The sequence below is a fragment of the Rattus norvegicus genome, chromosome 10 (assembly GCF_036323735.1).
Source record: "Rattus norvegicus strain BN/NHsdMcwi chromosome 10, GRCr8, whole genome shotgun sequence".
NCBI lineage: Eukaryota > Metazoa > Chordata > Mammalia > Rodentia > Muridae > Rattus > Rattus norvegicus.
Genome location: NC_086028.1, coordinates 39058279 through 39202457, shown reverse-complemented (window position 1 = coordinate 39202457; position 144179 = coordinate 39058279). Strand labels below are relative to the sequence as shown.

General features: G+C 38.3%; 2 protein-coding genes and 1 non-coding gene across 15 annotated transcripts in view; all 3 read right to left on the bottom strand.

Annotated features, from left to right (window-relative positions):
- Positions 1-45885, bottom strand: part of Rapgef6 (Rap guanine nucleotide exchange factor 6) — a 168375-nt gene extending 122490 nt beyond the window's left edge. For 9 of the 11 annotated variants that reach the window (XR_001840077.3, XM_017597259.3, XM_006246279.4 and 6 more), the window contains exons 1-5: positions 45606-45885; positions 24152-24222; positions 21808-21864; positions 11806-11889; positions 3248-3317 (exon numbers count right to left, since the gene is read on the bottom strand). Coding sequence is in view for 10 of the 11 variants with exons in the window: in XM_017597259.3 (XP_017452748.1) it covers positions 3248-3317; positions 11806-11889; positions 21808-21864; positions 24152-24222; positions 45606-45674 (351 nt within the window). In the remaining variant the exon portion in view is untranslated. Of the gene's footprint in view, positions 1-3247; positions 3318-11805; positions 11890-21807; positions 21865-24151; positions 24223-45605 lie in introns of those variants that run through there. The other 2 variants (NM_001107003.1, XM_017597260.2) reach the window with 2 other exon arrangements.
- A 5020-nt stretch (positions 45886-50905) lies between these two features.
- Fnip1 (folliculin interacting protein 1) lies at positions 50906-134026 on the bottom strand. 3 transcript variants are annotated; one of them, NM_001271163.2, is made up of 18 exons: positions 133794-133994; positions 107215-107341; positions 97930-98064; positions 88903-89003; positions 88569-88643; positions 86879-86970; positions 82017-82100; positions 80474-80545; positions 78306-78441; positions 75834-76035; positions 73533-73618; positions 69564-69710; positions 68454-68623; positions 65674-67090; positions 64553-64721; positions 58949-59146; positions 55862-55977; positions 50906-53831 (listed from the first exon to the last, which is right to left on the bottom strand). In NM_001271163.2, exons 1-18 carry the CDS (start codon positions 133883-133885, stop codon positions 53753-53755), a joined length of 3498 nt encoding a protein of 1165 aa, NP_001258092.2. In that variant the 5' UTR covers positions 133886-133994; the 3' UTR covers positions 50906-53752. The 3 variants fall into 3 exon arrangements, with proteins under 3 accessions (NP_001258092.2, XP_038940926.1, XP_038940927.1); XM_039084998.2 differs by lacking the exon at positions 133794-133994 and adding an exon at positions 126174-133303 and having other exon boundaries at positions 51155-53831; XM_039084999.2 differs by lacking the exon at positions 82017-82100 and having other exon boundaries at positions 51155-53831; positions 133794-134026.
- LOC120095375 (U6 spliceosomal RNA) lies at positions 113409-113513 on the bottom strand. The gene has a single exon (XR_005490853.1). It is a non-coding gene; the product is annotated as a U6 spliceosomal RNA (small nuclear RNA).
- Positions 134027-144179: the final 10153 nt, after the last annotated feature.

Sequence of the window (144179 nt, the reverse complement as noted above, 5' to 3'; positions counted from 1 at the left end):
CAACACCTAACCATTTTTCTAAATTGGCAGCAGTACCTCACACTCTCAGCAGAGACAGAGGCTCCAATTTTATTAGATGCTTTCCAATGCTAATGATTGCCTACCAATAAAACCCTTTGTCATTATTTTTAATTATGGATGAAGTCTTCAAGTTACAACATAGGTGCCTGTCATGTAGTTCTTCACTTTTAGGAAAAACTGGTCTAACCACAAGAATGTATTGGGACATAGGCTGTTAAGTAGCTGTCCTTGTCTTCCTACCTGGAAGAAACTACATTTAAAAATTAAAAATAAAAAAAAATGTACAGAATCTTTTAAGTATCGTCTCAACACAAAAATCCCTAATGGGGAAAAGAAATCTTTCTAATGTAATAAAACGCATTCCAGATAATAGATTCATAACCTCTTAAAAACAAGATTAATTTTGTTTTCTCGGCTTACGAGAGAGGGTCTCACTGTGGCCCACATTGTCCCTGAAAGTTCAGCATTTCTCCTGCCTCAGTTTCTGAAGTACTGGGACTACAGGCATTTGCCACCATGGCAACAAATTGATCTTTACTTTGAAAGATATCAACTAAGTTAATATATTCAATGAATAAGGTGTCTGGCCACAGGTAGTTCCAATCATCCCTGAAGTTACTAGAGATCAAATATTTGGATGAATTCTCAATATTTTAAAATTCTAAAATTTTGGATTATTTTCTACTATAATTAACAAAGCATTCTAAACATAGATGAATCAGCAAAAACAGTTCTAAAATTTAAAAATTATATTTATATTTGAACACATTTTAATTGACATTCTATACACACCAGTTTTTCCTGAACTATCTAAAAAGTAACTTAGAGGGACATTGTCTATTTCTTATGAAATTTATCAACATGCATTTTCTCATGCCTAGAACTTTATCCCATATTAGCATAACACAGTTATCAAAATCAAGACTTCGACAGTATCTTACCTGCATGCCATATTGTTAACATGATTTCTAATTCTCCACTGCCCGAGAGTCAACAAGCACTATGTTCATTAGATGTTACATTTGTCTTTTAGAGCAGTTCCAGGACTGTTCTAGTTCCTGTCACTGAGATCTCAGCAATACGTAGAACATTCTCTAATTTGTTTGGTAATTCGTGAGTCTGGTTTAAGTATGAATGCTGAGCAAGAATTCATCCCAGAAATGACCTTTCTTCTTTCAGTGTTGTCACAACAGGAGTAATATCCCATTAGTTTGTGTACATGTGATGGCAGTAGCAGTAGCTACTGCTCTGGTGGAAATCTGCCATATTTTAACACCAGAAATTTAGTAATGTTCCCTTCATAAATTATTGCTAGGAACATACTCTGTGGTGTCCTAAGTACTTGGTTCCCTAACTGACCATTAGCCTCCCTAGTTTTGCCAATTTTAAGCCGAGTGTTTCCTCACTCTTTGTTAGTTGGCGTCCTACCACCATGGAGTGCTAGTTCGTCTTCCCTCGTCACTCATTACATCGTCAAGAGTTAACTACTGTATGACATATGAAGGTGTTATCACCACCGTAAATGTTTATTTGGATTCCCAAATGCCCCTAGGTTTGGCCAATGGGAGTGTTTTTGATCTGGGTCCTGGGTTACTTTAAATTCTCTTAAATGTTTCCTTTACATTGTCAGGTAATGAAAATATCTTGTTTCTTAAGAGGGAAAAAGATGATAAAGAGGTACAATTCATTGTTAAATTTTTTTAAAGGTACATTTAATACATGTGTACATTAAAATTCTAGACAGTAATTTCTTCATTAAAAAAATATATATTTGTATGTTGGTATTCTGGCTAGTAATACATGTCTCCTCACCCTAGTCCTCTTTCTTCTCCTTCTCTTCCTCTTCTTTTTTTCCTTTTGAGACAATGTCATAAGTAACCCATACTGCCTGTGACTCATTATCAGGTTTTGAACTCATGCTCATCCTGCCACCACCTGGTCAAGTGCTTGAATTAAAGCATGAATTATGAGGTCTAGCTTGTAATTAGTTGTACATTAAATTTATTAGTTTAAAAATTAATAATTCTTAAACAATTTTTATTAACATCTTCTTACATTATTTAGTATATATGCACACACTCTACACCAAGGGTGGATGGAGGTCAAGGAACAATTTCTAGAAAGCAGGCTGTCAGACTTGATGGCAAGCATCTTTACCTAGGGAACCATCCCACCAGTCTAATACTTAAACAATCTGATGGGTAAATTAATAGATACATGATAATGTAAACTAATAAATTCTGACTCAGTAAATAAAAAGGACATGGTAAAATGCCAGAATAAACTCTGGGCTTTAAACAGAAATGGAGAAATGAACATAAATGTAAATTCATACACAACAGGTTGGCATGCATTGTACTGGGATCTCAAGGAACTAAGCACAACCAGCAACCAGAGCTTAGCTTGGTTCTTTCTGAAACATCATCATCACAAACTCCCTTTCCAACAAAGCTTAAGAGTTCCACGTTTCAAGCAGCAAATAGAAGATGAGACTGTAGCATAAAACGCTTTCCTGACTTCCTGACCCACAAACACGCTGTACAGCCTGTATGTGCACTAAGTACTAAAGCACAGTGGAATACCCTGCAGGTCTAGCACCTACAGTTCTAGGGCACCTCTGTCAACAGTGCACACATGTGGCTCACTTACACATATGTAGGCAAACCAATCATTCATAAATAAACATAAAAATAAATCTTTTAAAAAGCTAAACTTTCTAAAGGTCTAACAACTATCTAGGCCTCTTATGGAAAAATAAAAAAAATTCATTAAACACAAGTCTAAATAAAATATCTCAAATTATTAAAGAGTATAAGTATTAGAATCAAACTATTTCTTACTTGAGTCTATTTCTTATGTGCCTTTATTTTCTCTAGCTCTTTCCCTCAGATCATCTGAAGTTTACTGACTACATCAATGGCAAAGGAGAAAACACTAGAAAACTTATGCTCCTTTAAAGAGATCCACCCTCCTTGACACACAGACAGACATTTTGTGGTAGAACAGGTAAAGAAAGTTACCAATTTGGGGACATGTTATCTCCATTATCATGTTAGACATTATTTCAACCATCAAAGTGTTAGAGATAAAAATAGCTAAAGGTGTTACATGGTTCTGATTTAAATATCGCCATAGGTCATGGAAAGGAAACTTTCCTGGGTATTGAAAGCCTACCATATTTAGAGTTAAAACTGAAGCACATCAAAAAAGCAATTCAGCATCTTACCACAATCATTTCTGAAGGTTCTAATACAAGACAATCACATCCTCTTTTTCCTCCAAACTGCTTACCAAAACTATAAAAACAGAAAAACAATTTCTTTAGCAGAAGTTATAACACATGTCAATATGGGAAAAATAAAAACTCCAAGACATTAACTGATCCTATTAGTGAGCTTTCTAACAAAACCAAAATAAACGAGTTCCTCTTAATTACTCAAATATGATAAATCTCATCTCAATTCTGTGTACATTTTCCAAAATTTCTTTACTTAGTCCCCATAACTGTTTATGAAAGATATTTACCTAATCTTAAATTATAAACACTTAAATGACTAAATTAAAAAAACATTCAAGATGTTATAATTGTTTTATAAAAGTAAATTAATACATTAGAAAACAGATATAGAAACAAAAAACATTTTAGTAAATGAAGAAATGCAGAGATAGACAATAAAATGATGTTTTTTAAAAAGGGAATTGCCAGATTAGCTATTTCTGGGAAAAACAAATAAAGAAAACCTTAAGCAAGTCTATGCTAAGAGAAGTACTCCATCTGCTTCATCTGAGAAAAAGATTTCTTCTTTTTTTTTTTTTTTAAGATTTATATATTTATATGAGCACACTGTAGCTGTCCTCAGACACACCAGAATAAAGCGTCAAATCCCATGTGGTTGCTGGGAACTGAACTCAGAACCTCTGGAAGAGTAGTCAATGCTCTTAACTTCTGAGCCATCTTTCCAGCCCAAGAAAAAGATTTCTAAACAAATCAAAACTAGAAAGAAACAACGAAAAACTGGGCCTTAGAAAGGTAAATTTAAAAAAAAGTGCAAACAGAAAAAAAGGTTGTCAAACGGCTGAGACACAAAGATGAACCAAGCCTATGGGTGTGTATACGTAAACTTGAGAACGCTCTAAGACACTAGCACCAGGACATAACAAGAGGTAATGGACCTGAGGGTTGTTACACTGCTTCAGACAGTAATAGAAATTGTTCTACTGCACAGTCTATCTATCTAAAACAGATTTGATTATTCTGAGCCTTATCTTTTCAAGTTCAAATGGATTGAGGGATAGAGAAAATAAAGGCGCAAACGAAATATACCCAAGTAAGAAATGATTTGTTTCTAATATTGTGTCCTTTAATAATTTGAGATAATATTTCATTTAGGTTTATATTTAGTGAATTATTTTTTTTTATTTTTTCCATAATAGGCCTTGATACGTGTTAGAATTTTAGATAATTTGGCTTTTTAAAAGATTTATATTTATGTATGATTTTTTTTCTTGCATGTGTATAAGTGAACACCATGTGTGCAGTTGTCAGTGGTTAAAAGCACTTATTCCTCTTGCAGAAAACTTGTATTTGATCACAGTATGCACATGGTGGTTCACGGCCTTCCATAATTCCAGTACTAGGGGATTTGACATCCTCTTGTGGTTTCCAGTAGCACCAAGCACATATATATTTACGTGTAGACAAAATACTCATACGTATGAAACAAAAAATATATATCAAAGTAAAATTCTGCCTCTCCATTAAGTAAACAGGAAGGGGAAAGACACTAATGTTAAAAAAAAAAAGCTATTCAGAATAAATTCTAAGTCATTTATAAGGAAAATTATATAACTTTACCAATGAACTGAAACCAGGGCTTAAATAAGGCAACAAATAGCATATACTTTTACAAGAAGGCTCAAAATTATAATTACACAATTTTATAACATATAAGATTTGTTATTAACAATTTGCATAAAAATCCTTAACAAAATTCAATAAAACTGAATAGCAGGGCATTGTGGCACACATCTTTAATCCCAGTAATCAAGAGGGCAGAGGCACGTGGATCTAGTTCAAGGTCAGTCAGAGTTATACAGTACAACTCCCCTACCCAAATGTAAGAAAATTGCCTTTTGAACATAAAAAAAAGATCACTTTATTTCTATGCTGAAGATTTATGAATATTTTTTCTAAAATTGAGCCTTATATTACCTAATACATAAAACCTAAAGAAGTTTCATGCAACACAGAATAGGCTACTGTCCTTCCCACATTTAACCTTGACAACACTACCCACTAAGCAGTTAACTGAATTGAAAGATAGCAATTCAATTTTTAGGAAGAAAACTGCTTCAAATTTTTCAAATTTGTAAAGCTGGAGCACCAAGAGGAGATGAAGAGGTAAAGATGGATAAAAGAAGGAAGGGAGGGAGGACAGACACACATTATGCACTTTGGAGATCTCTGGAAAGGTCCTTAAGTCTGTACTGTACTGTGATTCACAGCATATACAGTGAGTACGTGGAAAAAAAAAAAAGAGCCAACGGAACAAGCACTTAACATATGGACACAAACTACTGTCCACAGAAATGCATCTTGTTAATAATGACATCACAATTCTGAAGAAGTGCTAGATTTAATCTCACAAATTTAAAAGATAAGGCTCAAAATAATCAAATCTGTTATAGATAGCTAGACTATATAGTAAAACAATTCTTATTATTATCTTAAACAATTGGAATCCATTTATATAAGATGTACAGCATATGATATCGAATCAATAAGATAGCCATTTCTCCAAATTGTACAGATTCGGTACAGTTATAAAATAACTTAAAAATCCCAGAAAGTTGGTTTTAAAGTCTGACATAACAATCCAAAAATTTACACAGAAATTTTAAGAAGCTACTACTGTACTGAAACGAAGGTGGGAAACAAATTAACAAACTGCGGGACACAGTGGTAATCCAATGATGAAGGACGGGACCAACTCAGGCCAAACAACTTAAGAGACTAGACTAGACAGGCCTACATATACACACTCCAACTGTTTTGTAACAAAAGTAAAATCATATTTAGTGGGAGAGAAACATAAACCCAACCTTTTAAAATTTTTTTAAAGATTTCTTTATTATTATCTTTTATGTATATGAGTACACTGTAGCTGTCTTCAGACACACCAGAAGAGGGCATCAGACCCCATTACAGATGGTTGTGAGCCACCATGTGGTTGCTGGGAATTGAACTCAGGACCTCTGGAAGAGCAGTCAGCGCTCTTAACCACTGAGCCATCTGTCCAGTCCCCCTTTTAAAATTTTTAAATGACTAGCTAATTAATACAGAACAGCTAACAATAAGGGTCAAGCAAAAGAGGCTTAACTCTATGTCTGGCAACCTGAGTTTAATTCCCAGGACCTACAGAGTGAAAGGAAAGAACTCCTCCAAGTTGTCCTCAAATCTCTACCTGTGATCTGTGGCACAGAAATACATACAAATAAAAATTATGAAACCAAGGGGAGATTCAGTAAAGCACCAGAAGCAAAAAATAATTGGAAATGGTCGGAAATAAGTGAAAACAAATAGACCACAAAGTAAATTTTTTTATATATGCTTTTTATTAGGACTAGGAAGTTGCTACCTGTATGTCTGCAAATTTCACTTTGTTTTGTATTCTATCAATAATTTTCTATGCTTAAATTACCAGGCAGTTTTATATAGCATTTTATTTATTTATTTAGACACAGATTTGTATAGCAGGCACTGTAATCTATAACACTTTTTTTTTAAAGAGATTTATTTATTTTATGTATGTGAATACATTGTCACTGTCTTCAGACACACCAGAAGAGGGCATCAGATCCCACTATAGATGGTTGTAAGCCACCTGTGTTTGCTGGGAATTGAACTCAGGATCTCTGGAAGAGCAATCAGTGCTCTTGACCACTGAGCCATCTCTCCAGCCCCATTTTATTATAGTATGTTTTATTAACTGATTTTGGATGCAGAACCAACCCTGTATTTGGAAAATTCTAATGCTGGTAACACAGTATTTTAAATACATTCCTTGATTTCGTTTACTATTATTTTGTTAGTAGTTTATGTATATCCTGACCTTCACAATAGTCACAAATAATATAACATAATATAAAATATCTTGGTGTGACTCTAACCAAGCAAGTGAAAGATCTTATGACAAGAACTTCAAGTCTCTGAAGAAAGAAATCATAGAAGACCTCAGAAGATGTAAAGATCTTCCATGCTCATGGATTGGCAGGATTAATAAAGTAAAAGTGGGCATCTTGCTGAAAGCAATCTACCAATTCAATGCAATCCCCATCAAAATTCCAATTCAATTCTTCATAGAGTTAGAAAGAGTAATTCTCAAATTCATTTGGAATAATAAAAAACTCAGGATAGCAAAAACTATTCTCAACAATAAAATATATGGGGGAAATCCCCATCCCTGACCTCAAGCTATACTACAGAGCAATACTGATGAAAACTGCATGGTGTTGGTACAGAGACAGGCAGGTAGATCACTGGAACAGAACTGAAGACCCAGAAATGAACCCACACACTTATGGTCACTTGATCTTTGACAAAGGATGGTTTTACATCCAGTGGCAAAAAGATAGCATATTCAACAAATGATGCTGGTTCAACTGGAGGTCAGCGTGTAGAAGAATACAAATTAATTCATTCTTATCATCCTGTACAAAGCTTACGTCCAAGTGGATTAAGGACCTCCACATCAAACCAGATACACTCAAACTAATAGAAGAAAAAGTGGGGAAGAGTCTCGATCACATGGGCACTGGGGAAAATTTCCTGTACAAAACACCAATGATCTATATTTTTAAACTCCATGATTTTTTAAGAATTTATGTCTTAGAAATGACATTTCAGAAGTATTTAGATGCAACTTTGTTAAAGACATTAAATATTTTCCTAAGTATTTTCAAACTTATAAACTTCTTTCCTAAATTTAAATTGATTGTTTTTACTTTTAAGTCTGCTTTTACTCAATAAATAGTAAATAGTAGAAGCTCCAATCATAGAACAATGAACTTCCAACCTCCACCTCGGTTGACCCAGTTCATCCCTATATAGGCCAATATAGTTATGAGCTTTTTCATCACACCTGGATTTTGAATCTTGAACTAACTCTTATTTAATATAAACTCTTTATTGTGTTTGTTTTCCCTGCATGTATGCCTGTGTGGCACGCCTGGTGCCTAAGGAGATCAGAAGAGGTGGTTGGGTGCCTTGGAACTAGAGACACAGATGGTTGTGAGCTGTCATGTGGGTGCTAAGATTCAAACCTGTGTCCTATGGAAAGGCAGCCAGTGTTAACTGCTGAGCCATCTACTAGTTCCTGATTTAATCCCTATTAAATTACACAATCTATTAAAATTGATATTAAGATGAAGAAAACCACTATGTTCCTCTTGCCATTTATTTCTTGTGGCTCTTTACCATGCTTCCAAGGAATGCTGATCCTACAGAAGCTGGAAATGAATATTTCTAGGAAACAGAACTTGAGGTAACATATATAATGCATTCTGGCTTTTTATATATAACTTTATTGATTTTTTCTTTCACTGTTCTTATCATAAACAGATGGCCACAATTGCTGATCCTAAGAGACAGTTACTAATTTTGAATGGTCAGTGATTTCAAAGAACAGAATCAGAAGCCTGGTGATGAGGTAGTCTGGGAAGAGGTATGTGGATGTGCACCTTTCAGAATAAGCACAGAATTTAAAGACATCTGTGTCCATATAGAGTCCAGCAGGGCATCTGCTGTGGAGAGGGCTGTTATTTATTCTCTAGTGTGTTTGTGTACAGATGTTTATGTGTATGCAGCTAGAGGTGGACAGTAGATGTCTCTTGCTCCATCATTTTACAGCTTCTTTTCTGGAACAGCGTTTCTAAGGGAACACAGAGCTCAGTGTTCTGGCTAGACTGGCTGGCCAGCAAGGCCTATGATCCTGCCTCTCTTTATCCCCTCTATTCCATACACTACCACCCCATGACGCTGGGATTATGAGCATACATCTAGACAACTATATGTTTGCTCAGTATCTAAACTCAGGCCTTCATGCTTGGGTAGAAAGCACTTTACTTGCTAAACCATCTGTCAAGTCCCAGAGAAGGCTCTAAATAATTAAGAAGGCAAAAGTGGACATCCATCAGTCTCTTCCTCTAGCTTTTACAGTGCTTGTACAGTGAGACAATAAACATACTGAGTATGGTAGCAAAAAGAGAAGATGAGATGGGGTTCAAATTACATCTGAGCATCTATCTTTCAGAAGTAGGAACAATACTGAGTTCCTAATATGTTGGAATTTCTCAAGGGGACAAAATACCTATAGAATTTATAGCAATTTATAATGGATCTCTTCTATCATGGAGGAGTCAGGTTATTTGTCCTCACCGAAGAGACACATTCTGAATTCTGCTAACACTGGTAACCATCACAAGCTTACAAAGTATATTTTCCTACCTGGCACTACTTCCTCAACTCCAAATGAACTGACTCTCTGCTTGAAACTGACCCTTTAACAGTCCTACATTGTAATAAAAGTTGTAGATTCTGTCAGTGTTCTATTTTCCCAGGTTCCAGAGGCAGTTTTGTCAGCAGAGGCTACCCAAGAAAGGACTTTGCTATACAGTTGGCAGGGCGGGGCAGGGCGGGGCAGGGCAGGGCAAAGTTCCTGACCCTTTTACCAGCTGTGGGTCAGTCTGCATCTGGAAGAGATGAGACTTGGGTATTTTTCCTACCTGCCATCACTGTTCATCAGTTCATACTCAGTTCCCAGACACTATGAACCAACTTTTGGCAAGAGGTACTCTAAAGTTCTCTTGCATTGGATTGCAAGTAATATTTTTTTAAATAAAGTCTATATTTCAGTTATAAAGGAAAAAAAACAGTTCCTTTTTCTGGTTTGACTTGGGATCTTACCCTCAGCTGGGGTGCGGTCAATTACTTTTTATCCTTAATAGTATCAAGGCTATTCAACAGTTAATACCATTAAGCTAAACTGTCCCAATAGAGACGTCATTGTACTTCTGTGAACCAGGATACTACTATCATCCCTAGTCTTACACTATGGAGGGTTCATATTCTTGTATCATAATGATTAGAAACAATATTCACACGAGCCAGAAATTATGTGATGATTATTTTATGACAACTATCATTTTGTACTTCTCATTCTATTAACTCATTAATCCTAATGTCTGCCTGATAACTTTCACACATACAAAAATAAAGACCTACTACTCATATTCTATAGCATAAAGATTAACTAAATGAGTATCATGTTTGCTGTGTTTTTGGTGGCTAAATTAATGTCCAACATAATTTTCTTTAACTTGTAAAAACTCATATATTACCATGAGTTATTTTAAAAACTAAAACTTCATTGCCGAGATTATAATTTAATGGTCACTTATTGGCTACAAACAGTTACTGCAGCAAATTTGGAACTATTTAAAAACCAGAGGAGTGGTTTAAAATATTCAAAAGAAAATACTAATCCTAAAATCAACCACATGCAGGGGCTTCAGAGCTGACTCAATGCAAATATATTAAATTTCACAAACATGCAAAAAGGAATAGCAGAAGGGCTTAAGTAACCAAGAACCAAAAGAATTTCTTTATAAAAGGTTAACATGCTTTATTCTACTCATGAAGTGTAGATTTTATTTAACCCATGGCCAACAATTTAAAAGTTTTAGAAGTCAAGATATGACTTTTAAAATGGCATATAAATTGAGATTCCCTGTGCCTTAAGTTTAATAAATTTAACGTTACTAAACTAATTTAGCTGTACGTTCATGTCCCACTTTAAAAGTCTTCTTGGGACAATGAAATGGTTCAGTGAGTAAAGGTGCTTGCTGCCAAGCTGAGGACTTCAGTTCCATTTCCAGAACCTGCATGACAGAAGGAAGAGCAGATTCAAGTTGTCCTGATTTCCCTACATGTGCACTATAACACAGCATGAGTGTAACACACACACACACACACACACACACACACACACACACTGAAAAGACTTGTTGAGAAGGGGATTAGTGGGAAAGTGAGAGAATCAAAATACAAATACACTATGAAAGAATACATTTTAAAGGTATATTAAAAGAAAAAAATAATTATAAAGATTGCTAACAACTACTGTAAATAGCCAAGAGCTGCACTAAGAGATTTATGCTCACCGTTTACTTTGCAGATCCAGCCCCTGAAACAGCTTCCACTACTATCTATTATACTTATTTCTAGTAAACTTAGAGAGGCTAAGTTACCTGCCTACGAACCGCTAGCTAGAAATACAAACCAGTAATCTTGCTCTAGAACATGAGTTCTTACAGACTTTTGAAAGCTTTGAGCAACGGGCTTGCTAATGCCTCATGACAACATTTACCAAGGGTTATTATTACCTTTGTCTTACAGAAAACTAAAAATAAGTCACACAACTGAGTAAGGTTCAAACACAAAGAAGGGAAAAATTACACCATCAGAAATGTCAGTAATAGACTCCTGCCAAAATGTTCAATTACACCAACAGAAAATATATTTTAAGAATATATTATCTACTGAGAAAAAAATATACATTAGATCTGAAGTAATGAATGAAAGAGTTACAATATTAATTTTGTATAGGTAGATGGAGTAGACTATGCAAAAATCCCAACACTGAGACTTGAGGCTGGAGAACAGTTCAAAGATAAATAGTTACGACCCAGTCACAAAATAAACACACAGTATCAATGGAAACTTACCTGCAAGGAGGAAGGACCATAGAATCTTTTACAAGTACAGATCCAGAAAGCAGGATATACCAACATCTGGCAATAGTTTCTGAACTGTTTAAATATATAAGAAAAAAAGTAAGCAAACAAAAATGTCCACATATGTGCAATTCAATATGAATACAAAACACAGAATGCATTCTGATAATGCTGCAAATAACTAAAAACTAAGTAACACTACTGGGGGACCTGCATAGTCCTTACCTAAGGCTTTACATAAAGCATGTTCACAAGGGGCGGGGGATAATTCTCAGCACATATACAGAAGGGGGGAAAACCTTCACATCACCAAAAACGGGAAACATGAGAACACTAAAAAAATTTTTAAGAAAAATTCTCATAAATTAGTCCAACTTAAAGGTTGTTAAAAATTGTGCCTAATCATTGCGCCTAAACACTGAAAAATCACAATCAGCTCTTCTTTAAAATATAGTACTGTACTGCAAAGGGCAAAAAGGAATTCTACCCTGCGGCTCCAAAATTTTATCCTTCCTACCTCTATATAACAAAATTTCAGTTCACTGTTCTTACTGTTCTTCTATTTTCTAATTGTCCTCTTGTCTGTTCATATAATCAGAGAAGAGATACCAACATACATTTACATGTAGGATGACAAAGTATAGCATATGCACACATACATCATAAAAAAATACAAATAGTTATGAAAGATAGGACAGAAAACAGCCAGCATCACAAGACAGAGTTAAGGGTGAAGAATAAGTCCAACTTTGTTATAAACTGTAGGCCCAGGCAGAAAGAGCTAGTCAAAAGTATGCAAAGTTAGCAGTTGTCAAAATGTGAAAAGGTAAAAGAAGGAATACTGTCATTCCTTCCCCCACCCCGGGACTATTTATCAAACAATCCAAATTGTTAAACAACTTATTTTAGGAAAAGTCCACTGAAAATTAGAAAACATAGTCTCACATAAAAATATGACTTTCCACAAAGATTTAAGGAAGATTGAAAAGTATCAAGTGTTCAGAGCATCTACTTGTGGGAAACAAAATACTACCAAACAAAGCCTATTTACTTTGTAGTAGTTACATCTTTAGACAATTTCCTATTATATCACAGTCTAAACTTCAAGTCCAAAGAAGCTTGATTAAAATTCCAATTTCAAGCCACTAAAGGGGCTGGGGGCTTAGCTCAGTGATAGAGCTGCTCTGTGACCAGAGTCACTTCTAGCATACCAGAGTATGTGAGGGTAGGAGAGAGTATCTGTATGTGAAAGAGAAAGTGAGGATATCCTTTTTTATACAATTCAACAACTTTTACCAAAATGCTCTAATATTTTAGATCTCCGTATTTACCATTCATTTTCTAGGAATTGTCAAAAAATGTTATTAATTGTCAGTAAACATTTAAAATTCTGCAGACACTCACTAGCTCTCCTGAACCTTAACAACTAAGCACAAGGGTAAAAGCACCTAAGGCGGGGCTGGGGATTTAGCTCAGTGGTAGAGCGCTTACCTAGGAAGCCCAAGGCCCTGGGTTCGGTCCCCAGCTCCGGAAAAAAAGAAAAAAAAAAAGAAAAAAAAAAAGAAAAAAAAAAGAACCAAAAAAAAAAGCACCTAAGGCTTCTGAACTCCAGTCAGACATCTGAAAGACATCTTTTATTCTCAGTGTGTTCACTCCGGATTGCCTTGAATTCGGCCTACTTTACAGACATTTTAAAATAGTAGATGGCTTCTCTCACATATCTCTCCTGCCTCTGGGTCTGGAGATGACTCACTGTTCTCTCCTTATACCTCCTATCGATATCAAATTATTCTTTTCATTAAAATTCCCAGCTGTAAATTTTAGATCATCAGATAGATCCTATCAGTCAGTGTCCTATGATATAATCAGTTCTAGACACTAAAGGTTAATCCTCTCGTTTCTTGTAGAATTCTTGGCTGATACAAATCCTTTCTAACATTGATATCATGGGGTTTTATACTGTTATACTGACATTGATATTTACTCTTCTCAACTTCTTGATTTCTTTTTTTTTCTTTTTTTTTTTTTTTGTGGTAGAATCTTACTCTGTTGATGTTATTAGCATTCTTTCTAGGCTCCGCCCATTTCCTGGCAATAGCCAGGCATGCCTGGCTTACTATAAAAGTGGCTGTTTGCCCCTCCTCTTACTCTTACTCTCTGCCCCTTCTCACCCTGACCCCTTTCTCCCTCTTTCCCCTTCCCCCTCTCTCCATGCTTTCCTGGCCGGCTTCTCCACCACCCCCACTCCCTCTCCCTCCCCCTCTCTCTCTATTGCTCTGTCTGTCTCTATTTCCTTCCCAACTCCCTTTCTCATGCCCTAAACTATTCAACCTACCTCTGCCTCCTGAGTGCTGGGATTAAAGGTGTTCACTACCATGCCTGACTTACAATTTTTTTAAAAGCAGATATTAAAAAGCATTAATCATGGCTAGGGAGATGGTTGAGGGGTTTAAGAGTGCATATTGTTCTTGCAGAGGATCTGTGTTGGGCAACTCATAATCACCTATAAATCCAGTTCCAGCAGATCTAATAACCCTTTTGTTTTCTGGATATATATATTCTTTTAAAGATGTGGAAAAGATAAAAATCATAATGAGAAAAATATTTGCAGCAAGCATATCTACCAAGGATTTGATAATTCGTACAGAAAAATCCCTAAATAAGGCACTACAATAGAAAAATGATTAAGAACTCTAAGATTTCATTAGAAGCTAGCCAAGTAAGTTGAAAACATGAGAACCATTCATCATCATCAGTAAACTGGACACTGCAGGATAAAATCACAGTGAGATAATGACGTGATGAGCAGAATGCCTAAAACTGAAGCAAGTGCACAAAACAGGCTGCGAAGGTTGTTAAAGATGGGTCAACAAGGCCAGGCGTGGTGGCTCATGCCTTTGGCCCCATCACTGGGGAGGCCAAAGTAGACAGATCTACATGAGTACAGGGCCAGCCTGGTCTAACCCTCACCTGATCTTGAAAAGAGAAAAAAGCAAACAAAAAACATGGGTACAAGGACTTACTACACAGCTCAAGGTCACTGACACTGGTAAACTAAAGGAGGAAGCTGACTGACATCCATAAAATTGCACAATTTTAGTAACTCCATTTAGCAACTCCAAAATATGTAATATTCTAGTAATTCTATTTATATGAAGATATCTAAGTGGAATTTATAAGTAAGGGTACAAAGGTGTGAGCTAAATTTCCACAGGGAGACTACTTTTCACTTCACAACAGTAAAAAACTGGAAGCAACCCCAATACACAGTCAAATAGATAAACCAACATAGACTCTAATTACATCAGTAAAAGAGAACTGTTCTCGCTACCAAAGCTGTAGCCATTTTGTCCCACGCCTGCCAGCTATTTCATATTGTTGCTGTAATGTACCTGCCAGTCAATGACACAGAAAAACAGCTTGACTCAGGGCAGGGTCATGCTGACTGCATATATATCCTGTTACGTTCTGTATGCTAAGAGGTTTGCTAATCTTAAGATATTCTACAACTATAAGCTTCATGTAGGACCCACCAAATTAAAGGTGAATATGAACTGTTATGTCTAAAATGGCTTGAGTTGGGGCCTACCACTGGGTAGCGCTGTCAGCACCTGCATATGAGTGCTGTGGCTCTTGTGGTTTTTGCCTTTATAAGCTGACCCTGAGAAAGGTCCAGCACACAGCTGTTAGCTCTTGAGCCTGAGCTGCTGACCTGGTCTATCCGTTTTCAGGTATGTATGTGTTCAACTAGCCATCCCAACTCCTAAACCCCAACAGAACAAGGGTAGAACATTAAAGAATCCTGGACTGACATCTGAGAAATCAGACATAAAACTGAATTTTTTACTAAGCTTGGAAATATATGTAATACAATAACATTTTTTATAAAAGCAATAGATAATATTTGGGTTTAAAGTATTTTGCCTTCCTTTCACTTTTTAACAACCCGATCAAAAGATTCTTTAGTAAGAGGTTGAAAAAGAGGTAAATTAACTGATAACAATAAAGTCAGAATTGTAACTACCATTCCAAAAGAGTACTGAGTAGAGCTTACTAGAAAAGAAAGCCAGGTTGAGGAGGGCCCAAGAGCAGCAGGTCCACTGCGCCTGAGACACCGCTGGAACGAAGGGACCGACCGGATAAACAGTTCTCTGCACCCAAATCCTATGGGAGGGAGAGCTAAACCTTCAGAGAGGCAGACACGCCTGGGAAACCAGAAGAGACTGCACTCTGCACACATTACTGATTCCAGAGGAAAACACCAAATGCCATCTGGAACCCAGGTGCATGGAAGCTCCCGGAAAGGGCGGCGCAGATCTTCCTGGTGGCTGCCGCTGCGGAGAGCTCATAAGCAACACCCCATGAGCAAACTTGAGCCTCGGGACCACAGGTAAGACCAACTTTTCTGCTGCAAGCAACCTGCCTGGTGAACTCAAGACACAGGCCCACAGGAACAGCTGAAGACCTGTAGATAGGAAAAACTACACGCCAGAAAGCAGAACACTCTGTCCCCATAACTGGCTGAAAGAAAACAGGAAAACAGGTCTACAGCACTCCTGAAACACAGGCTAATAGGACAGTCTAGCCACTGTCAGAAATAGCAGAACAAAGTAACACTAGAGATAATCTGATGGCAAGAGGCAAGCACAGGAACCCAAGCAACAGAAACCAAGATTACATGGCATCATCGGAGCCCAATTCTCCCACCAAAACAAACACTGAATATCCAAACACACCAGAAAAGCAAGATCTAGTTTCAAAATCATATTTGATCATGATGCTGGAGGACTTCAAGAAAGACGTGAAGAACTCCCTTAGAGAACAAGTAGAAGCCTACAGAGAGGAATCGAAAAAATCCCTAAAAGAATTCCAGGAAAACATAAATAAACAAGTAGAAGCCCATAGAGAGGAGTCACAAAAATCCCTGAAAGAATTCCAGGAAAACACAATCAAACAGTTGAAGGAATTAAAAATGGAAATAGAAGCAATCAAGAAAGAACACGTGGAAACAACCCTGGATATAGAAAACCAAAAGAAGAGACAAGGAGCTGTAGATACGAGCTTCACCAACAGAATACAAGAGATGGAAGAGAGAATCTCAGGAGCAGAAGATTCCATAGAAATCATCGACTCAACTGTCAAAGATAATGTAAAGTGGAAAAAGCTACTGGTCCAAAACATACAGGAAATCCAGGACTCAATGAGAAGATCAAACCTAAGGATAATAGATATAGAAGAGAGTGAAGACTCCCAGCTCAAAGGACCAGTAAATATCTCCAACAAAATCATAGAAGAAAACTTCTCTAACCTAAAGAAAGAGATACCCATAAGCATACAAGAAGCCTACAGAACTCCAAATAGATTGGACCAGAAAAGAAACTCCTCCCGTTACATAATAGTCAAAACACCAAATGCACAAAATAAAGAAAGAATATTAAAAGCAGTAAGGGAAAAAGGTCAAGTAACATATAAAGGCAGACCTATCAGAATCACACCAGACTTTTCGCCAGAAACTATGAAAGCCAGAAGATCCTGGACAGATGTCATACAGACCCTAAGAGAACACAAATGCCAGCCCAGGTTACTGTATCCTGCAAAACTCTCAATTAACATAGATGGAGAAACCAAGATATTCCATGACAAAACCAAATTTACACAGTATCTTTCTACAAATCCAGCACTACAAAGGATAATAAATGGTAAAGCCCAACATAAGGAGGCAAGCTATACCCTAGAAGAAGCAAGAAACTAATCGTCTTGGCAACAAAACAAAGAGAAGAAAAGCACACAAACATAACCTCATATCCAAATATGATTATAACCGGAAGCAATAATCACTATTCCTTAATATCTCTCAACATCAATGGCCTCAACTCCCCAATAAAAAGACATAGACTAGGGGCTGGGGATTTAGCTCAGTGGTAGAGCGCTTACCTAGGAAGCGCAAGGCCCTGGGTTCGGTCCCCAGCTCCGAAAAAAAGAACCAAAAAAAAAAAAAAAAAAAAAAAAAAAAAAAAAACTGGATATGCAACGAGGACCCTGCATTCTGCTGCCTACAGGAAACACACCTCAGAGATAAAAACAGACACTACCTCAGAGTGAAAGGCTGGAAAACAACTTTCCAAGCAAATGGTCGGAAGTAGCAAGCTGGAGTAGCCATTCTAATATCAAATAAAATCAATTTTCAACTAAAAGTCATCAAAAAAGATAAGGAAGAATCCACCAAGATGAACTCTCAATCCTAAATATCTATGCCCCAAATACAAGGGCACCTACATACGTAAAAGAAACCTTACTAAAGCTCAAAACACACATTGCACCTCACACAATAATAGTAGGAGATTTCAACACCCCACTCTCATCAATGGACAGATCATGGAAACAGAAATTAAACAGAGACGTAGACAGACTAAGAGAAGTCATGAGCCAAATGGACTTAACAGATATTTATAGAACATTCTATCCTAAAGCAAAAGGATATACCTTCTTCTCAGCTCCTCATGGTACTTTCTCCAAAATTGACCATATAATTGGTCAAAAAACGGGCCTCAACAGGTACAGAAAGATAGAAATAATCCCATGCGTGCTATCGGACCACCACGGCCTAAAGCTGGTCTTCAATAACAATAAGGGAAGAATGCCCACATATACGTGGAAATTGAACAATGCTCTACTCAATGATAACCTGGTCAAGGAAGAAATAAAGAAAGAAATTAAAGACTTTTTAGAATTTAATGAAAATGAAGGTACAACATACCCAAACTTATGGGACACAATGAAAGCTGTGCTAAGAGGAAAACTCATAGTGCTGAGTGCCTGCAGAAAGAAACAGGAAAGATCATATGTCACCTGCTTGACAACACACCTAAAAGCTCTAGAACAAAAAGAAGCAAATACACCCAGGAGGAGTAGAAGGCAGGAAATAATCAAACTCAGAGCTGAAATCAACCAAGTAGAAACAAAAAGGACCATAGAAAGAATCAACAGAACCAAAAGTTGGTTCTTTGAGAAAATCAACAAGATAGATAAACCCCTAGCCAGACTAACGAGAGGACACAAATTAACAAAATCAGTGTGTGTGTCCAAATTAACAAAATCAGAAATAAAAAGGGAGACATAACTACAGATTCAGAGGAAATTCAAAAAATCATCAGATCTTACTATAAAAGCCTATATTCAACAAAACTTGAAAATCTGCAGGAAATGGACAATTTCCTAGACAGATACCAGGTACCGAAGTTAAATCAGGAACAGATAAACCAGTTAAACAACCCCATAACTCCTAAGAAATAGAAGCAGTCATTAAAGGTCTCCCAACGAAAAAGAGCCCAGGTCCAGACCGGTTTAGTGCAGAATTCTATTAGACCTTCATAGAAGACCTCATACCAATATTATCCAAACTATTCCACAAAATTGAAACAGATGGATCACTACCGAATTCCTTCTATGAAGCCACAATTACTCTTATACCTAAACCACACAAAGACACAACAAAGAAAGAGAACTTCAGACGAATTTCCCTTATGAATATCGACACAAAAATACTTAATAAAATTCTGGCAAACCGAATCCAAGAGCACATCAAAACAATCATCCACCATGATCAAGTAGGCTTCATCCCAGGCATGCAGGGATGGTTTAATATACGGAAAACCATCAACGTGATCCATTATATAAACAAACTGAAAGAACAAAACCACATGATCATTTCATTAGATGCTGAGAAAGCATTTGACAAAATTCAACACCCCTTCATGATAAAAGTCCTGGAAAGAATAGGAATTCAAGGCCCATACCTAAACATAGTAAAAGCCATATACAGCAAACCAGTTGCTAACATTAAACTAAATGGAGAGAAACTTGAAGCAATCCCACCAAAATCAGGGACTAGACAAGGCTGCCCACTCTCTCCCTACTTATTCAATATAGGTCTTGAAGTTCTAGCCAGAGCAATCAGACAACAAAAGGAGGCCAAGGGGATACAGATTGGAAAAGAAGAAGTCAAAATATCACTATTTGCAGATGATATGATAGTATATTTAAGTGATCCCAAAAGTTCCACCAGAGAACTACTAAAGCTGATAAACAACTTCAGCAAAGTGGCTGGGTATAAAATTAACTCAAATAAATCAGTAGCCTTGCTCTACACAAAAGAGAAACAAGCTGAGAAAGAAATTAGGGAAACAACACCCTTCATAATAGACCCAAATAATATAAAGTACCTCGGTGTGACTTTAACCAAGCAAGTAAAAGATCCGTACAATAAGAACTTCAAGACTCTGAAGAAAGAAATTGAAGAAGACCTCAGAAGATGGAAAGATCTCCCATGCTCATGGATTGGCAGGATTAATATAGTAAAAATGGCCATTCTACCAAAAGCGATCTACAGATTCAATGCAATCCCCATCAAAATACCAATCCAATTCTTCAAAGAGTTAGACAGAATAATTTGCAAATTCATCTGGAATAACAAAAAACCCAGGATAGCTAAAACTATCCTCAACAATAAAAGGACTTCAGGGGGAACCACTATCCCTGAACTCAAGCAGTATTACAGAGCAATAGTGATAAAAACTGCATGGTATTGGTACAGAGACAGACAGATAGACCAATGGAACAGAATTGAAGACCCAGAAATGAACCCACACACCTATGGGCACTTGATTTTTGACAAAGGAGCCAAAACCAACAAATGGAAAAAAGATAGCATTTTCGCAAATGGTGCTGGTTCAACTGGAGGTCAGCATGTAGAAGAATGCAGATCGATCTATTCTTATCACCCTGTACAAAGCTTAAGTCCAAGTGGATCAAGGACCTCCACATCAAACCACATACACTCAAACTAATAGAAGAAAAACTAGGGAAGCATCTGGAACACATGGGCACTGGAAAAAATTTCCTGAACAAAACACCAATGGCTTATGCTCTAAGATCAAAAATCGACAAATGGGATCTCATAAAACTGCAAAGCTTCTGTAAGGCAAAGGACATGTGGTTAGGACAAAACGGCAACCAACAGATTGGGAAAAGATCTTTACCAATCCTACAAGAGATAGAGGCCTTATATCCAAAATATACAAAGAACTCAAGAAGTTAGACCGCAGGGAGACAAATAACCCTATTAAAAAATGGGGTTCAGAGCTAAACAAAGAATTCACAGCTGAGGAATGCCGAATGGCTGAGAAACACCTAAAGAAATGTTCAACATCTTTAGTCATAAGGGAAATGCAAATCAAAACAACCCTGAGATTTTACCTCACACCAGTGAGAATGGCTAAGATCAAAAACTCAGGTGACAGCAAATGCTGGCGAGGATGCGGAGAAAGAGGAACACTCCTCCTGAGAGACATAGCCAGAATACAGCAAATACAGAGGCGAATGCCAACAGCAAACCACTGAACTGAGAACGGGACCCCCGTTGAAGGAATCAGAGAAAGAACTCGAAGAGCTTGAAGGAGCTCGAGACCCCTTATTAACAACAATGCCAAGCAACCAGAGCTTCCAGGGACTAAGCCACTACTTAAGGACTATATATGGACTGACCCTGGACTCTGACCTCATAGGTAGCAATGAATATTCTAGTAAGATCAGCAGTGGAAGGGGAAGCCCTGGGTACTGCTAAGACTGAACCCCCAGTGAACGTGATTGTTGGGGGTGGGCGGCAATGGGGGGAGGATGGGGAGGGGAACACCCATAAAGAAGGGGAGGGGGAGGGATTAGGGGGATGTTTGACCGGAAACCAGGAAAGGGAATAACACTCGAAATGTAAATAAGAAACACTCAAGTTAATAAAAAAAAAGAAAAGAAAAAGAAAAGAAAGCCAGTCTCTGTAGCAACAGTGGCCACAGTTTCTAACACTGACTGCACCAGACCATTTCCAATGTTTTGTATTATTTATTATACTTTAGTTTATGATTACCAAATCAACTTTAATGTAAAAAGTCCAGATTTAAACATAAGTCACTAATCTGAGCTAATCATAAAAATACTTACCAAAAAAGCATTTGATTGCCATTGTATCTCTCATAGCGTGCTCTTGTAGACATTAACCTAATAAAAAGAGTAAAAAGATAAGGCTTTATCTTACATTTTGTTTCAAAACTGTCAGTTCTATCACAGAAAAATTATCAGATATAAAACTAAATTTTTACTAAGCTTGGAAATACATTATAATGCAATAATATTTTTAATAAAAGCAATAGGTAATATTTGGTTTAAAGTATTTTGCCTTTCTTTCACTTTTTAAAAAGTAATGCAAACCAGTCATAGTGGCATATGCCTGTGACTGAGGCATATGCCTAAGTCAGGTGGACTGAGGCTGAGGCAGTCATATGAAGACTGGTACAAATATTAGGCTCATCAGAGCAGTATATTGAGATTTTGTATACAAAAATCAAGCAAAGTAAAACAAAACTACAAAGCCAATCAAAACCACAATGATGCCATGGAATTAAAATTCTTATGCACATTAAAAAACTTGTCAATTCACACCAAATAATTTTATCATGATGAAATATACACGTGAATGGCTCATCCCCCCATCTTGTGAAGAACAGTTGCTGACAGCAGTACATATACACACAAAAAAATCTTTAAAATAAATACATTTTGATGATTGTTCTCATTTTTAGTTTTCATTTTTCCTGATATACTCACAAACACTAACACCTAAGTTACTTTATACAGAAAACAGAATGAAACAGAAAATAAGTTATATTTTTAACAACCTGGTTCATCATCAGAACCTTGAACACTGAGGAAAAGCAGTGGACTAATTTAATTGATCATGGAAAGAAAGCGTATTGAATGAAAATATACAAAATCACAATAATTAATGCTTTATAGCACTCTAAAGGGTGTACAATATAACCATATGATCTCAGATATACAGGTCTGACTTTTCGTTTTCTTTTTTTGGTTTATCAAGTCAGGGTTTCTCTGTGTTCTGGAACTTGCTTTGTAGACCAGGCTGGCCCTCAACTCAGATTCACCTGCCTCTGCCTACCAAGTGCTGGGATCAAAGGTGTGTACCACCACTGCCAGGCAAGGTCTCACTTAAAGAGGAAGCAGAGGTTCATAAAGTAGTATGGACCTTGGCTGCAGAAACTCATGCCAGGTTAACATGTGCCCATCTTAAGCATCTGGCAGAACTCTTCAAAAAGGAAATAGAAGAGTTTTGAGTTCTGCGCTGGTTAGCGTATGTCAACTTGACACAAACCTACAAATAATCAGGAAGAAGGAATTTAACTGAGGAACTGCCTCTATCAGACTGGACTGTGCACAAGCCTAGGAAGCATTTTCTTGATTTAAGAGTTGATGTGGGAAGGCCCAGATCACTGTGGGCAGTACTATCTGTATGCAGGTGCCCTAGGTTGTACAAAAAGCAAAGTGAGCAGTGTTCCTCCATAACTTCTGCTTCAGTTCCTGCCTCAGATTCTTGCTGTGGCTTCCCTCAATTATGGACTGTAATGGGAACTTGCAAGCCAAATGAATCCTTTCCTTCCCACATTGGTTACAGTCTTTATCGCAGAGACAGAAAAAAAACTAGGGCCACTCCACAATCTGGCACATACTGAGAGCATAGTTCTTTAGTCTCATTTAAATTAAAAGTACTGTAACAAAGACAAAGTTATCACCCCATTTTATTGAAGACAAAACTGCAGTGCATATGATAAAGACTTAAATACCATGGCTAAGAAAAAACTGGGATAAGAAACAGAAATTTCTATGTCTGGTCTTACAAAAATTCCTAAGTTATCTGACTCCCTGAGACTACTGTATTCTACCTCTTTTTTTTTTTTTTCTTCCCACTCTGTACCAGAAACAAAAGTATTCTTTGGCCCATTTTCTAGGCCCTGTTACAGAGGCCTCTATTCAAAACCCATTTCCTAAAAGAGGTCTTCAGTAATCATCCAAATTCAAGCAGCTACTAGTTGTCTTCACATCCCCATGTTGTATCATACTCACAGTACTTACTTCTGCATAGCATACATTTGTTTTCTTTCTTTTTTTCCCCCTTTCTTCCTTCCATTTCCTTTTTGGTTTTTTGAAACCAGGTTTTACTGTGTAGCTCTAACTGTACTGAAATTCACTCAATAGACCAGGCTGACTTCAAACTCATTGAGATCTGCCTGCCTCTGTTTTCCAAGTCCTGGGATTAATGGTGTAGGCTAACTCCACCCTGGCTGTACACAGTTCTTACTGTGCTTTCAAACTCTAGGATACTAGAGATCTAATCTAAGTGTTCCAAATGCCTAAAATAGGATGACTGTAAAAGACGCTTTACAAGTACATGGTGAACAGACACAGCACAGACTGACACACCAATTATACTTACCTAAGCTGATGCTCCCTGAGGTTTGATAGTATTTCCATCCCATGGAGATAGGAATAAATAATATTTAAGTCCTGTGGAACAGAAAAGTTTTTAGATTACTTTTCAAATATACATTTCAAAATATGACCCATCCCCCTCACTCAAATCTTTTTAAGCACCCAACCATTTAGGACAGCTCTGTTAAATATACAAAGGCCACAAAACCTCTGAATTACAAATTTCAAAAAAGTAAGGAGGAGCTCCCTCTAGGAATCCCTCTTCTTCATGAGCATGGCATCTACTCAAACAATAAAAAAGCCAAAAAGTCACTACTTCTTACCTAAGTATATTACCTCATTACTTCATTTCTAAACAGATATGACACACACTTGTAGACACTAAATATAAAAATATTTAAAATGTTCACATAGGCAACTAACTATGTTTTGCTTTATTTTTAGTTTCCTCCAGATTAGCCTCAATATTTGTAGGCTTTAGGCATCCCATCTAACACCTCCAAAAGATCTGGTTTCCCCTTTGTTTTAAAGATTTATTTTACTTTTAATTATGTACATAAGGTGTTGGCAAGGAGTATGTTCACGTGATGTCTCTGGAGCTGGATTTACAAGTGGTTATGAGCTGCTCACAGTGCGTTCTGGGAGCACAGGTTCTCTGCCGAGAGCAGTAAACAGACAAGCCACTAAGTCATCTCTCTCCAGCCCCAGGGTTTTTAAAACATGATTTTCTAAAGACTTTAAAGAGACTCAGTGCTATAATTTCTTATAAACAAAAATATATCCAATGGACAGCACTACTGTTCACTGTAAGAACAGCAAGTAATCTTTCTTTAGCTCTCTGATAAAATACAATCTTAACTATGAGCTTTGGAATATGAAAATGAGAACTTCACAGAAGTTCACATCCCCAACAGAAAAGTGTGTTCTGCTACTCATGTTATCTAAGATTATGGTATATGGTGATGATAATAAAAAGCAGACAAACTTAAATTCTCTATATAATACTCTCATAAGAAACATTTTCATATCAGCAGAGACCACTGCTAACTACTGTCACACTCTGATATGTGACTTGCCAAGTATCAATTATAACAGAGAAAAAAGAAACCAAGACAGCTTGCTTTCTAGTAAGTTAAGAAGGCAACATGGAGATACTAAGAGAGAGACATTGCACTGAATCCAAAGATCACAATCTCCTACTAACTATGGAGAGTTAAACATACAGTATCTCTGATTAATCCTTATTAAAATGACAAGTGAAGAACATTTTAAGTGAATAAAAAAGGTAACAAGATTAAAAAGGAAACCATGTCAAATAAGAAAGTTCTATAAAGATTTGGAAGATAGCAGATAAAACAAATTAAATTTCCAATAAAGCTACAATGATATTTCCTCTTTTCTATTAGTATCTCATGCTTTCGTGCAATAGGAATACACCAACTCCCACCAAGAACTGGACCCTGTGTGTCTTCCCACTGATTTCAGTTAGGTCTATGATTTATTCCAATCAGAATGGGACAGGAACAAGGTTACCTAACTTTAGACCTGCAAGTACAATAAGATTAAGAAGCCATGTTATTAAAGAACCTAAATAAAATAACCTTACCTAAATAAAATCTGCTGAAGATAATACAGTCTTGGCAATAGCCTAACTCATAGTGGATCCACTAAACCAACAGACCCACCTAATATGTTATTCTTTGTTCTTGAATTTAGAGTTTATATACTTGGCAGTTAGAATAACCCCCATAATGGCTCCATGACCTCATTAGTAAGCTGTGGACCTATGTATGACAAGCTTAATGCAAACATCTGAAACTATTCACCCCCAGGAACAAAGTAGTAAACCAAAGAAAGACAAGACTTGTTCAGAAGGGGTGTGTGTGTGTGTGTGTGTGTGTGTGTGTGTGTGTGAAGTAAGGGACTAATGATACCAGGACAAGTAGTGGCAGCCCTTTTCATACTGTATTCAACTTGTGTAGACGGTTTCTAGCCCCCATCACAATTGCAGTTTCAGACACAATACTGTTGCTGGAGCTAAGTATCCTCAACTAGTACTGATCTAGCTAGTGTAGTCTGATTATAATAGTTTGTTTTCATATGAGATATTAACTTATGTTTTTGCCATAGGGCTAGTTCAATGTTCCTACTGTTTCACATCATAGTCCAAAAACATCTAGATACCCTAATTATGTATGATTTCATATTACTTAACAGAAAGAACAAGCAAATGAATCAGAGGTAGTTTGTACCATGTAGTACTTGGCAATGCAAATGCCACAAGGTAGGAAATAAACACTGTACGACTACACTGTAAGACTGAACCTGCCATGTCAGTAAAGCTATTGGGGTACCCTGGGTACATAAGGACATTCTTTCCAAAGGAAAAAGATTGTTGGGATTTCAAATTTAAGTCAAGGCAAGAGTAAAAGAGACTCAACCAAGAATGTACCTAAAACTCCTAACAATAAAACCAATATATGAAAGACATTTTTCGTTATAGTTTCATTTATTTTATAGCAGTTCCGGTGCACAGGTGGAGGAGATCAGGGAAAAACTTTTGGGAGTAGGTCATTCCTTCTACCATGTGTGGGAACCAAACTCAGGGCTTCAAGCTTAGCTGCAAGCACCTTTTTTGGGCTAAGCAGTAATAGCTCTGTGACTTTTTCATTAAAAAGAATGATATCAAGAAACAAAGGCAAGGGGGCTGGAGATGGCTCAGCAGTTAAGAGCAATGGATGTCCAGGGGTCCTGAGTTCAATTCCCAGCACCCGTGTGGTGGCTCACAACCATCTGTAATGTGATCTGATGTCCTCTTCTGTCATGAAGGCATACATGAAAATAAAGTGTTCATATACATAAATAAATAATTTTTTTAAAATAAGAAACAAAGGCAAATGACTCTTCAAACAGAAATTTATACATTTGGTGATACATATGATTATTCAAACTATATTCAAATCTTGTAAAGAACTGGCAGGAAGGGAGTAGAAATTTGCAAAAAAGGAAGGAGATGGGGAGAAACTATACCAAAAGTAGGTTCTAGAAACCTGCAAAAGGTCCCCCTCTAGTCTTGAAGACACAGTGGTCACCACATGGAAATATGTAAAATTAAATTAAAAAAAAAAGAGAGAGAACAGCATAAAATAGCACATCATTATAATCACAGCACTCAAGAGATAGAACCTGGACAATCAGAAGGTCAAGAGTCATCCTCAGCTACATATGGAGCTTGAAGTAAACCTGGGCTATAAAAAATACTGTCTCAAAATGGAAAAACGAAAGACCAACAAAAAAAGGAAAATATTTTTTCAGGTAAATAATAACTAGATTAAAATAGAAAAACATGAGCTTGAGAAATGGCTCAGTGGTTAAGGGCACTGACTGCTCTTCCAGAGGTCCTGAGTTCAAATGCCAGCAACCACATGGTGGCTCACAACCATCTGTAATGGGATCCGATGCCCTCTTCTGGTGGGTCGGAAGTTAGTTAGTGTACTTATACATAATAAATAAACAAATCTTTAAAAAGAGAGAACCATTTCAAGTAAGAAGTCAAATAAGAAAGTTCATTCCAGAAGAAATATATATTTCTAATTGTGACTCTGCAGGTTTGGTGATCTTGATTCCTAAGGGTGTATACAGTTTTTGAGGAAAGAAACAGTACAAGACTCTTACTGAACTTCAAGCTACAGCTGCTAGCAGAGTAACTTTAAACTCTAGGGCTGAAGAAGCATCAGGTGAGGGCAGCTGCTGATATGAAAGAATAAACTGGTTTTCATCAGCAGGGAGAAATAGAGCTGCCTTTTTTTTTTTTTTTTAAGATTTATTTATTTTATGTATGTGAGTACACCTTCACTGTCTTCAGACACCAGAAGAGGGCATCAGATCCCATTACAGATGGTCGTGAGCCACCTTGTGGTTGCTGGGAATTGAACTCAGGACCTTTGGAAGAACAATCAGTGTTCCTAACCGTTGAGCCATCTCTCCAGCCCCAATAGAGCTGCTTTTATGTAGTACTAGTACTTCAATATAGAATAGCAACTACTTATATTTTAGTTATCAGTCATCTAGAGAAACTATGAAGTATATGAGAGGGTGTATATAGGTTACATGCAATACAGCACTTTTATATAAGGGACTTGAGAATCTGCAGATGTCCACTAGTGTCCTGGAATCAACCCGTTGAATTCAAAACCAGCCTATCTTACATCATTTCAAGTCAAGGTTTCATAATAAGACTATTCTGAAAGCCCACTCCTGGGGGGGTGAGGGTTGGCAGAATTGCGTTCAAGTTCTGGTGCATGTAGTAATAGTCCTATGAAATGCTAAACTAGCAACACTTGGAAGCTTTGAGGAAAATGCATTCTCAGGCCCAGAATCTTAGGAATTATGTTTCCATGTCTCAGGTCTAGTTTAATAAGCCCTACAAGCAAGTCTTCATACACTAATGCTTAGGTTCACAGACAGCACCATGCCACTCTAAATTATTTGTCTGGTAACATACTAATTGGGGATGAAAGTAAAAGAACGAGGATGCTTATTAAATGCCAGTTCTTCCAATATTCCAACCTAAAAAGATACAAAACACTAAGCCTTCATAAAAAGACAACTTCCAGAACACATGGGTAGTTATTTTTTATTTGTATTTTTTTTAACACAGAAAGGAGTTTCTTGGGACTTTTGTACCACTTAACCATTATGAGACAAGATTGAGGAAATGCATGACCTATTAGACTTCTTGGTATATGCCTAAGAAACAAAATCTATCCTAGCAAACCCCACTTAGCTCTTCTTTTAAAAAAAGGGGGGGGGGGGCAACACCAATAGAACCTGAAAGTCTTATAGAACTTTGTTTGCAGTCACAAATCCATATGCTAGAAAGGGGATGCTAATCGCTTACAGAGTGTACTTGAAAGCTATTTGATGGAGCCTGAAAGGAGAAGCCATGAGGAAGACAGAAAATTAACCATCTGGGATATGACAACACCCCAAATCACTAGCATCTGTTTCTTTAACTGTACCAACAAAGTACTGCGGAAATTATTCAGAGCATTAGAACAAAGACCAGGTTAGGTTTAGGAATAAAATTAAAGGTTTCAGCTAAGCAAAAAAGTGAAGTCACACACTGCAGTTAGCAACAAACCATGTACACAATGGTGGTCCCATTATAGTGGAGATGAAAAACCCCTATTATCTAGTGACCTTAGAGCTGTAATGATGTCATAGGACAATACAGACTCATGTGTCTGTGTTGATTCTTGTGTAAACAGAGCTTCTGTCCCAACAGTTGTATAGAAACACAGCAACACAGTTATATATAATAAATAACAGTTGATAAAGATAAGTGACTCCAGCACTGCATTAGCTTGTTATACTATACCTTTTATTGGTGCTGTGTATGCTCATGCATGCACACATATTTGTACATATGGAGGCTAAAGGACAACTCTGAGTGTTGTTCCTTTGCCATCGTCTATCTGTTTACTTATTACTGGTAACGTAGTCTCTCCCTCACCGGCCTGGAATTCAGTAAGGCTGGATGACTGCCTGGTTAACAACAAGAATCCTACAAACACTATCACACCTGATTTTTCACATGAGTTGAGGATTAAACTCAGGTTCTCATGCTTGTAAGCAAGGTAAACACTTTACTGACCGAAATCTCTTCCCAATTCTTTCATAATTCTTTGAGAGTATGACTCTACTGACATGAAGAAAAGCTCAAGGGCTAGGGATATAGCTCAGGGGTAAAATGCCCAACTCTCATGCATAAGGCCCCAGGTTTCATCCGTAACACTGCAAATAGTATATGCCATGCTATACTGGCACAAGCCTCACTCATTTTTACTACACTTCTTAACTGCAGTAAGATGTCACAGAAGTGATTGAGCTGTACTGTGTTGGTGTGTGTAAGTCCATACAATTACAAAATTGCCCAATGACGCTTTTCTGAGAACATATCCTCATTGTTAACTAACGCATGACTAATGCTGATCGGTGTCTTCTGTGTGGAGGTGAGTGATGGAGTCACTGTCATACTAAAACAAACTTTCCTGTACCCTTCACACAATCCAAACCCACAACATTTACTGTAGATATATTTATTTATATTTATTCTAGGGGCTCCTGTTTAGGGTATAATAAGTTAACCCAGGTCTGATATTTGCTCAGTACCAGGCCAGCCATGGGAAACCCAGTGTTAGGCAGTCACATGACTCCTGACAGCAATCTTCTATCCACCACAACTATGCTTAGATCGGGAGGTTGGCTACTTCCTTCACCCTCAGGCTGTGGAGGGAAAATAAGACTCCAAGTGCTAGAGAGCAGAGCATAAAAGCTAGCCAAAGGCTTTGGCCTGGAGTTTTATGCCTGGCCCAGAGTGAGGCCAAACACCCTATAGAAACTGAATGCCCTATAAGCAGGCTAGATTTTACACACAGAGTCTGGACACTGGCTCCTGCAACAGGGAGATCTTTGTGTATGGGTAGAACAAACTCCAGTTTCAGCACGTGTTGTTTCCAGCCTTGGACTGATTCCCCAACACATCTAATTTACTAAAAGTAGTACAGTTCTCTGTAGCTATGAGAGACTCAGGTATGAAATAGCTTAACATCATCTCTAGTGGCCAAGGTCCTGTCTCTACTACCCATACCCAACCTCAGGCAGTGCCAGTATTGCCAAGGTAGTATTAACTAATAGGACTCTAAACTCTCAAAGTGCCAGATAGGTCCATACACTAGCAGGACAAACACATCCTTCATTACCACCAGCTATGGACCCCAGTGTACCCGAGACTATTAAGAGCTTCAACATGTAAAGCCTGACCAGGCTTAATCAGCCAGGTAGATCAGGACTGAACCTTCATCAACACTATCCCAACATTTGGTAGCACAGTGTGGAATGAAGACCCAATTCATGGGACAGGGTAGTAAGCACAAAGCGTTACGCTGTAACTTAGCACTCAGCTGGTCAGTCTCTGAACAGTCTCAGTACCAGAAGAAGACTGACACCTATGACTGGTTGCAGTCATCTTGGGCCAGGAGTCCACCTCAGCAACAGGCAGCTCATAGCACTGTGACCCTTGGTCACAGTACCATTTTGTTGTGCTGGTAGTATGTAGGCTCAAAGTACTATTCATCTTACAAGTACTGGTAGCTACTAGTACAATATAAAAGCCCAAGGATCAAAGATCTATCCAGAGATTCTTTTCTGAACAAGGTTGAATCCTGCACTGTCATATAATAGAAACCAGAAAGAAATGTGGAGCTACAGATGAGGCAGCAAGGTCTACAGGACTCAGGCAGAAACTTGCAGTTAAAAGACTGTACTTTCTTGGTTCTTTCCAAATGACATACATAGAATCCACATGAGACAAACCTAGGCTTAAATTGTGCTCAAGAGGTGACAATGTTGTATTAGCAAATATAGACTCTCCATTCGGTGCTGGCACAGTAAAAGTGACAACAGGCTCAAACTATATCATAATGATTAGGATACCTCAATGCCAAAGAACAGCATTAACATTTAATGGCACATGCCCCAAAGCATTAAGATATTTCAAGAAAACAAGATTTCACTTCAGTCAGTGTCAGAGCTCTTAGGGAACCTGAAATACGTGTTTTTGTTTTTTTTTTTTTTCCGGAGCTGGGGACTGAACCCAGGGCCTTGCGCTTCCTAGGCAAGCGCTCTACCACTGAGCTAAATCCCCAACCCTGAAATACGTGTTTTAAAGAAACCCAATGAGATTGTAGAACGAACACACACACACCACACACACACACACACACACACACACACACACACACACGTTTCAGTACTTTAATAGAAACTGAAAGAGGTAAAAGCAGCTTTTACAAAATCTATCAGAATCTTTTAGCTGAACAATACACTCAAAAGACTTTAAAACTAACAGAAGGCATTAACAGCATAACAGATAAAACAGAAGAAAACAACTGCGAACATATAACCAGCTACTGGAAACTATATGGTGGAAGGTTGGCTGGAAAGATGGCTCTGCAGTTAAAAATGCTTGCTGCTCTTGCATATGATGTTTGGTTCCTAGGACCCACGCCCTGTGGCTCACAACTGCCTGTTAACTCCAATCCTAGCCTAGGGACCTGACATACTCTTCAGAGTCTGCCAGAGAACCTGCCAGAGTGCAATCTAAGTGTGGCCAGCAGAGGCCACTGGTGTTCAAATAAGGAAGATTATCAAATTTGCCAGACACAAGTTTGCCTAAGAAACTCAGCGAAAGCATAGAGCTCTAGGAAAGACAGAAGCCCAGTTTAATTGACCCTCTCCGGCTCTCATCACAGAAATTTATTGAGCAATATTTTTCTCTTTTCTCATTCTACCTTGTATCCTCCTCTGTTCCCAAGCTATTTTTTAATAGTACTTTAAGCTGTTTCAGATGTTCTTATGTTTTTAGTCCCCTTCTTGCACTTACCTTTGTTTTTGAATTTTTTCATTATTGGGAAATCTTTATTTTTTATTTAATTTTTTCCTAATTTCTTGTTCTTTTCTCTTCCATGTTTCTCTATTGCTTCCTTTTCCTTTCTTTCATTTAACCTATTTCTCCCTTTACCTGCCTTTCTCTTTCATTTATTTCATCCACTATGTCCACACTAACCTTAAATAATTTTAACTTCACAGCACATTATATGCAACCTTGTAATTTTCTGTCCCGTGATAATTAACTGATGACATCAGCTGGCTTCAATCAATTGTAAAGTATATTTACTGTGCAATGTTTGATGAAGTTTGCTGCTAATAGTTTGTTTTCTTCTCTCTGAATGGTAATGGGGACTGAGCAATAAAAATCAAAGCACCATTTATCAGAACCTCTGAGATATTAGTTAATCTAACAGGCCCCCAGACCTTTAAAAAAAACACAAAAAAACCCCCAAAAAAACAACAAAAAACAGACACCATGTTAGAAGCAACATTCCAACCATAAATCGTAACATGTAGGCCTCAACACTTGCCAAAAGAGGAACATAGATGTAATCCATCAAAGACCTAGTCTACAGTTCCAGGAAGTGCCTAAATGCACTTGCTTTCTGGCTTCTGTAGTTCTGCTTCCTGCTCTCTGTAGTATGACAACCAGGCTTGGGGCTGCATGATTTGGGCAAGTTCCCAATGCAGCTGCGGGCCAGCAATAAAGAATTTCTTTTCAGCTTTAAGAGTGTTTGTGTAATGGTCTCTGGTGGTCTTAGTTTTACCCCAAAAAACTAAGGCAGTGATGAAAAAGTATAGAGCTATTATATTAAATCTTTGTCCTACTGATGTGATGAGACACAATGACCAAAGCATTTAATTGGAGCTGGCTAACAATTTCAGAGGCTTAGTCCATTATCATCATGTCCAGAAGCATTGAGGCATGCAGGCAGACATGGTGCTTGAGAGGAGCTGAGAGTACTACATCTGGATCCTCAGGCAGGCAAGGGAGCAAGCAAGCGAGAGGTGGGTGGGGGAGCAGGAGGGAGAGCGAGAGCGCACAAGAGCCACTTGGCATAGCTTGTGCTTTTGAAACCTCAAAGTCCACCTTCAATAACACACTTTTCTAAGGCCATACCTTTTAATAATAATAATGCCATTCCCTGGTGACCAAACATTCGGCTCTAAGAGTCTATGGAGACCATTCTTACTCAAACCACCACAGTTCTGAAAATGTTAGGTAAAATGTTGTGATATGGTATTAAAGAATAATGACAAAGGAAAAAAAGTCTGTGTTCAGTATAGACACAATCTTATCTACAATACTTTTTTCTTTTACTTTTGCATTGGTGAGGGATCAAATCCCAGAGACTCACACATTACAGGCAAACATTACACCATGGAAATACATCCTACAGCCCTTCATAAACATTCCCAATCTGAAGTTGTTTGGCTCTACAAAATTGAACTTGTAGGTACACAAGTTCTTAATTGGCAACTTGACAGAGTTAGAAAGTAATAATACACCTCTTGGTGTTGTCTAATGAAGGTGTTCTAGAAAGCTAATATTGCTGCACAATCAATTTCATGAACTGTGTCCTATACTGACAAGAAAAGAGACAGTCCACTGAGCATCAGCAAGCCCCTGTCTGCATCCTGACTGGAGGTGCAATGTGTCCAGCTGCCAAAGCTCCTGTTGCCATGCCTTCCTACCACGATGTCTCTCTGTTCCTCAAACCGTGAGCCAGAGTAAATTCTTCCTTAAGTTGGTTTTGATCTGTACTTCGTCACTGTGAGAAAAGTGACTACTGTACAAAGAGCTAACTTTATACTGCATAAGATGTGACTAAATGAATGGCATTTATTTACTATAGCCAGACATGGTAGACTGGTGATTCCAGGACTCAGGAAATTGAAGCAGGAAGACATCAAGATTAAGGACACCCTGGGCAATGTTAAACCCATCTAAGTATCAATACAAGAACAGCAGCAGCAGCAAAACCCCCAAAGTTAAGAAGCTACCTTTGTTCATTATACAAAGTAAAGTCAGTGCTAAAAATGACCCTGATGAGTCATATGGCTTGAGCAAGAAATTTTATTTTACTCCTTTGAATTCAGTTCCTTTGTATATTCAAACCTGGCTTAACAGGCAGAGGCAGGAAGATCTCTGTACATTTGAATCCAGCCTGAACTACATAGCAATTCCAGGCCATCTGGGGCACAAAGACAATCTCAAAGAAACACAAGCACATCAAATTTTTTCCAGGATAACTAGGATTAAGCCTGGAAAAATTGGTGCACATCTTCAGTCATTTCCCATTAATGGAAACTTAACTTTATAGAATAGGTAAAAAACAAAACAAACAACACCTAGATTCTAGCATAAGGAAACTCATTCGTAGTTCAGGCTTTCCTCCTCCAGGAACCAACACTGCTATGTTATTCCACTGACCAAATTTGATCTAGCTTAGTAATCTTCGTTCTGGTGCATTTCAAATTGTGCTTTTAGCATCACATTAACAAAGTTGTCAAAATCCTAGAAGTGTATGTGGTGGGCTGAATATGCTTGCCCTGGGGAGTGGTACTATTAGGAGGTATAGCCTTGTTGGAGTAGGTGTGGCCTTATTAGAGGAAGTATGTCACTGAGGGGGTGGGCTTTGAGGGAGCTTCCTCCTAACTACCTGTAAGCGTGCCCCAATTAAATGTTGTCCACTATGAGTTGTCTTGGTCATGGTGACTCTTTATCATAATGGAAACCCTAACTAAGACAGAAGATGGCACCAGGGACTAGGGTATTGTCGTGATAGGCGACAATGCTTTTGTTTGGAGGAACGTGGATTTTGGGACTTTGGAAAGTAGTGGAATGCTTTAAGTGGGGTTTACTGGGCCATCCTAGTAGGAATAAGGAAGACATTGGTGCTCTGGGTGATTTGAACTGTGCTGACATGGTCCGAGAGGTTTCAGTGGAGACAAATTTCAGTATGTGACCTAGTGATTGTTTTTGTGGTACTTTGGTGATGAATGTGTACTTGTTGCCCTTGTCTGAAGAGTCTGAGGCTAAAGTAAAAAGATTTACATTAATTGCATTGACAAAGAAGTCTCAAAAAAGCCCAGCAGAGACTTTGTTCTCTGATTTAGTCTTATGAAGAGCATTTTGATCAAGCACAGTAGGCTTTGAAAGGAAAGGTACAAAATGTATGGTTCAAAAAATAAATGGGACTAAGAAGTAGAATGGAGCCGAATCTCATGCTCAAGAATATTAAATGCAGTTAAGAGTGGCCACCTCAGGACAAGATTCCATCCAACTAAGCTTATTGTACATGTGTTTGCAGTTGAACAAGTAATAGTTGTATCATGCTAAGCATTACTGCCTGGTTACTGTTTTCATTTGGATGTTTAATCTGGGATGAACTACAATCTAGAAATGGAAGGCACACTTGTGATCCCCATCTTGAGAAACAATGACCATGAAAAGCTTTGACCCAGGTATGGTGATACACATTTTAAATCCCAGGAGACAAAGCCAAGCAGACCTCTGGTTTCAAGGCCAGCCTGGGACACAGAGCAGGTTCTTGGTGAAGAAAAGCTTAAGTCTAGGCATAAGCTTTTGGTACAAGCAAGTGGTACAAGCCTTTGATCCCAGCATTCAGGAGACTGAGCCATGCACATCTCTGCATTCAAGGTCAATCTACAGTTCAAGTTCCAGGATAGCCAAGCTTAGGCAATGAAGGAGTAGGAAAACAGAAAGCTGGTGATACTGTAATCGAACAAAGGGGCCATATTCCAGCAAAGGCAAGCAGCAAACTGTGCCAGCTTCAGCAATGTGGCTCTGGCTTTAGAGTCAAGTCTATTCATACAGAAGGGACTACTGGGACATCTGATGCTGGTTAGTTAGAAATTGGTGGTGATTAAGAAGAGACCAGCGGGGTTGGGGATTTAGCTCAGTGGTAGAGCACTTGCCTAGCAAGCGCAAGGCCCTGGGTTTGGTCCTCAGCTCCAAAAAAAAAAAAAAAAAAAAAAAAAAAAAAAGAGACCAGCATCATCTGGGAAGTATTTTCTGAGAGCACAAAGAAGCTGAGAGCACAAAGAAGCTGTGTTCCAGAGAGAGCTAAGGTTGTACCTCATGGGACTCAAAGAATTATCCAGGTGATACTGGTTTTGAAGGCATAAAGGGGTCAGGAAGAGCAGCTGAGACTTGGCACTACGTGAAGCCAGGGTAAAAGTGCAGCCTCATTTTACAGTTGACGGCTCAGGACTGCAAAGATTTCACCTAAGTGATGTTGGTCTCTTAATCACCACCAATTTCTTAGCTCCAACTAACCAGCATCAATTGTCCCAGTAATTCTTTCTATTCTTGACTCTAAGGCCACAGCCACATGGCTGAAGCTTGGCACTATGAAGAGAACCCATGAGAGGCTATTGGTGAAGCCTAGCTGCAGTGGAAAACTCCAGCGAATCAGAGACGCAAGTACCACGGGATGAACACCAAGAACAGCAGCAGCAGTGGAGTGGAGTCAACCAGGACTTAGAGTGCTACAGACCACGGAGTTAGAAATGTGACCCAAGCCTTTTGAAGGACTCCAGAAGATCATATGAGGATCTCAGACATTGGAACAAGAAGCTGTAACTTGAAGTTGTCTTGGAGACCCCAAGATATTTGAAATACCAGAGTCCTGGGATACCTGCTGAGAAAAGCTGCTAATAGGAAGTGGAACTGACCAAGTAGAATTGTGCTGCAGTCAACAAAGCAAAAAGGAGTTGGACATCAGACATGGAGATGGGAGTTTATCCAGCTGGTTTTGGTCTTGCTTTGGTACAGTATTTCCTCACCGTGAAGCTTTTGGAATGGTAATGTATATATCCTGTGATGTTGGAGGTATGTGATCTGCTTTTTTATTTTGATTTTATAGGGTATTACAGTTAAGAGACTGCATGAATCGCTGAAGAGATTTTCAACTTTGGACTTTTAATAACATCGTGAGACTGTTATAGACTATGGGACATGTGAAGTTGGGCTAAATGTATTTTGTATTATGCCATGGCTAGGTATGGTTACCATAGACTCATGTGTTTGAACAAGCCTATGGGAGTCAGGGAGTGGAATGTGGAGTTTTGAATACACTTGACCTAAGGAGTGGCACTATTAGAAGGTGTGGCCTTATTGGAGTAGATGTGGCCTTATTGGAGGGAGTGTGTCACTATGGGGGTGGGATTTGAGAGCGCTCCATCCTAACTACCTGTAAGCCGTCCCTAATTAAATGTTGTCCATTTTAAGAGTTGCCTTGGTCATGGTATCTCTTTATAGCAATGGAAACCCTAATTAAGACAGTGTACCTCTTTATTACACTTCATCACAGTGTGAATTCTTGACCCTATGCATTTGTCCAAAAGCTCTAGTGGTAGGCAAGAGTGGGAAAGATTAGTGGTAGCATTAATGGTAGTTTCCACTGCCATGCCAGAAGTCACCATTCTGTTTTTATGTACAGCCACACCCTACTTTAACCAACTCAGCTTGTTTAATGATAAAGTTCATAGCACTCACAACCACTACAACCTTTCCAAAGATGTTCATGTCAGGAGGCTCATCGTGCTGGCTGCTTTTCCACAGCTTTTCTTCTTTATACGGACGGGTGTTTTGCCTGCATTTATGGTTGTGGAATGTGCCTGGTGCCTACAAAGCCCATTAGAGGGTATGAATCCCCAGGAAACAGAGCTACAGATGGTTGTGAACCACCATGTGGGTGCTGAGAATTGAACTCACATTCCTGAAAGAGCAAGCACTCTTAACCACTGAGCCATCTCTCCAGCCCCCAGCTTTTCTTGAATAAAGATCTCATCTAAATTTGGTGTTGCTGTTATATATCTAGTTGGATTTACAAATGGAAGTCAAATGGTCCAGAAGTATAAGTAAGTTTTTTCCCCCAAAGAACCCTCTGAATGTACATTAGCTGGGAAAACACACAGCAGAATCTTTGTTCAGCCACCCACGGAGTATGCAAAGTGACTCACTCAAAAATGACTCGGCCATTCTACAGGTTTAGAGTCACAGACCATTATTCTAAAATCTGAAGCAGGTTAAGAAATAATTGTAAGAACACTAAATATGTTTCCAGTCCTCAGCTCCTCTAACTTTTATATGAAAACCAAGCTAGGTCTTAATTTTTTTATTTTAAAATTTGAGGTAGAATTATACTAGCACCCAAATGAGGATGAAATTCTGGCCGACAAAATTTTCCCCTCTTCATTTTGAATTAGGATCTCACACTGTAGCCCAGGCTGGTCTTGAACTCATAACAATTCTCCTCCTCAGCTCCCTATGGACTCCTTTTTGGAAAAAAAAAAAAAAAAAAAAAAAAAAGCTAAAAAGTTAAAACTGCCATTTATCTGTAATACTCTTTGATGTTTCCTTTAAAAATAAAAAGTTTTGAAGCCATACAGAAAAGGAATTTCTATTCTAAAATATAACTAGGTTTCTTCTATTTGAATTGTCTTTCAAGCATAGCCAGGTATTTTACAAGCTATTTCAGCTTCTTTATGATGACTGTATGTTATTCATCTTTAAGAAGTATTTTACTTCTATTTATGTGTATGCCGTGTGCTTTAAGATGCCAGATGAAGTCATAAGAGGACATCAGATCCCCTGGACCAGACCAGGAGTCACAGGTGATTGTTGGCTACCTGATGAGGGTGCTGGGAAAATAACACAGATTCCTTGGAAGAACAAACAGCAAGGGCTCTTAATCACCCGCCATCTCATCGGCCCTTACTCAATTTTTAGAAAAATAGGAAATTTTGCAGGTTTGTCAAATTAAGTCATTTTATCTCAGCACATCCAATATCAGACTAATCCGACATCACTACTGCTAGAATATTTAATAACGTATAATGAGCTAAAAATCAGGATACAGGCATTGTCCTCAGGGGGTTCAAAGCCACAGACATACCAGCAATCAGAACAAAGTTTTAGAACATCATGCTTGAAGGAAATTCAAAGTATCAGAAAAACAGAGGAGTGGAAAAATGAAAAAAGAAGAAAGCACAACTCTACGGATGCGCACCAGGGATTAAATTGCAATGCTAAGTCTTAATTTACTAAAGGATTATACATTCTCTCCAAACAAATGACAAACCAATACATATGACAACCATTTATTGTCATCTGTAGGCACACTGATAAATATTTTACATTATCTCATTTAGTCCATATAAAGAAGCTCCAGTATTTTGATTTTAGAGAAGTTAGGTAACTTTCTAACAAGCATTCAAATGCTCAGGACTTCCAAACATTGTCCTGTGTGTATAGCCATCTTAATCACAGCAGCTGTAATCATCTGCAAAGGACCCTTAAATCAGACCTGCCTGGAGTTCCCTCCAGCTGGAAAGTGTCATTAGACCTTCACCTGAGATTTTAGCCATGCCCAGGTGTGCCACTGCCTCAGCTGTATGTAATTCTGCTTCAGGTGCACATGGTATACAAGGTATGGTTAAACTTTCAACATTGTAAAAAGATGTTATCATCTATAAAGTTCATACTCAAGAAACATACAATTGTGTTAAAGGAAGTTGGGGAGGGGGAATCATTTTTTAAGTAAGTTTTCGGTTTTGTTTTGGACTGTACTCGAGGCCAGTCACAGCAAGCATAGGCTGTGGTTGGGCACACCTGCTGAGAATATAAAGGGTGGAAGTTTAACTCAAGATTAAGGGTGAGGGACTTATGAAGAAGTCATCAACCACACTGCAATGAGGTTTTTTAGTGATGCAGCTATTTGGTTTTTCCCACATGATAGCAGGCCTCTACTTGGATAGAACTGTTACTTTGTCCTGTTGTTGGTAACCTAACTGGAGTGAGCAGTCACTTACTTCTCTCAGGAAAAGTTCACACATACAAAAATATTAGATACCAGTATTGAAATGGGATCATGTAAATAAAAATTCCCGTCTTGCAAGGGGTGGTATCATGACCATGCTACCTGGAGTCCCAACACTTGAGAGGCTAAAGCAAGAAGACCATCAATCAGGCTTGAGGTCATACAGAAAAGTTGAGACCAGTCTGGATTACAGTCAGACCCTATGGCCAAACCAAACCTAAATTCCAAGGCTGATATATTACACCATACATACTATGCATGCAAAGCAGAGATGGAGAATGTGGCATGACACATAGTATCCCAAATCTCTTGTGTGTGTATCAGAATTACTACATGGGCTATATATAAATAGCAATGCCTATGGGCTAGTTCTAATTTAAGAAGTGAAAGATTGGCATAGTATTTATAAATAAAAAGTGAGCTTAAGTGTATTTCCCGAGTTGGGAAATTATACAGCTTAGGTTCATAAACAGTGTTAATGTACTTACAGATATACTGTACATTTTATGACAACATTCTGAGAAGCGTATCATTAGTTCACTCTGCTCTTGTGCAAACATTACAGTGTATACAATACCAAGAAACTATGACAGTTACTAGAAGGCTCAGGAAACATCCTGAAATACATTAAAGTCCTTTTTTTTTTTTTTTAAAGTCATGGTCTCAACTTGTGTGCCCTAAAATCCCACCACTTTTAGCTTCCCTGACTATTAGTGCTATAGGCATGTGTACCTGTCTCTGGCGGGGCTGAAATCCAGGGCCCACACATGCTAGTTAGGTGCTCTACTTGAATCCATATCTCTTTAATAGCTTTTGTGGTTTTAAAACACTTTTAATTACCAAGACCCATACTTAAGCCCATATTTTCCCATAAGAAATCCTTTAAAAATGGGAAAGGAAATCAGAGAGCACAGGAAAGACAATGTGTTCTGAAACCTGGATCCAAAAAAAGAAAAGAAAAGAAAAGAAAAATGACAAATAACCAGAGCAGTAAAAACTTTTAGAAAGATATCTAAATGTCACACTTCACTACTCAGAGTCTAGGTCACTAAGATTTATTACGAAGTTATAAAAACACTGACTCTAAACTTGGCCTGATAGCACACACTTATAATCCAAGAACTTCAGAAGCTGAGTCAAGAAGATAATGATTTAGGAACGGCCTAGGCTATATAGTGAGACCCTCTCTCAAAAACAAACACACCACTGTCTTGGCGATTTACACAATGGACTTGCTTCCTGCCAGAGCATCTTAAAGGAGGAAAGACTTCTTCTGGTTTCTACCTTTAGGGGAACACATGATGGCTAAAGTGGGCCAATCTGTTTGGGAGTAAAGAGGGGCAAAAAGTGAGGCAAAAGCTCCTCATGTCTGGTGATTAACAAGAAGAGAGCAAACTTGGGCTGGAAGTAGGGCTAGACTATGACCGACAGACCTATCCCCAGTGATCCCCATTTGCTCCAAAGATTCCACAACCTCCCAACAACGTTGCCACCAACTGGGGACAAGGTATTGAAACACAGGTGCTTGTGTGTGTGCGGGGGGGGGGGGGGGTGTCAGGGGGAGGAGATTTCAAATTCAAACCACAATGATGCCTAATTGTATTATTTTCACATGCTGTGCACTCAGTACACATTCAAGGAAATGGAACTAAATTAAATTGAACACATGAATGTTATCCCCTTCCTTTGTAACTTTGGTTTTTGTTTGAAACATGGTCTTAATGCTGTTGCCTCCACTTCCTAAATGCTGGTATTCCAGGCATGTGCTATCATGCCTAGCTTTTGAAAATAGAATCCCCCAATCCTCCCTGAGAACTGAGCCCAAGGCCTCACATGTGACAGACAAGTGCCCTACAACTAAGCTACATGCCTAGCCCATCCATTTTTACTAACTTGGCTTTCATGACGCCACTAGACACTGGGTGAATATGTATCTGTTTCTGTCTCTTTTTCGAAGATTTATTTATTTTATGTATGAGTGCTCTATATGCATATATGCTTGCATGCCAGAGGAGGGCATCAGATCTCAATACAGATGGTTGTGAGCCACCATGTGGTTGAGGAGAATTGAACTCAGGACCTCTGAAGAGCAGCCAGTGCTTTTAGAGCTCTTTCCAGCCCCTCTGCCCCTTAATTTACCAATTTATTCTGACATTTTTTCCTAAGACAAATGCCACCCACTCCTATCTTCTCCCGCCCACCGTCACTCATACCAGGCAGGCGTGGAAACAGTGGCAATCTCCTTCCTCAGAGTTCCATGCTGTGATCACGAGGTGTGACCCTATTCTCTATGTATATTCTTTATATTAGTGATTTCATAATTCTTCCAACTGAATGTCTACATCCCAGTGACTGTAAGTTTTAACACCTCTTCTATTCTCTATGTATATGCTCTACATTGATAATTTCATAATTTTCCCAACTGAAAATAATGTCTACAACCCAATGACTATAAATTTTAACTCTTTAGTTCAGTCTTCTCTTAGAAACATAATTTTTATGTGTTAAATGTTTATTCCAACATTTCTAACAGATATTTTAAATTAGACATTGAAAACATAACTACTGATATTCCCCTCTCACAAAAATCAACTCTGGCAAATCTCTTGTATTTTTGTTTTGTGGGGCTGAGGATGAAGCCCAGGACCTCATGACACTATGTGTGCATTCTAGCACTGCCCTACATCCTGGGTCATTTCTTTGGCAACTCTTCAACTTGCCTTTGGTAACAACTTCAACGCTCCATAATTTAGACCAAAACTCTGTATCCATGCTCTTCTTCTTTTTCCTTCAGTCTACACCTAATGTATTAACAAATGCTCTTGGCTAAAATGTCAAAAATATTTCTAGAAGTTGATGGCTACTCAGAACCTCCATGGCTGTCATTTTAGTCTGAACTATCATCATCTCTTACCCCATTTATGCAATAGCTTCTAACTTCCTGCTCCTACCCTTGTTTCCACCTAGTGTACAGGCTACACAACCAGCCAAAGTCTTTTTAAAAATCTAGTAAGATAATTTCATTCCTCTGCCTCAAAACCTTCAGATGGTAACATCCATTTCACTCAAGATAGAAAAAGGAGGAAGAGAAGTAGTTGTAGTAGTAGTAGTAGTAGTAGTAGTAGTAGTAGCAGCAGTAGCAGCAGCAGCAGCAGCAGCAGCAGCAGCAGCTGTAGTTGTAGTTGTAGTAATAACAACCATCACAGTTTACAAAGTCCTACATGCTGTGTCGCATCCTGCAGCACCACCTAGGACTTCCTACCCACTCTGGCTCATTCACCACTATTCAAGTGTTCCCTGCTACTCCAGGAATGTGTGAACAGAACACTCTAATCACAGGGTCTTTGCAATGATCATTTCCTCTGTTTGCAAAAGCTTTCGTCCTCATAAAACTCTGCACATAATTCCATTCACACACATCAATATAATGTTCATCAAGTCAAATCCCTGAACCAGGTATTGTGAGGCTCACTACCATCCTTATACAAGCAAAGTGTTGACAAGTTATGGTTCCAGGTTTCTGTGAGCTACACAGGGACATCCATTTTAATTCAACAACAAAGTCAAGTTACAAAGGACAATAGGAACAACTTTATTTTAACTATTATCTAGCTTATTTTCCCTTTCCCCAATTCTCCTTATCCTATTATTGGAAATAGCCATGACTAGTTAGCAATTTACTTATTTATCACCTACCTTCTCGGTTCCTTAATCCATCAGAATGTAAGTACTGTACGGACTTGTTTATTTTGTCCACTAAAATCTTCTATTGTACAAAACAGAATCCTGAACAGGTTGTCAATAATTACCAAATTAATATATTTATAACAAACCCTTAAGAGTCTACTAAGAGGGGGTTGGGGATTTAGCTCAGTGGTAGAGCGCTTGCCTAGGAAGCGCAAGGCCCTGGGTTCGGTCCCCAGCTCCGAAAAAAAGAACCAAAACAAAAAACAAAAAAACAAAAACAAAAAAAAACAAAAAACAAAAAACAAAAAAAAAAAGTCTACTAAGAGAATCTTCTGACAGCACAACCGAACTTGTGAGAATTTCACGGAATTCTTTGTCAAAATAAACCATCATTAGCACTCTGGATAATGATTTATTAGTAGCCCAAATTCTACACTCATTGAAAAATACAGCCAATGAATCCAAGCAGTTAATATTCCCTTCAACAATGTTGCTCTTCCAGTAAAACGAGATAAAAGTCCTCAACGCAGCACACATGACCAAGCGTAACTTCCCCAACAGTTCAGAAAACTTCCTCTGCTTAAAAAGACTCAATTTCAAATTAAATAATTCGGTACCTGAAGAGAAACAGTTTCCCCTCATTACCTAAATAATGTTCGTAAACAAAACTTAGAATGCACATTACAATAATCATCACCACAGAAAAGCTGATTCATGAATTATAAGTGGGAAAAGGATTATAAGTGGGGAAAAAGTAACCCCTGGAAAGGGGGAGGCAGGAGTTCCTACGCAAAGATCAAGGTTTCAATAAGCAAACTGGACTCATCACAGTTTCAGTAATGGCTATAACAAATTCATGTCCCAGAGTGTTTGCCCCAAGTTTCTGAGACTTTCTATGCAAAGCACTATAAATCTGAAACTCGAGTGACTAAGAATTAAAGCATTTCATTTCAATTACTGCAACTTCAAACAAGACGACTCATTGCATTTTACATCGCTGTTGGAATATTTTTTTTCTTTTGGTATAATATACACACAGCCACTAAAATTACAGAAACGTCTTCAAACCAAGAAAACTTACCAAACATTCTTAAGTTTCCCACGGACAGTTTGAAAAAGTACCTAGGGAACCACTCAACACGCATCACCCGCCACGGAACTTAATGTCTGACTTACGCAGTCTGATACGGACATTGGAAACCTGTCTTTTGCGGGCAACTGTGAAGTATCTGAGAGCACGGCACGCACGGGCTGTAGTATGAACTGTCTGTTACACATTACAATTCCCAGCCTGTTTCTCAGCCCACCTGAGCACACACAAACTCAGAAGCCAGTCAACAGTAACGGTGCTTTCTTATCAGAGGTACAAGGAAGTCCCCGGCAGGAAGCGGCAGGAAAGGTGCTCATCAGCCCGCGCGACCACGGCCAGGTCGGGGCCGATCGGTGCTCGCCAGTGCCCGGCCTTACCTCAGGAGTCCGCTCCGGCGGCTTCTTCCTCAGTGCCTGCCGAGCGCCAGGGTCCACGGGCGAGTTCATGTCCGCAGCCACACGCTCCTCAGCCTGCGTCTAGCTGCCCATTCTCCTAACCCGGGTGTGCGCCGGCCCCAACGGGAGGGAAATGAGAACTGTCGCAGGGTCCAAACTCAAGCAAACAAGTCTTCGCAACGCCCGCCCAGGGCCTCAGCCCACGCGCGACTGGCCAGAAAGACGCCTGCGCGGGGGCGAGAGAGGACGAGAGCGCAGGCGCACAACGAGCACGGTAACGCCCGCCTAGCCGTGACGTAAAGACTTGGGCGTGGAGGGGGCGGGGAATGAGCGGCTTGGATTTCGTCGCGAGAGTCGGTCGCAGGATTGTAGTTTCCGCATACCCAGCTTCCGGTTAAGATTCCGGAAATGCTACGAGGGCGTCGCCAAAAATAGACTACCGGGCAGAGCTGTGGGGTAGGTGCTCTGGCTTAGCGCCCAAGTCCGGAAGCCGAGGGGCTCTTATGGCCCCGCGGAAGTCGAGGCTGCCATTCAAGAAGCGGGGAAGCCCACGCACCGCCGCCCAAGCCACGGGTCTCGAGGCAGTACTCGTGCACCCAACCCACTGCTCCCTTGCAGTGTATTCTACGCGACTTTGAAAAGCAGAAACAAACCACGAAATCGCTAGTGAAAGCTGCCTCCAAAAAACATAAACAAATGTTCTGAAGACTAGAGATATATTTCAAAGGGTAGCCTGCTGGCTTAGCATGCACCAGATTGTCCTGGACTTGATGATGGAGAATGCCTAAGCGCTGTGTGCATAATTGTAGGATCTTTAAAGGGTTTATGACCTAAAAGCCTCAGGGGACTAAGGAGCTCCTGATAGGAAAGTTGACAGATAACACCTGTGGGCTGTCAAAATCCTTGACACTTCTGAGATCAATACACCAACCTCTTCTTGGTATTTAGCACTTTTAGACTGTTGGGGAACTGACCCGCAGGTGAAATCTTGTATCCCACAAGTTTTTTTCTCCGTTCTATAAAACTCACAAGCCCTCTGTACCACCTGTGCAGCCTCCACTCCCGTGAGAAACTTGTGTCTCTTGTTCTGATTATAGGACAAAACTTCCGTGGAGGTAGATCTGTTCTTATTTCCAATTGCCTCCAACAATCCTGAGCTAACATCCTTGACTAAAGCTCGGTGGACAGCGAGAGCGAGTGGGTGGGGCTGCTTTAACCTAAGCAGTAGGAGCAAACCTTTCCACCCCTTCCTCCTCAAGCAGCTAGGTTTAAAGTTGCCTGGAGCCAAGGGATGAGTGGTTTTGTATTGAATTTTACATTCTAGTCTAACAAGCTTCAGTTTCTTTACTTGTTCTTTGGTGAGAAAAACTGCAAAAACTGAGTAACAGTTATTATTTCTGTTGTGATAAAAGTAACCCTAGAGGGTTTATTTTGGCTCACAGATTGAGCTGGAACTAACAGGAGGCTGTCAATCACTGGACATCAGTGCAGGGAACTGAACTCTGGCCCCCTCCCACTGCACTACTTGCTCTTAAACCACAGAGACATCTCTGCAACCTACTGTTTATTATTTTAAATGTTTCTTTTGTGTGTGGCATGTGCCACTGTGCTCATGGTGGCATCTTAAAGGAGTGTGTTTTTCTTTCACCATCTGGGTCCTGGGGATCAAACCCAGATTATCTTGGTAGCAAGTACCTTTTCTGGCCATGCCATGGTGGCAGGGGTGTCAAGTGGCTGTTCACTTTGTCCACGGGCAGGTAATAGCACATTACCCCAGGCCCAGGAGACAAAAGAGTGGGTTTTTCCTAACTTCATTAGAAGCTTCCTTTTAGACATGCTCAGAGATTTCTCTCCTTGGGGGAATTCTAGAGTCTGTCAAATTGACTATCAGTGTTAACCAGCGCAGGCTATTTCAACAGTAAAGGCTGACTTTCAGAATTCCAGAATCCATAATTTTGGGAGTTATTTTGCACTGTTTTTATCAAAGCATAGGTGGGCCACCCTAGTCACACCATTCCTTGTGAACCTCCACCTTCTGACATTTCATTTACACAGAATTTAAAAACTGAGGGCTGTGACCACATCTAGGTACATCATAGTATTTTCAGGACTAAGAGTCAACTAGGGAACTTCTTAGTGTTTTATGATTAGACATGCTTTCTAATAATGATACACAGTACCTTTTCTCTGGAAAGGTAAGTATCTCTAATAAAAACAACAGGAGAGTTCAGGCTGTAATATTTCAGAGTAATGACAGTGCTGTATTTTCCGTTGGGCCCTGGGGCTTACCCAAACTTGGGAGTTTACAACACGTTATTAGCACATCTTTTCTGAGGTTGGGGCACAAAAGCCCATATGGTTCAGCTACTACCGATATAAATTGCAAAAAAGATACAGGGTACGTGTGCTGGTTGATTTTTCTGTCAACTGATAAATGATAAGATCTGAGAAGAGAATGTCAATTGGGAATGCCTCCATCAGACTGAAGTGTTATCAAGTCTGTGGGAAGCATTTCCTTGATTAATTAGTGACAGGTGGAACACTCAGCCCATTGGGGGTGGGCAAGTGCTCCTGGGTCCTTTAAGCAAGCAATCATAGCAAGCCAGTAAGCAATGCTCCTTCACAGTCTCTGCTTCAGTGTCTGCCTCCAGCTTTCAGCCTTGTGTTAGTTCCCCCCTTGACCTCCCTGTAAGAGGAAAGCCAACCCTTTCCTCCTCAGGTTGCTTCTGTTCAGTGTTCCAACACAGCGATAGAAAGTAACTAGGACAGTGTTGCAAGGGGCCTGCATCACTTTTATATAGTGTCTATTTTAAAGGTTTATATATAGTATATAAACTAGATCTCAAAGGTGACTCCCCCAGATTAATGTTCAGTCTCACCTTGTTTTTATGATTTATTTATCTTTATGTGCATTGATATTTTGCCTACATGCATGTCTATTTGAGTGCCAGATCATAGTTGTGAGCTGCCAAGTGTGTGCTGGGAATTGAACTCGCTGCCAGTGCTCTTAACTGTTGAGCCATCCCTCCAGTCTCTCATCTTATTTTGAAAGAGGGGAAAAAAATAAACCTTGACCTATACAAACTTGAACTTTGCAGGCAATCAGAAAGGAATTTAACTTTTAGTTAGGAAAGGAAGTTGTTTCCCAGTGTTGAGGAGAACCCAACTCCAGGCAAGCATTCTATTATGGTTATGAACTCACCCGACACTATTTAATTTATCTCTGAATGTCCATTTGTACATCTGTATGGAAATAGTGGGCTTTCAGGATTTTCAGGATTATGAGTTAAATCATGTGAATCATTTAGTATGTTGTCACCACAATCCAATTTCTTCTAGAAAATGATTTCTCTAAAATAGAAGTTCATGTTTGAACAATTTGGATAGTTTTAATGTAATTAAAACTTAAGGAATATGACAAAATCGGATATACTGTTTTAAATTTACATTATTTTCCCCTTGAGTTTTCTAAACTTGTATTATTTATTGACTGTGTATGAATATTGTACCTGCGTTATGTGCATTATGTGCACCAGGTGCCCCTAGAGGCCAGAAGAGGGCAAAACAAGTTGGATGGTGGCAAACCATGTGGGTGCTGGGAATAAAATTCAAGTGCTTTTAACCCTCTCTCAAGCCCCTGATGGTTTATTTTGAACATATCTTGAGCCAGCTTAGGTCCAATTATAAACAAACAAAAAACATTAAACCCCTGCTGGCAGCCTGCTAAAGCTAGTTACTTTTATGCAAACTTTGCTAATGTAGGTATTCCCTAGAAATTTAAGATAGAAAATTACTACCAGCCAAGCTTGCCAAATAATTTGTAGACATGACAAGTTCATGCACCAGATAAGCTGCAACTTCCCAGTCCTCACTGGCCTTCAGCTTGGGCTTGGTCTCACCTTGCTACTCTAAGGCCCCTCTTCTACACAGAAAAGCACAGATAAAAAACTTGGGATAGTGTTACTACCTGTCACCCCAAATAGCTGGGAAAACTTTCTGGTCTAAGAAGAAGTTGTACTTTACAGGAGACTGTATGACTTTAGATAACCAGATTAAATCTTCTGTATCTTACTCAGTTTCTCATAGCAAAATCAGTCTTCCATACTACTTAGGAATTTTACGTTTCTGAAAGTTTATACAAACAGTTCATAAATAACTGATCCTTACTTCTCAAGTAAAGCAGCACTCTTCCACTACCCAAAGACTATACATGGACTGACCCTGGGCTCCAACCTCATAGGTAGCAATGAATAGCCTAGTAAGAGCACCAGTGAAAGGGGAAGCCCTTGGTCCTGCCAAGACTGAACCCCCAGTGAACGTGATTGTTGGGGGAAGGGTGGTAATGGGGGGAGGGTGGGGTGAGGAACACCCATAGAGAACGGGAGGAGGAAAGGGTTAGGGGGATGTTGGCCTGGAAACCGGGAAAGGGAATAACAATCGAAATGTTAGAAGAAATACCCAAGTTAATAAAGATAAAAAAAAAGTTACCAGAAAATAATAAATAAATAAATAAATAAATAAATAAATAAATAAATAAATAAATAAATAAATCAAACTAATACAGGTAATTAATATATGAAACTGGGTTCTGGTCAAGTGCTGCCTCAAGGCTCAACTCAATCAAACTTAAGACAGCCTCCCAACGAACATAGTGAGGATTAAATGACTGCTGCAGAGCAGGTGCCAAGGATGGATAGAGGGTTGAGTCCTACATGATGTACAGCAAGAGGACACACTCCCTCAGTTACATCCAAAATCAGAGAGCAAAGCAGAGCCAGACAGCAAAACAATCGTCCATGTTGTTGGACCTGTTGAACTGTGTATTAATGATCATTTGGTTTGTTGTTGTGTAGTTTTTTTTAATTTTCTTTTCTTTTTTTTTTTTTTTTTTTTTTGGGAGCTGGGGACCGAACCCAGGGCCTTGCGTGCTTGCTAGGCAAGCGCTCTACCACTGAGCTAAATCCCCAACCCGTTTTTTTGAATTTTTATTTGTTGGTTTATGAGACAGGGTTTCTTTGTGTAGCCTTCGCTGTCCTTGAACTAGCTCTGTAGATCATGCTGGCCTTGAACTCACAGAGATCTGCCTACCTCTACAACACCATAGCCTGGCTCATGATCATTTGTTTGAATAAAATGTTCTTAAATAGCATTACAAGGTAACCTCTTGGTTTGGGTTGGTTGGGTTTGGTTTGGACTTAAAATTTCAATTAATCATTATGAGTAGAGTTGGATGTATGAATGAATATACCATGATATTTTGGACACTAAGATCACAATACTAAAAAGCATATATTAAAAATTCTATGAACATTATATGGCAACTATTCCGGTTACCTGGCAAAAAGTCTTGGCATTTAGTTACATTCTTAACAATCATTATTTTACTCAACTCTCACAATCTAATGAAGTATTAACAGATTTTATCAATATAGAAAGGTCACATGTTCATCAACCTAGGTTGTCTGATATTCAGAGTCCAAAATAGTAATATATGCCTCATTAACATATGAAAGAAACACAAACATTACCCATCAAATTGACATGAGTGTTTATTGCACAAATTTCCCCTAGAACTGGGAGGTTATTATAATACAGGTGTACATTTGAGAAATGTATTCAGAACAACAAACAAGTATGTACATTTTATATAGTCATCATCTAAATAACTTAAGAGAAAGCAGAACATTCTCATAAGACAGCTACTGGATGTAGGCATTATGCAAATTATTTTTAGTGATCATCTGCACTGTGTGCCAACTGCAACAAAATGAAATCTGTAGTAATGTTTATTGCACTTAATAGTTTCAAATTCAATATTAAGACATATTAATAAATGCAAGATATTTAAAATCAAATCAATTAGTTAACATATACAGAAAATTAGTTTTAATCCTATAATATAAAAGATCCCTTTTTAATTTCCTGTAACAATGAACAGGTATTTTTAACATGTAGCACATATTTATCTGTACCATTAAGTAGTTGAAAAATTATTAAACAGGCCAAAACTCTCTTCACATTTATCACAGCCACACTGTAAAGAAGTAGCAGCTCATTCCTTGGGCTCTGAGTAAGTAAAGAATATGATGATCAAAGCATTATAAAATCAGGGAATCTTACAAGGACTAGAGAGTTTTTAAGAAACTACAGGCCTTTCCAGCAAAGCTGAGGTTTGAGAATATTAGGTGCACAAGCCATTCACTTATTAAAGACTAGAATTACTAAGTAGTAATGAGAGATTTCAGATAGAACTATGAAAAGCTCCAAGTTTAAGAAAACATCCCAGACATTTCTACCTGCTACATATATTCTGAGCCACAATCAAAAATAATGTACAATGGCCCATAGGAAACTTTCTGAGATTCTAAATTCTAACACAAATCTACTCACTGAATTTCAACAGAATACAACAGAGCAATTCCACTAACAAATGGGTTACAAGGACATCAAAAAAAAAAAAAAAAAAACAACAAAAGACCAAAACCCCACATCTATAAAAAACTCTTTGGCACCAAGTCATCCATGGGAGACCCAGGTACTAACTGGAACCAACCAACAGAACAAGGGCCAACTGCAGATACCCTAATTTTGGGTTTATGTTCCATTAAAACGTCCTATTTATTCTTTTCTAGTTGGAATTCTCTTGAACTCACATAAAGAGCAAGATAAATGTAACCAGACACATAAATTCAAGATTCTAAAGACTATAAACCACAGAAATTTTTATTAATTACTGAAAATTTTAAATAGCAAGAATGGATGTGTTATAATAAAAGTATTCAGTAACCAAACACGTGGGTAGGGTTGTTTTGGGAGTTTTATGTTGTTTTCTATCTTTTTTTTTTTGAGCTAAACAATTTAGAATTAGTAAATGAAAACAGAAACCAACTTTAATTCTAGCCCACACAAGCAGAGAGTAAGCTATAATTCAGTATTCAAGTAAACTGAGGTAGTAGAGTATACTGAAAACATGATCTACCCACCTTCCTATTTACATTACTTACAAGAGTTTGGTTCCTTATTAGCCTTTCTTACAGCAACAATCTACATTATATACAAAGAGGATGACAAAGGATAAATGGAAAGCTTTGAAAAGCAATCAATATTTTAAAGGAACACTTAAAGAAAGAATAATTTTAAAGTTATTACTTCTACTAGTGTAAATTGAAAATTGTTAGGAAATATTCTGCTCACATGGGTTTATAATGGTTGATACTGGTTTGTGGCCACCTGAGCATATTTAAAAAATACAGTATTTTTGCCATTGCTTTGGTGCACTTTTTAATCTTAATTTTTATTTATTAAATTAATATGCAAATATCATTAAGAATTAGCTTATTCTTAGAAAACAAATGGTAAAAAGTAGTATTCTTAGGGAATCTACAACTTTTAGCCTCTGAAAGATTGGCTTTAAATATATTTTAGAATGTGTGAAACAGAAAAAAATCATCAGAAGGTAGTATTTCAACATTATATACAATACTAGATGAAAAAATATTTTTTAAAAAGGCATGTTTATCAATATTGTATTTCCACCCCTGCTTTTTTAAAAAAAATAGATACATATGTACACTTCAGATGAGCACATGACATCGTCACTCATTCTGAGTTTCTCATAATTAACAGGTTTTTTTAAAAAAAATACTTAAATAACTAGAAATTAGTTGATCTGAATTGCAAAACAACAAACAAATCAAGGTCTTATAGATTTCTGTACCATAGAAATAAAAATTAAAAATCAGTGAATGAAGATTTCTGACATTTGATCATGAGACAACTATTGCTATTCATGAGTTGTGACAACATTTTAGAGTTTGCATGAAATTTCTGGATATTCACAGAAATTCTAAGTTACACTTTGGCTTTTGCAAATTCCACCCCTCCACATCTCCCCAATTATTTTGATTTAGTTTTACTTGGTTGAAAATCTACCACTACCCAGATGTGCAGTTAGAAATAAAAAGTCATCTGGTCTATACACACTGCAATGCAACAAGCATGGGGTGACACATTCACCCAGAAGCAGAATGGACAAATACAAAACAGAACAGCAACAACTCCACAGATACACACTGTGCCTATCTCCTTGGTTTCTATTCAACTTTGAACCATGTTCTCCTCTGGACATGTTAAAGGAGTATCTGAGCGACATATGGAGAGTGGGTGCTTGCTACAGCAGCCAGAAGGGGAAGGTCACTGGATTCGATCCTGAAATAAAGAAAAGAAAATCAGTTCAGGCTTTCTGTATCCAAACTATGAATCTTAGAGGCAATAGTCACTCCTACACTCTGTACCTCAGCACTCCAGTGCTTATCCTGGACAAAAGCAAAAGGGCAAGGAAAATTTCACTGACAGAAGCACCACAGATTCAAAGGAACGGAAACTTCTAAATGCAAAGACAACAAAGGCACAGGCACAGGAAAGCACCACAGCTGACCTACCATCCATCTAGGGACAGATGTGCAAGAAATGCAACTTACTAGTAATAAAGAATTGGTCTGTGTGATATATGCTACAAGTAATGGAAATTTCTTTAAAAATACACCAAACCATAAGTGATTCAAAGAGGGCATGGTAGGGGTTGGGGACTTGGCTCAGTGGTAGAGCGCTTGCCTAGCAAGCGCAAGGCCCTGGGTTCGGTCCCCAGCTCCGAAAAAAAAAAAGAAAAAAAAAAGAAAAAAAAAAAGAGGGCATGGTGTACAAGTCAAATTATACACACACCTGTAATCATGCAGTGAGCAGACCGAGGGAAGAGAATCACAAGTCTGAGGTCAAGTTAAGTTACAAGGAAAGCCCTGTCTCGAATAAAAATTTAAAAACTCAAATAATTTTGAGAAAAAAAAAATGGTCAGTAAGTTTAGAAAAAGTTAGATTTAACTTGTTTAAGGAGTTTGAAAAAAAAGTGCATGCCATTTTCCAGCTCAGGAGTAACAATTTTGAAAGTCTGCTACAAGTCTGGTTATTTAATAAATGATGGCTTTTTGTTCAGACCGTACTTTACAGACAGAATTTAGTGTTATCAAAATTATGTGTATAATAATTTGCATGTGCTTTAGTTAAACATTCTATTCCCAGGGACTTATGCTCACAGGTCACAATTTATTTTCATTCCAGCGTAAGTTTATAACAGCAAACATTGTAAACTCTAAGGTTTAAAATGGAAGGCTGTTAAAATGAGATGTAGCAGCGCGCATCTATAGAGAGAGTCAAGCGCTATTAACTGCCCACTGCACAACAGCATATGCACTCCAATTTCTAGTCTTATACATTTTAAAATTCAGTAACAATAAACAATGTCAACAGTGCTAATGTTGGGGTTGTAAGCTGAGGAAAGGTTGATGGTAATTTACTTTCCATTTTATACCAAATGTACTATGAACTTGGGTTTATGTACATTATTTTTAAAATTACAGGTAGTGTGCACATTTATATTCATTCTCTCTCTCTCTCTCTCTCTCTCTCTCTCTCTCTCCACCCCTCCCCCCATTTTCCAGGAAAATAAGATTATATTGTTTCTGATTTTCCAACTATGAAAGAACCATTCTCTAAAGGCTTCACTAGAATTTGAACAATCTTTGGTATAGAATACGCATAGTGCTGAAGTCAAAAATATTTGGAGTCATTCAAATCCTGTTCAATCTTAATATGTGACAAAAAGACATGTTAATTTACAAAACTAGCCACTTCCAATTTGGATACTGCCTGCACACTACAGAATGACTAAAGAATTGGTCAAGGGAGGTAATATATAACTCTAGTAGAGTATTAATATGTATGAGGCTGTAAGGGCAAATCCCCAGAATGGATGACAAAATAAATGTAGACTTTAACTCAGCATTGTACATACTGGATTTTGAATGATTGGTGCTGATCCCTTTCTTTTTAGAGAAATTAAATTTAGGGGAAAAGATCTCTTTTATCATGCACACATAGACCATAGAAAAGCTGATAGCACATAATACAATAGGGCAACATTATGCTTGGAAACCAACTTCCTTTTCCTCCTTAGTTATCATTTCAGATAAGTGTTACTTTTCAGAGAGGGACTGCAGAGTAGGTCAAGGGCCTATGCATTTATATTAGTGGATAACAGAAATCTGCTTTTCCAGGATACAAAGAAACACTAACAGTACACAGATTCTAATAAAAAAAAGATACACTATAATAAACAACAGAGAGCAGTCCCAAGGAACATGACAGGAGACATAGAAAAGCCAGAGAAGAAACCATGTACATACCCAAGAACTACTCCTAGCTCCTTGACATGAACACGCATCTGTCCCCTCAGGTACTCAGCCAGCATTTTGCTCTTGAAGTATAACTCCTGTAGCCGGTCTTCAAGGTGCATTACACACTGCAGTTTGGAAAGAACCAAACTCTGTTAGAAAAGCATTCCAATTCTTTTGAGTAGTATCAAATTTCTTTCCTTGCTGGGGAGAGGGCACGAGGAATAAGAGCAGAGTTTTGCTAACTCCCAGCATAGTTAAGGATGGCCGCACATTCTTGGTTGCTAAATTATAAAAGTATCCACTACCACATCCAGATAGCAAATTTTAGAGCATCAAGTTTACACAAGTCAATTTGGTTATTCCAACTTGAATTTATGTTCAGAACAAATCAGGTATGCAGTTTTAGCTGAAAATGAGCACAAATCTATTTCAGGTCAGTATCAAAGATCAACTCCTACAACATTGTAAGTTTTAAACTACAATAAAATTTACTATCTCAACCATTTTAAAGGTAAAATTCACCAGCATTCCAGATGTTACAGAATGGTCATCAGTATTCATTTACACGACTATAAAACATACTTTAACTTCAAATCTGATAAATATATATGCTCATATATTGCAAATGTGTGTATGTGTACATACACACATTCATACATACATGCATACACATATTCTCTCTCTGGAATAAAAAACAGTTTATAACAGTTCAAAGAATAAGACCTTTCTAACCTAAAATAGCAAAAACTCAAAATCCCTACATTTTATATTTTGTAATTAATTTGTTATATGTTTAGATGATTTTTTTCACATGATTGGTATTATATATACTTTAAGGGGAAAGTGTGAATTTTAAGTAATAAACACTAAATTCCTTTCTAATGAAAATGAACTAATAAAAGCACCCGATAAAAATTTTATTCTAGAGGACACGACTGAGTGGAAGTGGAGGCTTGCTAAGTGTGTTCCATGATTCTCGTTTATGCTAAAAATGCCTTTAAGAAAATGTTAGCTACAGAATATAATTCATCTTATAATTTTTTTTTTTACGTTTTGAAAATGGAAATGGGGTTAGGTGAATATCAAGGTAGAAATAAACTTGTTATAAAGTTCAGGATGACCTTGAACTTCTGATTCTCCTGTCTCTGTCACCACCACTCTTGGTTTATGACATTCTGGGGATCAACCCAGGGCTTTTTGCATGGGTGGCCAGCATTCTTACCTAGGCTCTATCCGCTGCCCTAACACAGAGCATTTTAAAGTATATAAGTGAGTGGCATTAAGCCCATCTATAGTGTGAAACTATAATCACCAGTCACTTGAGAATTTGTTTTTATCACAAACTCTTCACCCAGTAGTAATCTCCTCCCTCCCACCTTCTAGTAACTATTACCTCGTAAGAAAACAAAGAGGAAAACCTTCTGTGACATATAATGAGTGACAAACTAATTTTTTAAACCTAACACCCAAAACACAGGCAACAAAAATTTTAGCTCTTAAATATAGGTCTTTCATCAAAGTAGAGCTCATTTTTATATATGGCATAAAATAAGAATTCAAGAACATTTTTAAAAATATTGCTGTCTTTTATTGAAAATACTTTTCCTTGTTAAACATGGTCTTGGCACTATTACTGAAATCAATCCTATATGAAAAAGTTTAATTTTGGGTTCTTCATTTTATAGTTAATGAAGAATGTCATCTGTACTCCGGTCTACTACCACCATGGTCTGACTGTAATACCTGACTTTGAATCAGGTAGTTTGACTTCTCTAATTTTGCTGTTGTTGTTTTCTAAGACAGCTCTCACTGTGTAGCTCAGATCTTCTGAGAATTACAGGCAGGCATGCACCATCATGCCTCGCCACTTTCCTTCCAAAATGACTTTGGCTTATTGTGTTCTCCTGATGTGCTATATGACTGGATTAAAAGGGGCTTTCTATTGCTTTGAAAAATATTTCTGGTTTGATTTTTTTAAATTTTATATACACACCCATGTACATGTATGTTTGCCTGTGTGTGTATGTGTGTGTGTGTGTGTGTGTGTGTGTGTGTGCGCACGCGCACATGCGTGCTATATGCATGCAGTGCCCGAGCTCAGGACACTTGGTAGAGGAGAGGTGCCTGAGTCCTTCATCCTCTTGTCACTGGTGTGGTCATAACACCTAGCTCAGAACTGCTTCATTTCCTTTTCTGTTTACTCATGGCTAGAATACAGAATATCTTATTTTTACATGTCTTTTCTCCTGAAAATTCTATCGTTTTTCTCATATATTTTTTTCTAGATCATGTCATTTGCAAATAGAAATAAAGTCTATCTTCCTTTCCAATTTTGAAGTATTTTGTTTCTGTTTTTGCTTAATAATTCTGGTTAGTACTTAAGTACCATGCTGAGCTAAAGTGCTGAAAACAGGTCTCTTCATTTCTCCTCCTGGGAGAGCTTCCAGTCTTTTGACACTGAGCAGTGCTGTTGGATGTTTGTCATACAGGCACAGAGAGCTTTTGAACCACACTATTTTATAGTTCTCTTAACAGGAAAAAGAATGAGCCCCTGAAAGTGGGAGAAGCGTGAAGAAGCTATTACTGTCACACAGTGGAATTTATTCAAAGTCCTGACCTCATGATGGTGTCCAAAAAGACATCCTATACAAACCATGAGTATTGTGTGGCTACACTAAATATGACCAAAACTCTGACTCCTGAAACCAGACAGCACAGATGTAAGAAAATCCCTTTCATTCTTCGCTCATAGATGAATGTCTGGGCCCTAGTGAGGGCTCTTTCTAGATGATGGACAGCCACCTTCTTGCTGTATTCTCACAGGGCAGAGACAGAACAGTCTAAATCTCTCTTCCTACTCCTCTCATGTGAACCACCATTCAAGACCTAAACCACCTAAATGATCTAATCTAACCTTCTGAAATATCCCAGCTCTAGACTATGTCTCCACAATGGTTGTAGAGGATAAATATTCATGGTAATTCTTCTTTCAGCAAAGCAATGGTAAAGCTAGTAAGAACATTTAGTGTGTGTGCGTATTTAGCAAAGTTCACGTAGCAGAGTACTCAAAGTCACTCAAACCTTACATATACTTACAAAGTTTGGAGACAAGTTATGTTTATAAAGCTGAAGAGTAGAATGAAGCAGGTTGGAAACAAGACTGGAAACCAACACCTCCTTTCCCAATTTATTATCTGTCACCCGTCTCTGACTGCTGGCCACTTGAACAGTCCATTTATCCATATCAGCTATAATACAGACAGCTTCTGCTATTGGCTCATCTAACACTGGATGCTGGAAAGAAAAGAATTCAGTCTACGGTTAGCAAAGTTTTCAAAGGTAATATAAGTAGAACAAATCAACTAAAAAAAAAAAAGCAGAAAAATATATTAAATAAAAGTTATCACCAAAGAACCCTTGGTAGAAAATACAATAATTAATAACAAATACATTGAAATATTTTATAGAAATAATCACACAACATTCCTTATGTCCATTAGTGAAGCTTTGTAGCCTTAAATCTAGAATTTAACTTTTCCTGATCTTTTTGATCCATTACTCACAAAAGCACATGCCAGACAAAAGGAAGAAAATAGTTCTTAGTTTAAAAAGGCCAAATCTTTCAAAATACAGACTTACTTTCCTTTGACATAAATTTATTTGTACAAATGAGACAATAGTAGAATTCTGTGCTATCAGCCATCGACATGCTTCACAACCACAGGAGCGACTCAGTGATGCCATGAAGCACCTTTCGGCCTGTGTGCATTAACTTTTCTATTTGTCAGGACATGCAGGCATAATACAGATGCAGTGTTTAAAGGAGAACATATCCACAGGCATAGTCCACTCTGAAGAACAGTGGGCAAACCTTGAGGCAGGAACTAAAGCGGAGACATGGAGGGATTCTGCTGACTTGCTTGCTCAGCTTCCTCCTTATACAACCCACAGCCAATGCCAAGGGCTGGTGGCACCACTCAAGTGGGTTAGGCCTTCCCACATCAATCCTTAAGAAAATACATCACAGACTTGCCTACAAGACAATCTGATAGAAACCCAATTTCTCAACTGATGTTCCCTCTTTCTAGATGATTCTAGTTTATATCAAGTTGGCAAAAACAAAACAAAACAATTAACTATCTAGTACACTGACATACAAATAAAAGGCCATAAGGCAGAAGGCTGTACTTTTGGACTTCCCTCAGAGGAAGTCAAATAATTTATACCAAAGGTTAAAAATAACAATTAATGCCAGGCAGTGGTAGCACAAGTCTTTAATCCCAGCACTTAGGAGGCAGAGACAGTTAAATCTCTATGAGTTTGAGGCCAGCTTGCTCTAGAGAGGGAGTTCCAGGAAAGCCAGTGCTACACAGAAAACCCTGCTTTGAAAAACGATAGATGGATGGATGGATGGATGGATGGATGGATGGATGGATGGATGGATGGACAGACAGATAGATACACAGACAGACGGACGGACGGATGGACGGACGGACAGACGGATGGATGGATGGATGTAGAGATAGATGGATAGACAGATAGATGGATGGATGGATAGATAGATAGATAGATAGATAGATAGATAGATAGATAGATAGATAGATACACAGACAGACGGATGGATGGATGGATGGATGGATGGATGGAGAGAGAGATAGATAGCAGCTACGTCTCCAGCATTTTTTATAAGTTTTTTTTTTTTTTTTTTTTTTTTTTTTCGGAGCTGGGGACCAAACCCAGGGCCTTGCGCTTGCTAGGCAAGTGCTCTACCACTGAGCTAAATCCCCAACCCCACGTCTCCAGCATTTATATCAGTAATATCATCCTGCAATGCTGAGTACTTCACTATCTTTTATTATTTGATAGGTTATAGGCTTTTAAAAAAAACAAAAATAAAACCACTAGCCAAAGAAAAGAGCAACAAAAATGGAGTAAAAGGTCTTTCTCCTCTCACTTTTATCATTATAATAATTACCAAGCTCAACTTGTAAATTTGCTCCTACATGATCCCTAGTTGGCATCCTCAACATCCATCCTTTACCCAGTTAATGAACAACCACTCTGAATAATATTCTTTCCAAGACAACAGACAAGGAAGTTATCAACCTTTAAAAAAGAGTAAAATAAAAATCCTGTTCCAGATGAAGCGGAACTACTGGAGGTTAAAGAGAGCAAACTGCAGTGTAGATAAGCCTGAAGGTGAAAGATGAGAAACAGCTCCTTAGGAAGAGACAATGTGAGAAAGCATCAAGTAAATGAATGTGGCTATAGTTCTGAGAAATGACACTGAGATATAGGAGACACAGATAATAAACAAAAAGGCTGGAGAGAGCCAGGCATGCTGGTATACACCTATAATCTTAAAACTCAAAACCTGAACCATACAGGTAAGTTTCCCTCCCCCCACCCATCTTCGCTGCTCTCTGAGCCCTCTGGGCCAAGCCAAGATGCTCTGAGTAGTCTACTAGCCCAGGGAGACTTCCATTCACCCGTCACCTCTCTGCCTGCTTCATTGGACCTAAGACTCCTAAACCATACTGAACTGCAGGTCCAGAACTATACAGCCAACAGATACCCATCAGAGGTCTGCCACACCAGGACCACCAAGGTTCACCTACCTCCCCCCTCCTAATCCCTACAACAACAAGAATATCCAGGACCAAAGCCATTCAGATGGCTAAAGGCCCTCAAAAGAATGCAATCAACAAAAGCCAGGGCAATATGACATCCACAAAGCACAGATACTTTATTACAGCAAGCCCTGAATATCCTAACAGAACTGAAACATAAGAAAATGACCTTAAATCCAATCTTATAGAGATGATAGAGGTCTTTAAAGTAGAAATGAATAAGTCCCTTAAGGAAATACAGGAAAATACAATCAGATACAGGTCTTTAGAGAGGAAACAATGTTATGGATTTGGTTTATTTCTTATGTTAATTGGTTTCCCAAATTACACAGGAACTCACTTGTCTGCATGCAAAATGCCATGGGTCCTTCCCCCAGTTGGCTCTAACTGGTAAATAAAGATGCCCGTGGCCAATGAGTGGCTGGCTGGGCAGGGAGAGAGAGGTGGAACTTTAGATTTCCTGGGCAAGGGGCCATGGGAAGAAGAAGGTTTCAAAAAATCGCATGATCAGACTTGAGAACTTCAGGAGAGAAAACATACAGCCATATAAAAATCAGGGAGGAGTGGTCCTAGGGGACCTTCCCCCTATTGGTTCTGGGGTAGCAAAGATGGAATATAGATTCTAATAAGTAATAATTCAGGAGTATCAGAGGGGAGATGTTAGCAACGTAGAAGTTTGGAAGTGGTCCAGCTATTGAGCTGCTTAGGGCATATTAAAAATAAGGCTGGGTATGTTTGTGTGTGTGTGTGTGTGTGTGTGTGTGTGTGTGTGTGTGTGTGTGTGTGTGTGTCTTTCTTCCAAGAATCCACAAAATACACCCGCTAGGGAGTTAAGAGCAGATCAACCATACTACCTTTACAAACCCTTTACAAACAAATAAATCCCTTAAAGACACAGGAAAATACAATTAAACAAATGAAGGAAATAAATAAAACTGTGCAAGACCTGAAAGTAGAAACAGAAGTAATTAAGAAAACACAACCTGAGGGAACGCTGGAGATGGAAAATCTAGGGAAGAGAACAGGAACAACAGATACAGCATCACCAACAGAATACAGAAGATGGAAGGCAGAATCTCAGGCATAGAAGATACAGTAGAAGAAATCAATAGACCTGTCAAAGAAAATGTTAAATCTAAAAAGCTCCTGACACAAACATCCAGGAAAATCTGGGATGCCATGAAAAAACCTAACTTAAGAATTATAGGTATACAAGATGACGAGTCCCAGCTCCAAGGCCCAGAAAATATCCTCAACAAAATCATAGAAGAAAACTTTCCCAACCTAAAGAAAGAGATGACTATAAACATAAGAAACTTAATAGAACACCAATTAAACTGGACCAGAAAAAATCCACGCAACACATAATAATTAAAATACAAAATCTACAGAACAAAGAAAGAATATTAGAAGTGGCAAGGGAGGGGCTGGGGATTTAGCTCAGTGGTAGAGCGCTTACCTAGGAAGCACAAGGCCCTGGGTTCGGTCCCCAGCTCCGAAAAAAAGAACCAAAAAAAAAAAAAAAAAAAGAAGTGGCAAGGGAAAAAGGCCAGACAGGAGCATGCTGTCCTCTGAGAGCTCCACTCAGCAGCTGCCTCAGACAGATGCAGACACCCACAGCCACACAGTGGATGGAGCCTGGGACTCTTGTGGAAGAACAGGAAGAAGGATTGCTGGTCTGAACGGGAACAGGAACTCCACAGGAGAACCAACAGAGTCAACAAACCTGGACCTCTGGGGCTCTCAGAGACTGAACCACCAATCAAAAAACATACATGGTCTGGACCTAGGCCTCCCTGCACGTATGTAGCAGATGTGCAGCTGCAGCTTGGCCTTCCTAAGAGTCCTGAACAATTGGAATGGGTTGCTTATATGTGGGATATGTTCTACTAGCTGGGCTGCCCTGTCTGGATTCACAGGGAAAGAAAGCCTCCCAGAGACCTGAAGTGCCAAGGTGTGAGAAATAACTAGAAGGGCCCCCAGCAGTTCAAAGGAGAAGGAGATGGGGAATGGAAGAAAGATTGTGGGGAAGAGGGTGACCAGGAAAGGGAAAGTGAGTGGGATGTAAAGTAAATAAGTAAAAAAAAAAAAAAAAAAAAAAAAAATCAAATTAAATTATAAAAAAAACGAGATTAAGAATTGAAAATTTTAGATCAGTTTGTGCTATACAGCAAGACTATTTCAAATCCAAGTAAAACAAAATAAACCCCCAAACTATCAGAACAATCAAAATGAGCAAGCAACACCATCACCTAACAACAACAACAACAAAAACCAATGACTTGGAATAGAAGGTCCTTCCACGTGTGAAAAGGGTATCAATTTATAAAAATCCTATCAATAACACTCCTAATATGAAAGACTTGATGCTTTCTTCTAGTATAAGGAGCAAGATAATACCATCTTCTGTCTCCCTTTCTTTCCATGCACCACTGTACAGATTTGAACCTATATAATCAAGACTGGAATGCAAAACCTAACACTGTTCACTGATGGCATGAACTATGTGTAAGAACACCAAGGATTTAATATGAAAAACTAGCACAACAGTTCAGAGCTCAGGAAAGCTACAGAATAAACGATCTCACACACACGATCAGTTCTGTTTCTGTATATAAGCAATCATCTGACAAGGGAATTAAATACTCTCTTGGAAACCTCAAAAAAATTTTTTTTTCCATGTGGAGAGGTTTAATGAGAGAAGAGTAGAAGAAAGGTGGCCGGCCATGAGTACGTGGTGGGAGTGGGGAAGGGGGCAAGAACAGAGGAGAACAAAGAGTAAGAGAGAAGTAAGAGGGGAGCGGAAACCTCAAATTTTTGATAGTATGAGTATCTAAAATATTTTTTATATTTCAAATTTCCATTTGGGAGATTCCTAGATTTAATTCTTGTTTGCACAATGATAAATACAAAGACATAGATGCTATATATGAAGTGACAATTCAGAGAATAATAACTATCTTATATGATCACAGCTTGGCTAAAACTAAAATACCAGGCAGGATCTGGGTTGTAACAGAATAGTAACAGTTTGCTTTAAATATACTCAGGTTTTTTGAAGATATCTCACCTGCACAGCATGGGACAAATCTGATGCCAGGCACTGACGGAGCCTCTCATCACTCCCAATTCCTTGAAGAACAAAGTCAGGAACATAAGATGAGCAGTAGCCACCCAGCAAGGATCTTCCAAAGTTGGCAATGTTGGGCTGAACAGCACTCACTTCAATCAACTTTGACCTAGAAGAAAGATGACCAAAGGAAGGAAAGAAAGAAAGAAAGAAATATACTAAGTAATAAACATCTTTTACCAGTGGCGAAAGATGGGGTGGGGAAGGTTATAAATCTACTAATCTGTCTTTCCAGTACCCTTGCTATTTATACACCATATAAGGAATAAAGTTAGCCTTATATAAAAAAGTGGCCCAAGGTCTAAAACAAACAACAAAATACTGTTCTCTCTTGGAGGAGGTCTCAAGAACAGCATGACTCGTCTATACTTAGAAGGCCGTACCTTACAAATATTTGAAACATGTTCCTAATACAATCGGACTATGAAAACCAGTGTGTAAAGCAAAGAAAGTAGCTAAAAATCTGGCTCTGTACGATATCAAATATCAAATATCAAAGCAGTGATATTTTCCTTGCATACTTGACCTTAAATATACATTCCCTCTTTGTGCTGGCTAAATTTATTTATTCCCTACTACCTGAAAGATTCCCCCTAAGTGTCAGGCTTGTCATAGGTCACTTTGGGAATGTGTATGTACATAATTCACTCCAAAATGGTTTGAAAACTAAGAAAAGACCAACTTCCTACATTTCACTTCTTTATTGTCTCTGATGCCTCCACAGGGGATCATACGGAGAATAATCTTGAATTCTCATTCTGAGTAAAAGAATTTGACCAGTAAAACAACATTAAAAATTATCTTATTAATCATTACTTTGGGTATAATTGCATGAAGTCAGTGTGCAACCCTTGGGAGTCAACTCTCTCCTTCTGAAGCGGTGGATTTCAGGACTCAAACCTAGATTATCTGGCCCATACGGCAGGTGCTTTTTACTGCAGAGCCATCTTGGAGCCGTAACCTCTTTAAAGTTAGATGCTCCCAATCTCTGGAGACTGGCTAAACCAAAGAATATTACACGCTTCTGCAGGGTCTGGTTCAGGAGAAAACTTTCTACTCACCCAGGGAAAGGTATCTCATCCTCTTCTGCCCAATCTTCCTGATCCCCTCCACAGTAACTGCCAACTTGTCTTCTTATGTCAGGACCTGTGTCTTCACTCTCACTATCTCCAAGGGCACTATCTGAACTTTCATTTCTTGGAATGTCCCATTCAGTTCCTACAGCAATTTTTTTGTCTGAACTCTCTTTATCCCCATGGGGGACAAGAATAGAGAGGGCATCTCTCTGGTCCTGCTGAGGAAAGCAGGCATTACACGAATCTTGATGAACTGTTTCTATACATTTACAAAGTTCATTTTGCTGTTTGTTATCTTTTGTATACAATCTTTTTGGATACTCCAACATACAGCAATACTCTTTACTATCTGTACTTGTTTTAACTGGAACATCATCAATAGTCCTGGTTTCAATCGAATCATCATTAAAATATTCATCAAAGAGGCTCATGCTTTCTGGATCTGAATGACTCCAACAAGGAAGCTCACAGGACTCTCCAGAAACCATGTTATGTGTGCCAGAGCCTCCAGATTGGTCCTTAGTGATTTTATTTTCTTGATGCTTCTCAGTCACTCCTCTGTCTTCCTTCAGTGGTTTGCTATGATGTCTGTTAATCTGATCCACCACAGCCTGACTCCGAAGTTCAGTATCTGAATCAGGTGACATAGAATCTCCAATCAAGAAAGTAACCTTTGTCTGAGTTAACTCACAGGAAAATGCACTGGGCACAGTCTTATCTGGAGGTTTCTTTTCTACAACTATCCCTGTAGGTCTCATCGCTGTGCCTGTTTGATTATCTGAATCCAGCAATTCCTTACTCTGCCAGGATTCTTCTGTTGGCTCCAAGCCTGTCTCTGACAACACACATTTGTCTGCTGGAGCAGACCCTGTACAAACAATTGTCTCTAACTTGGTGTCAAGACGAGCTCTTAATTTATCTCTGTACCGCTGAACATCAGTAGCATTTTCTTCTTGGCAGTCAGGAGGAGGAATCTTTTGGCATTCATCTGAAATTCCCAGCAATTCCTTAGAGTTGTCTTGAATATCTTCTCTCTCTAGTTGAGACACATTCTCTGTATTTTGCCCAAGGAGTGGATGGCTGCAATATTTACAGTTACAGTTGGAAGTTCCTGTCTCTTCTGACTCTTTAAAGAGCAAGCTGCTTTTGTTCCTATGCACTGTGATCAGCACATACTCAGATTCCTCTACTTCCCCCTTTTCTAAAGTGGTAGTAATCACTGTGCCTGGCATAACAATGGCTTCGTCTTCTCCATTTTCTAAAAGATGGGTTTCTTGAAGTTCAGAGCATCTGATAAAGTAAGTAAGAAAATAAAGCAGTCTCTGGACCAGGTCTTGTCGTTTGCCAACTACTACAGTTCTTGCTAACCGTACTGGAGACCCAATAGCGCCATACAAATCTCCTGCAATGAAAAGGATAAGAAACACAGCTAAACAGTCTTTCGATCTTGAGAAATCTCCTCATACACGTTCATAATTTACTCTCAAGTACTTTACAAGATGGCTGATTATTCAGGAAAGTAGGATGAGTGGTTTTACTCAGGGAGAAAGGTGAAGAGAGGGGTTTTTTTAGCTGTGTTTCTAAACAGCTGGTGTGGTTTTAAAACCTCAAAGAGCTAGTTTTCAAAGTCAAACTTAAAAATAAGAAAATTCTCTACACTAAGTGTCACACAAAGGAACTTTATCTAGGTGAAGTCTGTTATAAAGGAGGCCATAGTCAAATGTAGAAAGGAAAAAACACAGTAACTGCTACAGGAAGAGGAGAGGGACAGTGGTGGCATAGAGTGCAGCAGGAGTTGTGTTTTTGTATTTTTTTTTTATGGGTCAAATTAAACCTTTAACTCAAATGCAAAACAAAAACTTATAAATGAAAACAAATACATCAATATAAAGCCCTTTTACAAATTTTCAATATACTTATTTAAAAACCTTTACTTTCATGTTATAAAACAGCCATATTTTTGAAAGAATGAACATAAATCTTGAGTGAATATATGCTGCAGACAGAATTGTGATACATTTTTTCATCTGGCTAATAAACTGGCTAGAATATGACAACATCATTCTAACATAATCCTCCCAATTCTCACTAAACATCCAATGAACTGAAACGGCTTTGGCCTGGTGAGTCTGTCATGGTAGGTTCCACCTGACTCTCCCCACATCATCTCCTTAAACTTTCCTTGTGTGGCTGTTTTCTAAAGTCCTCACCTAAACTTCAATGCACACTAGCTTAATACTCTAATGGTCAGAATCCCTAACTGCACGGTGCTCATCTTCCTTATCTCTGCTATTGTCAAGTTTCTCGGCCAGGTGTACCCAACAGTGCAAAGACTGACTCCCCCTCCTAGGCTACCACTCATCTTTCATTTCACATAACTTATCAATTTGCATTTCCATTATTGTAAAAAATACATGCTGCCTATAGTATTATGACTGTAAATCTTTTGAAACAATGATAAAATTATTCATCCATCTTTATATCCTCTTATATACTCTTTGCACAACCCTTAGATACAGAATTTGAAGTTGATTTCATATATCAAAGTTAACGTAGCTGTAGTGCACTCCTTCTACTCCACCCACAGTTCTTTAGCTGTAAGGAATGTGAGCAGGCAGAAGACAACAGGACAATTTAGCAGACAAGAAGGGGCAAGTATCAGAGACACTCTAGAATAAAACTGACAAAAAGACTGTATTTAGTTAGTTTTTGCTTAAAAATGAGTTTTAAGTTTATACACAGTATATGATGTTCAGACTACATACCAAGTTGTGCCCAAAGAGGGTTATATGGATGAGTCTTTGCCAACATGCCCACACTCTGAGAGGAATGTTTTTCTAAAAATATTTTTATAGGTGGCTGTCCATTTGGCATGACTGTTGGAACCCAGGCAAGATGATTGGTCAAAACTGCAGTAATGAGAGCTGGCAAGAATCTGAAAACAAAATGTCTCCTATTACTTTCCAATCCGCACTCCTGAACGCTAAATAAAATGTTTGCTACAGTAAACAATGAGAATGCCTATTTTAAGGTTACTGAATGGCAGTTATTAAAAAGAAGAGGTGAGAAGTAAAGACAGGTACACCAACCAGGAAAAGAACCCCTATATTTCTTTGAAGAGCAATTCAAAGTTTAATACTAAAAGATCAATAAGGAAAATTTCAGATCACAACTACAAAATTTTAAAAAAAGCTTTTTACTTAAAATATGAATCATTTTCAGTATTTAATCTGCAGTTCACTAACAAATCAGTGAACAGGTCCTTAATTTTCAAATTTTCAGGCAGTGGGAAATGAATGAAAGTATTAAGTAACCTTTATCATTAACTAGAATGAAAATATCTGAATCACCTTATGCATGCTAAAGGCTTGATAAACAGTAAGAGGAAAACTAAGGATAAAATAGCCAGCCCCGAGCATAGTGGCTCAGCAAACTGCTCTTACTGCAGCACAGCTTATCTCTGCTTCTGCTTAGTGTTTGAGGAAAGCTTCCTTGTCACTCACATGGAAATAAAATTCTGAGAATGGAATCTGAGTACTTCCTTACATTTTTAAACTTTATGAAACAAAAGTATCATAAATGAATGCAATTCATATATATACAAAATTAGAATAGTTGGGGAATTCTGTAATATCAGGAATTTTAATTAAGCATAAAGATATGCTTATTTTTTAATCCATATAGTTCTGTGGTACTCTTCCATATCCTGTCATTGGCTCATCTTAGAACAGCTTAATCATAAATAAGTAGTAATTATTAAGACAAAGAGTTATTCTCCTAATTCTATAATTAAGTTTGCTTTCAATTCAGACATAGTGATAGTAAAGTAACATACATACATACATAAATAAATAAAGTAAGTAAGTAAATCATACTGATTTTTGGAAGCATTTTCCATTAGAAAAGTGAATTCCTTCATGAAACGATGGCAAAGCTGGTTCTTTTCTGGAGTCCCTGACATCATTGTAAGCCACACAGGTTCCCCAATTCTTGGCATTGTGTAAAGATTACAAATTGTTGTTCTAAAAAGAAGAAAACACATTGTAAAATTTGTGGTTCTCCAAATAACATACTCTTAAAGGCTATGTTGCCAACCGAAGACTTTCTCCTAGATTATTAGAGTTTCTGAGGGAGGAAAAAAAAGTCAATGCACCCCACTTTTCCTTCTTTACCATCTGCTAGTAGCACAGGGAGTACCGTCTGTAGGTGAAGTGAAGTACATTAGCTTTGCACCTGGAGCTGGCCCTTTCCCCCACTGACAGTGTCCTTAGAGCACAATGTTTTCCTACTTTGGATACCAGGTTTTTTCCATCTATTAGGCTAAAGGATTGTACTAGGTTCTTTCTAGATCCCCTTCCCACCTTAAAGTTCTAAAATATATGTTCTATTTAAGCCAGCTACAAATTATCAGCAAATACAAAAAAAAAAAATCAAAACAAAACAAAACAAAAAACCAACTACCCATTAGAAGTTTTAGGAACAACTAAGTCTGGTAAGTAAATTGGGGCTCTCAGAGTCTGAACCACCAACCAAAGAACACACAGGAGCTAGAACTAGGCCTCCCAGCACATGTGTGCAGCTTTCTGTAGGTCCTGAACTACTGAAATGGAGGCTATCCCAAAAGTTGTTGCATGTACATGGGCAGCTTTGTCTGGCCTCAGTGGGAGAGGAAGTGCAAGGGGAACCCCCCTCTCAGAGGAGAAGGGGGTACAGGGAAGGATTGTGGGAGGGGTGACTGGGAGGAGGGCAGTGAGCAGGATAAGTAAAAAATTAAATTAAATTAAATTAAATTAAAAAAAGAGAAACAAGTAAGTCTGGCATCTACACAACAGTAGTTCCACTCTCTACAGTAGAATTTTCAAACATAGTTTCCACTTTGATGCAAATGCACTACGTTAACAATGTCTGTGCAGAATCACAGGCAGTAACAGAACAACTGAAACTTGAGTCCTGAGATGGAGGAACTGAATTGATTTAAGTTGTATTAAATAGATAGCCTCATATATGGCTATAGGCCCAAACTATATTAAGTAGTATAGCTCTAGAAAATTCTTTGAAATCTCCAAAAATTCTACTTCTTGTTTCAGTAAACTTCTTTAACAACTAGAATCTAAAAGAGGAAAATAAAAATAATTCTTTTGCCCATACAAGGTTTCATTTAATTAAAATATTCTCATTAGAAAGAAAGGGAGGTAGGAAGGTAGGAAGGAAGGAAAGAAGGAAGGAGAAAGAAAAGAAGGAAGGAAGGAAGGACGGACGGACAGAGAAAGAGAGACAGAGACAGAGAGCGAGAGAGACAGAGAGAGCAAGAGAGCGAAAGAGAGAGAGCGCGAGCGCGCTAGCTATAGTAGCATATACATGGAAGTCAGGAAGACAGTTTATGGGAGTTGGTTCTCACTTTCTACCTTGGTGACATAGGATCTCTCTTGTTTCTACTATGGTGCATAATCCAGGCAGCTGGCTCATGAGCTTCCAGCCAATTCTCCAACCCAGCAAAAAGTCTGTAGTTCTTGCTCATTTATAAGTTCTCTACTGTGACCTTTTTTATGCTCTCCCAAGAAATAGTAAAAATCACTGCCGAGAAGTTATGAGTAAGAACTCTGACATTTTGCTGGGCACTGTGGCACAAGTATGCAATCTCAGCACTTGGGAGAAAGAAAAGAGGACTACTCTAAGTGCAGTTTCAGCCTGGCCTATAGAGTGAGTTTCAAGCCAGCCAGGGATATATAGTGATATCCTGTCTCAAAAATCCCCAAACAACAATGAAGAGTTAAAGGTATTTTAAGTAAGATAAAAATAAAATCTTTGTAACAAGAATTTTATAGATTAAGAATTCTATGAAAACACAAATATAACACAAATTTGTAATAAAACTATAAACTTTATATTTTATTTTAAGTGAATGAGTGCTTGCTGATTATATACACATACACCACATGTGTGTGCCTGGTGCCTACTGAGACCAAAGGATGGCATCACGTTCCCTGGAATTGAGGTTATAAATGGTTGTGAGGTGCTATGTGTGTGCTGAAAACCATGAATCCTCCCTCCTGCCAAGAGCAGTAAGTGATCTCAACTGCAAAGTCATCACCTCTTGTGCCGCTCCCCATATACATCTTAAAACTTAGTTATGTGCATATTAGTCAAAAAAGAAAAGAAAAGAAAGAAAAGAAAAGAGAAAGGAAAAGAAAAGTACAGAATACCCGAGATGCAGTCCACAGAACTCTAAAAGGTCAACTTGAAGGGCCTAAGTGAGGACGCCTCAATCTATACTTGGGAGGAAGAAAGAAAGCAACTATAAAGGGGTGGGGGGATAGGGAGAAACCTGGGTGGGAAAGGGGATGGTGGGGTGATGTGGGGAACATAAGCTGGTATTGGGTGGGGGGAAAAGGACTGAAGCCCTGAGGGCCAGCAGAAAGAATGGAAACAGGCAACCTCAGAAGGTAGGAGGTGGGGGACACTCCAGAATGTACCAGAGACCTGAGAGGTGAAAGACCCTCAGGACTCAAAGGGAGGGTGATGATGAAATGCTCTACAGTGTGGAGAGTGAACTTGTAGAGCCCACCTCCTGCAGAAAGACGGGGCATCAAGTGAGGGTTGGCGTTGCCATCCCACAGTCAAAAACTCTGACCCAGAATTGTTCCTGTCTGAAAGAACTGCAGGGACAGAAATGGAGAAGAGACTGAGGAAAAGAAGGTCCAGTGACAAGCCCAAAGTGGGATCCACCTCAAGGGGAGTCCCAAGGACTGACACTTTTACTGAGGCTATGGAGTACTCACAAAAAGGGAAAGACCGAAAGACCCAACAAGTAGCTGAAAGAGTCAGATGCAGATATTTGCACCCAAACAATGGATGTTGCTGACCCCTGTGGTTGAATTAGGGAAAAGCTGGAGGAAGCTGAGGAGGAGGGTAACCCTGTAGTAGAACCAGCAGTCTCAATTAACCTGGACCCCTAAGATCTCTCAGACACTGGATTACCAACCAGGGAGCATACACCAGCTGAGATGAGACCCCCAACTCATATACAGCAGAGGACTACTGGGTCTGGGTTCAGTCAAAGAAGATGCCTCAAGACACTGGAGGCCTCAGGGAGTTTAGAGGTCTGATGGGGTAGGGGAGTGGGACATCCTCATGGAGACAAGTGGGTGGGGAGGAGGTATAGGATGGGAAATAGAGGGTGAACCAGGAAGGGAATAAATTCTGAAGTGTAAAAATTAAATAAAATTAAAAAAAGAAAGAAAGAATAAAATTTAGTTATGATGAACTCATTCTAGTTACCTTATTATGCCTAAACATATGGATGCCTTAACTAAGCCAATAAAGTTTCACTTGAAGCAAATTAACTTTATACCTATCTTGAAAGAACAAACTACACTTCTGCTCAAACATGAACTCTTCTCATACTTGTGTCTCAAATGGTCTAAGATTAAAACTACATTCTAACAACTCCCAAATGTGACTTAACAACATAAGCCAACAGCCCAACTGAATTATACTTTCATATGGCTATGAGACGAAAGAAATGTAAAGAAATGCATTTCCAGCATCTTGGAGGCTAAGGCAGGAGGCCCCAAGGGCCAAGTTCACCTTGGCAGCGCAGTAAGACTGTCCGAAAAACAAATAAGAAAAAAAAATTCCAATAACAAAACCAAAGAAAGAAAGAAAGAAAGAAAGAAAGAAAGAAAGAAAGAAAGAAAGAAAGGAAGGAAGGAAGGAAGGAAGGAAGGAAGGAAAAAAGAAACAACTAAATCTTACTAAACAAGGTAAATTTCTATGTACATAAACAATCTTCATAAGCATACTGTAAAACAACTCTGTCTTGGGTAAAGTGAGGAGGAAAGTACCTGAATTCAGTCAAGGCATCAACTATTCGATTGTATGCTAAACTTCTCTGGCCAGCATCAGCTGATCTCCGGCTCATTTTCATAGCCTTAAAAACAACCACATAGTTAATTCTTATACTAGTCAAAGTCACAACATTGGAGGAAAAAAAAAACAACCTTAACACACATTATTTACAGTGGTTTTCTCTCTTGTACTTGTCATTTATGATTGTTACAAAATTTAAAAATTTCAATTGTCAAAATGTCTCTGTGGTAACAAACTGCAAAACATCAACACACAAAGAATATTGACAGTCTGCAGGCTACAACAACAAAATCTATAAGTTTTTTGAGACAAGGACTTACTCATTTTGTAACCTAGCCTACCCTGGAACTATGTACCTCAGAGTGGGCTCAAACTTTTGGGGATTCTCCAGTCCCAACCTCCCCTCTGCCAGGATTACAGTCATGTTAGCTATAAGATTTTTCTCTCAACAAAATACACAGGAACTCATTGACTGAACTAATAGTATTCACAAGTACTATTCTTAATACCTTTGAAAAAATGTGAAATTTAATACAATTCAACTCAGGAATCTCAAGATATGGTATTTCCTTGTTTCTCTCTAATTGTCCTGATCAACTATCCTGATCAACACCCCCCCCCCAAAAAAAAATCCATCCCCTAAACATCTAGGCAGGCTCTCTCACTGAGCTACAACCAGGCTAGTACTTGTTTTCTTAAAAGCATATGCAGTGCAAACTGAAAAGCTTTTCATATAGATAGAAAGCGGATCAGAATTCAAGTGGTGGAGGTTAAAAAAGAAAAATTTAACTTTTCCAATGAGAATTTAATTCTTCAATCTTTATGTAATTTCAAATTGGCTAAATAAAACGCCATGTATTTATGTATCTATTGTTTGTTTGTTTAAGGTTCCATTATTCTAAGGACAGTTTCATAGGAAGAAAGAGAAATGCACTGTTTTAGTCAATGTCAAGAAATCTGCAACTGGTAAAATGAATGTTTGACAGAATTTATTGTTGTTCTTTAATCTTGCTAATAACATTTTAAAACTACATCACAAAGTTCAAAAAGTAGTGTAGACTTCAAAATAATCACCAGGATGCTTAGAAACAAAAATCAATAAAATAATAAAAGTATATATTTTACGAGTTAGTTCTAGAAGAAATGCTTATTGACTTCTATCAATTACTTTATAATTTCTATTATCAAGTCACATTATGTAAATGTGTAAGTTTATGTAAATGTGTCCATCATTCTATAATTGATATTCTAGACTGTAGGAAGGTCAAGTTGTTAAAACATGAAAACACTTATAGTAACCTTTAATTCTTAACACTGCCCACCAAACTTTATACTCAATGTAAAGTTCTTTTCTAAGTAGGTGATGCCCACTGCAACCCTGCACCTGAGAAGTAAAGACAGGACTGAGCACCAGACCAGCCTGGGCTATAGAGTGAGACTAATCTCAACCAAACCAAACCAAACCAATGCAAAAGATCCAATCCCAAACTACAACACTATAAGAAGTTTTTCAAGTCACTCAAAATGTTTCAGATACAAGAACTACAAGTCTATCAACTTTGATGTTAATAATCTACACAAAAGGAGAGCAGCCAACTTAAAAAATATATATGACCAATGTTAAACTTGAAAAACTTAGACAGTATTAATTCATTTGTGCAGCAAAATTATCTATTTTTAATTGGTTTAATGTAAGCAAACATCTGTGTCTTCCCTACAGCAGAAAAATCCCCAGTTACTACTGAGTTTCTGTGGAACATTCCAAATGATTTCCTTGCCCCATCTTTAAATCTCTTTTAAATAGATCCTACCTGTTGAAGTGTCTGATGGCTCAGACATTCCGCTCTCTTCTTCCTATCTAATAAATCAGCTCCATGCCTTTACTACCTTACATACGTTAATGCTCTTTCTCTTAACTCTATGGAAGATAAAGGAAAATAAGAACACTGCTCTGCTTCACCTCAGAGCACTGCCTAGCACCTCAAATGCATATGTATTCACCATCCCACCTACTCCCTGCTAGCTTAGGAACTCAGGAGTGCCTGTGCACTATCCTCCAGTTTCCTACAGCCTCTTATGAATCAACTGTCTTAGGCCTTTGACTAAAACAGTCAACTCCTTTAACAACACTGCATCTGTTTGCAGCTCTTGGAGCAGGTTGTACAGTAAGTTCAAGACACCTATCAAAGTTTTCCAAATGAATAAACGTAACTCTTATTAAAAGGAACAAAATGCAAAGTAAAAGATAGAAATAAAATACAAAGGACCACACTTACCTGTTCTATTGCACTCTTTAATTTGTTCATGTGGCTTTCAAAGAGAGGAAAATGTGAAAAAAAGAATTCATTGAATTTGTTATTTTCATCTTCATCTTTGGATAATGAAAAGATTACCCCAATTGCAATCTTCTTTTTCCTCACAATTCCTGGGTTAGGGCCACAACTTTCATCTGACAGATTAAAGCTTTCTTCTATAGACCTTAAAAATAAATGTTTTTGTTTAAAACATCAATAGTTTATCTCCCTGCTAATTCAATGTAGGTGAGCAAAAGCTCTTCTGTTGTTTCATCAAATTAAATATAAATTTACAATGTTTAACAATTGTTACCTCTCCAAAAAAAATCTATTTTTCATTTTTTTAAAGAGTTTACCAGAATCAAGTTGGAAATGGTTAAGAATCTTGCTTCTTACTAGAAGTCTTAAAGAAGCAGATAACTCCAGTTCAAAAAGTAAGCTAAAAGTATCTGATGAAAGTAAAAGAAAGTAAGTAAAATAAATGAGGAAACATTAAGTTTCTAAATCTACAGTTGTACTTTAGCACAAGCTAAAAAAAAAAAAAATCTTGAGACTGAGCAAGCTGCCTAAATAGAATCATGAAAAATTAAAGCACTAAAATATGTGGGGCAAGAACAAAGTGCTTAAACCCAGAACTCTCTGAAGAAAGCAAAGAGCTTCAACGTACTAACTTTGGCCATGATTTCTCTGATAGAACAGAAAAGTCACCAGCAACAGCACAGAAACAAATGCTACAAAAAAACAACTGTATTCAAGTACATGAGCAGCAGCAGGAGACAAACACAATCCACAGAATGGCAGGAAATATGTGCAAACCATGTATCTAGTAAAGAACAAATAATCCAAATATTCAAAGATGTCTCCTAACTTCTCAACAGCAACAATAAAACAAACAGCAAAGGGTTGAATATTTACTCCTCTAACGATGATGTATGAATGACCAAAAAGCATTTGTGAATCACTTCTGTTTCATTGGGATGAAAATTACTAAGGAGTGGGACTGAGAATGGAACTCAGTGGTAGAGTACAACTCGGAGGTATAACGCCTCGCATACAGGAGGTTATGGAGGTATAACGTCTCACATACAGGTGGTTATGGGCTTCCATACACATGACTAAAACAGAACTAAAGCAGAAAATAATGTGTTGGTGAACATACAAAGATTTCAGGACTGTCTTTACATTGCTGTTACGAATGTGAAATCATACAGTCACTGTATGGCAGTTCCTTAAAAATAGACTAACTATACAACTCAGTAAGTCCACTTCTGGGCATATACCCGTAAGGATATAAGGCATAGACTGAAACTAATGTTTATAACCCATGTTCATAGCAGTGCTGTTCACAACTGCTAAAAAGAAGAAACATCTATGTATTCTTGAACAAATAGAGAAAGGGTATACTGCTGTGCATACACGGACGCATATGCACACGTGTGCGTGCACGTATGTAGGTATGTATGTACAGGTCAGAGGTTGACACTGGGTATATTCCTAATGATTCGCCACCTTATTTTCTGAGATGACGTCTGTTCACTGAACCTGGAGCTCATCAATTCAGCTAAATGTTCTGGCCAGCAAGCTTCAGGAATCCTTCTGCTTCTGCTTGCCCAGTGCTGGGATAAGAGGTGCACCTGGATTTTTACATGGGTAATGTGCTGGGGATCTGAACACAAATTCTCATGCTTACGCAGCAAGCGATTTACTGAAAGTGCCATCCCTCCAACCCCCAAATGTACTTCTAGTGTAATGTTATTTGGCTACAAATATAATTTTCTTATATATGCTACACCACAGGTGAACTTCAAAGGCATACTGAACAAAAAAAGCCAGATATAGAAGGGTAAGTACTTCATGATTCCACTTATGCAAGGTATTTATAAGTTTATGGAGATAAAAAATAGTAGCGCTGGGGTGATAGTTCAGCCATTGTGAACACTTATGCTTTCCCAGAGGACTCAAGTTTAGTTCTCAGCATCCATGTTAGGCAGCTCAAAACTGCCTCTTTTCTGTGTGCCCTGACACATGTGCACACACCTATGTCTACACATGATCCAAGGATTTTCCTCTGCCTTCCATGGGTACCCGTACACAAGTGGCATACATTCTCATAGACATCTAGACAAACTAAAAAATTTTACACTACAAACGTTTAGAATTAGCATACTGATTACAAAGGGCAAATGAAGAGTAGGGAGTTACTGTGTAATAACTTCAGGGCTTCAGTTTGGGAAGATGAAAAAGTTCAGGACTTAAGGAGTAGTGATGGTGTGAAGGCATTTAGTGTCACCGAACCATATGGTAAAAATGATTAAAACAGAAAATTGTTTTTAATCTGTCTTGCTACAATTAAAAAAGTAATAAAATTTTAAGTTTCCAATTACAGACTTCGAATACACAAAATACAAGTCTCAAACTCTAAAAACTAGTCAATCTTTTTCAATCTCAACTTACCATCTAGGAAATACCCCATTTTCCAAACTTGTTGTTTGGCTACGTCGCCAACGTCGCTGGTAGCTGCTGGCACAGCTTCGGGTGAGTGAGGAGTTTGGGGAGGGAAATGGGGTGATGAGCAGGCTGCTCAGAGATGCTGTTACGGCAGAAGAGCAAATGTAACTATTAGTCAAGGAGTAAGCATGGTGGCAAGTTTCTATTTAACAGGTTGAACAGAGTAAACTAAATATTTTATTTTGTTTCATGAATGTGCCTCATCTTTCCATTTTAAAGTGTACTTGGAGGAAATTCGTATATTAATACTAAATTTACAAGAGTCTCTACGATAATCATTTTTGGCATAGTACAACCAAGAAAACAGTGCTACTGGAAACAAGCGATCAGCTCTTAGTGTCCACAAACTTGGCTGAACCCTCACTATTCTTAAAGGAAACCTGACATCATTCCAAACTGACTGCAGTAGGGTTTTAACTAGGAAGAAGATCTGGAAATGTTTGAACGGCATCACAGGGGTCATGTATAGTACTCATGGATCACCCACTTGTCATGCCTATCACTTTTAGTAATTCTTTACTTAAGTGTTAAAGACAGCAGACCCTACACAGCACACTCTGGAGCATTCTAAGGTGGCAGACACACATGAGTAGACTCCACTTGAACAGTATAGACATCATGCTGTACATAATAAATAAATACAACTTTATCTATAAATGTAAATGATTTCTTGTTTTAAAGTTTTATGTCTATTACTCTAAATTTTGTATGTGTGTGTGGGTGGGGTGAGGGTGGGGGGATGGGCATGAGAGTGAAGGTTCCAGAGAAAATAGACTTAGATCTGCCCAGAGCTACAGTTATATCCAGCTTTGAACCAAACTTGGGTCCTTTGTAAGAGCTCTTAACCTCTAAACAACCAAAATCAGCTAAGCTTTCTCATCTTGTACTAAATCAGTCTTTGAGAATAGAGCTCAGGCATCTGAAACTTATGTTATTGTAACTCATACCTAAAGGTCAAAACATGGATGAAAGTTAAAATTACCCTTTGTATTTAAACTGACTCACAATAGTAGTAAAGGTGGGTATACGATGTGACCAAGCCTGCCGTGAAGCACAGGAAACAAGTTTCCAGTGTCTAATAGGATTGTAAGTCCAAGATGAGGGCTCTTCTTATTAATGGTCTAGAGCCCTAACATACAGTTCTAGTTTTAACTGAAAATGTCTTTGCCAGGCTAACTCCTTGTCATTTCCTAACACACAATTCAGGAAGCCTTGCTATAATGCACTGCTGATACTTGCCCCCGGCCCAGGTAAGCTATGTGTCTTTTTTTCTGAGCCTCTTTGCATAAATCGATCACTGAACATATCACACAGGATTTTTTGTTGTTTTGTTTTGTTTTTTCTGTTTTATCATTACACTGTGGCTAGCATTCTCTCCTCCCTCTTTCTCCCTCCCACCTCCCTCCCCCATCTGTCTGTCTGACTGTCTGTCTGTCTGACTTTCATATCCAGCATGTTTCAATAAATGTTTTCTGTAAATGTTTCAGTGATACATAACAAGTATCACTGAAGTCCATGTTTTAAAAGGGGGGAGGGAACAATAATACTAATTTTTAATTCCTAGCTTCTCCAGACAATAAACCATCTAACTATTTCAACACTAGCTAGCAGCAAGCAGATGTAAACTGATATGGTTTTCTACTCTGGTTTTTAAGTAGTGTCCTGAGCAATTTTTTTTTCTTGTCCTGACTAAGCCACTTCTATCAGGAGTGTCCAACCTTTTGACATTGCAACCTGATACTGTCATCTCAATTAAGATCCACAATATAGTAAACAAAGAAACAATCCAAAAACAACTCATAATGTTTTAAATAAATTCATGATGTCTGTATTAGGGCACACTTGAAACCATCCTTGGTCACATGTAGCCATCAGACCACAGGTTGAACATGCTTGATAGGGCACATCCTACCAAACATATTTAATATTAATAATAAACATTAAAAATGCCAAATTTAAGAGACTTTGTTCTATCCTTTCTATAATCCTCTTGTATTAAATGCCAATTTGAACAAAATGGACACAGAATTAGACCACAAAGACAGAGATAGAAATAAAATCAACATCAGCTAACAACAATCACAGAACAAAGTGGGGTTAGTGTGTGACATTACCAGAGCGTGCTATGCCGCTGTCTCTGTCCTCACTCAGTTCTCTTCCTGGCATGTCCATTGGGTTGCTGTGAACTACAAATCAAAGTAAATGGTCAGTCATATACTACACTAGTATTGAGGTGGATGTTGCTCCTTTTAAATCGCAAACCAGATCATGCTTCATCTCATTGCATTCCTTTTTCAATAGCATGGCACCGACCCAACACTAGGAGCTATTACTCAGTTGAACAAGCTTTCAGATTTATCTGAAGATTTACCATGTGATGCAAAACTATCCAAGATATGGAATGCATTGAGTAACTAAACTTCCTATTTTGAAAACATATTTTAAAAACACAGATGTTCATACTGCTGAAAAGCATAGGTGTTAGTTACGCGGGCCAGGGACAACTTTATGGTAGTTCCCTCTGCTTACGTCTGTAACAATGTCTAAACACAAGCATAAGTAAGGATTTAAAACTCTGAATTAAATGTTTGATAACTGTTTAAACAGTATGGTACAAATTATGTTTAAAAACAGGTAGGGGTGCTAAGGATGTAATTAGTGATAGAGCGCTGGCTTACAGCAAATATAAGGTCCAGGATTTGACCCATAGCAATAGGAAAACAAAAACAAACAGGTGAGTAAGTGTAAGTGCTGGCAGGATAGCCTGTATATTTTTAAATTAGTTTTATATTTTCCAAGTTTTCTACAATACGTATGAATTGCTCATATCTAATGTTTACATGTAAAGTAAATTCTAATTAAAACAAGTGTATTAGCAGGATGTGGTGACAAATATTCATAATCCCATCACTCAGGAGCCCTAGGCAGGAAGATTTCAAATTCAAATGTAGCTGGGCTTATGATGAGAGACTGATAATAGCAAACAGTGGGGAAATCTACGGACTGATAATTCCTACTAGAAAATGATAGTGCAAGATCAGTGTGTGTGCAGTGTGTGACAAAATGCGGCAGGACTCTTGTTCTGAAAATGTTAGCAAGGCACACACTCCGTTAACAACGTAATGATGTGAATAATTATGCCCACATGCCTTTTATTTAGAACAGTGCTTGTTCATCTAAATCATAGCTCCAAGAAAAGTCGTCCTTAGAGAAGAGTGTAGACAATTTGCAACAATTACAAAGATCGGATATTTCCAGCAATTGGTGAATTACAATATAAAAGCTACTTAGCCATGGAAACAAGAGAGCATAACATTAAAACTTCCAAGGGGCAGTATAACTAATAACTAAGCCTAGCTACATACTAAATTTTTCTTTTGTAAATCTAAAGTTTAAAATTATTATGACATACTGAGGAAAGAAATGACAAACTAAAATTTCATAAAACTTTTAATCCTATTGATGACACATTTTGTGAAAAGTTTAGGAACATACCCAATGGAAAGCAGTCAGTTCCTCTACTTTGTAAGCAATGCTTTCATAGCTATAACCTCCCGACTTCATTCTCTACTAGAATTCTCTTGTTTCCACAGCTTCACTAGAGGTTCTAGCCACTAGGGCACACCGACTAGTCTACCCACACAGCACATGGCAAACCTGCAAAGAAAGAGGCGCTCCTGATCAGGCGGAGCGGACCCTGCTCAGAGAATGCCCGCCTGGGGCTGCAGAACTGTGAAAGACCTATATGGCAAAAATGCAAAATACACATGAAAGAGGCCTGTTATAGAAGCCACACGGCATCAAGAAAATAAAGTGAGGTAAAGCAACACAGGAGCAGACCAACAGGTAAAGCACAGCAACTTTTAACCAAAGCAAGAACAACTCAAGTCATTTTCCTTTTAGAAAAAGTTTAGTTCTTTTGGTCATAGTTTATACCAAACAACAGTTTCATGCCTATTTATGAATAAATCCATTTAAAACAACAGAAATAGGCTTCTATTACAATAGGCTTCTGTTATTTTAAGTGCTCAACCCTAATATAAAACATTTTAACCACTCAAAAAGGTAATGGTAACTGCATAATGTCTGCCAAACTTGTTTTTATTTTTGTTTTAGGGGAGTTTGTTTGGAGACAGGGTTTCTTTGTGTAGCCTTGGCTGTCCTAGAACTCATTGTATCAACTAGGCTGGCCTCAAAATCACAGAGATTCACCTGACTCTGTCCCCTGAGTGCCAGGATTGAGGCATTCACCTATCATCTGGCAAAAGCCAGTTTTAAAGACTCCAATGTTCTCCTGCAAATGCAGTAAGAAGATCATGTTACTGCACTTACCACAAGAACATAGTAAATCTATCAAGGAATTTTACTGACAAATAAGCACGAAAATTGTTATTGCTAGCCCACTGGTAAATAATAGAAGAAATTGATGTTTTTAGAGCCATAGTTAACCACTATGAAAACAGGAGACATAGTACAGCCTATATTCCTAAGAGTACTACGCATACACACACAAAACCACAAAGAAATAATAGTAGCCTGAATACCCAAAGAAAGAGCATAAAGGCCAGGAGCGGTAGCATCTTAACTAAGCAAGCAGATCTCTAGGAGTTTGAAGCCAGCCTGGTCTACATAGAAAGTTACAGGCCATCCAGGGCTACAAAAAGCAATTCTTTCTCCAAAAGAAGGAGAAGGGGGAATGGGAAATGGATGTGGGGAAGGAATTAAAGCTGGAAACCAAGCAGCTGAATTATATGTTGCTTTTATTCAATTATGACAATCTAAGTAAATGGTTCTCAACCATTCTAATGGTGTGACCCTTTAATACAGTTCCTCATGTTGTGGTGACCACGTCCCCCACCACACACACTATAAAATTACTTTCATTGCTACTTCATAACTGCAATTCTGCTATTGTTATGGATCATAATGCAAATATCTCATATGCAAGATACCTGACATGGGACCTCCTGTGAAAGGCTAATTCAATGGCCCTCTCCCAAGGGAGGTTGTGACCCACAGGTTGAGACCCACTGGTCTAAGAAGTTATGTTGGAATTGTACACCCAGGACAGATAGCCTTTTGTTTTAAATAGCATCTGTATTTCCCAAATTGCTGATACAACTTTTTTCTGCAACAAAAATTTCTGTAATTACAATGTAGCAACCCTTCCATTTCTCAATGGTCAACTCTTTCTTCAACATTCCCTAGCTATTTCAAAATTTAACGTCTTTAAACTCCTTCCTCCCTACATTTCGTTACAAATGACTATGTGGACATTGCTGTAGATGCACAAAGAGCTTTCAGATTGAAACTGTCTTATCACTCTACCTCCAAAGTCACTCAAATCCATACACATCTTTGCCAATTCCAGATTAAGATGAAATAATAGCTAACATCCAAGCCATATGATATTAGAGACTTTATCATGAGTTCTGAGATGCTCTTCCTTATCTTCCTAAGCTAATTCTAAGTCAGCTAGGGTCCCAACCAACATTTTCTCTTAGAAACTTCTCTTGTCAACTATCATATCTTGCTTTAATTTCATTCTTTCAATGGTTTCCTTTTTTCCAGAAATTCCTATATATAATCAAATCTCTTTCATGTTTCTTCAACATATCGATTCCTACAGCTGTCTAGTTTTCCAAATGTAGTTGAAGGACAACTGGACCCTTTCAGGAGGTCAGTGAGGTCTTCTATTTTCCAATGACTTACCTTCAGGTGAGATTTTTTTTCTTGACATATGTAAATCCCAACTGCTTAGATTCACTACACATTCTTTTGCACATATAAATCAGACCTGATTATGTTGCTGGATTTGAAACAACTTTCTGTGGAAACCTTGGGAGTGTATCTAAAAGATTTCAATTGTGCTTTTAAATCTATTGGACATCTGTGCAAGGCTATATGTTACCCATAACATACTCTCAGCCAGTAATTAAATACAGAGGATACAAAGTCCAGGCCTTTTTCTAGGGAGACATGAGGCATTTCTGACAAGTAGGCTTTCCTCCTTAGACAGCTATCAAAGGCTGGGGCACTGATATGTAATCTTTGATACTTTTCTCTTTTACTTGGAGTCAGACATGTATCACAATGTATGTTTCCTTTGGCTTTTCCCACCTCGCCCATTTTCTTTCTCACAGTCATTTCCAGTAATGAAAACTTTGCATGACTAATCGTGTCACAGCACTTGCTTTAGAAAACAAGAGAGGAAACTAGGGTGTCCTCACTGGTGTGTGACGACATGGAACATGAATGTCAATTTGTTGCTGTGGCCCACAGTTCCCTCTGCCACCTTGCTTTTGCTCAATTCTTTCTTTTCATGTTTTTTGTTTATTTTTGAGACTGAGGTTTTTTTTTTTGGAACCGGGGACCGAACCCAGGGCCTTGCGCTTGCTAGGCAAGCACTCTACCACTGAGCCAAATCCCCAACCCCGAGACTGAGTTTTAATATCATTTCTCCCTTCCCTTTCCTCCCTCTAACGCCTCCCACAAACCCTTACCTCAATTCTTTCCTTTCCTTTCCCTCTACTGTGTGCTCTACTCACATGAAGTTATTTACATGCTTTATGATGGTGTGTCCTTGGTCTGGTATGTCCTGCTGCTTCTTCCAAGACAGCTCTTTCCAAGAACTATATAAATAACTCTTCAAGTTTAGGTATCCTGTTCTCAAGAAAGCCTTCCACAATTCTCCAAGAGGGAATTCATGCTTATATTTGAATTACAACCATATAATGTTAATCTTGTACACCATTCTGTTATTGTATTAGCCATCTAATGCTCACTAACTATAAATCCACTGAGGCAGAAACTGTGTTAGCTTGCCTCTGCCTCTTCAGGGTCTACCAGAATGCTTGCCCTATTTATTACAGATGCTAAAAAATACTTGATTAGTCAACTAGAAACATAAACAAAGTCAGAAATGGGTCTCAACTATCCTTAAGTCATAGTTAAGAGTGTGGAAATGCAAGCCATACACTATTTAAAGGCTGTATCTTGGTTAAATTGATCAAATTTCTCCTCTTTTTGAAGAGAAAGATCAAATATATCTAGCCTCCATAGTATGACTTACTTTTTTTATAAAACATTTTTGAAGATTAATTTATTTATTTTATGTATGTGAGTACACTGTTACTGTCTTCAGACACACCAGAAGAGGGCACTGGATGCTGTAACAGATGGATATGAGCCATATGTGGTTGTTGAGAATTGAACTCAAGACCTTTAGAAGAGCAATCATTGCTCATAACTGCTGAGCTATCTCTTCAGCACCAGTATAAGTTACTTTTATAACTATCAGTTTATGTGTACTATTAAAATGAACCACTTTCAACATGTACTTGGAATTTTAAATAATACACAATTTTTAAAAAGGCATTTCTTTGTTGCAGGTTTTTTCTGTCTCTCTTCTTTCTTTCTTTCTTTCTTTCTTTCTTTCTTTCTTCTTTTTTGTTTTTGTTTTTTGAGTCAGATTTTTTTCTGGGTAGCCCTCACTGTCCTAGAACTCACTTTGTAACCCAGGCTGGCCTTGAACTCAGAGATCTTCCTACTTCTCCCTCTTGAGGGCTGAAATTAAAGGTTTGCTTTGGTGCAGTTTTATTTCATTAAAATCAGTAATTAAAGTCAAATGAATTAGAAAGAACTTTTTCTATAAGCTGACCTATACTATAAAGTAGGCGTGACACTAAGACTAACCCACATTGTATGTGTAATAGCATCTCATTTGAATAAACAAATTAAAAAACAATATTTATTGAGTACAATGCTATACTATTCAAACAGGGAGAAAAAGAAAACCCTCTTATTTGAATAATCATAGATTTAAAGATAAAATTTACTCAAGGGTATGTAGAAAGTACTAGGGCAGCTTGAAATCATCTCAATAAATCCATATCTTAAAAAGAAAAAACAATCATCTAAATAACTTTATACTAAATAAGGGTGGCTGTCCACTCCCTGATATTATTCATCAGAAAAATAATCAAGCAGCAATTTAGCTATGCTTTCTCGACAAGAAGTTGCAGAAATACTATGCCATTTTAAAATGCATCACACATTGTGAACCATAATTAACTAAATTAAGCTATTATTTTAATACACTTCTTAAAAATCATTTGAGCATTTGCTCATATAAAGCACAATTCATAAAAATGAATACCATTTTAAAATGACTTTTAGGGTAGAGAAGAGAATAGGGATAGTCTTCCCCAACTATAATATTCCAGACAACTGGTAATGGCTTTCAATAGCAATATCAAAAAATACATCTAATTTGAAAACAAAAACCCAATAAAGACAAATTCTTTTACAGATACAAAATGAATATTACATTAAAATCTAAGAAAAAATGTTTTTCCAATAATAGAAAGGTCACACATGTGAAATTTAAACAACCTTTCTTCTGTTTACACCATTAGAAGTTCGTAGGTTATACAAGAAATCTATATAATTAAGAAGTGACTTCAGATCTTATACTGTTAACATTTTTTAACTTTATAAAATGAAAATAAAGCACCTACCTATATTTCCAAGCAGCCCATTAATAACTGTGCTGCTATCAGCCTTTAATGTATTACTGTCCTGATTGATGAATTCAAGACTGTCTTGCAGTCTACAGAGGAAAGAAAAACCAAACAAATTCCAAATACATTTAATGGTCATTCTTCACACATCCCAATGAAATTTCAAGTGTAAAGCTTTTTTGAAATATTTGAGGTAAAGGGGACTACTGGGAGGGAATAGGAAGAATAGAGGTTGAAATGAACAAAATAGAATGGAATGAAAACATTATGAAACCTATCATTTTATATATTAGCTAAAAAAAAACCTTTAAAGTTAAAACTACTAGTAGTAAGGTTATAAGTACAAACTATGATGCTAACTACATAATCACTTAAGTGACTGGTCAGTGAGCTATACCTGAAGTCCATATACAGCTGCTGCACCTTTTATAAGCAAAGCTTCACAGGAGGAAAGTTTGTGTTCGTTCATCTACATGCTGCTTATGGCTGCTTTAATGCTCCAAGGGCAGCAGTAGGAAACTACAGCATACTATATGGCTCACAAAATAGAAAATTGGCCACTTGGCTCTCTTAGAAATAAATTGCTGACACTGATTTACATCACAGACAACGAAAGTTTCCCTCATATTTTAGACTAAAAATATTTTGTTAATCTTTGGGGTTGGGAATAGTCAAAGGAGACTTGCAGGTGAGAAAGGGAACAGAGAAAGGGAAGGAGAGCAACAATCAAATTATCACACTTTAAAAATGGTGTATACTACTTCTTTTAGTCTCTTTGAGAAGAGCAAAAGTAAAATTACTGTGCTTTCAGTCTGAAATATCTTTTCCATATGATTTCAGTTATTATCAGTTAAAATGTTGGGAAAAAGAGGACTTTCACTTCCACTTCAATATTAAATTTAAGTTTAGCAACATTTTTTAAAGTATTCACAATATTTAAAAAACATCTACCTTTTCCTTCCTTCCTAAAATAAAGATAAAAATGAGCTAGAGATAGTAGAGACCTCTACAATTAGAACTCTCAAAACAAAAGTCTTTCAAAGGCTCAAAAGAATTTCTCTAGAGTAGGTAGACTCCCTGCTACTTCCCCATTCATTCAATTATTCCAGGATTCAAGCTAGACAGTGCTCTGATTTGACACCTATGAAACCCCACCCCCACTAACCTAACAATAAACCATAACTCCACATTTTATTTACTAGGGTTCTGCTACATAGCCTGTTACCCCTAGGAGGCCCACTCTTGTTTCTACTTCATTGTTCTAGTCTAAGCAAGAACAACTAATGCTATCCCTGTAGCTGTTAAGGATGTGTAGAGTGGGGGATGACTCCGATTTCATAGTGACATGGCTACCTAAGGCCATTCTAGTCTGCGGGGCTCTGTACACTGAAGAATGTAAAGGTATGAATCAGCACAGAAGACTAAGACTAAAAATAGCACGCCAGCCTATGATGGAAATGCATTCAATATTTTGCTTCAGTTTTCCACCTCCTGGAAAACTACAGAAAAAAGAAATCACATCTATATATTCAATTATATTCAGAACGGGTATGTAATCTGGACTCCATAAACTTTCAAACTTGAGGAAGACATAGACTTGAAATTGTGCTATAATTTAAAAAGGCATTTTAATATTTATTTTTATATACCTTAAATATCAATACCCCCTGAATCCATAAGCACTTACGTATTGAGACTTCCACAGATACTGCTGCCAGTCCGTGCAGTGAAAACTTTGCTAAGCATGAGCTGGGGAGGAGAGCTATGGAAGAACACAGAATGACGACAGGAAGAGATTAAAACTAAAATACATGACTTTTGGTTTATTGTAAGTAAAAAAATGTAAGTTACAGAGATTTCATGACGTCATCACAATGGCTAAGAAAAAATACTAAAACTATGTACATGATAAGCTTAGATCTGACATGCTCCATCTGAGTAAAGAACTAAGAAATTATTTCATCTTCAAAAACCTGACCATCTAAAATGAGTATAACGTAAGAAGAACTGAACGCCCTTACCGGATCTGATGAATTTTTAAGGTGGATCCTTTGTAGCTCATTGCTACTGAGCCAAACATCATCTCTCCAAGCATATTGGCATCAGAAGAACACCGAGAACCCTGAAAAAATTTTAAAAACAAAAATGAAATTAAATAATTGAAAGCCTTACAATGATTTAAAATATCGATCCTTTGCAATTTTAACTGTACTTTATACAAACTGTTCTGTAATTTGTTCTTCATCATGTCATTTCTTAAATTAAGCTCAACTGTATCATTAAATAGGAATTTTACTCATTTTAAAGGTGCGTGGGTATTCTTAGGTATAGTAAAATGTACAATCCTAACAGTGGGAAGACTAAGGCAGGAATATCTCAAGTTTGAATTCAAGTTGGATACTTGGGGAGAGTCTGACTCATTTAAGGGAGGGAGGGAGGAAGAGTAGGAAGGAGGGAGGGAAGGAAGGAGTTGCACAGAATTTGATTACATAAAAAATCCATACTTCAGAGCTGGAGAGAAGACTTAGTAGTTAATACTACTTGCTGCTCTTATAGAAAACCTGGCTTGGTCTCCAGCATCCACATGGAAATTCCCAACAACCTGTAACTTCAGTTTCAGGAAACCTGACCTTCCTTGTAGGCATGTGTGTAGGGCTCATACATAAATCTTGGCAAAACACTCATACACATAAAATAAAAATAAATAAATCTCTTAAAAAGTACCATACTTCATCAGGTCAGACCAGTTACTGAGGGGCATTTAGTTCACCAGTAGGATTTTGATAATAAAATAATTAAAACTTCAAGTAAACATTTTGTACAGTTACTCATGTACAAAAGTGAATGTGCACACTGCATGTGAGTGGAGGTCAGAGGACATCTTGCACAAGTTGGTCCTTTCCTGTGGAAAGGTCCTTTCCATCATATGGGTCCTAGAGATTGAATTTAGGCTGTGAAGCTTGGTGACCAGTTCCCTTATCTTTTATTTATGTATTTATTTATGTATTTATTTATTTATATGTGTGTATGTATGTATATGTATATCACAAAATATATGCACAATCTATCAACAATCCATCATAAACTTATATACCATATATAACATTTCTCCAGTAGGTAACAAGGGTAGAACAGACAGTTTAATTTTTACTACTTCCATTGTGACAAAGAATCAAACACAAATGCAGCAATTTAGAACTATCATGGATTGAAAACAAAGGATTACTTATAATCTATAGATATACTTGTTTATAAACACAGAAAAACATTCTAAAATATTTTTAAAAGATCACAAATAGCAAAATTACCCTTGAAAGAAAACAATAAAACTGAAGCTATCATACACCCACATTTCAAAATATAATATAAATCTATAGTAATCAAAACAGTACAGTACCAACAGAAAGACAAAACAAATCAATGGAATGGGACCAGAGACCCAGAAATATATCCACACCAACACAGCAAGATGGGTACTAAGGAAAGACTCTTGAAGAAATGCTGCTGGGAAGGCTGGATATTCCTAACCATCACTAACTACAAATACAAAGTACTCTCTACTTAATTTAAAAAAAAAAATAGCTGGTAGTATATGCCTTTAATCCCAGCACTCAAGAGGTAAGGGTGGACCATCTCAATATAGCGAGTACCAGGCTAGCCAAGGCTATATAGTGAGAACCTGTCTTAAAAATATTATTTATTATTTATGTCTGGCTGTTTGTAGATACATCATGCTAATAGCACAAATGTAGAGGTCATAGGACAACATTTGGGACTCAATTGTCTCCTTCTACTATGTGGGTCCTGGGAAAAGAACTCAGGTTAAACAGCAAGTACCTGTACTTGCTAAGCCATGTTATCAGCCCTCTCTACTGAGTTTTTGAAGCCCAGTGTGTTGTAAGACATCAATGTGCCCAACTGAAAGGAGTGTTATTTCATACTTCATACTCTAACTGATGTAAGATGGCCTAAGGATAGCAATTTTGGAGTAGCAATTTCAGAACTACAGACTCACATATACTTTAAGGAACTAGTCAATGAAATTCAAATGCAAATCATTAGAAATGGACTGTTATTTTCTGGGCAACAGACCACATTATATCAAAGTTGAAAGATAAATGAATCCTGGACTTTTTCTGAGGTCATACATATTCAAGCCAATAAATCTCATGCATCACATGACTCCAGACTATTTATGTAAGGAAAATAATTCATAGTCTGTGACTAATCCTCATTTATAGTTGAAGACATTTAGGTTATCTTTCTCAGGGATTATTTTATTAAATGATTGAATCAATTAAGCACTCTATGGAAGTAATCTAATAAAATCGTGTAATTTGATATTAAAATTCATTGTATGCCCAACAGTGTCAACTAACCTGGACCCCTGAGAGCTCTCAAACACAGAGCCACCAACCAAAGAGCAAGCAAAGGCCAGGCAAAGGCTCCAGCACATTCTGCAGCAGAGGGCTGCCTTTCCTGCCTCAGCGGGAGAGGATGTGCCTAATCCTTCAGAGACTTGATGTGACAAGGTAGGTGGATACCCAGGAATGTGTCCATCTTCTCGGAGGCAAAGGTGGGGGGGATGGGAGGAGGGACCCTGTAATGGGGGGACCAGGAGGGATAGCAGCATTTGGGTTGTAAATAAATAAATAAATAAATAAATTTATTTTAAAAATCATTGTCTGCTATAACAAATAGCAAATGGTTAATGTGAATATCAGGCACTGTTACAGATTTTCATGTGAAACAATTCACAATAAGGCCACAGAATTAACAAAGTGCTGCTGTCACTGCTACCTTTTAAATGCTTTCTTTTAAGGGTCTACTCACTTCAGGTACTCACTCCTGGAAAATCAAAGATAATATTCAAAATCCTAGAAATTATATTTTATCTAATGTATCAAGAATAACTGAATGCTTTTGTATTTTAAGAACCTATACTTTGTGGGACTCAGATAAAAATGAGATTATAATCAATCACTACCTTTTGAATCTACAATCTTGGTACAACATAACAAATGAGAAGATGTCTCATAATTTTCTGTTATACAGGAGCTATATGGCATATTACTATTGGCAGGCACTTGTAACGGTATTATGTCTAAGATGAAGGAAAAACAAGAAGGCAGAGTGGAACTGAAAATTACCTCCTTTTTTTTAAATTTTGTTTTTCTTAGATATTTTATTATGCATTTACATTTCAAATGTTATCCCCTTTTCCCTCTCTTCCCACACCTTGCCCCCTCCCCCTGCTTCTATGAGGATAATCCCACACCTGACCCACTCCAAACTCAATGCTCTGGTATTACCCTACATTGGGGAAACGAGCTTTCACAGGACCAAGGGCTTTTCCTCCTATTGATGCTGGACAATACCATCCTCTGCTACATATGTGGCTGGAGTCATGGGTTACTCATTGGTTGGTGGTGGTTTAGACCCTGGGAGCTCTGGAGGTCTAATTGGTTGATATTATTGTTCTTCCTATGGTGTTGCAAACCCCTTCAGCTCCTTCAGTCTTTTCTCTAACTCCTCTCTATTGGAGTCCCCTTGTTCAGTCCAATGGTTAGTTGCAACCATCCTCATCTGTACCAGTAGGGCTCTAGTGGAGCCTCTCAGGAGACAAGCACTCTCCTGTGAGGAAGCACTTCTTGGCATCAGCAAGAGTGACTAGGTTTGGTGGCTGCATATGGGATGGATCCCCAGATGGCGCAGTCTCTGGATAACCTTTTCTTCAGTCCCTGCTCCACTCTTTGTTCCTATATTTCTTCCTGTATTTTATTCTCCCTTCAAAGAAGGAATGAAGCATCCACATTTTGGTCTTCCTTCTTCTTGGGCTTCACATGATCTGTGAATTTTTTCTTAAATATTCCAAGTTTTTGAGCTAATGTCCATTTATTAGTGAGTGCATACCATGTGTGTTCTTTTGTGACTGGGTTGTCTCAGTCAGGATGATATTTTCTAGTTCCATCCATTTGCCTATGAATTTCATGAAGTCATTGCTTTTAATAGCTGAGTAGTACTCCATTATGTAGATGTACCACATTTTCTGTATCCATTCTTCTGTTGGGAGGACATCTGGGTTCCTTCCAGCTTCTGGCTATTATAAAAAGGCTGCTATGAACATAGTGGAGCATGTGTCCTTGTTACATGTTGGAGCATCTTTTGGGTGTATGCCCAGGAGTGGTATACATGGCAGTACTATGTCCAATTTTCTGAGGAACCAACAGACTGATTTCCAGGATGGTTGTACCAGCTTGCAATCCCAACAGTAAAAGGGGTGTTTCTATTACTCCACATCCTCGCCATCATCTGCTGTCACCTGAGTTTTTGATTTTAGGCATTTTGACTGGTGTGAGGTGGTATCTCAGATTTGTTTTGATTTGCATTTCCCTGATGACTATGGATGTTGAACATTGCTTTAGGTGTGCCTCAGCCATTCGATATTCTTCAGCTGAGAATTCTTATTTGGCTCTGTACTCTGTTTTTAATAGGATTCTTTGATTCTCTGGAGTCTAACTTCTTGAGTTCTTTGTATATATTAGATATTAGCCCTGTATCAGATGGAGGATTGGTAAAGACCATTCCCATTCCGTTGGTTGCTGTTTTATCCTACTGACAGTGTCCTTTGCCTTACAGAAGGTTTGCAATTTTAGAAGATCCCATTTGTCAACTCTTGATCTTAGAGTATAAGCCATTGCTGTTCTGTTCAGGAAATTTTCCCCTATGCCCATGTGTTCAAGGCTCCTCCTCACACTGTCTTCTATTAGTTTTAGTGTATCTGGTTTTTTGTGAAGGTCTGGACTTGAGCTTTGTACAAGGAGATAAGAATGGGTCAATTTGCATTCTTCTACATGCTGACCTCCTGTTCAACCAATACCATTTGTTGAAAATATTTTTTCCCATTGGATGGTTTTAACTCCTTTCTCAAAGATAAAGTGGGGGTTGGGGATTTAGCTCAGTGGTAGAGCACTTGCCTAGGAAGCGCAAGGCCCTGGGTTCGGTCCCCAGCTCCGAAAAAAAGAACCAAAAAAAAAAAAAAAAAAAAAAAAAAAAAAAAGATAAAGTGACCATAGGTGTGTGGGTTCATTGATCTACCTGCCTGTCTCTGTACCAATGCCATAGAGTTGGGTTTTTTTTTAAACACTATTGCTCTGTAATACAGCTTGTGGTCAGTGATGGTGATTCCCCTAAAAGTTCTCTTATTGTTGAAAATAGTTTTCGCTATCCTGGGTTTTTTGCTTTTCCAAATAAATTTTCAAATTGCTCTTTCTAATTCTATGAAGAATTCAGTTGGAATTTTTGATGGAGATTGCATTGAATCTATTCTGCAGATTGCTTGTGGCAAAATGGTCATTTTTACAATATTAATCCTGCCAATCCATGAGCATGGGAAATCTTTCCATCTTCTGAAATCTTTAATTTCTTTCTTCAGAAACCTGAAGTTCTTCCCATACAGATCTTTCACTCGCTTGGTTAGAGTCACACCGAGGTATTTTCTTTATTTGTGACTATTGTGAAGAGTGTCCTTTCCCTCATTTCTTTCTCAGCCTGTTTATCCTTTGAGTAGAGGAAGGCTACTGATTTGTTTGAGTTAACTTTATATCCAGCCACCTTGATGAAGTTGTTTATCAGGTTTAGGAGTTCTATGGTGAAATTTTTGGAGTCATTTAAGTATACTATCATGTCATCTGCAAATAGGGATATTTTGACTTCTTCCTTTCCAATTTGTATCTCTTTGACCTCCTTTTTGTTGTCTGATTGCTCTGGCTGTATCTCTTTGACCTCCTTTTTGTTGTCTGATTGCTCTGGCTAGGACATCAAGTAGTCCTTGAATACTACGGACAGCCTTGTCTAGTCTCTGATTTTAGTGGGACTGCTTCAACTTTTTCTCCATTTAGTTTAATGTTGGCTATTGGTTTGCTGTATATTGCTTATACTATGTTTAGGTATGGGCCTTGAATTTCAGATCTTTCCCAGGTCCATACCTAAACATAGTATAAGCAATGCATCATGAAGAGGTGCTGAATTTTTGTCAAATGCTTTCTCAGCATCTAATAAAATGATCGTGTGGTTTTGTTTTCCTTGAGTTTGTTTATATAGTGGATTATGTTGGTGGATTTCTGTAAATTGAACCATCCTTGCATCCCTGGGATGAAGCCTACTTGATCGTGGTAAATGATTGTTTTGATATGTTCTTTAATTTGGTTTTCGAGAATTTTATTGAGTATTTTTGCATTGATATCCATTAGGGAAACTGGTCTGAAGTTCTCTTTCTTTGTAGGGTCTTTGGGTGGTTTAGGTATAAGTGTAATTGTGGCTTCAAAGAATGAATTGGGTAGTGTTTCTTCTGTTTTTATTTTGTAGAAGAGTTTGAAGCATATTGGTATTAAGTCTTCTTTGAAGGTCTGATAGAATTCTGCACTAAACCCATACAGTCCTGGGCTTTTTTTGGTTGGAAGACTTTCAATGACTGCTTCTATTTCTTTAGGAGTTATGGAACTGTTTAGATGGTTTATCTGATTGTGATTTAACTTTGGTACCTGGTATCTGTCTAGAAAGTTGTCCATTTCCTCCAGATTGTCCAGTTTTGTTGATTATTGGCTATTGTAGTAGGAACTGATGGTTTTTTTAATTTCCTCAATTTCTGTTATGTCTCCGTTTTCATTTCTGATTTTGTTAATATGGATACTGTCTCTGTGCCTTCTAATAAGTCTGGCTAAAGGTTTATCTATCTTGTTGATTTTCTCAAAGAACCAGCTCCTGGTTTTATTGATTCTTAGTATAGTTCTTGTTGTTTCTACTTGGTTGATTTTAGCTCTGAGTTTGATTATTTCCTGCCATCTACTCCTCTTAGGTGCATTTATTTCTTTTTGTTCTAGAGCTTTAAAGTGTGCTGTCAAGCTGTTAGTGTATGTTCTCTCGATTTCTTTTAGGAAGCACTCAGAACTATGAGTTTTTCTCTTAGCACTGCTTTCATTGTAGCCCATAAATTTGGGTACGTTGTGCCTTCATTTTCATTAAAATCTAAAAAGTCTTTAATTTCTTTATTTCTTCCTTCACCAAGTTGTCATTGAGTAGACTATTGTTCAACCCCATGTATATGTGGGCTTTGTGTCATTTTTTTCTGTTGTTATTGAAGACCAGCCTGGCATTTGTGTTCTCTTAGCGCCTTTATGACATCTGCCCAGGATCTTCTTGCTTTCATAGTCTGTTGAGAAGTCTGGTGTCATTTTGATAGGTCTGCCTTTATATATTACTTAACCTTTTTTCCTTACTGCTTTTAATATTCTTTCTTGTTTTGTGTATTTGGTGTTTTGACTATTATGTAACAGGAGGAATTTTTTTCTGGTCCAATCTGTTTAGAGTTCTATAGGCTTCTTGTATGTTCATGGGCATCTCTTATTTAAGATATTTACTGGCCCTTTAAGTTGGGATTCTTCATTCTCTTCTATACCTATTATTCTTAGGTTTGGTCTTCTCATTGTGTCCTGGATTTCCTGGATGTTTTGGGTTAAGAGCTTTTTGCTTTTTGCATTTTCTTTGACTTCTGTGACAGTGTTTTCTATGGTTGCTCTTCAATCTCTTGTATTCCGTTGGTGATGCTTGTGTCTATGACTCCTGATCTCTTCCCTAGGTTTTTCTATATCCAGGGTTGTCTCCCTTTGTGATTTCTTTATTGTTTCTATTTCCATTTTTAGATCCTGGATAGTTTTGTTCAATTCCTTCACCTGTTTGGTTGTGTTTTCCTGTAACTCTTAAAGGGAATTTTGTGTTTCCTCTTTAAAGGCTTCTACTTGTTTACCTGTGTTCTCCTGTATTTCTTTCAGAGAGTTATTTATGTCCTTCTTAAAGTCCTCTATCATCATCATGAGATGTGATTTTAAATCCAAATCTTGCTTTTCCGGTGTGCTGGGTAGCCAGTACTTGCTGTGTTGGGAGAACTGGGCTCTGATGATGCCAAGTAGTTTTGGTTTCTGTTGCTTAGGTTCTTGTGCTTGGCTCTTGCCATCTGGTTATTTCTGATGTTAGTTCATCATGCTGCCTCTGACTGGAGCTTGTTCCTCCTATGGCCTGGGAGCCTGGGAGCCTGTGACCTTTGGAGTGAGAGTGCTCCAGGCAGACCAGCTCTCTACTGGTAGGTTTTTGCGTTCAAGAGCTGTGGAACAGCCCAGCTCTGGACACAGATGGAGACCAGAAGGGTCCTGTCCCAGGCTGCCCTGATGCTCCCGAGCCTTGTGCACACTGGGCTGGTCTCTCTTTGGACAGTCGATGGAGAGAAAGTGGGGTACCACCTGTGGCTGTGGGCTTAGGAGGGAGAGTGCCCTTGGCAGACCAGCTCTCTGCAGGCATGTTTTGTGTCGGAGGGCTATGGTACAACCCCAGCTCTGGGTACCGAGAATTACCTCCTAACATGCAGATTTTATTTTACATTATGCCTTATTGATGGCATACAAAGTTAAATTTCTACCTAAAAGCAGCTATCTTTTATAAACACAATGACCAAGAGTCTATTTTAACACTACTAAATACAAGTCTGTTTGATTTGCATAACCTTGGGATGACATAAATTCACAGCAGCTGACATGAACTTAATATGAAACTGAATTGATCTTATTTCATGTAGTAAACTTATATATAAGTTCCAGTGTAGTTACTGATTCATTTAATCTTATATCCTAAAAAAATTTAAAATCCAGTTACTTGTGAAAAACAAAGATATGCATTTTAATCCATGTACTTACACTTTAATTAGTAGCCAAACTGTATTGGTATCTTAAGTTTATTATTTAATAATAAAAGGGTGCAAAAATAAATTATTCTGGGTACTCAATAAAATGAATTGATACAAAGATATCTGCTTCCAATACCAAGACCTCTATATTTTCTTATCTTTATTCTTAAATTCTTAAAACCTTTTTAGTAAATTTATCCATCTCTACAGCTGCAATGTAGGCCATAGGAAGGTACAGTCTAGTTGCTACTGTCACCTGCTCCTTAGGAAAGTGGTGGAAATAACTTGTAAATGAAAAGCTGAGTGGTCTTACCTGGTATTTGGGACACTGGTCTTTTCCATCAGAAGATAAAGTGATAGAGCTATCCAAAGAGGAAGAACTGTCTCCCCCTGGCTTCAGCTGGCAGCACTTCCCAAAGACCTTGACTTGAGCATCATTACACAGCTTCTGAAAGGCACAGGATACTTCCATTTATAATCCAATACAGTCTATCAACATATATACACTTAGAAGTAATAGTTAAAAAAATTGAAAAAACAAGGATGAGATCATTGAAAATAATGTAATTTTTATATTATTTTTCTCTATTTCCTCCAATACTATTTGGAGTGCATTTTTCTCACCAAATTATCAAGCCACAGGGACTTTCTGTATCTTATGGCCAAAATAATATTCATTAATTGCGATTTAGTAATCTATAAATGATTTTCAAGTTATTTACTTTCAAAACTTTATACTCATAAATTATTGTGAATGTCAAAGGACTTTTATTTAGGAGTTTTATCTATTCATTATCTTAGAAATTAAAGCTAAGGAAGTTTTAAATGTCTATTTCAATTAAGTATAACAATAACATGTTACAAGATAACATCACGGTTATGAAAAAATTAACCACGTAATCTATGAGGAAGGAGAAATGTAAAGTAGACTTACATTTTTATTATAGGTACATATATCTGTTAATCTTTTGTGTATGGAGAAGACAGTTCTTGGGCTGAGCACAGGGGCATGTGTGTGGTAGGCACGTATTCTACCTCTGGGCTACTACAAACTGAGTCCCATGTCCAATCTTCTAAAATTAAATGTATTCATGTGAAGAACAGATAAAGAATACATTTTAAATTTAGATGATTGTGCTATCAAGTAGAGCTAGATGAAAGGCTCACTGTTTTTAAAAAGATGTTTATGTTTTGCTGGCATTTATGTTCATACACGATATGTGTGCCAGTGTCCACAAAGCAAGAAGGTGGTGTCAGATTCCCTGGAGCTGTAATTAAGGAGCCGCTGTATAGGTGTTAGGAACAAAACCTTAGTCCTCTGCAAAAGCAACAAGTACTTTCCACAATGGAATCATCTTTCTAGCCCCAAAACTCATTTCTTTGACTTGATTTCTTTTCCTCTCTTTTCCATCCCCAGTGAACCCTGGAGATTTCATTGTTCACAACTACCAAAGTTACAGTCCACTTAGTGACCCCACTAAACAATACTTCTATGCTTTGTCAGTTTTAAGTATGTTCATTCTCCCATGTTAAGACCTCAGATTTTCAGAAGCAGCAATCAGAATAAAACTGCAAATTTCTGGAGTAAATATTTTATAGTTGCATTATCACCAAAGGCACTTTAAAACAAGGTACAGAAACGTCCACATCACCTGCAATCAAATGTTGCAAGTAAAAAAGAAAAGGGCTTTAGAGCTTTTGAGTAGACACAATGAGTTTGAATCCTATGTAAAAGTTGTTTGAGGTCCTTAAATCTTAGTTTTTTATCTGTGGAATGTGAAGAGAAACCATAATGATACTTGAGGTACTTCTAATTCTAACAGTCTAGAGAACTAACAAACTTACTGATGGTTGATATAACAAAAAGTTGAAGTCAAGACCTCATTAGATATTTTTACTTATATTATTATATATTTATATTATTTCATTTAAATGCTTGCTAATACCATTTAGTTTGGGTATCCTTGGCCATATCTTTTCTTCCTTTATTTGCCCATACATTACATCCTGACTGCAGTTTCCCCTACCTCCACTCTTCATAGCCCTACTCCTCAACTTCCCTCTTTCCCAATTCCACTTGTCCTCCATTTCCCTTCAGAAAAGAGCAGGCCTCCTATGGATGTCAACCTAAACTGTCCTTGGTTATATCTTAATAATCTTATTACTAACAGAATGTTGCCAGCAAAATACAAAAACAGCCAGGAGGTGGTGGCACACACCTTTAATGCCAGAACTTGGGAGGCAAAGGTAGGTTGGAGGCCAGTATGGATCACAGAGTGAGTTCCAAGACAGCCAAAACTACACAGAGAAACGCTGTCTTGAAAAACATAAACAGGGGTTGGGGATTTAGTTCAGTGGTAGAGCGCTTGCCTAGCAAGTGCAAGGCCCTGGGTTCGGTTCCCAGCTCCGGGAAAAAAAAAAAAGAGAGAAAAACATAAACAAAAAACCACTAGTCCTCATGTACATTTTCTTTAATATTCAGTATGAATGATAACTATTAAAATATCTCCATTTGTATATGAAAAACCTAAAGCATTGAGATATTAAATAATTTCTTCCAGAGTTGTAGCAGCTCCTAAGTATGTTATGTAATTACAAACGAAACTCAGGAGGCTTTACTTACCTCATCCTACAAAGCACCCTTTCATCAGTCAACCAAAGTACTTAAGTGCTATACTGTGTCTCAACCATCTCAAGCTGCCCCCACCAAAAGAGAAGTCCCAGGCTCACTTCTTCCTCTTCTTGTCCCTGTCCACAGACAAGTGATTTCTCTAAAAAGATCTGGTTCATTTTAATGAATAAAAGAACTCAGAAAAAAAAATCATTTAGATGCTAGACATGTTTACTATATTGGATTCTCATTGCCCTACATTCTCTGAATGGACAGGAGCTTGAAAGTATGTGTATGTGTACATGTGTACACAAGCATAGCTTTATAGACATTTGGTGTATTTATTTATGTTTGTGAGATATATATGTATATATGTATAACACACACACACACACACACACACACACACACACACACACACACACACACACACACACACCAGAAAAATGGATGGAGTTGGAAACAAATCATTCTGAGTAAGGTAACCCCAGAAAGACAAACATCATTTTTTTTCTCTCATGTGTGATGTGAGCTTTGAATCTTCATGTGGAATATCCACAAAGGCCAGGAACTTGCTAAGAGACCACAGGTAGGGGCTATCAAGGAAGGAGAGATAGGACACACTGGTATAAAGTGTTTAAAGTGAATAATGGAACAAAAGGGTTAAACCAGGGACAGGAAGTGGAGGGTAAGATAGAAGAGAGAGTATGGGGAGGGATAAGAAACACTAAAGGCCTTTCAAAAAAGACATGTGGAAACCTACTATTGTAGAATCTTCTTAACACACACACACACACACACACACACACACACTCACACTCACACACACACACACACACACACACACACTCACACTTCCCCTCCCTCTCTCTCTCTCAAAATAGAAAAACGCTGAAACAAGGCAACAATGTCCTTAACTAGATACCAGAAGAAGCTTAAATAAAAAGCCCATTGCCAGGAATGGGTTTCTCCTTTTGGAGATGTTTCCAGTGAGGTTCCAGAGATCTCCAAACATTACTGTCTACTGCCACTGGTCTTGATTACCTTCTAGAACTTCACATAAGATCCTACTGCTGAAACTGAAGTAGACGTTTCTGGCTGCTTCATGTGATCCAAATTCAAATGTTTTGTTGAGGCAAGACCCGTGGGAGGACATTTGATGTTTGGAGAGAGTATAAATAGGACTCAATGGACAGTGATAGGGCACTTGCATAGCTAGCTGTGCAACTCTTCATTGGTCTTTCCTGGCATTCCATCTAGTCCTGGTCTCTCCTGCTGATTTGTGCCAATTTGGCAGAGGTCAGGCAGTTTCTGCTGGATCATGCTGCCATTGCTGATTCATGCTTCGTGACACTTTTAAACTGTTGGTATCCTGACACTACTGAACTGGACTGTTGGTGTCCTGACGAATGGAGATTGGAATCATCCCAAAGATCTACTTCTAAACAAGTCCACATCCCCTTGTCCTATTTACCACTTTTTCCCCATCCCTTTGGATGGTGGACTAGAAGGAGAGGGCATCAAAGCATTTCAGAACCCGTGTTAAAGTAGGTTTTGAAAAATCTAAGCCTATAGAAAAGAATGCATCCAATTTTATCATAGAACATGGTGATACCAAGCTGAAACAGACCTGAAAACTTCAATCCTATTACCTACCTTCCATAGTACTAAAACGTGCTAGGCAAGCTACTAGAGGAGAAAATTAATCATCATTTCCAAGCTAAGAACCCTATCAGCGACAAGAATGACTAGACTAGAAAGACATGTATGCTGGTACAATAGTGGAATCAACATCATGGGAGTAACCAACCACTTTATGGTTAGATTTAAGTCTTAATCCACAGGATAAAACCCATACCTAACATCATCACCAAGCCTAAAAACTATGGCTCAACAGGTCATAGACTCAAAACAGAACCAATAGAACCAATTACTATTATGCTGCTATATAAACTTACTCCTAATAATTTATTATTATATCAACAGATCAACATCTCTCAACCCTTACCTGAGAAACTTCTATTTGTAACAGATAGTGATTAACACAGTGATCTACGACTAACCAAGATGCAGACAGTAAGAGAATGTTTAGCTCTAAAGAAACATATATACTTCACTTCCTAAGGTTCAGAGATCATTGCAGTAAAGAAGTGGAAAAGAGTAAGGAACCAGAGGTACAGATGAATACAAGGAGACAGTATCTTCTAGACACAGACACAAAAGGACAGCTACACATATGATACACAGTGGTCAAAATAGCACAGACAAAACCTGTGCAAGCCCAAGCCAGAATAAATCCCAGAATAGAGAGGGGAGTTAGACACACAATTCCATCCCTAGCTGTAGAGTTACTGGCAATTGTTTGTTGCTGGCTGGGGGGGTGAGGGTGGGGGTTGGAATGGGACACAGCTTCCTCTAAGAGTGTAGCCCAGCCCCTAGCAAGTTGATCATGCCACAGTAGAAGATCACACATTTAAAAATATTTGGACAGCACAAACTGGTATTGAAGAATTGTTTTTAACTGACACAAAGTTGGGTATATAAGAAGGAATAATCTTGGAAGAATTGGGGAATGAGGTGTGAATATGATCAAAATATGTTGTATGAAAATCTCAAAGAACTAAAAAAGGGTGTTTGAACACAAGTCTTGCCTTGGTGGACAATGGTAACACAGGGTTTATTAAATGAAAATTTCAGTGGCAGGCATGGGCCACCACCCTGAGTTTTTGGTCAGAGAGGACCCAGAGGTCTTCTAAACAATACAAGCTATGGTCATTGCTCTTGGTTGCCAACAATACTTAGATGGTAAGACCCTATTACTAAAGATATAACACACTTTGGTTGCAAGACATAGAGAAATCAATTTAAAATTGACCTGAAAACTTCCTCCCTGATGGCTAGTTTTCATATTGCAGAAGGTGCTATGCAGTCTACTATGGAGGAAAGTGGTATTACTCAGCAGTGAACCCTGAATGCTACAATACTGACCTGCTGGGAATATGTACTCACTGGTACAAAAGTGATGTAAAGGTTATAGGGATAACAAATGCTTTCTGGTTAGATGTGAGGTCTGTTCCACAGAAGAGGATTCATGATTAGTACTATAAACTTGGTTTAAAGCCCATGCCCCAGTAACTCTGTCTCTAGCTGGGAACCTACTACTTTTGTTTTGCTAAATAAACATATTGTCAAACTACTTTTTAAAAAATTGTGCTTATGTCCACATAGTAGCGATGCTGTCAGCTTTATTCAGAAAAGTATCTTTTCAAGCCAGATGTTTGGTTCACACCTATAATCCCAGCACTCATGAGGCAAAGACAGGCAGATTCTAGAGCTTGAGGCCAGCATGGTCTACAGAGTGAGTTCTAAGACAGCCAGAGCTACACAGTGGGAGTGGAAGGGAGATAACAAAGGATCTTAAGGGGAGAAGGAGGTTGAATAGTAAGTGTGTAACACTGTAATAAGGCCAACATCAGAGACAGAAACCAAGGTACTTCATGGAAAGACCACTAAAAAGGAGAAACTAAGAGGAGACAGAGAGAACATTAAAAACAGACACCCAAGGATAGCTTAACAGGATAGCCTAACAGAAAAAGAGACATTAGTAGACACTGAGAAGTGATAAAGAACAGATACAGAGAAGGGCTGTGGAGTATGAATACCATGTCTCCCCCAAATTAATGTTACAATATGAATCCCTGAAGGGATGGTATTAGGAGTTATGGACTTTGGAATGTTCTTTGGTCGTAATGGCCAACAGCACCCATGTAGTTTTCAAAGACCTAATTTTCAAAGACCTACTTTTAATAAAGGTTCTTAAACGCTTTAATCTCCCTTCTAGCCCACCACCCACCAAAGGTAGTGAAAAGAAAGGTTATTAGAATACAGGGGAAGTGGACCTACTTAGAAATGGTTCTTTGGAACAAATCCCATCTCAAATCCCATCTGGGTTGTGAGGAAATCAGCAGTTCAGTTCACAGGTCAAGCTCCCACATCATCCTGCAGACTTTTCAAATGCTACTTCCTCCCATTTCAGCTTTATTTTCAGTAAGGCCGTCCTTAAAGGACTGTCACTCAGCCTGATGAAAACTTGGCTCTTTCCTGTTGGCAGCTTATTAAGTATTTGGTAAGCAGTACTTTACAGTTTATAGTTATGCGTATATTTATTTGTTCAGTATCTACCTGCCCTAGTAGGATGTCTAACTATGGAAACCAAGACGGCACAGAAAATCTCCAAGTGCTTACTTAGTATTTTATACACTCTTGAGTAACTTAATCTTTTCATCAGATTATGAAATGTAAGAAATAAACAATCTAAACAAAGTACAATCTCAAGGAGGTTGGAAATTCTTAATGTAGAAGGAATACTGGAAAACAGCAATCAAAAGAGATGAACACTTACTAAATGCTACTATAGAAGTTGTTAAAGACACTTGTAAAAAAGTCAATGAACCAAGAGACATAATATTAAGAATTTTTTTCAGAAGGCAAAAAATCTCAAATGAACCCAGTTCTTTAAAAACAAAACAAAACAAACAAACAAAAAATCCCACCAAAGTCAAAGTGATTGTTTTCAGTTGATTATTGGAATGCTGGTAGACAGTGCCCACCTAAGGAGGAGAGACCCATTCTAGGACCAGGGCATATAGTCTTTCTCTTACTGTATAATAGCAGTAGCCAACACTAGGCTCTTTTGGCCAACCAAGTAAATATCTAACTGCTACCAAACTAGTAACAATGTACAAAATACAGTGTTAGAGATTTGCAGAACAGATACAAGTTCTTAGCTCTGCGTTAGAGTAGGACAAAGTATGTTATCAGGACTATAGACTTAATTTGCCTTATCCCATCAGATAAGTCTTTCTCTTCTCCAGGTCTCACTTTCCCTGATTGCTCAAGAGAGGTCTAACCAGATTCTCTATAAGGCTCCCAGTAGTTCCCAGATCACAATGTTTAACAATACCATCATATAAGGCAGTGGTTTTTAACTTTCCTAATGCTGTGACCCTTTAATACAGTTCTTCATGTTGTGGTGACCTCCAATTATAAAATTATTACCACTGTTACTTCATACTTGTAATTTTGCTGTTATGAATCATAATGTAAATACCTGTGTTTTCTGAAGATATCAGACGACCCCTGTGGAAGAATGTTTGACCTCCAGAGGGGTTGTGACACACAGGTTAAGAATCACTGACGATATAAGGGAATAAACGTGAAACAAAAACAGTTTCTGGCTAGACTAATGACAAGTAATGCAAGTGTTGCTTTTAAAAAAACAACTCATGGAGTGGGCCTTAAATCAAATCTATCACTCCCTCAAGCTTTGTGCCGCCACTGCTCTAGCTTTCCTTGCAGACAGGAGTCAGTGTAGATCAAAGGGTTTGCAGCAGGGTTGGTGTTTACATTTCTCCTTTGGTAGCATTCAGAGTATCTTCCTGTATTGAAGATACTAGGCACATAAGGTGAAGGTTCTCTGTAGAACCAGCTCTACTCTCTGTGCTCAATGAGTTGTGTAGGTGTTATCTTCAGCAATGGAGCCTTGCCATTAAGTTTGTGGAGAGCAATCTACAGTTCTGACAACACCCTGAGTTGTTTGGGAGTTCCTGTGGGACCATTTTGGGCAACAATTCAAAGAGATATAACCTATTTCTAGTACTGGAATCTTCATTTGGTGACAAGAGATATCCAGTTAGAACCCTGTCTCCCCCATTATATATGTACATATTTAAGGAAGCTTCTACTATATTAAATTTTCATACTACCCATATCCAATACTGCTTGAGTGACCAAGAATGTGAGACTAGACAGCCCAGAGACCGAGAATAAAACCAAATACTAAACTGTTCTACTAAAAGAATGCAGTAATTTAAAATTTACTCCAAATGGCATTTTGCTCTATTCATAGATCCCTGCCTTGCTTAGCCATCATCAGAGACCTTCCTCCTGCAGCAAAAGGGAACGAACATAAACTGACAGCCAGACATTATACAAAGAGTAAGAGACTTTGGAACACTAAGCCACAAATGGATGTCCCCATCAAAGCTCTCCCCTCAGGGCTCAGGGAACCCTGTAGAAGAGGAGATGTAAAAATGTAAAAGGCCAGAGAGGATGGAGGACATGAAGAAAACAAAGCACTATAAATCAGCAGGGTCAACACCACATGAGGAAGCATATACAGGGCCTACATGGGCCTGCACCGAATGGGGTCCTAAAGCTGAATGGAGAAGTAGACACATGCCCCCATCCCTAATCTAGAAACTATCTCCAATTGATAACCACTTGCCCATGAAAATCAGTGTTCTCTAAGGGATTCTCGCTAGGGAAAGAAAGAGCCCATCTTAAGGATAGGCTGAATGCCCAGCAGTGGATAAACAGCTAAGAGAAAATTACCTCAGAAGCACCTTTGGAGGTTCTGTCTCATAATGTCAGTTAGGGCTTAAAGTTTTTATTCTTTATTATATATGTATATGTATATTCTATAACCTCTCTTTTTTCCCTCTCTGACCTAAAGGTCCTTTGTGTGTGTTTCCAGTTCAATATTTTTATGAGAATCCTGAGTGTGAGATCAAGTGGATCTCCACATCTTTATCTGTTTCTTATGTCTTTCCTTGGGTTCGTTTCCTTCTGTCTGTATGTTATGACCTATTTCAATGTGTTAGTTTATATTATATATATCATATTATAATTATCTCTTAGAAGATTGTTCTTTTATAATGAAGACAGAGGAGGGTGGACTAGTTGGGAAGGGACGTGGGGACAAACTGAAAGGAGTAGAGTAGAAGAAACCGAAATCAGGATACACGAGGAAAAAAAGTTTATTTTCAATAAAAGAGAAAAAAAAATCTCAAAATTAGGATTCTGAATTCTTAACAGGCCAAGGATGTTTTACACTAACAAAGTTACCTTACTGAAATTATACTGATTTCTCTTGAATTATTAAAATACCCAAGATTAAGTTTTAAACAAATGATCAATGATGCTCACCGATACTGATGTGTCCTCATTTTTTCTCTTAACACTGGAGTCAAACAATACATTTCTCCCTCGTCTTTCACAGTCTTGATATACAATCAGTCGAATCTGGCTTGGGTCAAATTCTGGCAAGGGCCAACTTGGGGGAAAAAAAAAAGGAACCATTTGAGTTACTTTAATAAATATTCCATATATATTCTTATAACCAAAATCTTATCTGACAGATTCAGAAGCTGTATTATTACAGAAGAATATACAACTGTTCTTTATATAAAATGCCACTATGTGGTAAAGGCTTTAAAAAGTTATGTAAGTATAATTTTTAGATTAAAAATAAAGATACAATTAAAAAATGATATAAGATAGTCATTTATATAAAAGGTTAACTTACTAAATATATACAAGCACACATTACTAATAAAAATATGTTAGTCTTGTAGAGAGGTGATATAAGGTTAAGACATTTTATTTTCTTCAACACAAAAGTACAAAAATAAAAACAGATTTGCTATAGGTCAAAACAGAGATGTTTTATAAGTAAAACAGGCACACAAAAAAACCTACTGCATTTTCATTTAAATAAATGTTAAAGCCTAGCAAGATTCAGCCTAAGAATATATACCTAATTTTTAAAATTACAGAAAAAGAAAGGAAAGTAAGCTGTAAGCAGTCCTCTAATCACTGCCCAGCCTGCTACTTACTCTCAATGTACTCAGTAAAGGAAGCAGAAGAAGTGAATGAGAAAGAGTGAAGGGAAGAGGAGGGTGACAGCCCTAAAGTTTGCAAAGTGCTCACCTAAAGAGCAAGGATACATCAAAGAACACCAGGAAGGGGCATTCCAGGCGGAGTAAGGCAGGAACTGCATCTCATCAAGACATTGCTGAAGTACAATTTTCACTCTACAACAAGTATTTGGACGAAAACATACTGCACTTGTTTTACGGACTGTTATTTGTACATTAAGCTGTCACAATTTAAAAGAATAATGTCGCTGTTGGAAACTAATGGAAGTCTGACCCTACATATCAAGCTCAAGCAGACATCTATCCTTAAGACAATACTGGCTTGCATAACACAGGAAGGTACTTATAAAACTATGACAGAACAGACCATCATAGGTTAAAAATCAAGAAGTGGTTTCATGGAACTGACAGAAATGCTTTAAGAAAGGAGTATAATCTCAGTAACTAAAAAGCATTCACCACTTTTGGAAACATCATTGGTGATCATGGTGAGGAAAGTTTCAAGGAGAAAGATTTCACAGGACTAAATGGGGGGGGGGTCAGCTGTCAAGAAAAAAAAGGCATTGAGAGCAAAGAGTGATGGGTATTTTGTTACTAAGAGGAAATATGTGAACATGTTTACACTCGGATGCAGTTTGAGGTGGAGAGGAAATTGCAGGCCTTTGAGGAAGTAGTGGAGTGAAAGTGTTTAAAGAATTAGCTCAAGAACTGGCTTCTCAGCCTCTGACTAGTATCAAGTTCAGAATAAAAATAACTTGCATTAGACTGGAGAGGAGGGTAAAAAGGAGCATGGCGTTTTCTGGGAAGAAATACTGATTAGTGACAGTAAGACTTTTGGGCAATGCTATGAGCCTATACCCAGTTGACAATTATTGAGAATATGATTGGCCACAAACTGTCCAGGAAATCTTTTTAGAAAGATCTCAGGGGGTTTGAATTTGAATCGGGGAGAGACAGGGTAAAGGATTTTGACAGACAAATGGGAGAAAAGGAAAAAGAGATACTGAAGATAGAACAGAAAACTGCAAGAATACAGCTGAAACAATGAATACAGCCTAAATGAGAAAATAGTGAGAATCTGAGCTAAGAGAAGAACGAAGGCATAATAGTCAAGGTGATAAGAAGACAGTGAGGATGGCGATCAGTACAGACCGTGCTTACAAAAGTCAAGGAAGATGAGGAAGGCAGCAGTGCACAGAGCCAATGTTGCATAGGGGCTAAACTTTATAAAGGCCGATTCAGCCATTTGGTGTGGTTGTTTCTCTTGCTAAAACAGTGTCAGTGGAGAGAGGGGATAGTCAAGTAACAACAAACAGGAAGGGCTAAGAAGGGCAGCAAGTATTTAAGATTCTAAGCAGACTCCTGTGAAAGATAATGATAGAGAACTATGAGTGAAATAACTTACCAGTAGACTACATGGTTTGGAATTAAAAGGTAACCCATATAGTCAGGAAGAAACTGGGATTATCTTGAACCAAGACCTATGATTACCTAGGCAGCCAGAACAGGTAAGATTATGAGGCTTTTCACTTAAAAGACAAAGGTATGTAGATATGAAATGTGCAGGAGTGTATAAAGGGAAAACAAATATACTTAAGGTTTACATTTCTAACTTAAGAGAAAAAATAGAAAACTAACTTAAATGTAGCTAAAGAAACCGGCAAATCAATGGTCCAAAGTTAGAACAAAGCATTCTAAGCAGGAAAGTCCCTAATGAACTGTAAAATATATTTAATGAGGTCAAGGGAAATGACCTACAAAGGAAAATTACTACAGATAGATGTACAAGGTTGGAGAAACAAAACAATTATTTAAATGTGGTCATTTTGTTTTATCTATAAAGTATGCATTTTCAGAAGCATATATGAGGAGAGTTGTCTGAACTAAGGTATAGACTTAAGATATAAGTGTTTAACAAAAAATTAAAAGTGAGAAAGTGAAAAAGCAAAGGTACAATTAGATTGAAGACCCAGCTGAGTCACAAGTTTGTGTCCAGCCTGGGCTACAAAATGAGACCCAATTTTTAAATGATAACAAAAGTGACAGCAAGTAAGGAGAGACCTGGACTTCACTATCTGAGGAACTGGGGCCAGATGACTCTGACTGAAGCAAAGGATGTGAAATGTCAGTGGTTTCCTTTGATTGCCCAGACACTGTTTCTGTAGTTCCCAATTCTCTTTACTGTAATGGAAGTTGGAGTAAACTTTGAAATCTATAAATACAGAATATTTACCCCCAAAAAGAAATTTACATCAAAGGGATGCCTGATGTGGTGTTTTGAATATGCTTGGCCCAGGGAGTAGTACTATTAGGAGGTATGGCCTTGTTGAAATAGGTGTTAGAGGAAGTGTGTCACTGTGGGTATGGGCTGTAAGGTCCTCAAAATAGTCAAGTCGGTATTCTCTTAATAGCCTTCAGATGAAGATGTAGAACTCTTAGCTCCTTCACCAGCATCATGTCTACCTACATATCACCATGCTTCTGCCTTGATGATAATGGACTAAACCTCTGAACCTGTAAGCCAGCCTCATTTAAATGTTGTCCTTATAAGAGTTGCCTTGGTCATGGTGTCTCTTCAGAGCAGTAAAACCCTAACCAAGACACATGATCAATTACACTTAAAACATACTAGAACATAGTATAAAATAAAATAACATCCCCTCGGACAGAACATGAATCTGCTAGCCCCTGCATCTTGTTGGGAAAGCAAACTTCATAAAAAAGTTCTGATTTCTCCAGATTAGTTTCAGAAATCAAATACTTATCTAAGATGTATATACTTTAATGATCTGTATCTTTTTTTCATAGTCCTGTTCTTTTTTACTGTTGACAGGACTTTTTAAAGAGGAAGATTTTCAGCCCCAATTAGATCTCCTAAGTTCTTTAGTAAAGCAGCAGCCTGATTATCAGTTTAGAAGCTCTACCACACTCACTGAAACATTTTCACTGTCAGAGTCTACACTAGGCTGAACAAACAAAGTACATGACAATCCAATTCCTAGAACACAGGCATATCAAAAATGATGCCTACAGAGTGTTACTTTTGGCCAGGAGTTTTTTAAAAATTAGTCTTATAAAAAATAAAAAAAAAGCGATTACTGGAAAAAAAAGGTGGGTCTACATCTTTCTCAAATAGTAGCAATATATCACACAAAAGCTGACCAAACTTGCATTATTATCAGGAACTGTACAGCAAGCAAATAATCAGCAGGGCATAGTAAACCACTATAGACCACGAGATGCAGCATTTAAGATACTGAGACAAGTGGATTGCCCAGAGTTTGAGGCCAACCTGGGCTACATAGTGAGTTCTAGGCAGTCTAATACAGAATGATATTCTGTCTCAAAACAAACAAACAAACAAACAAACAAACACCCATCAAACAAATGGACTATCTATCTTGTTTGCCTGGCTGCTTGCATGAAGCACTTTATAAGTCCAGTAAAGTAGCCTCAGCATAGTACTCTAGAGGTGAAAGACTGGAAACCAAAGGTCATTTTCCCTGGGTTCAAGGCCAACCTGGGATACAGAAGACCCAGATGATGATGTCAAACATGAAAACAAAGAAGCAAAATCATCAGAAGGAATATTTAAATTCCTTCTGATTTTGTTAACAATAGAAATCCTTATCACATTAACACAAATGCCCAAATACTATAAAGAAAAATGGAAGAGATAGGAATATATATTCCTTAATTAAACCTTAATTAAAATCAGACAAATTCAGGCCCATATCAATAAAATTTAAAAAACAATATTTGGTATGTAAATAAACATAATATGTTAATATAAAATTTACATATAAATACATCCATATGTTACATACACAAACACATGACTTTCCAAATATCTGCAGTGTTTTTGTACAGATATAATGAGAAAGGAAAGCAATGAACAGCAGAAAATTAGTTAGGCACTCATATACCTTAAAATATTTGCAAAATACATATTTTAGATACACCTGTCTAAAACATTCTCAAGAATTCTTCAAGCTCAGAAAGGTAGCATGTGCCTGCATCTCAGCATTTAGGAAGCTGAAGCAGAGAGGATTAAGAATTTTTTAACAGAGCCTGCCCCACATGTGGCCCATACAAATACAGCCACCAAACTAGATAAGATGGATGAAGCAAAGAAGTGCAGGCTGACAGGAACCGGATGGAGATCTCTCCTGAGAGACACAGCCAGAATACAGCAAATACATAGGCGAATGCCAGCAGCAAACCACTGAACTGAGAACAGGACCCCCGTTGAAGGAATCAGAGAAAGGACTGGAAGAGCTTGAAGAGGCTTGAGACCCCATATGAACAACAATGCCAACCAACCAGAGCTTCCAGGGACTAAGCCACTACCCAAAGACTATACATGGACTGACCCTGGACTCTGACCTCATAGGTAGCAATGAATAGCCTAGTAAGAGCACCAGTGGAAGGGGAAGCCCTTGGTCCTGCCAAGACTGAACCCCCAGTGAACGTGATTGTTGGGGGGAGGGCGATAATGGGGGGAGGATGGGGAGGGGAACACCCATATAGAAGGGAAGGGGAAGGGGTTAGGGGGATGTTGGCCCGGAAACCAGGAAAGGGAATAACAATTGAAATGTAAATAAGAAATACCCAAGTTAATAAAGATGAAAAAAAATAAGAAAAAAAAAGAATTTTTAACAATGATTTAATTATTTTTGCATATAGTGGTCATTAAAGGATAACCTATTCAAAACATGTTTTTATACTCCAACATCCTTTGCCATTCATTTACTACAAGTAAATCCCTGCCTGCCATAAAGCAGAGGTTAGACTGCATATGGAGCATAGTGAGTAAATTGAATACCTTTCCAAATGCAGCCTCTGAACAATTCCATACAGCAAGTTACCAGTTAATGGTACATATTAAATAAGTCTATGTTAAAGCATGGACAACCAGAATTCCTAGATATATTTTCTTCCTAAGCAGGTATTTTATGCCCTTTAGGGGAATTTCTAGAGTGTGGATTTAACTTCTGTATAAAGTAGTACCTTAAATATACCATTAAAAAAAAAGTAAACTAGAAATCAGACTTGGCTTAATGAAGACATTAATTTATTACCATCTGCAAATAATTGTAAGAAAAACATTCTGCATAAAAAATCTAGATGACCTAGATTACCTTGCACATTGACATCTTTTTAACTACTGAGTTTGGCAAAATTAACTTCATTTGACATCACCAATTCTACAAAGTTGGGGAGGGGTAAGCACTTATGGAGTTGAGTTTCAAATCCTAAATACATTATTTAAGTCTGCCTTTCTGAAGAAATATCAATACTCTTGGTTACCAACTGCAAGTAAAATGGAAGCTTCACCAGCATAACTCTAATCCATTTAGTCCACTCGTTTCTCACACAATGAACAGCTTTTGTCTATCAGAAGAGCATATGGATCCCCTTTTTAAAACCTCTGATTCTAGCTGTAACTGGTCTCAGTAAGAAAAAACATTGCAGTGCTTCATAACCTGGCATGTCATCTTTGTGCAGGGCCACACTGATTTTTTTCTCTATATTTTTCCAATATTAGGATATTTACTCCCTAAATGAACATGAGAGGATTGAAGTTTGAGGCCAGACTGAGCTACATAGTAAATTCCAGGTTCACCAGGTCCATATAGTAAGGTCCAACAAATAAAAAAATAAATTCTTCAAAATAATCAAAATTATTACCAAAACTTCTCATAAAATAAACAATCTAAGAACAGCATTTAAATTTTATTCTCCATGCATTTTAAAGCAACAGAATCACCAAGTTTAGAACTAGATATAAGGGTAATTTATTTTTTAACACATTTAAAAAATAACATCTTAAATTCAGTTGTACATTACTGGCATCCTATTTCTCTTAGGTTATTCCACTTGCAAAATCCCTAAGAACCCCAGTTATGTACAACTTCCAAGCCAGGTTAATAATAGCAACAAACCATATTCAGCTAAAACGACAAAACTGTCAGCTGATATAACAAGAATGAATTTAACTCAAAAGCCTCTGTGTGCAGCAGTACTAAAGGTAAAATCCTAGCAACAGAACCATGGGGCAGGCACTTAAGGAGTTTCATGTCAATGACAAAAGCCATTTTTGCAAAAGGCTTCATCTATCCATTTCCGCAGTTATGGCAGGAACACCGCTTTTTGTTTCACTGAAGATTTCACAGAAGTAACTTGGTTCTCTTTCATCTCTCCTACCACAAGTTATGACAAGGAGAAGTCAATCCAAGCATTCTTGGAAATTAAGCCCTACCTGGCAGCTTGTGCAGACCAAGAACGCCTACAATATTCAGTGTTTTCTGTTAATTTTTGTGCAAGAGTGGAGGTGGTGGTTATTCATGAAATCAGAAAAATGAAAAACAGACAAAAGGTAAGTAAAAAAGGAGAGAAGAGAGGGGGATGAAAATGGGAGAAAGAGAGGGGGAGAGAAAAAGGAAAGAACAAGAAGGAGGAGAAGGAAGGAGAGGAAGAAAGGTAGAAGAGGGGAGGGGAGGGAAAAAGGAGAGGAAAAGAGGATGAGAGGTAGAAGATACCCACAGAGAACACTCCCTTCTTGCCTGGGTCCTCTAGCTAGGCCCCACTTCCTTAACTTTTCAATACCTACGAAATAATGTTGCCACCTGGGGATCACACCTCACAATAGTGCAATTTCACAGACAGTCTTGCATGCAGTGAGAGCTGCCCTGAGTACAGGGCTCAGGCAACCACAGCTACGACACAGTTCTTCAAAAGTTCAACACCTATAAGGAATTCATATTTACTTTATAAACAAAAAATGGAAAAAGTTCTTTTCAATTCTGTATGCCCATACACAAACTCTTAGAAGCTATGTATACTGCTGCCCAGCAAATGCAAACTACACCCTGCTAATCACTGCATTGCGATGACAACTCTAGCAGAAAGACTGACTTTATAGGGCTGCAGCTCAGTGGTACAGCCACTTGCCATTTATGAAAAATTAGCTCAGTCTGACTGCTCTTCCACAGGGAAATATGGAGAGGGAAAATGGAAGCAGGAAAGCAAGCAAGCAAACAAACAAATCTGAGTATTAAACTATAAACTTCAGGGAGTTGGGGATTTAGCTCAGTGGTAGAGCACTTGCCTAGTGAGCGCAAGGCCCTGGGTTCGGTCCCCAGCTCCGGAAAAAAACAAACAAACAAACAAACAAAAAAAAACTATAAACTTCAATAAAATCACCATGTTAAATTACCTGGCTAGTTCACAAAACAGACACTTTTAGCTTGGTTTACAAACATGGTTTTTCAGTTGGATTATTGCTTTAACATTTATCAGCATGTCCTTCTACAAACCAAAGGATATCTCTGTATGTGTCTGTACTAATAAGACAAATGTGAAACAGATGGCTTAATGTAACAGGCTATTTACCTACAATCTAAATAAGAGACAATATGCTAAGACCAAAAATGATTATCCGTACCTAACATGGCAGAAACATAAGAATGGGTTCTGGATCAGCAGAACTTGAATTTAAATCCTCTCTGCCACATACTGACTGACTGTGGTATTAGATGCAGCTACCTAGAAAATTATTTATGCTCATTAATATAAAAAATTACCATACTCATTAGATCCACAGTAAATCTGTTAATTTAACCAGAATGGAGGAATGCTAATTTATAACAAATGTAATATTTCAGTATCATACATTTCAGCACAATGTGTTTTCCTCATAATCTTATGTGCATTCTATTTTAAGAATTTATAAGTAGGAATTGGAGAGATGGTTCAAGGGCTAAAAGACTAGATCCCTAGCACCCACGGTGGCTCACACCCATCTGTGACTCCAGTCTTAGTGGATCTGGACACTCTCTCCTGGACTTCAATGGCACCAGGCATATGGTGCCCTGACATATACATACGTAGGCAAAACACCCCCATGTATAGAATAAAATAACCACATTAACAATACTTTTAATTTAAAAAAATTTAAATGTTTTTATCTGAGAAACAGTACGGGTTTACCAGGATACCAAAGAAAATAGTTTATAGGGAAACCAGTTAAGAATGTCATTCTCTAATGATTCCACAAAGAAAATGTTTGTCTAGCTAAGAGACAAGCTAGAGACATAGGATGAAGTAAGACTAATAATTTGGAATAGTTACCACAAAAGGTTAATTTTTAATGGAGAAATTAATTTTGTGATACTGGAAATTAATCTCAGAGATCCTTAAACATGGTAGACAAATGCCCTTCCACTAATCCATATATACCCTTAGCTCAACACTGATTCTTAATGGTAGTTTGGAAATTTAAGCTTGTAAAAAGAAAAGTAAATTCAAATGATCCGCTCTCTATCTTTTTCCCTTCCTTCTCTCGGATCCTCCCCCACTTTTCTCAGTACCACTGGCATCTAAATCTATGTTAACTACTTCTGAATCAACAAAAAATTTGCCTTAAAAGATTTTCTGCTGCCTTCACAGGTAATTAAAATAGATTTTAGCTTTACAAACATGGTTTTTCTGTAAGGTTATGTGATTTAAAAAAAAAAAAAAGGTATTCTCAGCCACTGTGATTCACAGGCCTTTCATCCCAGCTCTGGAGACAGGTCAGCCAAGGTTACCTGGAACTACAAGAGACCATGCCTAAAAAAACAGAAAGGTATCTTCTTTTTTCAGGTATGTCATTTCTGTTTTTCTTCCAGATTAGCTTTTTTCCCTTCCATTCCCTCATTTTCCTTCTCTATATCACAATTTCATATTAATTACTTCAAATTCAAATGCATGTTACTAAACTGTAAAGTATAATAACTGTAAGTCATTTCTTCAAATGTAACAATGAAATGTACTCTGCTCTAAGAAATGGATTTTCCTTCTTTATGTAATCCAGTTTGGTCCTAGTTGTAATTTTTGTGTTGGGATGATGCTTTTTTCCTATTCATGAGTTGTTTATATTTGGGTAAAAATTGTTAAAACACTTAAGAAAATATTTTCGTGTAAAAATGAGCAAAACCCTTTTTTAGACATTAGTTTTTAAAATAGATCTACCACTCCTTTATATTATTAAAAACCAGTTAAAGAGTCTTTCATTTTTCATAAAGACAACATGCTAGCTGTGGTGTCTCCTTGGTGCTAACCACCAAGCAAGTCCTAGGAATGAGACTTTGAAGAGCAGACTAACTTGAAAACCATACATCTCAGCTATACATTTTATATTTTTCTGTTATACTTTGTTAAAAAAAATTTTTTTGAAACTCACATGGCTTTTTGTTACTACAAAAGAGTACTTGATTCACACCACAAGGGTTATTCCCTCCCTGTATGAAAGATAGTGCCCCAACACTTCGTTCTTCATGCTAAGTAAAGCAGGTGCTGAACACCAAGACAAGAAGTAGCATACAACTGAATTGTCAATAGGACTTTAACCACTTGCAAACTTCTTTGAGACCTAGAATATTTAGTATACATCAGAAATGTTTTAAGGTATAACCATCAAAATTGAGCATTCCCCTAAGGGAAGCACTTTTCTTGAGGAAGGAATCTAGAAGGCCAAATATGTGCTAGTAATAAACATTTTCCCATGCTCTCATTAACTGAGGATCACAAACTATCTTTAAGTCATAGTTTAATATCACATATATTATCAGAACAAGATCATTTCCATGTGGGATCTATGATTTCTATATTAAAGAATTATAATGGATTCAACCTATGTGAACTATCAGTTTCTCAGAAGCCCAAGTTAAAACAAACAAATAAAAAGCAAGAAAGATTCTAATGCACAGCTAAGCTGCAGTAAAACATTAGTGTTTCTCGTTCCAAACCACTATAAATAAGATAGGAGACAGCAGACAAGTCGACGTAAGACCAACTGGTACCAGAAGACAACGAGGCTGTTTTCCTGCAAACAGTTATTTGATTGTTCATGCTATGCCTTCAGAAAGCTAAACAATCTTTCCTCTGAAATTTTAAGTTAAAATGTGAAGACATGACCAGGTATTCAACCGAAGAATTTAGCTGAAAGAAAATATAAACTATCAAAGGATCTCATCCATATATAACAAAATAGTGAGGGTAAGAGACAATTAATTAAAAAATATCCAACCTAATTAGTTAATCATAACAATTTCATGCTGGACTTGCAAAATGACCAAGGATAATTAATATTATCGCTACTTATTTCTGCTTTTTAGTTAAATTTGAATTTTTATGCATGTTGAAGTTTGGTTAGTTGCTATGTATTATAATGCGGACCCCCAAGACCTGGTTGCCCTAGAGATGAGAGAAGAATCCACATGTAGACCCAAGTGACCTTTTGTGACCTTGCCCTCAGTTATTTCTGATTGGTAAATAAAGATGCCTACAGCTGGGAAGAATTGAGATAGATGAGACTTGGTGTTCCTGGACTTGGCATCGGAGAAGACCATGAAGGGAGAGAGAAGATAAGAGGAGAAAGACACCACGGGTTAGGAATCCAGAAAACACGGCCCTGACAGATAGCCAATTGGAGTTAAGAGCAGCCTAGATAAAACATAGTAAGTACTAACTCAGGGTTATCCATAGGGAAGTAGATTCTAATAGCATAGAGGGTAGGTATCTGCCCAACTCTAGTACTGATTAAGGCTTAGTGTAAATAATAAAAGTTGTGTGTCTTTTATCCGGGAACTGAATGATCAAAGGCAGGGTAGAAGCCCCGGTTTGGGATTAAAAATTTCTACAACATATTTTTATTTTACTGTATATATTTTTTAAATTAATGTGAAAAACTGAATTCAGTAAATATTCAAATATAAAATATCTAACTTATTTGTAGGACATTATCACCAATCCGAAAATGTAACCTCTGAGACACCTGCTACAATACTTAAGGAAACTCAAGCTCCACACTAGACAAAATACTATCCAAAATTGTCTGTTGCTATGAAGCCAAAGGCGAGGCCAGCAGTTACAACAGCTTGAGGTAGGCAAGAGATCTATTTAAAAGATGGGTGGTGCCATCAGAGATTTATTTATGGCACTGGAATTGTTCAACATCACTGGTGATAGTAACTATGCATCTGGCCGTGTGCAACATTCATACAACTCTAGTCAAAGTATGTACATGCATGTTCACAGCAGCACTAGTCATAAAAAACAGAAGGTAGAAAGTCTTTCCAATATTCACCAGTGACTGGGTATACACAGACTTACACAGAACATAACAGAACATTCAACTACAGAAGGAAAGCACTGATGCATGCTACAACATGGATGAACACTAAAGTCACTCAAAGGAAAGTCAAGACATAGAAGGTCACAAGATTCCATGTTTATGTAATATCCAAAATGGGTAAGTCCAGAGAATGGAGACTGGTAGTTGCCAGGGTGCTTTGAGGGGAAGAAAAGGAGAAACCCCTGAATGTACTTGGAGTTTTACTTTGCGCTATCAGAAATGTTTTGTAGCCAGATAAGTGGCCAGTTACCTAACACTGTGAATGTACCAAATGCCACTGAACTGTTTAGTTTATAGCAGTTAACTCAGGAGATAGAGGCAGGGGACTTTCTTCCACAGTTTTGGGACTAGTCTGAACTAGACACTGAATTTCAGGTAAGCCATGACTATACAGCCTGAACTGGTCTCAAATAATAACAATAACAACAACAATAATAATATAGCAAGATCTGATACAGTCATGTACATGTTACTAAAGTGGCACCTCAAAACCACCTTGGAGACGTACAAATCAAATCAGTCACATGCCAAAAGACTACCCTAGAAGACTGAGATGAATGAAGATAAGATAATACAAAGGACTTGTAAAGAGGGCCACCGTGACTTACTCCAGGAAGAAAATCACTATGTACCATTAGATACTAGGTTCCTTGGGGTTGAAGATCTTGTTTTGGACCCTCTGAAGCAGGTGAATTTGAAACTTTTTAGGTTAAGTTCACAGCTAAGGTTAAGTGACAAAGCAAGCAATCTTATTACTAAACATCTTATATACAGAACATTGTGCTTTAACTAGAAGAGCAAACATCTCTCAATTTCTCCATTTTAAAATTGTGCATAATCACTACCTAATGATAACATGACAATTTTATTCATTATTCCCTCTGTAAAGCCCCAGAAAACTGCCTCTAAACTATAATGTATCAATATAAGAAATACATGTATTTAAAAGGCCTAAGAAATTATTAAAAGATAACATCTTTCTAAGAAATCATGCTGGATGAACAGGAAGAATTAAATTTTATATATGAAGTGTAAAAAAGATTGAGTTATTTTTTCATGACTAGTAAGAGGAAGGTAAAAGAAACATACACAAAAAATACATAAAATTTTATTGCGTGAAATTTTAGAATAGGTAAAATTAATCTACAGTGACTGAGATTATTAACTACAAAGGAGTAAGGGGGGCTTTGGAGGTAAATTAAACCTGTCATGACAGCAGTGGTTGTTACACATTTTTTAAAATGCATATCTGTGTGCTTGTTCACATGTATGTGGGGTTGTGCTTCCTGGTGTGCATGAACACATGTGTGATGTGTACGTGTGGAGGCCAAAGGACAACCTGTGTCATCCTCCAGAAGGAATACTGTTTACCTTCTTTGAGACAGATCTCTCACTGGCCTAGAGAACATCATCCAGCCAGGGATCCATACATCCACCCATCCTGGCTTTCCTAGCATTAGGAATCCAAGTGCACCACAGTTCCAAACATTTTCACACATCTGCTGAAGAACAAACTCAATCCTCATGTTTGTAAGGCAAGCTATTTACTGACAGCCATCTCTGAAGCCCCAATGTATATATTTTAAAATATATTTGGGAAATTATTTCAAATTAAGTAAAAATAGGATGGAGATATAGACGCAAAACTGATTATAATGTAGAATTCTCAAAAAAAAAAAAATATCACTTTCCACATTTGGCAAATAAAGTGCCAGGGTAGATTAGAGGGTAAGATAGAGAGAAGAAAAGTGGCCAGTCCCTTTAAAGGCTTCCCTGGGGGAGAATGGACTAAAGCAAGAGTAGCTGGCTTGAGGGGTTGGGGATTTAGCTCAGTGGTAGAGTGCTTGCCTAGCAAGTGCAAGGCCCTGGGTTCGGTCCCCAGCTCCGGAAAAAAAAAAAAAAAAAAAAGAGTAGCTGGCTTGAGTAACTTCAGCAGTCTCCAGAGTATGACTGAAGATCCTAAATTGTGTGATCCCTGGCTCTGGAATAATTACAGCAGGATACAGGCAGAATAAAAGGAGGAGTTGGGGAGTAAGGTTCAACTAATTTGCATATTTGGAGGGGGAAGTTGTTATTATTTAGTTTTTCCTTTACCACTGAAGTTTACCATCAGTCCTTCAGCCTATTTATAAGATACAATGACTCCCAGAGACCTACTGTAGTATAAAAGTAAAACAAAACCAAAATAAGGTGGCAGTCATAAAAACAAGAAGCCCAATTTCTATCCCGTAAGGGAAAAGTATGTAAGTTCAAAGGATCTCCTGGCCAATTTATCAGAAAAGAAGAAAATACTTAATACCCCAAGTCATTAGAGCCATTTAGCTGGTTTCTAAGACTCTAGAGACAACGACTCTCCCTCCCTTTCTGAAAGAACTACTCTACAACCTAGAAACCACATTATATGTGTTCTTGTCAATATTCTTCACATATATTTCCTGATCACTGAATGAAAGTTTCTTTACTACAATACACACAAGAGAGTGTGTATTGAAATAAACTAGCCAGAGCATGACAAAAGACAGAACCCGAAGGAGAAAGGGATGAAGAGAAAAGAAACTAATATCAAGTTTCCTTCCAACTTAAGGTCTATTGTAGGCTCTGTTGTCCTCTAAGGCAACTTCCTTCACAAAGGTTTAGGGATTGGACTGTTTCCAGAGGTGGTGGTATGACGAACTCACACTACTCTTCCTATCTTAGGTCTTGACACAAAACAAGTGAATGATATTTACACTCACAATGGTACTGTGACAGTATCCCAGAGTTGGGAAATATATAGAAACATATATGAAAATCCTACAAGAAATAAACAGTTGTTTGAAACATCTGGCCAATAGGATATGAGCTTTTTCTACTTCACAAAAAAAAAAAAAAAAAAAAAAAAAAGCCATATCACTTACTTCCTAAAGTCCTTGTACCAATTTATACTCCCATAAGGAATATGCAAGTGTTCTCATCACTTGACATTCTTGCTAATAGCTAGTACTAATCCAAAATTTTGGTCTTTGCCAGTTAATGTCAACATATGCACCACTCTTTCCCAAATTAAGTAGGCTATAGTATTGGTAGACACATTTAATCTATCCAATGTTAAGAAATCGTCCTTCTAAATTTGCTACAAACTTTTATCTTTTTACAACAAAAAGCTGAGTTTTATCAAATAAACGTTTTTTTTTAACTATTCATATAGTCTTTCTCCTTTAATAAATACAATAGCATACAACTCAAAATGCCAGGCACTGCTGAAAGAACTAATTAAATCCTAACAAACTGATGACGTTTTATTTCGCTTTACAGAAAAAGAAGCAGAAGCACAGAAATTTAATTATTTGTCATAGGTTAACCAACAAACACCCAAACTGGCATTTAAAACTATCTGCCTTTGTGACCTATAGTTCTAATTTTCTATATTGGTTCTTTTTCCTGTTGTATCACTGACTGTGTAACTATAAAGAAAAAGGCTGATTTAAGTTCACAGTTCAGGTAGTGATGGTTCTTGTGGACAGAGTCCCAGGGCAGTACAGAGCAAGGGAGAGTACATATATGTATCTCCTTTGGTCCTTTCTCTCTCTTCTTGTAAGTCCAATCATATAGCCTCCAGACTGATGATCTTATCTAATTTCTAATCAACTTCTTAAGGCTACACCTCTAAAACCACAGCTGGGTTAAATTTCTATCTTTACAATATGCCAAAATATTGATTAAGCTCCAGCATGCATTTCATAAGGGACAAGCCATGTTCCAACTATGGTATGTGTGTGCATGTACTTTCTCTTCCCACCTCTCCTCTCCTCTGTTCCCTTTCCCTCTCTCATCCCTTCTATCCAGATACCTGTTAGGCCAAGAGTTCTCAACCTGTGTGTCATGACTCTTTTGGGGGTAATGGTAAAATGACCCTTTCATAGGGGTAACCTAAGATCATCAGAAAACACAGATTAAGATGATCTTAAAACATTACGATTCATAACAATGGCAAAATTACAATTATAAAGTAGCAATGACGATAACTTTATGGTTGGGGGTCACTATGACATGAGGAACTGTATTAAAGGGTCACAGCATTATGAAGGCTGAAAAACACTGTCTTAGGCACTGAGGAAATTATATAATTTCTGAAATGTTTCTGGTTAAGTTCCCTCATCTAAAACATGAGGCTATTACTAAGTTTGTTTAGCTGTCTTAAGTAGTAAATAAATTAGCATAATTCTCTACAATCCTTAAAATTCTGCCTGGCACATATGTACTAACTGATATTACAAATATTAACAACAGAGGCTGGAGAGAACATACTATTCTCCAAGAGACCTGAATTGGATTCCCAGTACCTAACATTAAGCAGCTAACGACTACATGTAACTGGAGCTCCAGCTTCCATACTCCTTGCTACCTGCGCTCATGTACACACACATGTCCCAACCCCAATATATTTATTTTAAAATGTTAAATGTTAACAATGTTCTCTTATCTTTTCATATTTATAAAAAAGTTTCATTTAAAATTGTGATTATTTACACCTAAGCTTCATGGGGGGGGGGGGATTCATCTATTTTAAACAAAACATTTTGAGTTTATGTTCTTTTAATTCTCTCCTATGCAATCATATCTAGCTCATTAATTTGACTTTTACAGCATTACTAATTCTATTTTCTTTGGATTTGCTTTTCTAACATTAAATAGAACACTCAACTCATGTATGTACATTACATCAAATAAATGTTTTTTTGTTTTTTAAGAGTTTTGTTACCTTTTGTTTTTTGAGGCTGGGCCCTATCATGCCCAGCTCTAAAGTAATTTGTAGTCTCCGTTTTTTTTTTTTTGTTTTGTTTTGTTTTGTTTTTTGCTACTTGATCTTCAATAAGTAGGAGAAATATGTCAAAATCACCTATCATAATAATAAACGTCATTTTATCCATTTTTGTTTTATGTGTTTCTATTTTGTTTATTTTGGTTCTTTTTGTTTGTTTTTAGATGAATTCTATGTGCCCCTGGTAGTCCTAGAACTGAGAAAAACCATCTTGCCTCTGCCTCAAGAGTACTGGAAATGTCAATAAGACATGGGCCACCACAACAGGCTATTTTGTATGGTTTTAAAACATGCTGTAACTGACTAGCAAATAAAATTTACCTGTATTTTACCAAACTAAAATTTTTTACTGTATTTACCAAACTAAAGGTTTTTTTTCTGTTTTACATGCTGTAACTAAATCTATTAACTTTCTTTTTTGTGTTTAGGTATCTTTTCTTAACCCTTTGTTTCTAAGCTTTCAGAACTTATATTAATGTATCTTGAAAATGTTTTTCTATATATGGTAAACAGCATACTGTTGTAGAAGCTTTAAATTACAACTCTATTACAGCTTTCTTGTGGAGACGGGGCTCCTGAGTGCTGAGAATACAGGCATTTACCATGTCTTATATAACTTGTAAACAAACGACTGAATTTATCAACATGTTTACAAACTGGGTTGGTATAACTCAATGGTACAGTGCCTGCCTACTCTATATATTGGAGTCAATCCCTAGCACTGAAAAATAAGCACGTTTAAATAAACTGTATGGGGAGTGAGTCGATCTAGCACACTACCAGTCCTCTCTCTGGATTTTCAGGCATGGTTCAGCAATGCAAGGACTCTACACTAGCAAACTAGATAAAAAGAAAACGTATGGCTAGTGGATGTCTACTGTCAAGTTTGTCTTCTTCATTCTGTGTTAGCCTCATCCTTCACACAGAACAGATGTGTCTTTGCTTTAGAAAATATCAAACATCATACTCAAGGTCATTAAGAAGAGAAAGAGACTTGTAAAAGCAGACCCTTGGAAATTAAAATTTGGTAGCTGAATTTAAAACACACGTTCATAGTTCACTACAAAATAATGTTTATGAAATATTCTAGAAGTACAATATAAAAGTGATCTGACAGACATTGGGAAGAAGGCTGGCAGTGGTGGTGCATGCCTTTAGTCTCAGTCAGTACTGTAAGGCTGAGCCAACCTGTTCTACACAGTTCCAGGACAGTTAAGGCTAAGGAGAAATCTTATCTCCAAAAGCCAAGAGAGGTGGAGTAGTGGGAAGAAATTGGGGGAAAACAAAACAAGAAACCCAACAGGATTTCCATAAAGGAAGTTTCCCTTGAAAATCTTATGAACAAAATCCAAAAAAGTGATGAAATTGTGAAAATCATGTAAGAACAGTCCCTAGAATGAGATGCCTCCAGACAGAAAAGATGAGTATCAACAAATTAATCTGTAGAAATCCCTAACCAAAACCCAAGTTATATTATTCTTAATTATCAGAAGGAAAATGCAAAAAATAAAATCCTGTATCTCTTGTGATTTCTCAGCTACAATATTGGAAGCCATAAGACAATAGAGTAATCTCTTTGACTTTCCAAGCTAACATGATTTTTATTTAGATTTTATTTAGAGTTTGTGTATGTATATGTGATATGTGGTTTATGTGTTTGTGTGTGTTGGTCAGAGGTTGACACTGGGTGTCTTCCTCAATAGAATTCTACCTTATTTTTTTGAGGTAAGATCCTTCTGAACCTGAAGCTCACTGGTCCCACTATCCCCAGGGACCTTCCTGTCTCTGTCTCCCCAATGATGGAAGATACAAGCAAATGGCACTGAACCCAGATTTTTACACGAGTATTGAGTGTATGTGAACTCAGGTCCTCAAGATTAGGTGACAAGCACTTTCCCGACCAAATCACCTCTCTGGCCCTTCACACTAGAATTCTATAACCATCAGATTGGCAAGCAAACATAAAAGGAGAATTATTTTTTAGGTTTTCAAAATCTTGTTTGAGAAAAAAACATGATTTCTACTATATTTATGCATTGTTATGGATATGTAGTTTGTGGCTTCTATTCTAAACTAAGAATGAACCCAAAATAGAAAAACTAACAGCAAACCCATGAGGCTTGTGTGAACAGACTACATTTGATTCACCTCACTAACTTCACAAGCTGCATTTTCCTGATTTAAATGGAAATCTTTAAAAATTACATACTGATTGTAAAGAAACTTTTAGAAAAGCAGGCCAACAAACCTCAAAGTCCCATCCTCTAAATACAGCATCAGTTGTATAAGCAGAGTTCATCCCATCTACAAATTGTGATTCAATGCTGTCACTCCAACCACTACACTACAGAGGTAGGAGAAGCACATGACACATTCGGAATGGCTTGGAATAGAATGCTACTGTGTCAAAGGACACTCTGTATTAGGCAGTGTGCGTGTACACGGAAACAGGTCCCTGGAGCTCTAGAGGTGTCCTTCCAAAGCTAGGTTAAACTGCTGCTCCAGCTCCCCAAAAGGTTCACTTGACAATCACTCTATACCTAAGGGTCCAGAATGTTCAAACAGGGGAAAAAAAGTTTGTAAAAACCTTCTGTGTTTTTAAACTCTAAATTACCAAAAAGAGATTACTAGTTCATTAATTCATTCTTTTACTCAGTCAGCAATACCCAATGTCAGAGATGACATCAGTAAATACACTATTACATTACTCCAATTGTTACGAGCGGTATCATAATCTATTCTAAGAAATGGGGCTAACCTTATCTTTAAAAAGAAAAATAATGGAAATTTCTTTAAATTAGTAAACAATATCAAAGAAAAACTTGCTTAAATTATTTATTCAATATTATCAAGCAAATAAATAGGAATAATTTTAACCAAATGAAATCTTTTTCTTTTTTTTTTTTCTTCTTTTCTTTTTTTCTTTTTTTTTTTTTTTTTTTTTTTTTTTTTTGGAGCTGGGGACCGAACTCAGGGGCTTGCGGTTGCTAGGCAAGCGCTCTACCACTGAGCTAAATCCCCAACCCCATAAAATCTTTTTCAATTCCATAATTTAAAATATTTTTATTTCTTAATTTTTATAGTTTGAGAATTTCATTCATACATGTAATATATTTCAAGTTAATTTTTCATTCATTACTTAGTGACTATCTTCTTAAGCCAGGCACCAAAAGTAAACCAATTAGAAGCTATGCCCTTATAGAACTTGAATTCTAGTGAGGATATGGACACCAATGAATACAATTACATCACAAGAAGGGAACAGCCAAAGACTAGGGATGTGGCTCCATCCTAATATATGTGAAGACTTGGGATCCATCTCCAGCATGAAAAGAGGAAGAAAAGGAGAAACACAAATTCTATTACACTTTTTGCTTTATAATTGGAAACTGGGTCTTACTATGTAGCCCTGGCTGGCCTAGAATTCACAATGTAGATCAGCTGGGCCTTAAATTTGCAGGAATTCTCTTTCCTCTGCCTCTTGAATGATATGATTATAGGTACAGATCGATATGCCCTTTTCTTCTGAAGCTTTAAAGGAAAATATGAAGGCCAGGAGATGACTCAGTTGGGTAAGTGCCTGTTGTGCACACATATGGACCTCAGTTCAACCCTACCACCCAGGTACAACTCAGAGCTTTGGGAGAGTGGAGAGTTGGAGACATCCAGAGACTATTACTGCAGAGGATTATTAATACATGTTCCAGAATAGCCTGTCTCAAAACAAGCAAAATAAGAAGCAAACCTATATTAGCTATTCTGCTGTTGCTCTGATAAAATACCATGACAAGACATACACATATGGAAGAGAGAGTTTGTGTTTACTGTTCCAGAGAGTTAAGGCCATCCTAGCAGGAAAGCACAGCAATAAGCAGCAGTTACAGCAGTAGAGTTTCACCTCTTTAACAAGCACAAAGTACAGAAAGCCAACTGTCAGTGGGCACCGGGACTTAAGCCCACCCCAGTGATGCACTTCGTCCAGCAGGCTGACCTCCTAAACCTCCCCAAACAGCGCCAGCACCTGGGGACCAAGTGTTCACATGCCTGAGCCTATGGAGGACATTCCTCAGACAAACCACTAACACTCCAAAATCAAACAACAAAAAGAGAAACGTGAAAGAGGAAATTGGGGTGGAAGGACAGGGAGGGAGGAATCTGGGAAGTGAGGGTTTGGGGAGTTCTAACATTTGAGTACCTATATTAATTTACTCCTCAGAAATACTCTAAGAAGGTGGTATATGTAACAGATGCCTAGACTCTACCAGCGTCTCCCACCCAATCTCAGCTACATCTGATGAGACCTGATCATATTATTAGCTTCAGATATACTACCACAATCAGAAAAACTCCACTGGCCTCAGCACTGGTTAAAGTCTAAGGCAACTGGGGCAATCATGAGTAATTTCACTGGTTATATGAACAGCACAGATTCTCTAAAACTTTTGCTAGAAATCTTGGACTACAGTCTGTCTGCTCCCTGAAGCGATGTCAGAAAGAGCAAGCAGCACTGCATCTAAGACTTCATATGATTAAAAAAGAATGAAGCCTGAGGACTTTCCAATTCAATGCTTAGAATGCAAATACGAGGTGGACGCTCACAACCAACCGCTGAACCGAGAGCAGGGTCCCCAATGGAGGAGTTACAGAAAGGACTGAAGGAGCTGAAGGAGTTTGCAACCCCATAAGAGCCACAATATCAACCAACTAGACCCCCACCCCCACCCCCGAGGGCTCCCAGGGACTAACCATCATCCCAAGAGTACACAGGGACGGACCCATGACTCCAGTCACATGTGTAGCAGAGGATGGCCTTGTCTGGCATCAATGGGAGAAGAGGCCCTTGGTCCTGTCAAGGCTCGATGCCCCAGTGTAGGAGAATGTCAGGGTGAGGTGGTAGGAGGAATGGGTGGGTGGGCAGCACCCTCATAGAAGCAGGGGGAGATAGTGGATTTCTGGAGGGGAAATTGGGAAAGGGGATAACATTTGAAATGTAAATAAAAATACATCCAATAAAAGAAAAAATGTCAAGAAAAAAAAGAAAGAACCCAATCACCTAACCCCAACAAATCTCAAAAAAAAAAAAAAAAATCGGTCTGGTTTTAGAAATTTTTAATCATTACCTATTTCCCAAAGCTGTCTATGCCAACAAATATCACTGGGACAGGAATCCAAATACAGGTCAAATATATCACTTACAACTCAAAAGAAAGCTAGCAGGTCAAGTTGAAAAACTGGACTTAGTTAAGAATCAATCTTCTCCTCCCCCTCCCCCTCTCTCCCTCCCTCCCTCTCGCCCCTTTCTTTTTCTTAACTATAAAGTGCTAAGATGAATTTAGTTTGGAGAAAGTCAAGAAGGACATGAAGAAAGATCCATGAAGAGGTAGTTAGCCACAAAATTTCTGCTACAAACAATAGGAGTAAATGTTCTTAACTGTGCTGGGTAGTTTTATGTCAACTTGACACAAGCTAAAGTCATCTGAGAGGAGGCACTTCAATTAAGACTATGTCTCCATAAGATCAGGCTACAGGTAAACCTGTGCAGCATTTCCTTAGTGATTGATGGGGGAGAGCCCAGTCCATTGTAAGCAATGTCACCCCTGGGCTGGTGGTCCTGGGTTCTATAAGAAAGCAGGCTGAGCAAGCCATGAGGAGCAAGCCAGTAAGCAGTACTCCTCAGTGGCTCCTGCCTCCAGGTTCCTGCCCTGCTTGAGTTCCTGTCCTGTTTTCTTTTGATGATGCACTGTGATGTGGAAGTGTGAGCCAAATAAACCCTTTCCTCCCCAAGCTGCTTTGATCATGGTGTTTCACCACAGCAACAGCAATCCTAACTAAGACACTAACTTAGGAAAATAACAAAAACACAGAAAATTCTCTTTTGAATAATTATTTCTTATAAACACTTAAAACAACCTTATTCACCAAGACAAAAATACTTAAAGCAAGCCTTTTCACGTGAATATAGTTACTGGGTTTACATGCCACTTTTTATTTCCACTTTGAAGTACCTAATGGGAAGAACGCAAGCAGAATCTTCTAAACAGTGCCTTGTTTCTCAAATTCTTTAGATGACCTAAATAAGTTACCATTTCAATTCTATAATGACTCTGGGCATGGTGGCATAGGCCTGTAATTCCCTCCCTCTGGATGAAGGCAGGAAGACTGGGTTTGAGGTCAAACTAAGCTACCCAGTCAGTTCAATTGAGGCCAGCTGGAACAAAATGGTAAGGCTTCATCTCAAAAGAAACAAAAATCAATTCTGCAAATGTCTGAAAAATATCCTAAGCTCATCTTCAGCTCAAGAAACAGATGAAGCAAGCCCGTAAGACTCTGTTCAGTAGGGACCATTCTAAGAGTCAACAAGAGCAGAAAGGCAGCAGTTCCTGGCCATCTTTTCTAATGGGGTAACCATGAAAGACAATATAGAAACATATCTATGGCTTCTTTGTCAAAAGTATCTCCACTGCTGGGCCTTGTACATTGGGTGCTCTAGGAACAGCCTCTTGGAAATAGGTAGTAGCCAATGTCTGTGCTTCATGTGATTTAACAATTTAAGAGGCTGGAGAGACGGCTCAGAGGTTAAGAACTCTAGCAGTTCTTCCAGAGGACTCAGGTTTGATTTCTGTCAGCTACACGACAACTAACAACTATCTGTAACTCCAGTTCTGTGAAATTCATACCTTTTGCAAAAGGCACTGCATGCACATGAAGGCAAAACACCCATACATATAAATTAAGTACTTTCTAAAAAGTGACTTAATATAAGCTGACTAGCATGTCAACTTACCTGCGCACACACAAACACACACAAATTTTGGCCAGTTTAAGCTGACTACTGCACACACACACACATAATTTCAATCACTCCAAACTCTAGTCACACACACACAATGCTGGCCAACACCTTAGGCAAAGGCAAATTAAAACAATTCAAGGGGTTGGGGATTTAGCTCAGTGGTAGAGCGCTTGCCTAGCAAGCGCAAGGCCCTGGGTTCGGTCCCCAGCTCCGAAAAAAAAAAAAGAAAAAAGAAAAAAAAGTTCAATATTACTATATATCCCATAATAGCTACAATCAAAAGACTAAGGAATTATTAGGGGCTAATGAGATGGCTTAGAGGTTAAAGGTACTTGCCATACAAGCCTAGTGACCTGAAAGATATCCCCAGAATTCATGGAAAGGTCAAAGAAGAGCACAGGGTTGCCCTCGGACCTTCACAATACACTGTGGCACATGTATGCCCCTCACACATCCTACATACATACACAGCAAGAAATAATATTTACATTAAATTTATAATCAGTTAAGATAGATATGTTTTGTATCACAATGAAACTATATTAATTTTTAAAAGGATAAAGTACTAGAGAGATTTGTCATAAAAGTTACCTTAATATATTGCTACTGGGACTATAAAACAAGTATTTTTGAAGAAATTTGGAAACTTTTTTAAAAAATAAAACTCTGCACATTAGCCAGCAGTTCTACTGCTCAGTATCTATACCCAGAAGAAACAAAAATTATTTCTAATTAAAGATTTATACACAAATATTCACAGCAGAATTGTTCAAATATCCTCTATCTGATGAGTGAATAAACAAACTATGAGGCTGGACAGATGACCAAATGGTTAAAGTACTTGCCCTGCAAGTGTGAGGACTGGGAGTTCAGATCCCCAGAAACCCACAGAAATGGCAGGTGGGCATTCTCTGTCACCTGTTAGTCCAGTTACATTAAGGCAGAGCAAAATGGTTGCCAGAGCAAGCTGACTACCAAGATCAGAAACGTAGGAAGCTCTGGGTTTGACTATGGGACTCTGTCTTAATAAGAGGAAAGGTCAATCCAAGAGGATTCTCAACATCAAATTCAGCACATGCAGGGGGTGTTGGGGGGGGGGGGATATGTGCCATATCCATACAATAAATCACCTACTTAAAGGATGAATGGAACTACTAAAAAGGGAATGTCATATGTACATCTGAAAAAACATTATTGTAGGTAAAAAGAAGCCAGACATGGCTATGAAAGTTATAATCACATTTATATGAAATGTTCAAAAAGCCAAAATATAATGAAAGAAAGCAGACCAAATTTTACTTGGGTGAAAGGGGGTTAAGGACTGAGGAAAAGGAGTGAGCACAAGTGAAACTCTCGGTTGACAGAATGAATGGCTGTGAAGGTTCAGTGGAGTGGTGTGTATAAACTGTGTACATGTGACGGCACTCAGGGGACTGTAACCTCACGTATACTCATTTTTATTGTATTCTAATTATAGATCAAGGAAGCTTTTTAAAAGCTGGATTAATTAGATCTCAAGTCACTAGGTATGTGATCCAGAATTCCTTTTCTCACATTACACTTGTACACATCTTGTTTTCATAGCAAGCTCTCATGATCAACTGCAGGTATTGGGCTTCCATACTGGAAAAAGGATTATAAAATCATCTCTACATTGCTACTTGCTCTGTCTCATGAGGTTACTGTGCAACGAGATAACCAATGGGAAAGTTCTTTGGCAGCAGTAAAGTATTACACAACCATATAGAACACTTAATCAAAAAGTAGATTTTGTTCACATTAAAAAATTGAGACTCTTGTAATCTTATTACCCAAAGTCAGTCTTTGCACAGAAATAGAAAGTTGTCTATTTAAATGTTATCTTTTAAATCTCTCTCCAGAGGCTGCTTCCTGGGTCTCTCGATTTCCTAGGTGTCTTGGTGTATTATCTGGTGTTATCTGCACTTTCGTTTTTCAAAGGAAAAACAAATGTCAGATGACTACAGCACAAGACATTTACTTCCCATTATGAAGAAAAGCCAATACCATGAAAATTCTTTTATTGTGTTTCCAAAACAGTAACTGACCTTTTTCTCCCTTTAAATATCAGTTAAATTACTTGCCATTTAATATTCAATCCCACGCATTGTTTCCTGATGTGATCTGTATTATTGACAGGGTGGATAATTTGAAGAATATTAAAACCCGTAAGACCTATGTAGTGCAATCATCTTATACTTGGGCTTGGTGCAAATTTTGACAGTTTCCCTTTTACTATTACTGTACAACTGAGTTCTCTGCTATACAGCCAAGTTTGTATGATATGTGACATTTGGCCTAGTTACGTGTGCAAGTTTCCACAGCGCATTTTGGAAGACACAACAATATCTTCTTCAAATACAATTTCACGGCTGAATTTAACCGTTGAGTCCAAGCTTCTACATATCTGACAATTCTAAGAAGTTACTGTACCAGCAACAGGTTCTGCAATCAGAAAGAAACAAAGCCTGCAGCAGCAACAACAACAACACCACACACACACACACACACACACACACACACACACACACACACGCTACCGTTCTCCATTTGCAAGAAACTCCTTTTCAGTAACAGGTGTAAGAAGGGAAAGAAAATTCGACAGCAAGTTCTAACCCAAGTCCTCCTTGAATCCGGCCAGTAGTAACCCTAACCACTTCGGTTTCGCATTTCTCCTTCGATAACACTAAGGTCGCTCGGCACGATAACTGCACAGCTCCAATTTTAGTTTCCAAGAAGCCTGACAGACCGGCAGCCTGCCCACTCGCTCCTCCAGCCTCCTCAGTGCTCCGCAGGTTGGCCGAACGCGGGGCAGTCTGCACAAAGCCATCCGACCGCTGCCGATCACAGGGAGACAGCAACTCCCAGCCCGGCCCGGAGGCCTGCGGTGAGGTCGCAGCCGGAGCAGCGTGCGGACCGCCAGCCTCCGGAGGCCGCGGTGCTGGGGCGGGGGACGCGGCGCGTGGCGCGGGCGGGGCGTAAACAACCGAGCGAAGTGGGCAGGGGACCCTACGCCCCGCCCGAGGCCGCGACCCTCGGGGCCCCGCGACGCCTTACCTGAACGCGCAGTCCGGGTCGCGGGCGTCTCGTCCCGACGCGCCTAACCCGCTCCGCTTGCTGAAAAGCTTCTGGAACAAGGTGGGGGCCATGCTGGCCGCCTCCAGACCGGGGGTCGCTCGGCTGGGAGCTCGCCGGAGGCCCCCCGCTCCTACCGCCGCCCCGCCACCCCCATGGGCGCCTCAGTCATATGACAGAAATTAGTCACTTCAAACGGCCACGGCGCGCGGGGCGGAGCGCGAGATTGAGGTCGCCCGGATTGGCTGGCGACGAGCCGCATCACGTGGCAGCAAACTGAGCGGGGGGCGGGCTGGGGGTGGAGAGGCGGGGCCTCCTGCCATTGGCTGGCCCATGGGTCAGTCACGCGGCCTCTCACGGGGCGGGGCGCGCGAGGGCGCGCTCGGCTGGGTGGCAGAAGAGATCCTCCAGTACCCCGGCCCGCCTCTGGCCCTCCCAAGCTGCTAGGGCTCTAGGAGGAGACCTGGGTCTGCGACTTGAGGCGCGGTTTGCATTGACACCCGCTTTTAGTCTCTAGGAGGATCTAGCGACTGGAGGCTCAGGCTCGATCTCCTTGGTAACCAACAAAATTACAAGCAAAACCAAGGGAGGCAAGCAGCCGTAAAAAAAAAAAAAAAAAAAAAAGAAAGAAAAAAAAAAAAAAGGCATCCACCTAAAAATATCTAACAGTTTATGCTAAGTATTTAGAATTTGAAAGACTGCGGTTAGTGAGCTCCTCATCACCAAACAAGAAGTTTAGCAAATGTCTAAGGGAGACCAGAATCAGAACTTCCATGAAACAAAGCTATATATCTTAATATCTAGGTATGAGAAAAGGAGGAACCGTGACATTGTAACCAAACGGCAAGACTTCTTTCAAAACGGAAAATACAGCTCACAAACATCCTTCCAGTCTTATCAAAATACCAGTGTTCAGATCAAATTTGTCATCGGTTTACCAGGATAAGGGATTTAGTAGAGTGGAATGCAGTTCTCTGAGAAGTGTGGATGTGGGGAAATATTGGTGTATGCTTGGAAAGCTAGATAAAGACATTTGAGAATTTCACTTAATTAGACATAGGAAACAAGTCTTTAAGAAGTTACCAACTGATCTGTAGTTAGAGTTTAAGAAAAATAAATAAGTAGCCCTAACGTGGAAAAAAGAAAAATTAGCAGAATATTTTATATCGTTAATAATCTGTCTATGATCAGCATGTTGAGCTCTAATGATACAAGATTTCTATATATTTATTGAGACAGGCTCTCTTGCTGGCCTGTAGCTCACCAAGTAGTCTAGGCTACCCCTTCTACTTCATCTTCTCCAACAGTACTAAAATTACAATCTTACATTCCTTTGACCATCCTCTAAGTGGGAATGGAACACAGGTTCTCATGCTCACACACCAAGTACTTCATCCACAGAGCTACCTCCCAGCTTCCAAAGATGTTGGCTGAGGAGGGAGGAGGGAGGAGGGAGGAGGGAGGAAGGAGGACACTCCAGTTCTATATCCTGTCTCCGTCACTCCAGTACACAAGACATTTAAGGCAATAATGTAAAAAGTGAATTAGCAGTCAAGCAGTGGTGGCACACACCTTTAATCCCAAAGGCAGAAGAGGGTGGATCTCTGTGAGTTTGAGACCAGCCTGGTCTACAGAGTTCCAGGGCAGCCACCGCTACACAGTGAATCTCCGTCTCAAAAAACAAACAAACAGCCAAAAAAAAAAAAAATTTACTCATTCCACAAATTTGAGCTCTGTATACTGCGGATCAACATCAAGAACAGAAAAGCTAATTTTATAGGCAAAGAGACAGTAAATGGATAAGTAATTTCAGATCGTGATTAGTGTTGTGCAATTAATGAGCTAAACAATGAAATTATGTCACAGGAAGGGCTTTCTGAGAACGTAATGCAATGGTTAGATTTTAATCATAGGTCCTTTGTAAACTGCTCATTTCAAAAGTTACTGGGTGTGTTGGTTTGAATAAGAATGGACCCTACTAGTTCATATTCTTGAATGCTTGGTCACCAGATAGTGGAACTGTTTGAAAGGATTAGGGTGCCTTGTTAGAATAGGTGTGGCCTTGTTGGAGAAAGTGTATCACTTAGAGTTTGCTTTGAGGTTTCAAAAAGCCCACACAAGAACCATCCCCCTCTCCCTCTCCCTCTCCCTCTCCATCCTCCCCTCTCTCTGCCTGCAGATAAAGATGTAGCTCTCAACTACTCCTCTAGCACCATGCCTGCTGTGCACACCACTATGATCCCAGCCATGATAATAAAGGACTAAGCCTCGGAAACTGTAAGCAAGCCCCCAATTAAATATTTTCTCTTTGAACAGTTGTCGTGGTCATGACGTCTCTTCACAGCAATGGAACAGTGAAAGGGGCTATTTTTTTTTTCAAACAAAGTATTTGTGACTTTTTTTAAAGGTGGAAAAAACATGATAAGTCAATGTGATAAGTCAATGTGCAAACTGCTGACCTTCCTTGTTTTTATACAAGTTAGATAAATGTGAGTAGAGGCAGACTAACGTTTTCTACACAGGACCAAAGACTCTTAAGGACAGGAGGCTGTTTATGGCTGGCACAGAGATGAATCTTCCCAGGTTCCCTCAGAAGAAAGTTTCCGAATACAGTATCCTCATGTGCCTTCATCTTGGGAAAAAATTACTTCATGGGTGATCATGGATATTAATAGTAGGAGAAGCATTGCTGCTTGCATAAGAGATGCTTTATTTTAGTGTTCTCCACTCATGCAGTTGCTTCATCTCTGAGTTTTCAGTCTTCAAAGTACAGAGAAAACCAAATGTATCTGCTACCATTCATCACATTCCCCTTTTACTGCAACATAATGCTACAATAACAGAATGAAAACTCTGAAAGGAAACAGATTTATAATAAGACATGCCATACAGAAATTCTTTTGAGACTGGTATCAACATATATTTACCCTGCTGTTTAATATGGTCTGTCCTCACAGAGAAGCTGAGGTGTCTTGAAAGTAAGCTCTTTAAATTTAGGAAATAGTCTTGCAGAATAGAAAAAAATAACTGTTTTTATCTAGCCATTCACTCTATCTTCTGTGAATGCGGAACAATGAGTTAGAAGTATTAAATATAAGCCTAGAAGATTCAGTCTCTCCCAGACTGGTCTCTGTCAATCAGCTTCAAGATCATTCTTCTTTGACTAGGCGTGGTGATGCTCTGCTTTAATCTCAGTGTTCGGGAGGCAGGGGCAGATGAACCACTGTCGAGTTTGAGACCAGCCTGGCCTACAGAGAAGTTCTGGGGGCAACTAAAGTCAGGCATGCAGTGACTCAAAACAACAAGAAAAAATATATCACTCATCTGAAAATACAAATGGCAGTTGTCTTTAATGTACATATCTGCTGTTTGCCTGGCATAGGAAATGGGTCAATAAAACTATAGTCTGGCTCCTTTAACCACCATTCTAATAAACTTTGACTCAGTTGTCCTACTAGTCTGAAAGGAAAACTTCACTGATTAACATCTCAGAGTAATCAGTCCACTTATACAGACTTGGAGCAACTCGATTCTTAAAACTCTAAAACCAGCTATTTGTAGCAAGAGGAGAGGAGGGGAGGGGAGGAGAGGAAGAGAGAGAGAGAGAGAGACCCCATTAGGAGCTTCTTTCTTACTGGGAGGAGACAAAATGCCTGCAGGTGGTAATAGGAGCTACAGCAGAAACTGATGGGTGCTGGGGAAGGTCCCTCCAAAGATGCAGGATTTGAGCTGGTGTCTGAAGAACTTAGGAGGCAGCTATGGAAAAGACGGTAAAGAACATTCTGAGAGAAAGAAGACAGCGTATGTACAGAGGCTCAGAAGAAGCAATGGGTTTGATTTGAAGAGAAGGGAAGCCAGAAGAAAAGAGCAGACTTTGGGAAGGAACAATAGCTTGCATGTAGTTAGAAAAAGACAATGGGCCTGATTATCTAAACCATGGTTCCTTGCAGCTCATGAGATGGAGGTTAAGGGTGATGGGAGTGAGCTGGTTATGTAGCTCAGTGGCACAGTGCTTGTGTAGCATGTGTGAAGACACAGGGTCAACCCCTGGGACCACAAAAGAGTAAATGATAACTCTGTGTAAACGGTCCTACTTAGACTCAGTGGGTCACAAGAAAACAGAAAAAGAAACAATAACAAAAACCATGAAAATAGGAGAAATTGTTGGGAAGGAGTTCCATGTGAGCGGGAGGGAATTAGAAAGAGTAATAGAGAATGAAAATGACCAGATACATTGCACACACCTAGGAGATTGTCAAAGAGTGAAGAAATCCATGTGCGATAGGGGCTATTGAGTAAGGCTAAAATAGGAAAGGGCCATGATCCAACTTATGACTCCAGACTGGCCATTATGTAAAAAAAGTTATTACAGAAGAAAAGGAATGGGAGGAGGGCGACCAAATAGGTGGGCGGCTGTGTTGGGGGAGGGCTGATAGTGTTTACTGGCATTATTTTGGAGATGCTGCTGAAGTTAAGTTCTAATGGAGAACATTATACATTGTCAACATTTAAAAAACTGTCTTGATTCTTTGTAAATTTCATGCACCACAATTCCACTCATCTCCCCACTCCTTCATTTTTGTCCTTTGCCCTTGCAACCCTCTCCCAAAAGAAAATACGAAACAAACAAAAATAAACAAAACATAAAAAAAAATCTTGAAAAACTGTAGTGTGTCACAAGGTGTCCCACAGTACACCCTTTTGTTCACGAAGCTTTACTTGCAAATGTTCACGGCAGTGAGTCATAGGTCTAGTTTGAGGCCTCTGGCTTCTGCTACACTATCAATACTGCATCCTCACCAGGACTTCTCTCTGTTCTATCCTGTTGTTGCCCTGTGTCAGGGAGAGCCTGCAGCTTTGGATCTGCAGGACCGGCCCTTTCACATGCTCTAGCAGTTCGTAGATGAGGTAGATGTTGGAGTGGGCCAACTCAAAGCCCTGGATCTGGCCCGGGAGAGCCTGTACCCACACCACATGGGTGAGCTTTCCAGTACAGCACTAGTCAGGTCACCCAGTGCTGCAGCTAGAAAGCAGCAAGGTCAGCTCTCCTGCTTTTACGTGCTCCGGGCCTACTCACCCACACTCACACCACCAGAGCCATCTCTACTGTACTTCCCTATCTAGGTGTGGGGCCCACTTTCCTGGGTGCTGCAGCTGACAGGGGCTGGGTCAGTTCTCCCTCTCTTACATCCTATGGGCCGGCTCACCCACAACTAAGCCATCAGGGCTAGCTCTACTGTGCTGCCCAGGGCAGGGACTGCCCTCCCGATCTCGGGCTCTCATGACCCTGGAGCCATTACCATTTCTTTACTTGAGCAATTTAAATGTAAGTTAAATGATTAAAACACCAGAAAAATTAGGTTTGAAGAGGAAAATCCAGTATATTAAGTTTGGATATATTATGTTTGAAATGTTTGATGCCCATGTGGAAATTTAAGTATCACATATGGGTAAAAGGCAGAATTTGGGAGGCTCAGCTCATACAATTCAATACAATTTTTCCAGAGAAAAAGTAGATACACAAAAGATGGTCAAGGATTAAGAACAAAAGAGGAAAATCTCAAAAGTCTAGAAGAAAGAGACCGACTCAAGGATAAAAAGAGAAAAAAGAATGCCCTCCCCCTCCGAAGAGGAATGAATCGATCACATGAATGTCGGTGATCCTGAGTGTGCATTAATTAGATTGTCCGCCAGGAGATCTTAGCAAGACTCTCGGTGGAACAAGTAAAGGAAAGCCTGACTGAGTAGCTTCAGAAGACGAAGGTCAGCTGGGCTTGGTGGCACATGCCTTTAATCCAGCACTCAGGAGGCAGAGGCAGGCAGATCTCTCTGAGTCCAAGACAAGCCTGGTCTACAGAGTGAATTCAGGACAGTCAGCGCTACACAGAGAAATTCTGTCTCAAAACAAACAAACAGACAAACAAACAAACAAACAAAAATAGACAAAGCGGGGAGGGAGGGAAGGAGAAAGGGACAGAGAAAGTGGGAGAGGGAGAGAAAGAGAGACAGAGAGACAGGGAACACAGATGAGTGGATGGAAACAGCAAAACAAATGTAGTTTCTCAGCTTAACAAGTGGAGAGGGGAGACTGGAGGGTTTCTTTTTCAAGAGGGAGACATCATAGAATTTTCATGCTAATAGAGAATAAAGTTTCAAATTCTAAGAATACAATAATAAGCAAGACAGACAATCCCTGCCCTTTAGAAAAGAGCAAGTCACACAAGAAGTTACTGGAAACTGTAGTCAGTTCGTCTATGGAATCAAACCATTACCTTAAGTATAAGAAATATTGGCAAGAATTCCTTACTTAAATACATACAAAGGTTCTTTCATAAATAGTATATTTCTATGACAAACCTTTCAACAAATATTTTTAATGTACATTGGTGTTCTGCCTCCATGTATGTCTGCATGAGGACATCAGGGCCCCTGGAACTGGAATTCCAAACAGTTGTGAACTGCCCTGTGAGTGCTGGGAATTGAACTCAGGTCCTTTGGAAGAGCAATTGCTCCTAACTACTGAGCCGTCTCTCCAGCCCCATCAACAAATGTTTTTTTAAACATTTTAAATTATTATTATGTGCCTGTCAGCTTTACTAGAAGGTGGAAGCATAGTAGATAATAACACATGGTTGCTGTATTGTTGGAGCTTAGAGTATTTCAAAAAAGAAGACCTGATAGGTGACTGTGTGCTCTCACTTAGATTAATCCTGTGACGTTGACATCTATAGAAAGGCTAATTGAATTGACCCTATCAACCAGATATTCTATATTGATCATAAACACAGACAAATTAGCACAAACAAAAGAAGGAAGTTTATTAGCTTCCATAACTAGACCTAAAACTACATAAACAACTCAGCTTGGACTCCTTCAGCTGCCACAAGAATGATAAGTGCTGGAAGGATCTATGTAGATCCCTAATGGAGAAAAGACACACAATGATATGCCAGACAAGATGGACCCACTGGTACAATAGTAGGAAGGCAGTTCAGGGGGAAGACAACTGCTATGTGATTGGGTTTAAAGTCCATACCACAAGAAATTCTTGTTCAGCACCATGGTTTAAGAGGCCATAGGCCCTAGAGGGAAACCTACTGTTGTTGCTTTGCCAATTGGTCATGTTGTCCATGTACCACCTAAGTATTTGTGTTTATGCCCATAGATTATGACTCAACCTTGTTCAGAGAAGCTGTTTGTGTGGTGGGCTGCAGTTAATGCACATAACATGTGAAAATGCTGAGGACAAGTGACTGCTGTGTGTGCAGTCCTAAATGGGACATCTGGATCAAACCCCTTTTCACCCTCACCCTCTCCCTCACCCTCACCCTTGGATCAAGGAACTCTGCAGAAGAGAGTTAGGAAGGAATATAAGAGCTGCAGGATTGAAGGAGTATTATGAAATGCTCTCTTCTTGACATAATATAGCTGTTTAACTCATATATTCACAGCATATGGTTACCTGCACAAAACCCACAAAATCAAGCCAATCAAAATTCCAACACTAATGCAAGAGGGGCTCGTGAGGTCACACACCTAGCCCAGGAGCTATTAGCAGTTTATGGCAGCCTCCGTTGGGTTGCCCACACTCTAGTGGATGGCCCCATACCCATGCATCTATTAGCAGCACTAATTAGACTTCGTGGATTATTTTTAAAAGAAAAGACATGAAATTAGGAGGAAAGCTTTGTTGAGGGAGTCTGGGGGGAGTTGAAGAAGGGAGAAGGAGTATGGGGGTAGGTATGTTCAAAATACATTGTATACATGTATGAAATTCTTAAACAATAAACAATTATATTTTTAAAAGAAAAAATAACAAATAAAATACTTACAATAGTTTTCAACATCTTTAGCCATCGAGGAAATCAGCAGATTACATCTTATTCTAGTCAGAATGGTTATCGTGAGGAAAATAAGTGACAGCAAATGATGGCATGTATGTGGGGAGGGAACAACTAATATTCACTGCTACTGGGAATGTAAACTGGCATGGCTGCTCAGAAAATTAGTCAGGACGAATACATTAACCAGAGCTACCATATGAGCCAGCTCTACTCTTGGACATATACATGAAGGAATCTAAATTATCACAACTCAGAAATACTTCCACGTCTATATTTACTGCTAGTCACTCTAGCTAAGGAATGGAACGACCAAGATGTCAATCAGCAGATAAATCTCCAAAGCAAACATGGTAGGCATGTACAATGCAAGTTTATTAAAACAAACAAATGAAAGAAGAGTTCAGTTGGGGACCCGTGGGATGGCTCAGTAGATCTCAATAGGCACTTGTTGGCAAGCCCACTGATCAGACTTCAACCCCACATGGAGTACCAATGTCTGCAAATTGTCCTCTGACCTCTGGAATGCGTGCCTCTCTTACTCATGCATAAACACAGTTTTAAAAAGGAAGGGCAGGGTCTATAGATCAGAGATTGAACACATACCTGGTACACATGAAGTCATAGTTTCAATATACAGTACAGGAAGAAAATACAAAGAAAGAACCTTTTGGGTTGGAGAGATGACTCAGTGGAGAGAGCACTTGCTTATCAATCTTGATGGATGAACTTTGTAATCCCAGAACCCACATAAAAGCTAGGTAGGCATGATGGCCACCTATTATCCCAGAACTTAGGAGGCAGAGACAAAGGCTTCCTGGGGCAGGCTGGCCTGCTAGACTAGCTGATTGACAAGCTCTGGGTTCAGCTGAGAAAGCCTGTCTCAATAAATAAAATGCCAAATGATTAAGGAAGATGCCCAATGTTGGCCTCCATGTGTGCTATACATATGTGTGTGTGTATATTTATATACATATATATATATGTACATGTACACCAATACATATGTGACCATATATATACCCACCTGCTACATACATATACACAAGAAAAACTTCCTTTTTCTTCTAAGAGAAAAGTCTATATGAGATCATTCCAAGAAAATGCTCTGTTATTTAACCCAACAGAAAGATGGGGCAGCTGAAGGAACATTAAAGAAAGTTTTAGGGTGCAGGAGGACCTAATATTTCTAAACTTAGGCTAGAAAGTAAAATTTAATAGAGAAGCTGAAAAAAAAAACTTTATCTGGAGTCTAGTCATCACACCCTTTGAGCTGGAAAAATACACAATGCTATATATACAATAGGAGTCAATGAAACTATTCCTCAGGTGAAAATCCACCCACTCCAGTTAAAAATAGAAGTAACATTATGCCTCCCATGGGTTTTAACTAGACTTTTAAAATTTAATTTCATGGTGTGTGTGTGTGTGTGTGTGTGTGTGTGTGTGTGTGTGTGTGTGTAAATATGTTTGCAGGTGCCTATGGAGACCAGACAGTCCTCTGGGGTGCTTGGTACTAAATTCTGGTCTTCTAGAAGAGCAGGAAGTGCTCTTAAGTGCTGAGCCTTATATTCAGCCTCTTAACAGATAGTAGTATTTTAAATGAATGAAATGTAGTTTAATTAGTTATAGGATGAGGCAAAAATGGTCCAGGTCTTTTCAGTGCTGAGGATAGTGAGCCTAGGGCCTCTTATTTTCCAGGCAAGTGCTCTCCCTCACCAGCTCTTTAAAAGGCCTTGCCTGGATCTCAATCCTCACCCCTCAGCCTCCTCAGTAACTGGGGTTAAAGGTGTGCCACTGCGTCATAAAATCAGCGGGAGATGAAAACGGTGAAGACGTCTTTCCAGACAGAAATGAAGTTCTTTTACAGGTTCTTGGGGGTTGGGGAGCTGGATGGGGGTTTATAAAAGACTGAGGCTTGCCCACGGGTCTAAAATTAAGGGTCCACTCTTCTCCTGGGTTATAAAAACAAGAATCTGCTTTGGCCTTCTCATGACTGCCAGCCAATGGCCCCTGTTCCCCTCCTCTTAACCATACTGAAGGTCACATCCTCCACTTCCAATCATCCAAATGTCGGTTCAAACGAGCTCTTCCCTCTTCCCTTCCCCTGTGCTCTCCAGAAAATGGGAAATCCCGGGCTCATACTACACCGCCTCTTAATCCTAGCACTCACCACTTCTAAACCATATAACCTGTTGAAGGACCAACCTCCAGAGCTAGACATTTTTCCTTGTTAGCAATATGAACCAGTCAAAGATGGCGATGCCTTCTAATCCTCCCACTCCCAATCCACACCGTTTCCTCACAGGACTTACCATAGCACTGGGAAGTACTGAGTAGTGCACTTTTCCTTGGATCGAACTCTGTGAAGACAGGAAACAGACCTTGTCTTGGTCCTCAGTCCCCCACAGTTTATCATATTTCTGCCTTTAAAACCACTCTAAAGGCTGGAGAGATGGCTCAGTGGTTAAGAACACTGGCTGTTATTCCAGAGGTCCTGAGGTCAATTCCCAGCAACCACATGGTG

What these genes read in the sequence shown, in the direction of transcription:
- Fnip1 (NM_001271163.2), bottom strand. Translation starts at nt 133,885, where the DNA reads ATGGCCCCCACCTTGTTCCAGAAGCTTTTCAGCAAGCGGAGCGGGTTA. An exon ending in ATGAGGACACATCAGTATCG is followed by an intron (nt 98,065 to 107,214) that starts GTGAGCATCATT and finishes TGTGCCTTTCAG; the next exon opens with AAGCTGTGTAATGATGCTCA. An exon ending in TAAAGAGTGCAATAGAACAG is followed by an intron (nt 73,619 to 75,833) that starts GTAAGTGTGGTC and finishes GTTGTTTTTAAG; the next exon opens with GCTATGAAAATGAGCCGGAG.